General features: G+C 40.7%; 1 protein-coding gene and 1 non-coding gene across 3 annotated transcripts; both read right to left on the reverse strand.

Moving 5' to 3' along the window:
• Positions 1-25,454: 25,454 nt before the first annotated feature.
• Positions 25,455-25,526, reverse strand: trnac-gca (transfer RNA cysteine (anticodon GCA)). Its single transcript has one exon. It is a non-coding gene; the product is annotated as a tRNA-Cys (tRNA).
• A 22,520-nt stretch (positions 25,527-48,046) lies between these two features.
• On the reverse strand, positions 48,047-97,761 carry LOC140480589 (receptor activity-modifying protein 3-like). 2 transcript variants are annotated; one of them, XM_072575644.1, is made up of 4 exons: positions 97,156-97,761; positions 95,581-95,610; positions 94,448-94,625; positions 48,047-52,629 (listed from the first exon to the last, which is right to left on the reverse strand). In XM_072575644.1, exons 1-4 carry the CDS (start codon positions 97,205-97,207, stop codon positions 52,374-52,376), a joined length of 516 nt encoding a protein of 171 aa, XP_072431745.1. In that variant the 5' UTR covers positions 97,208-97,761; the 3' UTR covers positions 48,047-52,373. The 2 variants fall into 2 exon arrangements, with proteins under 2 accessions (XP_072431745.1, XP_072431746.1); XM_072575645.1 differs by lacking the exon at positions 48,047-52,629 and adding an exon at positions 83,014-83,496.
• Positions 97,762-144,078: the final 46,317 nt, after the last annotated feature.

A 144,078-nucleotide genomic window follows, 5' to 3' on the forward strand; every position in this document is an offset into this window, starting at 1 on the left:
GATAATGAAACTCTGGCAGCAACTATGGAGACAGAAACAGAGTTAGCTTTTCAAGTCTGACATGATTATTTTTTGCAACAAGATGTTACTTGACCTCCTGATGAAGGGCTTATGCCCGAAACATCAATTCTCCTGCTCATCAGATGCTGCCTGACCAGCTGTGCTTTTCCAGCACCACACTCTTGACTCTGATCTCCAGCATCTATAGTCCTCACTTTCTCCATGTTACTTGACCTGCTGAGTTTCTCCAGCATTTTCTATATTTATTTCAGACTTTCAGCATCGGCAGTATTTTGCTATTGCTGGGGTAAATGATATTCAGCTCTTCTATTCTTCGTGCCAATGTGCATAATCTCACATTTATGAACATTCTATTCCATCTGCCAAGCTTTTGTCCACTCACTTAGCCTGTCTATATCACTCTGAGACCCTTTGTAGCTTCCTTACCACTTGCCTTCCCATTTATTTTTGTGTTATCTGTAGATTTGGTGATAATTAATTCACTTCTTTTCTCCAAGTTATTAATATATTTTGTAAATAATTGAAGCCCCAGAACTAATATCTGTGAAATATCACTAGTTACCAACTGCCAAGCTGAAATGCCCCCTTTATCCTAAGTCTCTACCTTCCATTCGTTCAGTAAACCTCTATCCATTCTGATATTCTATCCCTAACACCATGGATTCTTATGTTATTGAAGAACATTATGTGTTGGTACTTTCTTGTATGGCTTTTGGAAATCTAAATATATTACATCTCCTTATTCTCCATTTTCTATACTACTTGTTACTTCCTCAAAGAACTTTAAGACATTTGTTAGGCACAGTTTCCCCTTCTAGAAGCCATGCAAAATCTGTTTGATAACATTATGTATTTCTAAATGCGATACTATTACATTCTTTATAGATAGATTGTAACATTTCCCACTGGCAGGTGTTAAACGAATTGGCCTATCATTACCTGTTTCTCTCTCCCTCCATTTTTTTAATAATTTGGAGGAGCCAGTGTTGGACTGGGGTTAGGCAAAGTTAAAAATCGCACAACACCAGATTATAGTCCAACAGGTTTATTTGGAGTAACTAGCTTTCAAAGCACTGCTTCTTCATCAGCTAGTTGTGAAGCAGAACCATCAGACACAGAATTTATAGCAAAAAATTACAATGTCATGCAACTGAAATGATATATTGAACAAACTTAGATTAAGTCTTTCATCTTTTAGAATGAGTTTGCTTATTTTAGTTGTTTAATATGTAAAATCCCAGAACTTCCTTTAAATCACATTCTCAAGATAACGTCAGGTTCTCAGCTTAGACAATGCATTAAAGGTGTGAGGTTAAAATCTGTCTGAACAATCTTGAGTCAGACTGGTTCTATTTCTAAAGTGCAATTTAGAGAATATTACATGGATTGATTGTAGACTATGCATTTTTTGAGTAAAATAGAATGTATTTGCAAATTTAATTCTGAGGTACAAGTGCACCCCATAAACTGAGATGTGTGCAGGTGCAGGAGAAACACAGTGAGTGCTTGTACACCCACCTCAATACAGTAGCCAGTATTCCTTGAACATTCCAGAAGCTTCCCCCAGCCTCCAGAACTGCTCGGCGGCCATCAGTCACGAGGCCATGCCAGCCATTATCTCCATGGTGATCAATGACATCATCGCCATCCCCGCCAACCAGCAGCTTGCAGCCACAGCTGCTCATGCCATCTCCGCAAGTCAAACAACCACCGTCGCAATCACCATGAGATCCACCACCGCCAAGACTAACGCAAGGCCCAACTGGAACCACACTTCTGCCCCTCTGTTGCCGCCACCATATCCGTCCCCCCCGACATCACTCACACCATGCATTCTATGACTTCTGCCCCTTTAGTGGCCACTGACGCAGCCACTTCCACTCCCAATGACATCACCTACTCCACGCGTTCCGCCACTTCCACCCCCCCACAGCTGCCATCGTTGCAACTACTGCCCCCACTTATGCCATTCACCTTCACACCATCAACACACCTCCCACTGTCACCACCCCATCACCCCAGAACCCCAGGGTGAGCATCACTTCCATAAATAATGTCACCCCTGGTCCCCCCACTACCATGTCCACTCCAGTGACAGTCTCCGTCCCCCAGTCCCAGCTCCAGCCCAATACCAAGTCCTAGCTCCCAACCGTGCTGCGTTTTCACCATCCCCCCAGACCTCCCCCTCACTGAAGACAAATGACCAGTCCTCAGCAAAAACCTTACCTTCATCCCCCTCTGTCCATGCATCAACAAGTTCAATACATGTCATGACACTTCTTAAGCCGCCTCCATCTCTGAGCTTACTTTTTCCCTTCGTCCACCTCCAACACACTCCATCCATTTGGACAACCCGTGCTAGTCTGTTACCCACCCTCGACCTCTTATTTCCAACCGCCACTGAGACATTAACCGCCTCAACCTATCTTCCTCCCCATCCCAACTCCAACCTCTCACCCTCACAACGCGTAGCCCTCCACTGTCTCTGCTCCAACCACAACCTCACCATCAAACCAGTGGACAAGAGGGATGCAATGGTAGTTTGGCGCACTGACCTATACACCACTGATGCCAGGCACCAACTCAAAGACACCTCCTCCTACTGCCCCCTCGACACGACCTCACCCCCATCACCAAACCATCATCTCCCAGACCATACATAACCTCATCACCTCAGGGAATCTCCCACCTACAGCTTCCAACCTCACAGTTCAAGGACCCCACACTGCCCGATTCTAGCTCCAACCCAAGATCCACAAGACCCATCATCTCAGCCTGCTCCTGCCCCACCGAATTCATTTCCACTTACCTCAATACTGTCCTGTCCCCCCGGTCCAGGAACTCCCCACGTACGTTCGAGACACCACTCACGCCCTCCACCTCCTCCAGACTTCCGTTTCCCTGGCCCCCAAAGCCTCACCTTCACCATGGACATCCAGTCTCTTTATACCTCCATTCATCATGACCAGGGCTTCCAAGCCCTCTGTTTCTTCCTCTCCCGATGTCCCCACCAGTACCCTTCCACTGACACTCTTATTCATTTGGCTGAACTGGTCCTCACCCTCAACAATTTCTCCTTCCAATCCTCCCACTTCCTCCAGATGAAAGGAGTAGCCATGGGCACCCACATAGGCCCCTACTATGCTTGTCTCTTTGTCAGTTACGTGGAACAGTCTATCTTCCGGAATTACACTGGCACCACTCCCTACCTTTTCCTCCACGACACTGATGACTGCATTATCACCACCTCATGCTCCCATGAGGAGGTTGAACACTTCATCAATATCACCAGCACATTCCACCCCGGCCTTAAATTCACCTGGATCATCTCTGACATCTCTCTCCCCTTCCTGGACCTCTCCATGTCCATCAACGGTGACCGACTCAACACTGACATTTTCTACAAACCCACCGACTCCCACAGTTACATGGATTGCACCTCCTCCCATCCTGCCTCCTGCAAAAATGCTATCCCTTGTTTCCAATTCCTCCGCCTCCACCACATCTGCTCCCAAGAGGAGCAGTTCCACCATAGAGCACAACAAATGGCTTCCTTCTTTAAAGATCGCAATTTCCCCTCCCACGTGGTTGATGATTCCCTCCAGCAAATCTCACCCACGTCCCACATTTCTGTCCTTGAACCCCACCCCTCCAACTGCAACAAGGACAGAACTCTCCTGGTCCTCAGCTTCCACTCCACTAACTTCTGTATACATCGCATCATCCTCCACTATTTCCGCCACCTACAAATGGACCTCACCACCAGAGATATATTTCCCTCCCCACCTCTATCCGCTTTCCGTGACTACCTGGTCAGGTCCACGCCCCCTAACAACCCACCCTCCCCTCCTGGCACCTTCCCCTGCCACCGCAGGAATTGCAAAACCTGCACCTACACCTTCCCCCTCACCTCCGTCCAAGGCCCCAAAGGAGCCTTCCACATTGTTCAAAGTTTCACCTGCACTTTCACAGGTGTCACTTAGTGTATCCATTGCTCCTGGTGCGGTGTCCTCTACATTGGGGAGACTGGACGCCTACTTGCAAAGTGCTTCAGAGAACATCTCCAGGACACCTGAGCCAATAAACCCCACCGCCCTGTGGCCGAACATTTCAATTCCCCCTCCCGCTCTGCCGAGGACATGCAGGTCCTGGGCCTCCTCCATCACCACTTCCTTACCACCGACGTCTGGAGGAAGAACGCCTCATCTTCTGCCTCAGGATCCTTCAACCCCAGGGCATCAATGTGGACTTCACCAGTTTCCTCATTTCCCCTCCCCCCACCTTACCCCAGTTCCAACCTTCGAGCTCAGCACTGTCCTCATGACCTGTCCCATCTGTCAATCTTCCTTCCCACTGATCCGCTTCACCCTCCTCTCTGACCTATTACCTTCACCCCCACCTCCATCCACCTATTGCACACTCATCTACCTTCCCCTCAGCCACACCCCCTTTCCCATTTATCTTTCCACCCCCAAGGCTCCCAGCCTCATTCCTGATGAAGGGCTTTAGCCCGAAATGTCAATTTTCCTGCTCCTCGGATGCTGCCTAACCTGCTGTGATTTTCTAGCACCACTCTAATATTGACACTTATTATTTATTATGTTAGTCATAGTCAAAAGAGCCAATTATTACTTCATTTCACCTCTTTTTGTATACATTTAAATAAGTTATTATTGCCATTATTATATCATTTGCCAGTTTGACTTCATAGTTTATTTCCTGGGGTCTTCTTTTTGTTGACTTTCAAAATAGTCCTAATGCTGTGACTTACAATTCATTTTCTTTCATTTTTTTTTATTTTGATACTTACTTAAATTTTTATTCAGCAGAAACAATCTTTAGTTGACTGTGGTTAATTTGAATTCTTCTTTCTCACTGAGATGTATTTATACTGTGCCCCAGATATTATTTTCTTAAACATCTACTATTATTCTTCAACCATCTTTTCTACTAAACTCTTTGCCAAGTCCACTCGAGCTAACTCTGACTTCATTCCTACATCATTGCCACTACTTAATTTTAATTACGTAGTTTCCAACCCAAGCTCCTCGCTCTCAACTGCACAATAAATTTCACCATGTAATAGGCACTGTCTCCTAGGAAATCTTTTATTCTGAGATAATTTATTAAACTGGCCTCTTCACACATTACCAGATTCAAAGTAGCCTGATCACAGTTTAGATCTACACCATATTGTCCTGGTTATGTTGCCTAGAATTATAGATGTAGCTGGATGCTAGGTCATTTCCAACAGTTTTGAAGTAATTTTCTAAGTTTTTTTTTAAATTATCATCAGACCTTTCATATATTTTCTGGAATTTTTATTACTTGAGTGTGAGTCAGACTTAACATTGAAAATCTTCCAAGATCATGGATTGGTAATCATGGTATGTTGACCATGCATGATAACTAGGTAACTTGAAACTTTAATTTTCATATTTCAAGAAAAAAAGAATATATGGTTAGAGTGCAGCATTTTTTTCAGGGCCCAATTTGTTTTAACTGATTTCTGAACTTAATTCTGAATTTAACATTCCTGGGCTTGAATTACCTTAACATTAAACTCATATTGGGAAAGTGGTGCATGATTGACCATAATTTCAGGTATAACTTCAAACTACAAACTCACAGGAAATCCCAAACTAATAAATGTAATTGTAGGATTATCCCTGGCTTTTGTTTCATCTAAATTTTCCATTGTTAGTGCTATATCTGTCAGTGGTAATGCAAGATTATTCCCTTTTAGGTAGCATTTCAGAAGGTAAGGAGACTGCACTGAAGTTTAGAGATATGGCTCTGACAACAGAAAATTTAGAGAACTGAGGCAGAACGTATATCTTTTGTCAATAATGTGTGAACAAACAGCAGAAGAAACTCAATGCAGAGAAGTGTGAAGTGATTAGTTTGGTAGGGAGAACATACAAAGAGTGTTTGAGACAATGTAAAATAAAAACAACATTTCTAAAGCAGCTACAGGAGCAGAAGAGCCAGGCAGACAATGAGCACATGTCATTCAAGGTGGCAGGATACACTGAGGGTGTAGTTAATAAAGCTGATGTTAATCTAAGCTTTATTTATAGGGACATTGAGTACAAGGTCAGGGAAAACGCAGTAGGTCAGGCAGCATCCAAGGAGCAGGAGAATCGACGTTTCGGGCATGAGCCCTTCTTCAGGAATGAGGAAAGTGTGCCAAGCAGGCTAAGATAAAAGGTAGGGAGGAGGGACTTGGTGGAGGGGCGTTGGAAATGCGATAGGTGGAAGGAGGTTAAGGTGAGAGTGATTGGCCGGAGTGGGGTGGGGGGCGAAGACGTCAGGAAAAAGATTGCAGATTAGGGAGGTGGTGCTGAGTTCGAGGGTTGGGACTGAGACAAGGTGGGGGGGGGGGGGGGGGTAATGAGGAAACTGAAGAAATCTGAGTTCATCCCTTGTGGTTGGAAGGTTCCTAGGCGGAAGATGAGGCGCTCTTCCTCCAGCCGTCATGTTGCTATGGTCTAGCGATGGAGGAGTCCAAGGACCTGCATGTCCTTGGTGGAGTGGGAAGGGGAGTTGAAGTGTTGAGCCACAGGGTGGTTGGGTTGGTTGGTCTGGGTGTCCCAAATGTTTCAGAGAACACCTCTGGGACACCCGGACCAACCAACCCAACTACCCCGTGGCTCAACACTTCAACTCCCCCTCCCATTCCACTAAGGACATGTAGGTCCTTGGACTCCTCCATCGCCGGACCATAGCAACATGATGGCTGGAGGAAGAGCGCCTCATCTTCCTCCTCGGAACCCTCCAACCACAAGGGATGAACTCAGATTTCTCCAGTTTCCTCATTACACCCCCCCCCCACCTTGTCTCAGTCCCGACCCTCGAACTCAGCACCACCTTCCTAACCTGCAATCTTCTTCCTGACCTCTCTGCCCCCACCCCCACTCCGGCCTATCACCCTCACCTTATCACCCTCACCTTAACCTCCAACACCCCTCCCCCAAGTCCCTCCTCCCTACCTTTTATCTTAGCCTGCTTGGCACACTTTCCTCATTCTCCTGCCGATTCTCCTGCTCCTTGGATGCTGCCTGACCTGCTGCACTTTTCCAGCAACACATTTTCAGCTCCGATCTCCAGCATCTGCCATCCTCACTTTCTCCTACAAGGTCAGGGAGACTCCTTTAAACTGATTTGGCCTCAATATGTGTGTTGTATCAAGTTCTGGGTAAGATACTTTAGGGAAGATGTAAAGGCTGTAAGAGTGTTGAGAAGAATCAGAAGGATGGTTCTGAGGAACCTCAATGAACTTAAATAGACTGAAGAAGTTGAGACTGCATTTCTTTAAAAACAAAATGTTGGAATAAATTATTCAAAATCTTAAGACATCCAGACAGATTAGATAAGAAAAACATTATACGCACTGGTGAGAGGATTGAGAATGAAAAAGGTGCAACTTTAAGATAATTGTCCAAAGAACATAAAGAAAATCATTTCATGCAGCAAACAATTAAAATTTGGACAGTGCTCATTGACAATATGATGGTTGCCAGTTCATATGAGATACTGAAGAGAGGATTGAAATACTATTTCAAGTCAAATCTAGAACAGTTACCAGCAGCTAAAGTTATAAAAATCTTCTTTTCAAAAATATAGGCTAATGATATAATTTTTTATTCAATTTACAAACCAAAAACCTTATTTAGAAATTATTGTCTTAATTGCCAAGCTATTGTTTTGTCATAGACAAATGTGACTTTTGTGATGTAAGCTGTGTGATTTATATATATACTTTAATATCATTTGTTTTTGAGGTCGGATTTTGAACTACTGACATATGGGTTTGATCTGTGTCTATGAAGATATTTAGTGATTAGCTTTTAAGTATTTCAATAGCCTTTTTAAAAAAAAAACAGGTTGAGGATTAGTTCTGGAATCTAATAGAGAATATTTTCATTGGGAGACATTTTGTAAGCCAGCAAAGTAAACACTAGATAAAAGCAAATTACTGCAGATGCTGGAATCTGAAACCAGAAGAGAAAATGCTGGAAAATCTCAGCAGGTCTAGCAGCATCTGTAAGGAGAGAAAAGAGCTGACGTTTCGAGTCTAACTGACCCTTTGTCATTTAGACTCAAAACGCAAGCAAAGTAAACAGTTATTTATTAGGCTGCCAAGTTAGAAGATAAGAGATTCTTCTGCGTGGGAAACAGCTATAATTTGGAATGGCTTTGGGTTTTGGCAGTTTTGCAGGAGTTCTGGCTAAAACTGGATATGCAAGACAGTTGCTCCTGATTAAAAATGTTAGTTTCACATTGCTAAAGAATCTCAGTGTAGACAGTTTACTTTGAAATGTACTTGATTAAAGTCCTGAAGGGGTTATTTAAAGCTGAGAAAATCTATGTTCAGTTGTATGAAGATACAATAAAAAGGTTCTCAGATTCTGAAGATTAAGAATTAAAGTTACAGTTAAATTAAGCTTTATAGTTGTCATAGAGAAAGGGATTCTCTCTGATATGAGTACTGTTAAGGAATGCATTTGGGATTAGTAGGATTGTATTTTTACAGTGTATGTCAAAATCTTGAAATTTCTCTTATATGTGAATAGTATGGTTTATTCTGTTTTATTCATCATCTCTTTTGCATTATGATCTTTTGTTTTTTTTTAAACCAACCTGTAGCATTGTGTGCTTATGTTTCAGTGGAAAAAAAACTAGCTCATTAAAAGCAAAACAAAATGAAATTTAATCTATCAAGCCAGTTGTGAAAGATTTAAACTAAGATGGTTGGCAGGGTTCCTATATAAGGAACCAGAAGGGAAAGAAACAAAGGAAGTAAGAAAAGGGATGGGCAGAAGATTCGAAGTCAAGAGTGTGGTGCTAGAAAAGCACAGTAGGTCAGGCAGTATCCAAGAAGCAGGAAAATCGACATTTTGGTTTTTCTGCTCCTCGGATGCTGCCTGACCTGCTGTGCTTTTCCAGCACCACACTCTCGACTCTAATCTCCAGCATCTGTGGTCCTCACTTTCACCTAGAAAATTCAAAGGCAAGACTCAAACAAGGTCACAGTGCAAAATAATGTGAACAGATCTTAGAATGTTAAAAAGATAAGCCTTAATTCTTTATGTTTTAATGTGCAGCACATTCAAATAAAGCAGATGAATTAATTATGCAAAGAGATATAAATAGATATTATACAGTTCGGGTTACAGAGAAGTGGCTGTATATGGATTTTAATCTTGTCATCAATGCATAGAAGGAGCTGGAGGCCAAGATGATAATTATTAAAATGAGAAACTTATGCCAAGGTTTTTTATAGTCTTCATTTTAACTTTCAATTCTTTTGGTTATATGACATCTTTCAGCAAATTGTCAGATCATGGTGAGAAAGAAGGCAGACAAATGTGATTGTGAGTAGCTCTGAAGATGTAGTGGATGACAATAAAGAAATGATTGTATTCATTGGCCTGTCTTTCATCAGCAATAAGACAGTTAGGAAGAAATCTCCACACAATTATACCTCTATTTACTGAAACGCGAGAATCACTCATCCCAGGAGAAACACCAGGTTGTTTACTAAACTAAAATTACCATCACAACTTGAGTTGGGATATGACAGACGATCTCCTTATCAAAAGCTGTAAAGACCAATAAGGATTCCATAATCTATTGTATCTTCTAAAGATCCCTTCTGGCTAAGTAGTTGTTCAGATTAGATTGGACTAATTGTTAAATTATCATGGCTCTTTGTGTCTGTTTCACTCAATTTATTAAATAAACTATTAAATTATGGTATAACCTAATTACTAACATAGATATTAAAGATCTTAGTGATATGCAAAGAAAAAAAACAGAGTCCTTATCTGGTATTAATCTTCTTGACCAAAATCATATAGTACAATAAGTGAACAGAAAGGTTATGTTACTAGATTGATGGCACAGAACAGGTTGATTAGACAATATAATTTTTAAAATCCTGAGTTTAGATCACATCACAGCAGCTGATGGATTAAATTCAATTAAATTAATTTTAAAAAGAACATAAAGCTCTTTCATTTTTTTGGGCATGTGAGTTGCCATTTGTGTCTTGTCCATTCTAGCAGATATAGATGGCAAGCAAATGTGCTGATTCTCTATTTACATAATTTTGGTGTGCAGATAGAGCCATGGAATCATAGAGTCATACAGCATGGAAACAAACCCTTTGGTCCAACTCGGCTGCACTTAGCAGAAATTCCCATTTGACCTAGTCCCATTTGTCAGCATTTGGCCCATATCCCTTTAAACCTTTATATTCATATACCCATTCAGATGCCTTTTAAATGCTGTAATTATAGCAGCCACCACCACTTCCTCAGGCAGCTCATTCCATACACGTACCATTCACTGTGTGAAAAGTTACCCCTCAGGGATCGTTTTTATATCTTTCCTGATGACTGACCTGCACTACAAACTGGCTCCACAGAGTCAAGGGGGGCAATATTTCCACAGCAGAATCAGGACATCCTCCAAGCAACACTTCTGAAAGGAATGGAAGCAGATGGGAAGAGAAGTCAATGCCTAGAGTCCAGCTCTGAAAACATGGTAGTTGCACTGGAAAACATTCAATAGTCTCACATGGGGGTGAAGTCAATGAGCTCTAAGAGAGTAAGCGAGCCACTTTGAGATGCAACCTGGTCCAGCCCACAAGCTGAGTGCCCATCCCTGCATGCAAAGAATCCTTGCAACTGCCTTTCAATGTTAGTTGCCGGTGCACCCTGCAATGCACCCCTGTGATGCCTACGCATCCTCTAACCATATTGAAGAGGTGCGATGAGAAGCTTGAGGGACAGGCAATTATCAGAAGTGGACGATGATGTTTCATATTGAGCAACATGGAGCCTTTTCATGGCCAGTCATTTAAACAACTCAAGCTACCACACATCCTCATCCTTGATTACACTCATCCCAATGCACAAAACTCTACTTCTACTCCATTTCCAATTGCACCAGTTTTCCAGACCTCTAATCCTGCCACTTTCTGACTTATTGGCCTCCTCTCTATTGAAATCCTCAAATGTAATTAAATATTATGCCATTTTTCAAACGTAATTATCATGTTTTATTACTCTTCACAAGCAGCAAGATTCATGAGGCAGTCTGATTTGATTATAAATAGCATGCTCATTTTATGTGACCTGAAAGAAGTTACAGATACTAGAAAGTTCGAAAATCACAAGACTATGGAATTGTAATTTTATGATTGCTTACAGGTTCACAGCCAGTGAGCATAAGACTAGTAAGAAAAGGGAGATAAACAAATGGTTGGAGAAATGGTATAAGAGGAAGAGTTTAGATTTCTGTCACATTGGATTGGCTAAACAAAAAGCATGGGTTTCACCATAAGAGGGTTGGAACTAACATCCCTAACTGGAAGGGTAACTAAAACTGTAAGCTGGATTTAAACTAATGGAGTCATACAGCATGGAAACAGACTCTTCTGCCCAACTCATCCATGCTGACCAGGTTTCCTAAGCTGAGATAGTGCCTTTTGCCTGCATTTGGCACTTTAAGCCTTTTCTATCCATATACCTGTCCAAATTTTTTTTAAGTGTTGTAATTGTGTTGTAATATAGTGTACAAAATGTAAATAAATAAGCAGAAATGATAATTGGAGTGAGAGAAAAAAGTAACCAAAACGATGAAGTTTACAAAACAAATGGAGGCAGATCTAAATAAATGTATGCAATAGTTTGAACAACATTGAAGAGCTGGGAACACAAATTGCCATGGAGGATGGATATAGTAGTATTAATAGATACATGGTGCAGGCAGGACAGGAGGCTATGATTTCTGGTTACAAAATATTCAGGAAATATAGAGCAGTCGGACAAAAAAGGGGCAATGACAATAAGTAAAAATGTTAAAACTAAACTAAATCATTACAAAAGATAACAGGGGTGAGGACATTAGAAAGCCTCAAAGGGATCAGTTCCATGTTTTACTTCTCTTTCAAGGCATACGGGGGACTCAAGGGTTAAACATTCCATGACCAAAGAGACTCATTGCACTATCAATTGCATGTCTGTTCTTTTACAGAATTGACAGAACATTTCAATAGAGAAGAGGCTGACTGAATCTTAGAGAAGGGATCCACTGGAGCCACACATGTGGATTTCTCTGCAGCCTCAGGGAAAGGTATTCATCCTTCCCAGACAAGACTGATAGCCTTGGACACAACCACGTTAAACTGTCTCCTGCTCCCATTATCTTGCTTCCCCTCGTTATTGCTCCTTGGATGCTGCCTGATCCTTGGATGTTGTTTGACCTGCTGCGCTTTTCCAGCAATATATTTTCAGCTCCCCTCTGTATTAGCATAGGTAGGGGAATCCCCCACTGAGAACAGGCAAAACTCTTCTGTTTTAGTCTCTTCCCATCAACACATGATCATGAAGAATACGATAATCAGTCCCTGTAATCTACACGCTGGTTATCACAGGACATTGACATTCACCAGGGCTTGTAAAATTATAATTATCCATCCTATACAATGTAATGACAATCAACCATGTGACTTATAGTCCTTTTGTATTATTCCTATAAAATATACTGCCTTTGTGTGTAGAGCAGAAATTCGTGGAGAAATGTCACCACAAGTAGATGCATGGCTACTTTGGGGGACATTGAGAATCTCTTGCTGGCTGTCTGATAATAAAGCATCTACCATTGTACTGAAACTTGTGTTGTCCAGATTTGTGGAACAAAATATACATTAACATTTGATGCCATGAGTCGGTCCTCAACAAAGGGAACATCTAACTGGGCTAAGTAAGCGACATGAAAGTCTGAATTAAACAGAACAGAGTGGTAAGGACATGCCAGAGTATTTTACCCCAGACTGCTCCTTGTGTTCAGCCAGACAATCTGTCCCTCACCGAGTGGAACTGGTACCTTGCAGAGGTCGAATTAACCACCCATATCCAGCTCATAAGGTAGGAAAGTTTTGTCAGATTGCTCTGAATTACTACGGGGTGACATTGGCTACTCTGTATTGTTCCTGCAGGAAGAAAGGTCGGGACTGCGGACCCCGGTGAGGGAAGCGTTCATCACTACCTGACGGATTCGGTTTAGGGAGCTGCCTCTTTCAGATATGGCCAGTGAAAATTAGTATGTACTAAGGAAAGAGGGCAGGCTCGGTAAATTTCCCACCCCGCAGTGTTGATATGGCCAGTGGAAAATGTTTATAGCAGACCAAGGAGTCATAAGGTGAAATTGGACAGTACCTCTATGTAGTTGGAAAGGAGGACAATCTGTTAGAAAATACCTGATCAGGAATAGGGGTTGTAGGCCACTCTGAGAGTTGGGCATTTTGGTAAATTGTTATACACAAATTAAAGGATATCCAATTTGAAGTCTTGAGTGATTGTGATGTTATGTGTGGTGAAAGCTTTCATTTGAATGATGAATTGATTCCAAAACTGTGTCTTTGCACTTTGAATTGCAATCATACGAAAACAATTGAGCAGGGTGCCAGTGTTTAGTCCTGTTTGTGTGGGTTTTGTGTTGTTGTTTGTTCTTTGTTTCTTGTTTGCTTGCTTGCAGAATGCTGGGCTGAACTCTAAAATGCCAGAAAAAGGCTGCCCCTAGGGTCAAGTAAGTCTTGTCTCACTGAGAAGGGTGGCCAAGTGACTGCCATCTCACTGAGGACACAGAAGTGCCCGTTGCAAAAGTAAGGTGGGGGAGAGGAAGTATAGAGGGTATGTGCAGAGACACTTTATATGCATTTGGGAAGATGGCTGGGGGCAATCAGTCCCCTAAAATTAAAGAGGTCACAGACAGCATCTGAAGGTCTCTTTCAGGAGGCCCTTCCACCACCCCGTTGCCTGATCAGGTGTACCTGAGAACTCTGTGGGAAGCTAGAGAAGTGATTGCTGGGCCTCTTGCTGAGATATTTGTATCATCGATAGTCACAGGTGAGGTGCTGGAAGACTGCAGGTTGGCTAACGTGGTGCCACTGTTTAAGAAGGGTGGTAAGGATAAGCCAGGGAACTATAGACCAGTGAGCCTGACCTCGGTGGTGGGCAAGTTGTTGGAGGGAAACCTAAGGGACAGGATGTACATGTATTTGGAAAGGCAAGGACTGATTAGGGATAGTAAACATGACTTTGTGCATGGGAAATCATGTCTCACAAACTTGATTTGAGTTTGAGGAAGTAACAAAGAGGATTGACGAGGGCAGAGCAGTAGATGTGATCTATATGGACTTCAGTAAGGCATTTGACAAGGCTCCCCATGGGAGACTGATTAGCAAGGTTAGTTCTCATGGAATACAGGGAGAACTAGCCATTTAGATACAGAACTGGCTCAAAGTTGGAAGACAGAGGGTGGCGGTGGAGGGTTGTTTTTTAAGCTGGAGGCCTGTGACCAGTGGATTGCCTCAAGGATCAGTGCTGGGTCCAGTACTTTTTGTCATTTATATAAATAATTTGGATGTGAGCATAAGAGGTACAATTAGTAAGTTTGCAGATGACACCAAAATTGGAGGAGCGGTGGACAGCATAGAGGGTTAACTCAGATTACAACAGGATCTGGACCAGATGGGCCGATGGGCTAAAAAGTGGCAAATGGAGTTTAATTCAGATAAATGCAAGATGCTGCATTTTGGGAAAGCAAATCTTAGCAGGTCTTATACACTTAATAGTAAGGTCCTCGGGAGTGTTGCTGAACAAAAAGACCTTGGAGTGTAGGTTCATAGTTCCTTGAAAGTGGAGTCACAGGTAGATAGGATAGTGAAGAAGGCGTTTGCTCTGCTTTCTTTTATTGGTTAGAGTATTGAGTACAGAAGTTGGGATGTCATGTTGTGGCTGTTGGAACTGTTGGAATAGTGCGTGCAGTTCTGATCTCCTTCCTATCGGAAAGATGTTGTGAAACTTGAAAGGGTTCAGAAAAAATTTACAAGGATGTTGCCAGGGTTGGAGGATTGAGCTATAGGGAGAAGCTGAACAGGCTAGGGCTGTTTTCCCTGGAACATCGGAGGTTGAGGGGTGACCTTATAGAGGTTTACAAAATTATGAGGGGCATGGATAGGATAAATATCCCTGGAGTCGGGGAGTCCAGAACTAGAGAGCATAGGCTTAGGGTGAGAGGGAAAGATATAAAGGGTTCCTAAGGGGCAACTTTTTCACGCAGAGGGTGGTACGTGTATAGAATGAGCTGCCAGAGGAAGTGGTGGAGGCTTGTACAATTGCAACATTTAAAAGGCTTTTGGAAGGGTATATGAATAGGAAGGGTTTGGAGGGATATGGGTCGTGTGCTGGCAGGTGGGACTAGATTGGGTTGGGATATCTGGTCGGCATGGACAGGTTGGACCGAAGAGTCTGTTTCTATGCTGTACATCTCTATGACTGTATGAGTGCCATTTGTAGCTTTGTTCTTTGTCAATTTCCCTTCCTCAGTGAAAACTGAACTGTCAATTCAACATTATCTTCCAAAAAAACTCATGTAACAGAAATTAAGATACTTTTGTAAGTATCTGTGTCTTTGGGTTAGTCATTATTTGTGTATATGAAGCATCTTGACAAAACTTTTATTAATGTTGCTGCTGTCATTTCACAGCCTTGGACGTTATAAATGAGCAATGACTGATCAGAACTGCTTGAATAAAAAAACCATGTTGGAGATTTAAATTGCAAGACTAGAACCAGGTAATTATAATGGAGGAGAAAGTGAGGACTGCAGATGCTGGAGATCAGAGCTAAAAATGTGTTGCTGGAAAAGCGCAGCATCCAAGGAGCAGGAGAATCGTCGTGTTGCTATGGTCTGGCGATGGAGGAGTCCAAGGATCTGCATGTCCTTGGTGGAGTGGGAGGGGGAGTTGAAGTGTTGAGCCACAGGGTGGTTGGGTTGGTTGGTCTGGGTGTCCCCCCAATATAGAGGAGGCCACATCGGGTGCAGCGGATGCAGTAAATGATGTGTGTGGAGGTGCAGGTGAATTTGTGGCGGATATGGAATGATCCCTTGCGGCCTTGGAGGGAGGTGAGGGGGGAGGTGTGGGTGCAAGTTTTGCATTTCTTGCGGTTGCAGCAGAAGGTGCTGGGAGTGGAGGTTGGGTTGGTGGAGGGTGTGGACCTGACGAGGGAGTCACGGAGGGAGTGGTCTTTTCGGAATGCTGATAGGGGAGGGGAGGGAAATATATCCCTGGTGGTGGGGTCCGTTTGGAGGTGGCGGAAATGATGACGGTGTATATGGAGGTTAGTGGGGTGGTAGGTGAGGACCAATGGGGTTCTGTCCTGGTGGTGATTGGAGCGGCGGGGCTCAAGGGCGGAGGAGCGGGAAGTGGAGGAGATGCGGTGGAGGGCATCGTCGACCACGTCTGGGGGGAAATTGCAGTCTTTGAAGAAGGAGGCCATCTGGGTTGTACGGTATTGGAACTGGTCCTCCTGGGAGCAGATGCGGCGGCGACGAAGGAATTGGGAATATGGGATGGCGTTTATACAGGGGGCAGGGTGGGAGGAGGTGTAGTTTAGGTAGCTATGGGAGTCGGTCGGTTTATAGTAAATGTCCGTGTTGATTCGGACACCCGAGATAGAAATGGAGAGGGGGGAGGAGTCTGAGACGGTCCAGGTAAGGTTGACGTCGGGGTGGAAGGTGTTGGGTAAAGTGGATGAACTGTTCAACCTCCTCGTGGGAGCACGACGCAGCACCGATACAGTCATCGATGTAGCGGAGGAAAAGGTAGGGGTGGTGCCAGTGTAGCTGCGGAAGATGGACTGTTCCACATATCCTATGAAGAGGCAGGCATAGCTGGGGCCCATGCGGGTGCCCATGGCTGCACCCGATGTGGCCTCCTCTATATTGGGGAGACAGGCCGCCTACTTGCGGAACGTTTCAGAGAATACCTCTGGGACACCCGGACTAACCAACCCAACCACCCCGTGGCTCAACACTTCAACTCCCCCTCCCACTCCACCAAGGACATGCAGGTCCTTGGACTCCTCCATCGCCAGACCATAGCAACACAATGGCTGGAGGAAGAGTGCCTCATCTTCCGCCTAGGAACCCTCCAACCACAAGGGATGAACTCAGATTTCTCCAGTTTCCTCATTTCCCCTCCCCCCACCTTATCTCAGTCCCAACCCTCGAACTCAGCACCACCTTCTTAACCTGTAATCTTCTTCCTGACCTCTCCACCCCCACCCCCACTCCGACCTATCACCCTCATCTTAACCTCCTTCCACCTATCGCATTTCCAACGCCCCTCCCCAAGTCTCTCCTCCCTACCTTTTATCTTAGCCTGCTGGACACACTTTCCTCATTCATGAAGAAGGGCTCATGCCCAAAACATTGAGTCTCCTGCTCCTTGGATGCTGCCTGAGCTACTGCGCTTTTCCAGCAAATCATTTTCAATTATAATGGAGTTCAGAGTTGGAAACTGTGCACATTCTACATTATAGCACTGGATTTTGATTAAGCGAATTTCCATTTTGTATTGAAGACTCTTATCAAAATTCCTACTCGATAGGAAAAACCTTGTGATTTGGTCAAAAGAATGGGATATGCATGTAATTGAACAATCCTGCTACAATTTTATATGTACAATACGAAGCAGATTTGAATCATTTCTGTGCATTTGAAATCTGTTTGTTCATTCTTATTACTTCACAGTGTGATGTCTTGTCACTTGTTCAGTCTCCATCTCTCATTAACTATGCTTTTTCCTCAATATTTTAAAAAGATTTGTACTATCCCGAACTGCATTATCAAAGTTCATTAATTAATTAATTGTCAAGGCTTTATACCTTTCCACATTGTCAGTGATCTGTGTCATTACCTCATAGTTACTTTAAAGCATGGCTGCATTGATTAACATTCAATTGGTGAAAGAAATTATGGCAATATGAGGAAACATTAGGTGGCATAGCAAGTGAGGAATCGTTAAGGGAAAGTGAAACTTTGTGTTCCTCATACAAAGCACTGGCACTGAAACGAGGTTGAATGACCTTCTTTGTGGTAGCCACTTTTATTTTTAATCGATAAGCTAGGAGTAGGACAAATGTAATTGATGCGATTCTTTACACTACTATTTCTGGACATAATGGAGGCAATACATCTCTTTGATGTTGAAATTAGATGTATTAATGACATGTTTAAAAAAAGGGAAACAGGCGAAACAGTATAAAGAAGCTAAAGCTGAATAAGATAAACAGGGGCGGGGGGGGGGTTAAAGCAACAAAGCTGTAGAGAGAACCAAAGCACTTCTTGGGATCCCGAGCTCAGGTCTAGCATACCGACCCTGTTTGCGGAGGGAGGAATGATACCGAGGAAGAGAGGGAATGGGGATGTTGCCCTAGTACACCAGTGCCTCCCGCCGAGCCACCTATGACTCCATCCCGCTGTATCCAAGTCCCAAGACAACCTGTGTAGCTGATCGGGCTAAGATACTCTCTAGGAAACCAGCGGCACCCTGTTACCTTTGCACTGGAGTTCACCATCTCCATGTCACCACACCCCTCCCCCCAAAACTATGCTCCCTACAAGACAGCTGCTGAACCTCAAGGAAGATGAGCCACCAATCATCGGGGTCTATATCCTCTGGAAACCCCAAGAGATGATCGTGATAATGAATCAGACTCCAGATGCCTAAAGATAAACCTGCCCAATTCACCCAATACGTCCAGTGCACAATTCAAATTGACAATGCAAACCCTGGGATCTGTTTGCCCTCTATTGTATGATCTTGTCACCAGAAGAAGTTACTAAGTGGCAGGAAGCAAATGGGCGACGGTGACAGAATGGGACCAATCCATACTTATGATGATTTAAACGACAGATTGAAAGAGGACACCTCGAGTGTTGCAGACTTGGTAGCACATATAACATGGACTGGTCTGAGAACACCAGGACCCAGATGAGGAGAGCCCTTAGTTATTACTGGGATGGCCAGAACAACCCCAAGTTGCACTCTAAAGGCCATACAAAAACTGAGTTTGTTCAGTTGCCCCATGATCACAATGCACCTTCAGCGAGTACGATGAATTTCCTTGGGACCAGAAAACTACAGACCTGTCACTTGAACATGCAGACTTCACTTTTTATGTGGATTGCAGCTCCTTTATTTCACCCACAGGTCAGCGATGTTCCAGATACACGATTGCTATGGATTCTGAAGTGGTTGAATGTGGAGGCTTTGAGACTGCACTGTCAGCACAGAAGGCTGAATTGTTTGCCCTCACTTGGACTTGCATCCCAGCGGAAGGGAGTACGGCCAATATTTATACAGACTCTCGCTATGTTTTCAGCGTTGCCCATGACCATGGCGCCTTATAGGAGCTTAGAGGATTTTGAACCTCCATGGGGCACCCCATTTATAACACTTTTTCTGTGCACAATCTTTTGCAGGCCTCACAGTTACCATCCAGCCTAGCGATGATCAAATGTTCAGCTCACACTGGTGACGCTGACACCATCTCCAAGGGCAACGCACAATTGATGCCGTCGCCAAGCAGGCAGCCTTACACCCCACTTTCTGTGAACCTGTTGGGTTCACAGCAACACCTTGTTACAAAAAGTGTGAGGATGGGTATGCCAGATCTGGGTGAGATACATCACTTACAGGGATGTCACTTATGGAAACATAGACTGTGGGTCACAGATGGGTTGCACCCATGATGTTCATACCAAACTGCGGGCCAGGTCTGTGTTCCTTCTTTGCTTTTACCAATCTTGGTGGATTATGTACATAACTGTACACAGGTAGGCAAGGAGGGAATGGTCAGCACTTTGCTACAAATCTGGCTGAGAAAGGAGCCAAAGCAGGCTTGATCCGCAAATAGACAAATGCTGGAAAAGGGATGCCTTGTGGTTCTGGGACTACCCCTTTGCCTGGTGGGCCTTTCAATTGTCCACAACTAGATTTCATAGAATTACCCAGGGTACAATGTTCTAAGAATTGTTTGGTAGTAGTAGATGTGTTCAGCGGATGGATTGAGGCAATCCCGACAAGGGACAGCACGGCTGCAACAATGGTAAAAATATTGTTGAGGGAAATAATTCCCCACTATGGACTCCCAGAGACAATACGCTCAGACAATGGGCCACACTTCATGGCTAAAATTAACCAAGGGATCTGCAGAGACCTAGCAATAAATCAACAATTCCACTGCATTCACCACCCAAAAGCAGCTGGAGTGTGGAACAAGTAAATGGTACCCTAAAAATAAACTGGCAAAATTAAAACAGGAAACAGGCCTAAGTTGGTTGAAGGTCCTAAACTTGGCCCTGTTCCACATGAGGGTTACCCCTGAAAGCTAAACCAGTCTGTCTCCTGCTAAGGTGGTTTACGGGAAGCCCATGAGGACCCCATGGGAACCTGGGATAGTCCGACACCCCCCCTCCCTGAGAAACTAGATATGAATACCCCGGGAGAGGAGGTGGGGGCGTACCTGCAGGGGCTAACCAAATCTCTCCAAAGTTTGCATTCGCAGGTACGCCAGGCTTACCGAGAGAGCAGCGATCTGCCTGAAGGGGACTAGCCCACTGCCAAGTCAGGGGATTTCATCCTGATAAAGGACTGGGAATGAAATAACCTAGGACCAAGATGGAAAGGACTGTTTCAGGTGCTGCTGACCACCCCCACAGCTGGGAAAGTACAAGGGCAGCCCCGGTGGATACACAGATCTGACTGCAAAAGAATAAGCATGGAAGCAAACACCAACTCAGAGCAAAGATTTTTTTCCATACTTGTGACTTTGATGACTTTGGGAATTAGGGCCTGGGGAACAGATGGATTTCAAACTGACACCCCTATGCATTATACCTTTTTGCACCTGGCCTACCAGACAGCCCATGTAATGGGGAGAGACACCTGCTGCTGGGTATGTGCCCACATGCCACCCCACTCAGTGAGGGGAATCCCTTTGTGGCCTGTACCTTTTCACTGGCATGAAGTGGCTGAAAGACTACTGTGTCGATCCTTTCCAGTGATCTTGCTAACACCGATGACACACAGGAATGGCAGTCGGCGTGGGACTGGTATCAACCTAATTACAACCAATTGCATAGACCTCCCTCCCTTGTCATTCTGAACAACACCATCGATTACACCATTTGTTTCAGGTGGGAAGGGAAACTCTCTAAAGGTACATCTGTGGGGACAAGGAAGCGCTGTTTTGCTATTCCCTGGGTCGAACCTATTCAAAATTTAACAGTTTATGGCTACTTTGTATTTGAGTGGTCTGCTGTCCCAAACAGAACATCAGGCTGCCTCTGGAATAACCCTGCTCCTAGGTTGCTGGGGGGGATGGGGGGGGTGGTGTGATTGGAGCACAGTTTACAGTTGCATGTATTCTATTTGCAGGTTGAAAGCCAACCCCAGGCTTCCCTCCAATTGGGGGGTGGGGGGGGGGTGTTATATGGGGTATGTTGTACTCCGCATTTACATTTTGGACAACTTACAATCACCCCCGAGACCCAGAAAATCCCTCACCAGGTTCCTCACCTGGGTGGGAATGTTCTCTCCTCCAACTGGAATCTACTTACATGTCCAAGAGTTTGGTAAGCTCAGGACCGTATGGGAAAGGGTCACCAATGATACGCCTAGCGCCTTAACTGAAATTAACGTGGAACTACTTACAATTAGGAATGTGACCCTCCAGGATCATTTGGCCCTGGACTTCCTGCTAGCCAAGGAGGGTGGTACCTGTGCTATTGTTGGGGCAGAGTGCTGCACCTACATCCCTGACAAGTCCACTAACATCACTGACTGCTCTAAACACATCACACAGGAAATACGACTCTCCAAACTATTGACAATGAGTTTAGCAATGGCATGGAGAGGTGGCAGCTAGGGGGCGTTCTTGGAGGACTGGGAGGCCTGCTGGTACATATCGGAATTAAATAATAATTGTAATTACCTGAATTCTAGTGCTCCGGTGCTTATGTCCACTGTTGTCTGAGTGTTTTAGTTATAGGTTCTGAGGGGACCTTGTTGATCATCAAATTATCAGTAGGAGGGAATGAGGAAGTTAGAAAGCCACAAAAGGATCAGTTTCATGTTTTACTTCTCTTTCAAGGTATGTGGGAGACTCAAGGGTTAAACATTCCACTACTAAAGAGACTCAGTGCACTATCAATTGCATGTCTGTCCTCTTACAGAATTGACAGAACACCTCAGTAGGGAGGAGGCTGACTGAATCTTAGAGAAGGAATCTATTGGAGCCACACATGTGGATTTCTCTGCAGTCTCAGGCAAAGGCTTTTGTCCTCCCCAGACAAGACTGATAGCCTTGGCCATAATCCTGTTAAACTGCCTCCTGCTTCTCTTCTGTATTAGTATAGGTATGTGAATCCCCCATTGAGAACAGGCAAAACTCTTCTGTTTTAGTCTCTTCCCATCAACACATGATCATGAAGAATATAATAATCAGTCCCTGTAATCTATTCACTCGGTATCACAGGACATCGACATTCACTGGGCCATGTAAAATTATAATTGCCCATCTTAAATAATGTCACAATAATCAACCATGAGACTTACAGAGCTTTTGTATTATTCCTATAAAAAGTACTGCTTTTATGTGTGGAGCAGAGATTCATGGAGAAGTGTCACCACAAGTAGACACACAACTACTTTTGGGGACATTGAGAATCTCTCACCGGCTGTCCAAAAATAATACGTCTACCGTTGTACAGAAACTTGTTCAAATTTGTGGCACAAAATATACATCAACAGGGGTGACATAGATAGATATGCAAAACACCTGATGAAGGAGCGTTGCTCCGAAAGCTAGTGTGCTTCCAATTAAACCTGTTGGACTATAACCTGGTGTTGTGTGATTTTTAACTATGCAAAACAAGTAATAATGAATCCAAATTTAAATACCACACATATATTATTTCCATTAATGCAAATGAAAAAGAAAATAAATCTCAGATGTGAGCACCCTTTTTTTTCTGACTGGTATCATTGAAGCAAATTTGTAGAAAACTGCAGCCTCTGGCACACAAGCCATAAGTCACTTGTCTCATGTAGTTAGGGACCAGTGACTGCAACATCCTACAAGTATTTTGACAGAACCCTGTGCTGTGTATTTTATACATCTCAGTATAATGTAGAAAAAGCACACCAGCTTATATAAATATGTGTGTAGGGAATTTATTTGCAATGCTTTAAAATGTTTATTCCATGCCTCAGCTCCAGTTTCTTATTCTTTCTGGCAGCTTTATTTATTTTCCTCTGAGTAACACCCAGATTCAACCAATCAGGCCAATGAGTGTTAACAATAAACAGTCCCTCTACGGGTGAAAGCTGGGTGGTATTATCGCTAGACTATCAATCCAGAGACCCACATAATGTTCTGGGGAGCCAGATTCAAATCCAACCTCATATGACAGTGGAATTGGAATTCAACTAATAAAACAAAAATCTGGAATTAAGAATCTAATGAGCCCATCTGGATCATTCATATCCTTTAGGGAAAGAAATCTCCTGTCCTTACTTGGTCTAGTCTACATGTGACTCAAAACCCACAGCAACATAGTTGACTCTTAACTGCACTCTGAGCAATTAGGGTTGGGAAATAAATCCTCGCCTGGCTAGTGGTGCTTGCATCCCATGAATGAATTCTTGTTTTGAAAGAACCAAAAAAAGGAACATTTCATCCAGGAAGAATCCATGAACCAAGCAGTGGTACCGTTGACATCGATTGACAAATTGTAGCCACCGGTTCGCGGTGGGTCTCATTCTAGCAAGCTAAATGTCTACCATGACCTGGCATAATGACATGAGGCACACTTGTTTTGACATTTTCAACAATCTAATACTTTACCTTTATACACTGTGTACCAGGTATAGTCTCCTAGAAGCTCCACCTCTCTGTGTAACCCCCAGCAAAGCTGCAGGTCTGCCAACAAAATCTAATGCTGCTCCTGCTCTTGCTGCCCCTGCACCTAATGCTATTCTTGCTGCAGATGATGATCCTGCCCCTGTTCTCAGCCTCACAGATGGGTCACATTGAATCCAACCACTGCTCACTTCCAGAAAACAAGAGATCTAGCTTCTGCAGCTGATGACATTTCCTTCAGATGTATTTGTCTAGGACAGATCATACAACCATGATTTCCCCAAGTCAAAGGATGTGCATTCCACTCAACCGAGCTACACTGTCGTGCCTCCAGATATGATTCTTCCTCATTTTTTATTTGTTCTTAAAACATTCTATAATTTAGGACATTTCATCATAGTATTTAAATTCAACACATCAGAACTAACATCTGATGAAATCTGAGTATTTATCCAGTTCATCTGACGAATCAGGTTTCACAATTCCTATACCTCCTTAGATACAGCACCATCTTTCTGTGATACTCTCAGACAACTAATCAGGATGAGAATAACACACTCTAAGTTTGATTCAAAGTTGTTCTACACCCATTCTATTTAACACCTAAACCGGCATATTTAAAAGCCCGTAAGCTCAACTCCCAATATTCTTTCCACTCTAAGTTTCTTAACAATACATTTCTCAAATTTTGATCTATCATCCCATAAGAAATTACTGACATGCACCATGAAGATGTCTAAAAGTCTTCTTCTGTTACACTTTTCCAACTAAACAAAGTCTATTTTCAGCATACCAGATCTTATTGAAAGATACCATGCCCTGGAAGCATAATTCAGACCATGGCTGCAGTTTTGCTTTTGCATCTGTTTTCTCTCTGGGATGTTTCAAAAACTTTTCCAACTAAAAAAAATCACTTTGGAGAAATGCAGTTTTATGTTGATTGATATACACTTCCATCAGCATTTGGCCAAAACAGCTACATAGATTTTCAACATTACTTTTCCAATGTGAGGCAGTCCACATGAATATCTGTACTACCCATTGACCATTCAGACCCCTGTTATGAGACTCACTCAGCCTTTTATGTCCCATCTGTAACTGCCCATGTGAAAAAGCTGTTTGTTCATGTTTGAGTATATTAGAGTAAACTCAAATGTTTCTCCAACTATCTAATTTTCTTTGTTTAGCCTTACGTTTTAATTTATCCTCACATTTATTGACAGTCACTACAGCTTCATTATCATGAGAACAAGATAAAGGGAATGCTTTAGTGTTTAGCCTACTGAGTTGTTGATGCTAATGTTAGTTAAGGAATTCCAGGATACTGGAATTAAGGAATTAAGGATGGTGATTTTGAAGAAATCGAAAGATATATCCCAAGTCGGGATGCAGAGAGACTTGGAAGGGAAATTGGAATGATGACATTCCCATGAAATTGTAGCTTTTGTGCTGGTTGGTAATAACCATGGTAATGTGTGGGAATGCTATTGATGAAAACTTAATGAGTTGCTGAAATACATTCCCTTGATAATGCATACAGTAGCCACAATGCATTAGTCATGAAAATATAGATTCTGGATTAGTGGTGCTGGAAGAGCACAGCAATTCAGGCAGCATCCAAGTAGCTTCGAAATCATAAAGACATTGAGGGGGCACCTGGATTTGAACCAGGGACCTCTTGATCTGCAGTCAAATGCTCTACCACTGAGCTATACCCCCAGCTGCTGCCTGAACTGCTGTGCTCTTCCAGCAGCACTAATCCAGAATCTGGTTTCCAGCATCTGCAGTCATTGTTTTTACCCCATGAAAATATAGATGTCAACAGCAAGGGCACTCTGCAGTATATTAGATTTGATTCCCTACAGTATGGAAACAGGTTGGCCCACATCGACTCCACATCAACTCTCTGAAGAGTAACCCACCCAGACCCATTCCCCACCCAATATTTACTCCTGACTAATACACCGAACACAATAGGCAATTTGTCATGGCCAATTCACCTATCCTGCACATCTTTGGATTGTAGGAAAAAATCGGAACACCCGTAGGAAACCCACGCAGACATGGGGAGGGTGTGCAAACTCCTGGCAGTAGATGATACTCAGCCTCTTGGTTGCTATTCTGGATGCACCTTAGGTCAAGTTAGGTAAAGGGGAAGTACAAGATCTAGTATTCTTATACATCATTCAATGAAAGCAACCATGCGGGTAGAGCAGGAAGTGAAGAAAGCTAATGGCATGCTGGCCTTCATAAAGCTAATGGCATGCTGGCCTTCATAACAAGAGGAATTGAGTATAGGAGCAAAGACGTCCTTCTGCTGCTGTCCAGGCCCCTGGTGAGATCGCACCTGGAGTATTGTGTGCAGTTTTGGCCTCCAAATTTGAGGAAGGACATTTTGGCTATTGAGAGAGTGCAGCGTAGGTTCACAAGGTCAATTCCTGGAATGGTGGCGCTATCATATGTTGAAAGATTGGAGCGACTGGGCTTTTATACACTTGGGTTTAGGAGGATGAGAGGGGATCTGATTGAGATGTATAAAATTATTAATGGATTGGACACTCTGGTGGCAGGAAGCATGTTTCCGCTGATGGGTGAGTCCAGAACCAGAGGACACAGTTTAAAAATAAGGGGTAGGCCATTTAGAACAAAGTTGATGAGAAATTTCTTCACCCAGAGAGTGGTAGGTGTGTGGAATGCTCTGCCCAGAAGGCAGTGGAGGCCAAGTCTCTAGATACTTTCAAGAAAGAGATGGATAGAGCTCTTAAGGATAATGGAATCAAGGGTTATGGGGATAAGGCAGGAACAGGATACTGATTGTGGATGATCAGCCATGATCATAATGAATGGTGGTGCTGGCTCGAAGGGCAGAATGGCCTACTCCTGCACCTATTGTCTATTGTCTATACAAACAAGTGGTGAATATTTCACTATCTTCCAGACTTGTGCATTTTAGTTGATGGAGACATACCTATAGGATAGTTATCCCACCTTTGCCATACCCTCCAGCTGGGCAAGTCATTTTAACCTGCCTTTTCTTAGCCCAGAATTGGATATTAAAGCTGGTCCATAGTTCCATTACCAGAATAATTGGAATTGGAATTGAATGCAAAAATTAACAATATTCAGTGCCAATCCTGACCTTATTATTGAAGGAAGCTTACTGATGAAATGGCTGAAGCTAATTGGGCAGAAGATGATTCCCCACAGAATTCCTGCATCAATGTCCTGGAGTGTGAAGCTTAGTTTTGAATAAGCACAGGTCTCTTTATCTTGCACAAATAGAACTCTATATTCTGGCAGGTTATCCCATTGTCCTCAATGGCGCATATTCCTCAGAATCACATGTAGTGAAATGCTGAAAAAAATCAAGAAGAAAACATGGCTTTAAAGACAACGCCAGGCCAGTTTAGAGAGAAATCAGGAAAATATTTTTCATACAAGTGCTGAAGAGACCTGGAAGGCAACAAAACTGCAATAGGTCAGGATTAGATTTAGGGTTAGGGTAACTGTGAGGACAAGTGTAGCTTTCAAGGCTGAGATTATTGTTAGATATTTGATAAGCAAGGGAATGAATATGAAACTAAGGCAGGAAAATGAGCTATCTGAAGTGCAGATCAGTTATAATTTAATTGAATTGATGTCCAAATTTTACAAATACATTTATTATAATCTCCTTGCTGACTTTATGACATGTTTTATGTCAAGGACAATCACTATGGGCAGTACGGTGGCACAGTGGTTAGCACTGCTGCTTCACAGTGCTAGAGAGCTGGGTTCAATTCCTGCCTCAGGCAACTGTCTGTGTGGAGTTTACACATCCTCCCTGTGTCTGTGTGGATTTCCTCCAGGTGCTCTGGTTTGCTCCCGCAGTCCAAAAATGTGCAGGTTATGTAAACTGGCCATGCTAAGTTGCCTGTAGGTTTAGGGGAATAGACTTGTTGGGCCGAAGGGCTTGTTTCCACACTGTAAGTAATCTAAAAAGTCCTTCTGGTGTAATCTAATCTAATTTATTAAGATGAAGTGACCACTGTAGTTTATTCAGAATCATATTTTGTCTACTTGAGGTCATCATGCACCCATGTACCTGCAGAAAGAATGTGTAAGGAAAAGATAAGCAAATGACCCATATTTAACATGGTGTGTAATTTTAATCCAAAATGCTTCTGACTGAATATAAAACTTGGCTATTTTCCCCAAGAAATTCACAACCTCATATTATGCATCAACACAAAGCACAGAGTCACAAAAGCTGTTAAAGTCCGTGATCAGCAAGTTGCTGAATTAAATTTAATGTACCAGCTGGATTTTTCCTGTCAAAGCTTCCTTAAACTCCTATAATTAGTAAATAATTTGAAATCATGAAAAAGCACAATTATTGGCAGTGTATTCAAAATGTTACAGCAAGTAATAAGCCAATGCATAAAAATGCAATCAATTCATTGTTTATCTTCTGCTGACAGCATTGTTATCTCATTGTAATGTCTTTTTACAAGTGATTGAACTCAATCTGTCTTGAATTATTGTGCTATTCAATATAAAATAAATTCTTACAATCGAATATCATAACCACAGTGCAGAAGTAATGCAATACCAAATCACAGTGGGCAAAGTCTAGAAATAACCTACAACTCTAATTGGATACAGATGATTAAAACTTCAAATCTAACCAATATGTATATACTTTTGAAACCCATCCTCAAAGATGAGACAGACAGTAAGAAAAATAAGCAGAGAAAAACAAATTCTGAGATCAGAGAACCTGCTCAAGTAGATGACTGAATCTCAGTTCCCAGCACTCTCCATGATCAAGGATGGGATTTGTGCCAACAAGGGAGGTAACTTGAAGCTAGAAGTGTCCTATCTTCACAGATCTGCCTCAGTTCAGAGATGCAGCCATACATAACTTTCACTCAGAAGGTGAGGTGTAGGGGAGAGTCAGGCCTATCCATTCCAGGAGCAGATCCTAGGCAGCCACCAGGCAAGTAAGTCCTGGGGCAGGCAGATTAGCACTTATTTCATGGTTGTCTGGGATCCTTCTTCTCTTGTAATTTTTAAAAAGTCAAGTCCTTCAACCCTCACCTCCTACAATGTCACATTCCTCTATCTGCTATTCATAGCCCTCATATCCTCTAACTTAACTCAATGTCAACTGATATATCTCCCAGCCACTCCCCATGACACTTGCTACTCTCCATGCCCACTCAATGCCAACCCATACTCCTTTCATGCCCATTCACCTCTATATACAATCATTGCGCAGCCATTGTATAACCATTGAGCTATCTAAAAGCATTGACAAGTGTGGAATTGCTCAGAACCAATTATGAACTGTTCTTTGTTAAAAGAAAACTGCTGCTTCTTCAATGATGTGAAAGTGAAAATCTATAGACTATTAACATGTTAAGCACTTCACATGTCTTAATCTTGTCAAAGTAAGCATTGTGACATTGACAAATGAGATCATGAAAATAACATATTATAACAACTCAAATATGTCAATTAAGCAAAATTGACAATTCACTTAACTTGTCAAAACAGATGCCCTGCTAAGCAAATGTTTGAGTGATTTGGACTCCCAGTCAATCATACATAATGATTGGAAACACAGAAAGCCACCTCAGCTAGCTTCCTACCCATATTCCATAATATAAAAATAATTGCCTGTGCTGTGGATGATGGTTGGAATCTTTCCTTGTGCTTTTTCTAACTTTCGCATGCTGTAGGAATTACTCCACTAAAGGAGAGTTAATGGTTTGGTGTGCACCGAGTCACTTAGAAGGTTCATAAATAGTATGGGTACTGCTGGTTGACATTCATAATGTATATTAAAAAGGAAACTTAATAACATTACATTAGTTAATTACAACATGTTAAGTGATGTGTCATGGCTAGTGTTTGTGGGAGCTCCTGGATACCAGTGTGGTCCATGGCAGATGCAGCTGCACTGAGAGTTTACAACTCAATATTTATGAGATGTGGGCCAAGCTGCAGACATTGTGATGTATCAACATAGACAAGTTATCCAGATTCATTGTCCCAACTGCAAGTCACATCCCTTAGTTTCTGATTTGATAAGTAGTCAGAGACAGGTATGTGTGACTGCAAGTGAAGCAGATAAAGGAACCCGGGGGGCAGGAGCTCGGAAGCCTTTACCTTTGTAATTGACTAACAGATTTGGTGTACTTCCAACTTGTTTGGATGTAAGTGTGGGCTTCAAAATGGATACACTAACTGATCATAGTAACTTGGTGCAGGAAACAATTCAAGCGGAGGTAGAGCAAACAAACGTGGTGATAATAGGAGATGGTATAGTGCAGGAAATAATACTGTTCTCTGGAACAAAGAGCGTGGGTATAAAAGGTTTTAGTTGCAAGATTCAGGACGCTGCCTAGAGCTGAGGAGGAACATGCAATGGGAGGGGAAAGATCCAGTCACCATGCTCCACGGCAATAATTTAGGTAGGATAAGGAAAGAGATTCTGCATAGTCAACATGTGAAAATCTGCACTAAATTAGAAAGCAGAACCACCAAAGGTAATAATGTCTGGATTATTACCTGAGCAAAATAAGAAAATTGGCATTGAACTAGTAAGCATGTGGGGCTCAAAAACACTGTGGGAAGAGCTGGGTCCTTGTTCATGGAGCACTGGCACCAGTTCTAGTAAAGTAGGACCTGTACCATTGGGACTGTCTCTACCTGAACCACACTGATGCCTGTTTTTCAGAAAGTTGCATAATAAGACAGGAAGAGAGGGTTTTATACTAAATAGTGGGTTCAATGATCAAATTAGAAAATATGTGATAAATCATTAAGCAAAAACAAAAAATATAGGTTTCAACATTCAATCCAATAAACATAATGCAGCAGAAAGGGATAAAAATTACATTTCTAAAAATAAATCAACAGATAATGCTAGAAATTACAAAAATAACAAAAGGACAAAATTGAAGGTCAATATTCAATGTACTTGGCATTCTGAACAAAACAAATTGACTGATAGAAATAATTAGAAATAAATACGAATAATCTGATAGTCATTTGGAGACATGGCTGCAGAATGACAGGTTGGGATATGAATATTAGATGGTACAGAACATTTATGAAGCTTAGAAAGGTTGGAGAGGTGGCTCCGATACTTACTGATGGTATAGGAGAGAGATGATCTAAATTGAGAAAAACAGGAAGTAGAAGAAGATTGGTTAAGATGACAATTGATAAAGATAAGATGTCACATGGGGGTGTAGTGCAGAAACGCCCTAACAGTAACCATAAAGTAGGATGGAGTACTGTCACCATAGTCCAACAGGGCTGCTCTCTTGTGGTTGTTTAACCTGAGGGTGACCATGTCCCAGATGAGGGGAGAGGTTGAGATGGTAGAATCTTTCATGGGAACCTCAGCTGGTGTAGGAATTGGACCAACACTGTTCACATTGCTCTGTATTGCAAATCAGCTGTCTAGTCAACTGAGTCGACTGACTCCCAGCAGGGTACAGCATAAAGGAAGAAATAATGGAAGCTTGTCAGAAAGGTGAATCTTGACCATATCGACTGGAAAAGTCAGACAGGCAAAAGCAGCCAAAAAAACAAGCTTATGGAATATTTTCAGGATGGTTTCTTAAAACTGATTAGAAAGAGCAAGGTATGTAAGACATGGTATTGAGATAGGATTAATCAATGTTCTTATGGTGAAGGTGCCTCTAGTTCACAGTGATCATAACAGAGTCATACAGTCATACAGCATGGAAACAGACCCTTCGATCCAACCAAACCATGCCAAACATAATTCCAAACTAAACTAGTTCCACCTGCCTGCTACTAGTCTATATCCCTCCAAACCTTTCCTATTCAGGAATCTATCCAAATGTCTTTTAAATGTTGTAATTGTACTTACATTCACCACTTCATCAGGAAGTTCGTTCCACACACGAACCACTCTCTGCATAAAAACATTTGCCTCTTATGTCTTTTTAAAATCTGTCTCCTCTCACCTTAAAAATGTGCCCCTACTCTTGAAATTCCATGATTGAATTTGGCATGCAGACTAGTATTCTTAACTTAAATAGGGATAAATATCAGTGCATGAAAGCAGAACGAGATGAAATGAATCAGCAAATTAGGTTAAAGGATAGAGATGCATTTAAGAAGATGTTTCACAATACATAAAGTAGATAATTTCCAACAAAAAAGAAAAATTTTGAGGGAAAGGACCAATCATTTCTGTTTATTTAAAAATACTTCTTATTTAATTTAACTATAAAAGTAAATTAAATGAACAAAAAATTAAAATTTATGTCAAAGTTAAAGAAAAAAGTAAATTATTGCACAAATTATTGCAAGTCAAAAAATTGGACAGAATTTTTTTAAAAAGCAAAGAATGATTAAAAGACTAATAAGGAAGGGGAAAAGAGTATGAGGAAAAGTTGATAGAAATATTAGAACAGATAGTGAGAGGTTCTGTAGATATTTAAAAAGGCCAAAGACAATGTTGCTCCCATAAAAAGTGAATCTGGAAAACTAATGATGGAAAATAAAGAGATGGTAAGTGAACTGAACAGGAATTTTGCATTAATCTTTACAGCAGAGGACTTCAATCTAGCATCTAAAATGAAGTGTCTTGATTAGCGTGGTGCTGGAAAAGCACAGCAGGTTAGGCAGCATCCAAGGAGTGGGAAAATCGACGTTTTGGACAAAAGCCCTTCATCAGGATAACTGTGATGAAGGGCTTTTGCCCAAAACATTGATTTTCCTGCTCCTCGGATGCTGCCTGACCTGCTGTGCATTTCCAGCACCACTCTAACCTTGACTCTGGTTTCCAGCATCAGCAGTCCTCAATTTTGCCGAGTCTAAAAAGAAGTGGTTAGTGAGCTAGTGATGAATTGATTCTAATTTTGAAACATTCCTGAGACTTGGGGAAGATTCCATAAGATTGAAAGATAGCAATTATAACTCTATTGTTCTTTTAATGTTAGTATTCTTTGAAGATGTAATATCTGCTGTGGATAAAGAAAAATAGGTGGATTTAATGTACTTTGATGTGACACTTTATCAAACTTGGAATCAAAGACTATGGCAAATAATAAAGGCTTAAGTTGTAAAGGGGAACATATTAAAATGAATGGAAAATTCACTAGATAACAGGAAACAGAAAGTAGGCATAAAAAGGCCTCTTTTCTTGTTGGCTTGATGCAACAAGTGATATGCCACAGTTATCCGTGCTGTGGTTCCAACATTTTGTAATTGATATAAATGACTTGGATGAAGAGGCTATAGGTGTGGTTGCTTAATTCATTGATGACACCAAGAGATAAAAACAAGGTTGTGAAAAGGCTGTACAAAGGCTACAATGGGATGTAGAAAGGTTATGTGAGTAGAGTTTGGCAAAGGGTATAATGTGAGAAAATGTGTAATTTCCATTTTATCAGGAAAAATTTTTAAAAAGCATATTATCTAAATGGTAAGATATTGTAAAACCCTGTGATGCAGCAAGAAATAGAGTGTCTCATTCGTGAATTACAAAAGGTTAGTACTAAATCAAATGTGGAAAAGATGGACCCGCAGGTACAGAAATCCAGAAGTAGGGATCACTATTTAAAAATAATAAATCGCCCGGTAAAGTCGGAAATGAGGCTTTTCTCTCTCAGAGGACCTGGGGATTTTGGAACACTCTTCCGCAAAAAGCAGTGGAAGCAAAGATTTTGATTATGTTAAGGCAGATTTAAGTAGATCTTTGGTAAGCTAGGGGATGAAAGGGTATCAGGGTATCTAGGAATGTGGATCAGATCAGCTATCATATTATTAAATGATGGAGAAGGCTCAAAGAGCTGAATGGCTTACTCCTGCTCCTGCAGACTTAATAACTTTACTACTTGTCTTGTTTCCACCTTAATCTAGCGAGAGTTTTCATCATTGGCAAGGCAGGTGACAAGGTCTTTGTCATGAGTACTGCAGACAAAATCATTCCATTGATAATAGTCAAAGGAGGCACTGGCAGTACATGCTGAAATTGAGTTTCAACTCATTCCTTGCTATTTGTGAAATGCCGCTTATATGTAATGAGCTAATTTCAACCTAATCCAGAAGAAAGGAAATGATTAAATTCAGGTCAAATGCTAACCCATACAATTTTAATCTCCACTGAGATGGCTTCAGAATAGGAGGACTGAACCAAATCTACTATATCCATTTATTGACTCACTGGAGTAGTGTAGTGGAAATGAAGCCCTACTATTCCCAATTTCAACATATCAGTTAACATTTTTAGAAGGAATATGCAAAATCTTGAAATGACTTATTTTTCAGATCTAGGTGGGTCGAAAGCATGGACCAGGTTTCTGTCCTTAAGAAGAAATCAATAGAACATAGAACATAGAACATAGAAGAATACAGCGCAGTACAGGCCCTTCGGCCCTCGATGTTGCGCCGATCAAAGCCCACCTAACCTACACTAACCCACTATCCTCCATATACCTATCCAATGCCCGCTTAAATACCCATAAAGAGGGAGAGTCCACTACTGCTACTGGCAGGGCATTCCATGAACTTATGACTCGCTGAGTGAAGAACCTACCCCTAACATCAGTCCTATATCTACCCCCCCTTAATTTAAAGCTATGCCCCCTTGCAGTGGAACCTCAATTATCTGAAGGAAATGGGCAGGCAGTATTTTGGTTAATCGAATGATGGATAACAGTTTCGCTGAGAATCGGGACATTGTGATCTTGCCAGATAATCCAATATTCGGATAATCAAATGCCAGATAATCGAGGTTCTTCTGTATTACAGATCATTAGATTCTAGCTACAGCTAAGCAGTTAAACTAAATTGAGTAAACTCTATAAATTAAAACTCTAAACACCTTATAAACTTCCCCATACAGACTGACAAACAGAAAAGGTAAACCAGGAATTTGCCTGGTCTTGAGGGCATTGGCTATGAGGAAAAGTTAGAAAGACCAGACTTGTTTTCACAGGAAAGATAGCGGCTGACAAGACCTGATAGAGGTCTACATAATTATGAGAAGCATAGATAGGGTGGATAGTCAGAGGCTTTTTAGCAGGGTTGAAGTTTCAATTACAAGGGGGCACAGATTCAAGATGAGAGGGAGAAGGTTTAATGGGGATGTTTGAGGGAAAGTTTTCATGCAGAGTGGTAGGAGCCTGGAACATACTGCCTAGGGAGTGGTGGAAGCAGGCATTTGGCAACATTTAAGAGACATCTAGATGGTTACATGAATAGGGAGAGAATAGAGGGATATGGGTAGAAAGTTTGTTGTTTAGTTTAGTTAGGGCATGACAATCGACATAGGCTTGGAGGCCCAAAGAGCCTGTTCCTGTCCTGTACCTTGTTTTTTTTGTTCTTTTTTTCAACAACTGAACTCGCTGCTCACTTAGTCAAAGTATACAAAAACATATTGTACAAAACAGAGTATTAAAGAAGAGCAATGGCAAGACCATACAGGAGTACCCTCAGCTCTGGTTATGACCATGCTGGATAATCTCCCTGCATTTTCTAAGGTCAATCTTGTTGATTGCTTGTCACCAACAATGGTGATGGAATAAATACATTCTGCAGTGTTTCAAGTTCTAGGATAAACATAAAGGAAAAAAAAAGCTTGTTACTTCTGGGTGAATTAAATAGGGTTAGCATCATGTCCTACAATATTGTTTTAATAACAGCATTATGCAAATCATGCACAACACACTAGTTGGAGGAATACAAGGGAAATATCACGGTAGCACTGAATATATCAAGCGGGTAAGTTCATTTCTTTTTTCTAATCAAGTTATTCAGACACAATCTAGAGTAGGGCTTTTGCCCGAAATGTCGATTTTGCTGCTCGTAGGATGCTGCCTGAACTGCTGTGCTCTTCCAGCACCACTAATCCAGTATTTGGTTTCCAGCATCTGCAGTTATTGTTTTTACAATCTAGAGTAGGTGAGTTTTGAACCCAGGCCTTCTGGTTCAGAAATACGGACAGTAACATTGATTTTCCTGCTCCTCGGATGCTACCTGACCTGCTGTACTTTTCCAGCATCACTCTAATCTAGACATTGTACCATAAGTTAATTAGTTAGTTTTTTTATTTTAATCCACCTGTTTAGACATATTACTACACACCTCTGGAGTAGGTAGGATTTGAACCCAGGCTTCCTTGCTCAGAGGTAGGGAGCACCACCACTGTGCCACAAGAAACTTTGTTGATCAGTTTAAATATTTTCTAATCAACCTGCTCAGAGATGTTATCACACACTGCGGGACCAGGTGGGACTTGAACCTGGGCATCCTGGTTCCAGTTAGTTTGTTTTGTACATGCTTATTAGCCTCAACTGTTAGCACTAGTGGTTTGCAAGCATTTTCATGGTGATGGCAAAAAAAAAGAAAAATGCTCAAAGTGATGCTTTGGAATGGTCGTTTTCACTCCTATTAATCGGAAGCACAACACCCATCTAATTCTCACAACATTTCCTTCTTGGTGTTCAATCAGATTTCATCCATGCAAATACAGAGGTATGCTAGAAAGATATTTAGGGTGGATGAAAATTGAGTTATTCAAATGAATCATGCTTAACAACAGCATGAATGCAAATAATACAAATAAGGTTTAACTATTTGTGTATGATTGCATATTTAATCCTAGTAATGGACCAGCTATTATTTAAATTTAGTATTTGGTGATTGCTCATTGATTCTATGCAGTTTAGACAACAGTCAAACTCCTAACTTCTTACTCTTAACAGCACATTTCGTTACAAATGCAAACCAAGCTTTCAAGAACGAGAACGTACTTAGATCAAGTAGGATCTTCTGACATGGAATCAGACATTTGGAAGCAGGCAAATTTGCCTCTTTCTCACAGTGAGTATCTGAAAAGGATCATGAAAAGAACAGATTTAACGCAGCACTTACTAAACAGTTAAAAGTCACATGCTCAGATCAGAGTAACTTTCAGTCATGTTACAAGTGTATATTAGTAGTTTAAAAACAATGAACATTCACAACAACTACTCACATTATATAATAATTTTAATACAGTTCAAAAGACCTGTTATTTTTACACTGTGTCCTTTAGGTCTAGTCACAAGGGAACTGGCATCTATCCTGTCAAGTATTCTTGGTATCTTTTATGTTTCAATTATGTCACCTCTCATTCTTCCAAACTCCAATGAATACAGGCCACAATGTCCAAAATTTCTCATAGATAACACTGCCATGCCAGTTATCAGATGAATGGATCTTCTCAGAACTGCTTCTAATGTATGTACATCTTTCTTAAGTAAAGAGACTAAGTTGTGCACAGTACTCCAGATGTGTTCTCTTCAATATCCTGTGCAGCAGTAGCTAACACCTATATTTTTATATTCCATTCCTCTTGCAAAAAATGGCAAGTGCATTTGTTTTTCCAGTCATTTGTTGCACCTGCACACCAACTTTTTGTGATTCAACATTCAGATTGCTTTTGCCCGAAGAGATGTACAAAATCCGTCCATTCAAGTGACATACAGGCTACATTGCCTTTCTATCCTTTCGTCCAAAGTGGACAAGTCCTTATGTTCACACATTATGTTCCACCTGCCAATTGTTTCCTACTTACTTAGTCTGCCTATATGTTTGTGCAGACACTCTCATATTGCACCTTCCACCCTTGTGTACATTAAATTACAATCAGAGACAGAGAAAAGAGTAGGGCACCACCTTGTCCATCCCAGGCCTGCTATTCTTACCTAAAATGCAGCCAGTTAAATTGCACCTCTGACCACACCACAAGGATTATAAAATTTTAGGATGGCTGAGATAGCAATGTGCCCTAATATCTCTTTTGGTATTGGGCAGATTAAGATAATTGGGGAAGATTGATTTTTTTATATATTCTTGGAACCAGTGGAGATGCTTTTAATTGGCCCAGGATCCAGCACATATTCACATGACTATTGTTCCTTGGATATTTCTGGCAAATAAGTAAATGTTGTCTATTAAAACCTGCTTTATGATTCTTGATGAGTAAGTACTTCCTTAGACAAACAAATGTTCAGTACCCTGCATTGACTGCTGTTCCCTGCCTTCTCCTACTAGCTTGAATATAAGGGCACTTTATGGGGCACCATATTGTAGAAACAGTAAATAATAATATTGTACATTCTTTCGTTAGTTGAACTAATTGCCTCCTCTAACCCTGCTCTTCAGGACCAATGAAACATTGTGAAAGTGATTTAGTTTATTTTAGGCAACATGCACTTACTGCTCCCTTTGGCTAATTTCCAGAAATTGCTCATGGAGTACATTAATAGAAGCTGCAAATAGCTGCAGTAGAAATAGGCAATAAATAAACAATTCCATCCCTGGGTCAATGAGTAGCCACCTTAGGACAATTTACGTCCATTCACGGAACAGCAATAACATGGCTGAATGGGCCATCTTTTAGGACATATTATGACACACAACCATGGTTTAAGCTCTAGAGGCTAACATGACCAATGAGTTACTCCCTACTTATATGAATACAGAGCTCCATTTAGACCATTCAGCTAATATGGCCTGCATGAACATTTCTTTAAATTTTATGAGGCTAGCACAAAGTCAGATAGTCACACAGCACGGAAACAGACACTTTGATCTAACACGTTCATGCTGGACAGGTTTCTCAAACTATTAGAGGCTAATATCCCTCTAAACCTTTCTTATTCATACCTGTCTATATGTGTTTTAAATGTTATAACTGTAGCTATCACTGTAACCTATCACTTCCTCTGGCAGTTCATTCAACATATGAACCACCGTTAGTGTTAAAACGTTGACCCTTGGCTCCCTTTTAAATCCTTCACCACTCACCTTAAAAATATGCCCTCTAGTTTTGAATTCCCCTACCCTGGGGAACAGACATTTGCAATTCACCTTATCTACGCCCCTCATGATTTTATAAACCTCTATAAGGTCCCGCCTTATCCTCTAATGTTCCAATGAAAACTATCCCAGCCTATCCAGTTTCTCCTTATAACTCAAACCCTCCAGTCCCAGCAATTTTCCTGGTTTGCTGATCCTTGGTGCCATAAGAAATTTGTCACCCAAAAATTGTGAACAATGCCAAATGAGTACTAAGCAAGTTTCCAGCTGAGGCACCAGGTATACTGGATCACCTGCAGCCAATGCAGTCTCTACACGTAAACCATTGGATTATCAGTTCCAAGCTCTTCTTTCAAAGTGAAAATCTCAAATGAATAAGAAAACTAATGAAATCCATGATTTGGAGATGCCGGTGTTGGACTGGGGTGTACAAAGTTAAAAATCACACAATACCAGGTTATAGTCCAACAGGTTTAATTGGAAGCACACTAGCTTTTGGAGCTAGTGTGCTTCCAATTAAACCTGTTGGACTATAACCTGGTGTTGTGTGATTTTTAACAATGAAATCCATGTTTGTGCCAGCAGAGGAAATGCACAAACATAGCTATTACTTCTCATGATGGTATGTTAGCATGTATTTACATTTTTGTTAAAAAAGACCCAACCAGAATGGTGGTGATTGGGTAATTTACCTCAATACTGCGGTTTTGTAATGATATGCAGTTGCTGGTGTTAGACTGGGGTAGACAAATTCAGAAGTCATACAACACCCCAGGTCAAACAGATTTATTCAAAATGACAAACTTTCAGAGCACAGCTCCTTCATCATATGCAGTTTTGTAAGGCGCTAGGATTCATTGAACGCACTTAATTTCCAACATGCAACCATGGGAGCTCTTCTGCGTGTAGCAGCCAGAAGTCCTGGGTTGAAATCCCATCTCTTCAGAGGTGCATCATAATATCCACGGGCAGGTTGATTAAGAATATCTGTATCATGTAACCATCCTCATCAACCATATCTGTTTTGCAGAAATAGCACAGTTTTTAATGGAAAATTGGTATACTTTCAGTTATAAGTCCATTTGTTGTAGGCTGTTGACTGTGTTTTGCTGGTTAAGTAAATTTTGTTTAAGTCCTGCTGTACAGCTTGCTAAGCCATCATTGGCTGACTCAATATTGTAAATTTTCACCTTGTGGATTTAAGTGAGACATTGGTTAAAGTATGGAAAAGTAAAAGTCAACAGAAATATTTTACTTGCTGCACAATTTGGCTTTGTAGACCAACATTTTAATAGCTCAGGGAAGAAAATCATGGTAGAATGTCCTCTCCTGATAATTTCTGACTAGGCCCAATGCTGATTACCACGTCTTTCAGGACAATACAGTTGACATCCTATTTGTGTACTGGAAACATGCAGACTGGGCAGATCATGATATCAGTCCACATGAAGCATGATTTGGGTCCCAACCTGCCATTTTGGATTTTGTGGTTGCAGTCAATTACACCTTTTCAGCAAGTACAGCTTGGAGAAATGTAGTATCTATTCTCATATGCGTGAACATTAACAGACTTTATCTCACACTACCATTTGTGAAGCATGGTAAGAAAGGGCCAGACTCCTGGCATCGGCATCATTGGCTATCTGCTCCATTGTTGCAGTGCAGATCTGGAGGATTTCATGTTCCCTTGTGGAAAGACAACATTTCTCCTCCTTTCTATTTCTTTACATTAAAGCCTTCAGTGCTGAATCTGAAAACGAGAACTCTTGCTTTTTTACTGATCCATTATTCCAATTTCCTTAACTCAGAAATTCTTTCACAGCTACATCTATCCTTTGCTGAAGCCAGAATGCAACTTCTCTTTAAGAAGAGCAGCCTAGCTTTAAGAAATAAAAGCTAACATAATCACGGTTATGTATAATTGGTGATGGTGAGCAATCTTCATGAACCAGTTCATTCTTTTTTTAATGCACTCTTGGTACAAGGGCATCACTGGTTGGCGGAAAGTTGTGGTGAGTTGCATTCATAAACCACTGCTGTCCATGTGCCACAGGCAAAATGCTCTTAAGGAGGGAATTCCAAGATTTGACCCAGTTACATTGAAGGAATGGTGATATATTTCCAAGTCAGGATGATGAGTGGCTTGGAGGGGAATTTGCAAGAGGTGGTGTTCCCATGTATCTACTGCCATTGTGCTTCTAGATGGAAGAGGCTGTGGGTTGGAAGGTGTTGTCTGAGGATCTTTGCTGAATTTCTGCAGTGCATCCTGTAGATAGTGCACACTGCTAATACTGAGTGTCAGCGATGGAGGGAGTGGATATTTGTGGATGTGCTGCCAATTAAGCTAACTGCTTTCTCCTGATGGTGTTATGCTTCTTATATGTTGTTGGAGATGCACCCAATAGGCAAGTAGGAAGTTTTCTATCACACTACCAACTTGTGCCTTATAGATGGTGATGGGTTTTAGTTTTTGCATCCAAAGTACTTCTGAGGTGGGTTTCCAAGATTTTGACCTGCAGACTATGAAGGAAAATTACATATTTATAAGCCAGAGTGACAGATGACATGGAATAGAGCATGGTGGTTTCCATATATCTGTTACCCAGGTTCATCTAGGCCATGGAGATGGTAGGTTTTGATGGTGTTCCTTAAGCAGCCTTGCAAAGTTGCTACAAATCAGCTTTAACTCTGAAGCAATGTCCTGGAGTTGGCTCAATTGGCCTTGAGCAACCACAAATGTTTTCCTTTGGCTAGATATGATTCCAGCCAATAGAGTATTCTTTTCCTGATTCCTTTCGCTGTTTGTGTTATTCAGAATCCTTGATGCCATACATGGTGAAAGGCTGCCTTAGTTTCAAACATAATAATTCATACCCCATCTTTGGAAATCAGCCATTTGGTCCATGATCAGATCAAACATAGGAATGAAGGCAAGAGCTTAAATGAAAATCTAGCATCAATGAACAAGCTATAGCTGAGTATGTGCCACTCAAAATCTTCCATTGGCAATTTCTTAATAATTGAGGGGAGACAAATGGAGTGATATTGAATTGAATGACTTATTGTCACATGCATTTTACAGTGAAAACCTTCAACTGTCACCACAATCTAGCAACATTTTGAAGAGTTTAAGACTAAAAAGAATAAAAAAGGTATAACTAAAAGCGAAACCATCTTCATTTTGCTGTCTCCGCCATGGTAATTTATCAAACTTTTTGTGGAGACAGCATACCTGTGCAATGTTCTCTATTTTTGGCAGAAGTTCAACATTCCCTGTAGGCTGCATGGTCACATTGCCATGGAACTGTTGGAAGTTTTGTGCATGCTAATCAGCATGCCAACACAATGGAAGCCATTGCCGTCCTTAACGTCCACACACCAGAAAGAAAATTAGAGGGAATGCTGCCTCTGTTGTAGCTGTATTGGAACATCTTGGCTAAAGGAGTGACACATTCTGACAACAACTGTGATGTTGTCAGGGCCTATAGACCTTTGTTATATCCAGTGCTCTGAACTGTCTCTTGAAATCATGTGGAATGAATAGAATTAGCTTAAAACTGGCATCTGGTGATTCAGACCTCAGGAGGCAGACAAGAGGAGTCACTGAAGATATGGAACTTGGTAACTAATGACATCTTTGTTTAATTAATTTAACACTACTGTTTATGACTGAATGTGATAAGGCTGCAGAACTTTGACATGATACTTTAGCCATGGGAGCACTAATCTCAATCTTGGCTCTTTCTGCCATTTAGCATACATGTCTTCTGCTGTCACTTCAACAAGTTGGCGCCTCACTTTCAGATGTTCTTTGACATCTAGCAATGCACTTCTGCATTCCACGTTGAACCAGGATTCATCCCTTGCTTGATATTACTTGTAGAGTGAGGATCCTTATTGGCTATAGGGTTTCAGATTGTTTCTGGTGCTGCTGATGACCCACAGTGTCTAATGGATGATAAAAATTGAGTTGTTTAATTAGTTGTAAATCTATCCCATTTAAAATGCTCATAATACCATACATATGAATGGAGGGCATCCTCCATTTTACTTTGTGAATAGATTCCCTACAGTGTGGAAACAGGCCCTTCAGCCCAAGAAGTCCACACCATCTTCACCAAACCTGCACAGTTGTCACTGCTATAAATACCTGTTCTGAACCAATGCATCTGTGACCTGTAGATTGATGAGGATGAGCTCAAGTAGGATTTTCCCTGAGTTTATTTTCTCCCCACCTGCCACACAATCAATCTGGTCACTATATATTCAGGACTGCACCAGCCCAGCCAGTACAGGTGCTACCATGTGGCTCATATTGATGGACATTGAGGACCCCGTTCTGAGCACATTCTGTGCTTTGCTGTTCTTAATGCTTCTTCCAAATTATATTGTTACTTCATAAGCAAGGAAGGAGGTAATAGCAATGTTCCTCGCCCATATTTGACATGCTGCATGGAACTTCCTGGGATCCAGAGTCAGTGGTGAAAACTTTCAAGGCCCCTGCCTTCTACCTACATTTCTGTGCCAACCACTCTAGTGAATTTTTATATAATCAGGAGATGTTGATAAAGGACTCTTGGATATTGATTGAAAGATAGGATTCCAACACAACAGCTATTCCTTGACAAGTCAATTGGCCAACTCTCTCAATGTTAGTACAAGTCCTCAGATATAAGTTGAGGTGGAATTTGCAGGGTTTACTGGGTTGTGCCACTTTGTAATATATGAATCAGGAACTTAAATTGCCCATTTCTCACATTTTCTGCTTCGCAGTTTGTTACAAGATGGAACGATGATATGTCAATTCTACAGCAGTTGGGATCTTCTGGATACTATTTTGATTGAGGACAAGGACACCTTGAGGTTCGAGCAGCATTAATGACTTGGAGGTTGAACTACAGAAACTGTGATACATACCCAGCTTCTCTGCACCAGGGGTTGACAACACCACTTAGGTTATGGTCTTCTGATTTGGTCAGTGTTGAGGGATGGAAGGGTATAACTGTGAGCGAGGTAGGTATGGAGGGTAGGAGTGCAGGAATGTCCAATTGTCCAATTGGTCTGTGATTTTCTCAGTCTGTTTGGATGAGTACAGGGACTGCAGGATGGAGAGGAAACTGGCCAGGATTTTATACTTAAAAGTTCAGGGAAACATTCAGGTTGATGGAGGGGAATAAGAAATGTAGTAGCAGCAATAGTAGCAATGGTAGTTGTAGGGGATAGTATAGTCAAAGGAATTGACACCATTCTCTGCAGAAAAGTGCAGAGTTCAGATGGCTGTGCTGCCTGCTTATTACTAGAATTGAGGACATTTACTCAAGGTTGAAAAGGAACTTGCAGAGGAAAGGGAATGATCCAGTCATTGTGATCCAAAAAGGTACCATTGGCACAGGTAGAATAAGGAAGGATATTCTGCCAGGTACTAAATTAAAAAGCAGAACCTCAAAGGATTTAATCTCCAGTTTTTGCCTGAGCCACATACAACTTAGCATTCATAAAATCAGAGGGATGATATGTGGCTCAAAGACAGGTATGGGAATAAAGGGTTCCAGTTTAAGGGTAACTGGCAACAATACTAGGGAAAATAAAGGCTCTACCATTGGGATGGTCTGCACCTAAATTGTGCTGGGGCCATGGTTCTTGTGAACTGAATTACTTGGGAAATTAATAGGATTTAAAATTAATCATGGGAGCAAGGGAACAATTGTGGAAAGATGTGATATATCAAAGAGTAGAAACAAAGTATGACAGGAAAGTAGTAATATGAGAAATAATGTTCAGAGAATGTCAGGATGAGGACAGAGAGGAAAAGCCTAGTTAATCAAGACTAGAGCAGACCAAGACAAGAAAAAGATAAAACTGAAGGTTCTGAACTTAAGAGTGTTTTGTATTCAAAATTTGGTAAACAAATTGATTGAGCTCATTTAAATAAATATGATCTAATAGCCCTTCTATGACATCAGAATGATAAAGATTAGCTCCTATATATTCAGAGCAATATGAAATTCAAAAATAATAGGAACCTCAGTAAATATGAAGGGTAGCATTGTTAAGTAAGTGCAGTAGGTGACTTTAAGTTCCATCTAAACTAGTAAAATCCGATTGGCGTTAATAATCTGAATGCAGAGTTCATAAAATGCTTTTGAGAAAGTGGCTTAGAGCAGCACATCCTGAAACCGACCAGTGAGTAGGCTATATTAGACTTGAAATTGTGAAATGTGACAGGATAATTAATGACCTCAAGGTAAAGACACCCCTAGGTGGCAGTGATCACAAGGTGATTGCATTTTACCTCCATTTTGAAAGCGACAAGATTGGGTTTAAGCACTTTAAACCTAAATAAGAACAACTATGTCAGCATGACAGCTGAGTTAGCACAGTGAACTGGCTTTATAGGCTGCGGGACAGATCAAAACAGCACAGCAGATACTTAATGGGATATTTCAGAATCCTCCAAGCAAATATATTCTTCCAATAAAGAAAAATTCAAATGGGTGGACCTACCATCCATGATTAACTAATGAAATTAAGAAAAGCATGCAACTGAACACAGGTAAATAACAGGTCAGATAATTGATCAGAATTTAAAGAACAGCAGAGGATTACAAAAACATCAATCAGGAGGAAAGAACTATAGCATGAGAGGAAGCTAGCTAGGAATATACAAATGGGTAGCAAGAGTTTTACACGTACTAAAAAAAACTATTGTAAAGTGAATGTTGATCCTCCTAGAATATGAGTATGGGGCGTTGATAGTAGATAATAAGAAAATGCCAGATGAAATGAGTAAATATTTTCATTTTGTCTTCAATATACAGGAAACAAAAAAAACTGTAATAGTTCTAAATCAGGAGGTGAAAGGGAGAGAGGAACTTAGTGAAATTACAATCACAAGGGAAGCAATAAATAGCAAATGGATGAACTGCTGGCTACTAAGTCTCCAAGTCAAGATCGACATTGTCCAAGAGTTTTAAAAGAGGTAGCTAATGAGCTTGTTGATATTTTGATGTTCATTTTTCAACATTCCCTTGATTCAGGAAAGGTTCCATCAGATTGGGAAGTAGCAAATATAACCTCTCAATTTAAGAAGGGAGGGAGGCAGAAACTGAAAACTATAGGATGATTAGCTTGATATGTGCCATAGAAAGGTATTTGAATCCATCATTAAAGAGATTATAGCTACAGTCTAAAAAAATCTCAAAGTAATCAAGAAGAGTTAGCAAAAGTTTGGTCAAAGGGAAATCAGGTTTAACCAATTTATTGCAGTTCTTTGAAGCATTAATATGCATTGTGAAGAAAAAGGAGGCTATGGATACACTGCACATCAATGGTTATTGTGGAAAATAAAAGGTCATGTTTTAGGGGTGACATATTAGCATGGTTAAAAGAGTAGTTGACTGACAAAGAACAAAGATGTGCAGGTTAGATGAATTGGCGATGCTAAATTGTCCATAGTGTTCAGAGATGTGTGGGTTAGGTGTGTTAGTCAGGGGTAGAGTAATAGAGTAGGGGAATGGGTCTGGGTGGGTTACTTTCAGAGGGTCAGTGTGGACTTGTTGGGCTGAAGGGCCTGGTTCCACACTGTAGGTATTCTATCCTATTCTAAAGACTATGCCTAGTTGGTATTTTGTTTGGCAGGATGCGGCAAGTCAAGTTCTGCAGGGTTCTCTGTACAGGAGCCTCAACATTTTATAACTTATATTAATCACTTGGATGAGAAGATTGATGGCTTGGTAGCTAAAATTTGCAGGCAACACCAACATATTTAGGAAAACAGGTTGTGAGAAAGACATAAAGAGATTGCAGACAGATGAGATAGGATTAGTGTGTGAACAAAAATCTGGCAGATGGAGTAAAGTCTGGGAAAATGTGAAGTTGTTCATTGTAGCAAGAAGGCAAAAGCAAAGTATGACTTAAATGCAAAAATCCCAGGTATTGAGGAATGTAGGTATGCTCGTAGATGAGCCACAAAAAATTAGAACACGTGGAGCATGTTCACAAGGCTAATGGAATGTTGTACGACAGGAATTAACATAAGGATGTTACGCTTCAGTTATGAAGGCATTATTGAGACCACATCTCAAATACCATGCACAGATTTGAGTTCTTTATTTAAGGAAGGATTTAATGCACCAGAAGAGTTTACTTGATTGCTACCTGGAACGAATAGGCGTACATTGAATATAGATTGGACAAGCTGGGTTTCTTTCTATTAGAGTTTAGAAGAGTGAGGGATGACTTCATTAGCGTGTACAAAATCCTGGATGGTCTTGACAAAGTGGCGATAGAAAGGATTTCTTCTCTTCCGGATCAATTTGGAACTTGGAACGCTGTTTTAAAATTAGGGGTCATCCCTTTTGGGATGGATTTGGGGAGGCGTTTTTTTCTCTGAGGGTCAGAGCGATGTAACTCACTGCCTCAACATGTAATAGCGAAGAAGCCATTAAATATTTTTAAAGACCTAAGTAAATAGATTCTTGTGAGGCAAAGAAATCAAAACTATCGGGGGTATTTGGGAATGTGGAATTCAAAACACAAACATATCTGCCATGATGGGCGGAATGATCTACTGCTGCTCCTATACAGTATTTTTATACATATAAGAGAGGGTTTTCCAGGTCAGGTCAATGAGCAGTTCAATATTGTTGCAGGTCTGAACTTAGAATTTGATCAGAATCAGTTTTCAGGAGATTTATAACAATCCAGTAGTCTCATGGTCTGCATTACTGATTCTGGTTTTCTATTCCAAATTTATTTAAATAACTCAATTTAGCTTTCCAAATTGTTAGGTGAAATTTGAGCTCACATCTCGTGGGCTTGTGGGCGGCACGGTGGCACAGTGGTTAGCGCTGCTGCCTCACAGCGCCAGAGATCCGGGTTCAATTCCCGCCTCAGGCGACTGACTGTGTGGAGTTTGCACGTTCTCCCCGTGTCTGCGTGGGTTTCCTCCGGGTGCTCCGGTTTCCTCCCACACTCCAAAGATGTGCAGGCAAGGTGAAGTGGCCATGCTAAATTGCCCGTAGTGTTAGGTAAGGGGTAGATGTAGATGTAGGGGTATGGGTGGGTTACGCTTCGGCGGGGCGGTGTGGACTTGTTGGGCCGAAGGGCCTGTTTCCACACTGTAAGTAATCTAAGTAATCTAATCTAATCTAATCTAATCTCCAAATATTGACCCAAGCTTCCGCATTACTAAACCATTAACGTTACCACTGTGTCACCCTAACAATTGTGCAAATAGTGTAAACAATGCATTAGTACACCTATCTCAACGTGAAAGCTAGATATTGCTTCTAATTATAGAGTTACACATTTATAAAAATGGATCTCCAGTAAAAAAAAGCTTGAATGAAAAATGCACAATTTTCTACACATTTTGCAATAATTCACATTTTATTCCAAAAGTCAGTTTTTAAATAATACAAAGCTGGACAAAGCTAAAACTGGACATTTTCCACTTGATTAGCCTACATAGCTTATGCAGTATTTGGAAACATTGAAAATTCAAGATGCACAGCATCCCCATCCACATTTCTAAGCTTTCTTATTAATTTCAAAATATCAGGACTCATTTTTGACCATAAATGTTTCATAACAATCATATGTAGCTATGTTTCAAGCCTTTGTAAAGTTCTAACATGTTATGACCTTGAATGTAATGTGCACTGGAGCATAATGTAGATTTTACCACCCACAGGAGTAACGTGTATTGGAGCATAACATACTTAAACAACTGCAGGCTGTTTATGTGCACTAGATGCAATATGCCTCAAGACTACAGCTTTAAAAGTAATGTGCTGTCAATTAAAAGCAAAACAGACATTTTCAAGCACTGCAAAGTCAATCATAGCATGTAATATTCCTGTTGTTTTTGAGGTGAACAGAGGTAGATTCAAAAGCAAAAGTAAGAAAATATCATCAGCAATCTCTGGCTTTACAAACCAGAACTGATATATGATCATATCCGTGTTCACAGACCAGTCAGTTCCCTAAGAAATCGCTATAGTGACTCAGCAGGTCTGGCAGCATCTGTGGGAAGAAAGCAGATATAATGCTATAATTCCATCAGTTCTGATGAACAGTCACCAGTTAACTCTGTTTTCTTCCCACAGATGATGCCAGACCTGCTGGGTTTCTCCAGCAATTTCTGGTTTTGTTTCAAATCTCCAGCATCCACTGTTCTTTGTTTTATTTAAATCTGTTGCTTAATATTGATTGAGGCTGGTAGACCTTCTTCCAGTGGTTTGGTGGGTAAATGTATTATATGGTAAGGAGCATAAATGTGCCGGATTTGAATCTGTGCCTGGGCGGAGTTAACTGGCTTCAAATATTGCATAAATGTCAATGACCCTACTGGCAGAGAGCTTAGAAGTGTAAAAATTTTCCACTGTGGCCATTACTAGTTACTGTTGGTAAATAAGTCTGAATGATCATCAGGTAAGGCGAGGTTGGCTGTGATACACCCATTGATCAACTTGTCTGCTCTGTTGTCTCAGTTTGGATATGAAGAAAGACCACTTGAACAAGACCACCGGAGAGCTGATGACACCTGTGGGACCATACCCCAACCAGATTTGCTACTTTCAAATGAAAAATATATCAGAAAAGTTTGATACTAATAGATTGAGCATGAAGTAATAACTATGTGAGCAAGTGTAACACAGTGATAGAGTTTGTTGGAATGCAAACGGATTAGCCCAGCTTTCTAATAGTCAACTTTGGGTGGAGATTTGCATAATTCTGAGGTCACAGCCTTTCCAACTTCTTTTATTTAAATTGCCCAAAACATGGAAGGGCAGCGAGTACTAGTGCTTAACTAATTATTTCAGTCAATATCTGATTAGTGGTTTTATGGAAGTTTTTTCAAGCCTATATTCACAGGTTCTGTATTGGGTGACCCTAACACCCCCACCTCAAAGCAGATCTTTCTTTTGATTTGGTTTCATATAATTCTTCATAATCTAAAAGATTATATGCATTTTATCCTGCTTCCATCTTTAGGATTATGATAGTGTGTATTAAATTTCTAATTTACAAAGACGCAGGGATCAAAGTACAACAGTACTTAAGTGATAGGTGTTGTTCATATTTTGGAAAAATAAAACAGCAATTTCCCAATCTCTGAAATCATCAACAATTATCAAGCACAGACTAAACATTTCCAGACAAAAATGTAAATAGGATTCTTAGGCATGCCTTCTCTAACGTTGATAGAGGCCGAGAATTATGTCTTATAATAGGGATGGAGAAGAGGACACAATGAAAGACGGAAAATAAATAAATAAAGACTTGTAGGACACTCCACCAATTACTCTGAATGAAATCTCAGTTACAAAATGTGTCATTGTCAGAATCCCTTATGCCAAGGTGAAAATAGGTAACTTTGAACCAGTTAAAATACTTTGCTCTTATTTGAATCAGAATGGAGCACTGTATTATAGTGGTTGTCCCACATGATGTGGAAGAACTTGATACAGAAAACCAACACTAAAAGACATATTAGTTCATTCTGTATAGCAGTAATGCATTTTATATTGCTGTTTTTAATAAAATTTCAAAATAGACTAATTTGTTACAAATGCTTAAGGGCTCCTATTTCAATATGCACCAAATAAAGTTTAAATAAAAATTATTCTGGACTAAATATCTATTATCATTAAATAAACTTTATTGGTAATTTCTGTACATATAACGTTTTCAAAGAAGGGTGCCTATGGGAACCTGAATCTCAGAGACAAAAGCACAAAAGCCTTTAACCTGCCCTCACCCAAGTCAGATCAGTGGGGAATTCAAATGAAATATAGTTCATATATGTTCACATTCAGAAGTAAATGTATTTTTTGCCATAACAGACAACATTTATGCTTCAGGTGTTTAAAAAATTAGAACATAAATATGTCTTTAAATTGGAGTTTGAAGTGTTATAAAAGGCAATGAATTCTGTCACTCGCTGGATGTATCTTCAACTTTGACACCCATGTTAATGACACCAAAATCCTTAGCTCTTCTAAGGATTCCAACGTAACCCTGGTTGGAAGTGGAATATGCAAGATGGCTGAAAATTAGATCAAGTCCTATGCATTCTGGGTTCTAAACTTTTGCTGTTGTTTCCTCTAGTCTTTTTGGAGAGTGGAACAATGATTTGACAGGAGTACAACCTGAGTCCAGCAGTACATTGAAGTGTTCCTGCTTCCAGGCTGAGCAGATCCTAAGGCTGTTATGTCTCATCTAAATACACTCTGTAATAGAAATTGGGTAGCCTGGTTTATGAGAAATCTTATCCTTGTTTACAAAGGTCCTATCTGATTTTTATCAGCAAATGTAATTACAGATGAAAAAATGCATCCTGAGCAGCTTAAATGCTTTCCAGAACCATTTAAATTATGTAACCACTTTTTGACCATGCTAGTAAAACCACTTGAAAATACCCTTGAAGGTCAGACACAAGACAAGTTTTTTTTTATATTAATGTGCACATACAGTCATGCAAAAACAAAAGCTAAGGAGCCATGCATTTGAACAAATCACCAACATGGACCAAACAAAGATAGAGGAACATTGTCTCTGACCCAGTAGACTACGCGCAGCTCAGTGACAGAATCTACTGGCAATACAATTTAGATGACATTACCAAGATCACTAGCCCATGCTTTTCAGGGCAGGGGGTACAAAAAAAGCCCTACAAGCTATCTTGACAATGGCTGAACATGTTAAATGGGATGCTGTGCAGTCAAGTGCAGTCTTGGTGTCAGGAATTTACCAAGAGGTATACCTTAGCTTTAAACATTGTGTGAAAGTCATCAGTTTAAAATATACAAAACAGGTTTATGTCATTTCAGGCAGACAACAGAACACAATAAAGCCACATTCACTTCTACACATTATAGCAATCACAAATTGCAGTAAAACTGTTGTATTCTGACCATTGTTCATTTTGTGGTTATAATTATTTATTTTGCTATGTCTAAGACTAAGATTGTAATAGAAGAATGTTGGTTGTATCACAATCGTAATTTTTCTTCTGTCCAAAATAAAGTGGAATGAGATGAGCAGCATATTTAGTTTAAGTCATAATAGAGAGCTTAGGAAATGCAGGGCTGTTGTCAGTTCCCGTACCACTCCTGATTAAAGCACAGTCAACCATTTCCGTTCATTCTTCTCCTTCTCTGAGAAGCACTTTCAACATCCTTCCTGGAGTTTGCTCCACACCCTCCAACTCTGAGAAATCTCTTAAAGTGAAATTGGGCACATTTATTTTCAGTAAGTGCTGATCTCTTCTTCACATGATTGTCTTCAATGTTGTCTCATCTCACTTTTACATAGCTGGCTTTATAATTTACTGTCATGTAGATTTGGGTAGTTAACAGTATAGTTTCCAATGTTGGCTCATGAATATAACTAGTTATCCAGTAAAGTGTGAGTTTGATAAAAGTAATTTAGGTTTTTGAGCCCTATGAGTTTGTAACAGTTTAATTATCACCACTTGAGTCTATACGATCAACTTTTTTGTTATTGAGCAAATCAGGACACTGTTTCTTTCCTAAGAGGGTCCAAAACTTTAACCCACCTCTCTTGCAGCTGTATATTCTGAGAGAATCACTGGTTATCCTCTTCCAACTGAAGACGATGAGCAACAATCTAAACATTATCAGTGGAATCGACTCAATCACATTAAGGTAGAGTGATTGTAAAGTAGTAGTTTGTACTCTTGTCCAACATGCACTTTTAAATCTACATCAATACATCATTCCTTTTACTACACCATACCACGATTGCTATCATTATTATGGTTAGTAAAATTGGCACTGTGATGAGGGCAATGAGAATCTTGTCAGGAGGGTCCTGGAACATTAGCATCTCCAAAGTACAGTTTGAAAAAAAATGTTTATGGATATTAATAAGATAGTTTTCCACTTGTGGATTTGGCCAGAAGCAGGAAATCCCTTCTACGACGCTTTCTGCACAGTATGAGAAAGTACTGTAATAGCTGTGAAAAGATATACAAAAGCAGAATTAATTAACACATACTTTGCGAATAATTGATACTGCACAAAAGAGCTTATTTTTTTCATTACATAACTTACTGAACCAGCTAAGTCTGTACAAATAAAAAGAAAAACTTACTGAGATAGATTATCATTTACAGGTCAGGAGGGCAGTGCCGAGTTGGAGGCTTGGGACTGGGATAGTATGGAGGGGAGGGGAAATGAGGAAACTGGTGAAATCCAAATTGATCCATGTGGTTGCAGGGTCCCAAGGCAGAATATGAGGTGTTCTTCCTCCAGGCGTCAGGTAGTAAGGGTTTGGCAATGGAGGAGGCAGAGGACCAGCATGTCCTTGGCAGAGTGGGAGGGCAAGTTGAAGTGTTCAGCCACAGGGCGGTGGGGTTGGTTGGTGCAGGTGTCCTAGAGATGTTCTCTGAAATGATCCGCAAGTTGGCATCCTATCTCCCCAATGTACAGGAGTACACGTTGGGTGCAACAGATACAGTAGATGACATTGGTGGAGGTACAGGTAAATTTCTATCAGATGCAGAAGGATCTTTTGAGGCCTTGGACGGAGGTGAGGGGGGAGGTGTGGGTGCAGCTTTTGCACTTCCTGTGGTGGCAGGTGAAGGTGCTGTGAGTGGGATGTGGGCTGGTTGGGGGGCATGGATCTGATGTGGGAGTCGTGAAGGAATGGTCTCTCGGAACACTGATAGGGGTGGGGAAGCAAATATATCTCTGATGGTGGGGCCCATTTGTAGATGACCGAAGTGGCGGAGGATGATATGATGTATATGGAGATTGATGAGTTGGAAGGTGAGGATCAGGAGGTTCTGTCCTTGTTGCATTGGGAGTGATGGGGTTCAAGGGTAGAGGTACGGGAAGTGGATGAGGTGTGCTGGAGGGCATCACCGACCATGTGTGAAGAGAAATTGTGATCTCAGAAGAAGGAGGCCACCTGAGATTTTCTAAGGTGGAATTGGTCATCCTGGGAACAGAACTGGCGGAAACGGAGGAATTAGGAATAAGGGATGGTGTTTTTACAGGAGGTAGGGTGGGAGTAGGTGTAGTTTAGGTAGCTGTGGGAGTGAGTGGGCTTGTAGTAGATGTCCGTGGTTAGTCGGTCGCCAGAGATGAAGATGGAGAGATCCAGGAAGGGGAAGGAGGTGTTCGAGATGGTCCAGGTGAATTTGAGGTCAGGGCAAAAGGTGTTAGTGAGTTTGATGAACTGTTCAACCTCCTCGTAGGAGCACGAGGTAGCATCGATACAGAGCAAAGAAAGAAATAAAGATTCTGTATCTCAGTGCAAGCAGCACTCACAACAAAACATCAGCAATTGATAGCAGAAATAAAAATATATATAACTTGACAGCCATTTCAGAGACATGCTTACAAGGTAACCAAGATTAATATCCAAATATTCAGGTATATTTCACATTTTGAAAGGATAGAAAATGAGGAAAAAGTGATGCGGTTAATGAAGAATTACACCATTTCAGTAGCAAAATGACTTTAGTTCAAAAGATCAAGATGTACAGTTTAGGTAAAGGCAAGTAATTGCAAAGGCAACAATCCATTAGTAGGAGTAGTTTATAGGCTCCATCACATTAGCTACAGTGTAGGATGGAGTATATAGATGAAGTAATGAGAGGTTGCAAGAAAGATACTGCAACAATTATGGTAATTTTAACATATTGCCTGCACAAATCAGATTGGCAAAAGTAGCCTGGAAAATATGTGTTGATAGAATGTATTCAGACAATTTCTTAGAGCAGCACATTAAATAATATCTAGAGAGGAGGCTATTTTAACCATGGTAATGTGCATTGAGATATGGTTAAATAATAATCTCTTAATAAAGGAGCCCCTACACAACAGTGATTAGAACATGATAGAATTTCACATCAATACATTACAAGAGTATGAAGACAGAGTTGGATAAAATGAACTAGTAATAAGTTAGAAAGACAATAGTAAAACAGTGGGGCAGACATTCAAGGCAATATTTCATAAGTCTCAACAAAATTATGTTCCACTGAGAAAAAAGCTCCATGGTACATTCTAGGTAAATTAAGGTGATATCAAATTGGAAAAAAAAACACGCAATACTGTCAAAGTTAGCAATAGGTATGGAGATTGCTTGAATTTTAGAAACCAGTAAATAATGACCAAAGTATGGACTAAATTACAGTATGAGAGAAATCTAGCAAGAAATATTAAAAAAAAGAAAGAGTTTCTACAAGTATTTGAGAATTATGACAACAATTAATGTGTATTGATAATGGTGCCTTGAGACTGGACAATTAATAATGAGAAACAAGGAAATAGTAATGGTATGAAAAATTGTCTCCATCTTCACCGTAGAAAATATAAAAACATCCAAGTATGCTTGAAAATCAGGAAATAACAGAGAGGGAGGAACTTAAAACAATCGTAATCACCAGGGAAAAGATACTGGGGAAGCTATTAGGAATAAAGGTTATACCCTGGACCTTATGGTTTGCATTCTAAAGTCTTCAAAAAAGTGATCTTAGTCAGATTAGTCAGTACATTAGTTGTAAGCTTCCGAATTCCTGAGGTTCTTGAAAGATCCACATGGATTGGAAAAATTAGAAGAGAAAACATCTATTCAAGAAGTGATGGAAGCAGAATGCAAAAACTACAGGCCAGTTAGCGTAAAATCTTCTATAGGGAAAATGCAATTCCTCATTATTAAGTGGTAATAGTAGGACAATCAGAAAATCATAACATGATCAAGCAATGCAAACAGGTTTCTGTGAAAGCAAGATCATGTTTGGCTAATCAGTAAGATTTCTTAAAGGAAGTAACAAAGTGAGCTGGGATAAAGGGGGTTCCTGCAACTGGATCATTAAGTTTCCAAAAAGGCATTTGATAAAGTGCTACATCAAGGACAATGAGACTGAACCTCATGGTGTAGAGTGCAATGTCTCTGATTTGTGCTTCTCTATGGTGTTCAATGTATTCCCAAATTTATTTTTAGATGTCCTTTGGTGCACTCCATGTATTGCACTCCATGCTTCCTTATTTTAATTCCATCACCTCGCAGACCTCATCACTCACTTTTCATTATTGGCAGCATCACTCAGCACACTTAGCTGTCTGTAGTGCAGTAACATCAATTACAATTGTCTGTAAGGAATGCCACAAGCAATTGTAATTGTTATATTATTTTACAAAAGCACACTGCCTGTTATAGCATATAATGTTCAGAGATAATTGCAATGTGTGTCGTCATGTCATTGAAAAATGGACAATTGTCTGATGTTCCATGAACAATGCCACTTTCAACTGGACAATAAAGTTGCAATAATTTGGATCAATATTTAAACACTAGTTGTCCCAGCATGTGCTATACTCACTGCCTGCATTAACTTATTACTCATCAGAGGCTGACAGTTGATATAGAGCTTATCAATACAGATAGGAAAGCCTGGTGTTTGATGACTCTACCCCTGTCAGAGAACTTCTTCTTTGTTCTTCCTGACCCCTCCCACCCACCTTCCTACTTGCTTAAAATATCTTTTATCTCCCTTCCTCTTTCGTTCTGATTAAACATGATTGACCTGAAATATTAAGCCTGCATCTCTACATAAATACTGTTTCACCTGTTGAGTTCTTTTACATTATTTTTGTCACTTCTTCAGATTTTCAATTCTGCAGGCTAAGTGTTCTGCTTTTGTATTAACATCTGATTCCCAAGTTAGTGGATATCAGTTGTAGCAGCAAAAATGGCTGTACAAACCATAATCGCCAAGCTAGGAAGAGAAAAAAAATCTCAGCACTTGGACTTAAGAAGCCTGATACTTTAAGAGACATAAATAGAGGCTAGCACCCAAGGGCACAGCTTTAGAATGAAGGGACAACCCTTTAGAACTGAGATGAGGAAGAATTTCTTCATTTCAGAAGGTGGTGAATCTGTGGAACTAATTGTTGCAGAATGCTGTGGAGGTCAAGTCATTGAGCGTATTTAAGGTAGCGATAGATAGGCTCTTGATTAGTAAGGAGATCAAGGTTTTCGGGGAGAAGGTAGGAGAATGGGGTGCGAAACATAGCAGCCATGATCAAATGGTGGAGCACTCATAATTGGCCAAAAAGCCTAATTCTGCTTCTATATCTTATGGTCTTAAGTTCCTGTATGTTTTGCTAACCACCCTATCAATATGCCCTGTCAATCTCAAAGACTGTCATCTGGATAAAGTTGTTAAACTTCTGAGGTGGACATAATAGATTCCCTGGCAGTATTTTGAAGAAGAGCAGAGGAATTCTACCTACTTTTTCCTCAATCAGCACCTGATCATTACTACATTGTCTGTGGGAAATGGGCAAACAAGCTTCCTATATTACAGCAGCAATTGCAATTCAAAAGTACTTCTTTAGCTGAAAGGATTTCTTATTCCACGGTCATAGAAATTGTAATGTCTTCTGTACCTTTACACAGCCAAATGGAACAAACAATTTTGGGCATTGTTCAGCTGATCTAGTGCTTACTACTTCTTGGATATTAACAACAGTATGAAATGGCTGCCAATTATCTTCACCCTATTGCATTGCAAATGCTTCAAAAAGTATTTGATTGTTTGTAAACTTCTTTGAGAGATCCTAAGTTCACAAAAGGCAATATAAATGTAATGTACTCCTTCATCATGATGTATACAGCAACTTGGATGGTATCCATCAGACTATGCAAGCAGTTGTTTTCTTGACGTTCTCTGACACTGCTTGTTGCTCACCATCAGTATTACCTGCTTAAGCGCACCATCTGTACTTGTTGACGCTGTACTGGCGTTTGTAAATAAGATGATGGAAATACAATTTCTCAAAAGACTATTTTTCTCTGGGACACTGGAAACAAATAGACTGTTCTACCAGACCAACACACAGCACCAGGAAGCTTGTTCAAATATGCTGCAAGAAATGGTCTGAAATAACATTTCTGTCATTGTGTGTATCCATGTATGAGAAAGTGAAACACAAAAACTGAGCTTCGGATAATATTTTCTGTATGTTATGGGAAGGTTTTCAATTTCATTTTCCTTAATTTCTTCATGTTCATAGAGACAAGCCTGTTCAGATAGCCTTCCCAAAGACAGTCACATGCTCCCAACTTGAACATTCACCTCCAGATCAAGTGTATTTTGTTCATTATTTGCCATCTTGTATCTAAATGCATGTCCAACATATTACTGATGAATGGCAGATATTTTACAATCGTGGGAGAGAAAATATGAAATGAAACAGATGGAAAGCCATGTTAGGCAAATTAAGGGAGGTGACTAAAATTTGGATAAAATGGGTAGCTTTGCCAAAGTGTTTAAGAAAGAATTCATGGTAGGATGAAGCGGTTGAAAGGAAGTAGTACAGATATAGAACTAGTTTGAAAAGCATACTACATGATACATCTGTATTATACTGCTGTACTGCCATGAATTCATAAGATTCAGAATGCACAGTTACGTGAAGCCTTTGGAGACACATGCCAGGCAACACCTTCTGAAGATAAACCTCGAGACTTGGCATTTGTCCTCAACTCACAGTTTTTCATTGACATTTGAGGTTATAAAAGATTCGTATTCAAAAGCAGTATTAGGCATTCAAATATTTTTGTCTTATAAAGATGTACTTCCTACAGCAACCATTTTCTACTCCATTTTATACATCAAGGTCTTAACTAAATATGCAATTGTATGCTCAGGAAGCCGTGAATTATGGGGAAATCTTCACACCTCTTTTTTTTTCAGTTCCATAGGCAAGGAGAGGTTTCTGCAAAACTGAGATTTTTGTTAAATTAACAACTTAAATTTTTGTTTTTTTCAAAAAAATTCACCATTTGGTGAATAAGTCATGAAAGAAAAAGTCTTTACAGGAGACCTTTTTATATAACAGATTCCGTAAATGCATTTGCTACTGAGTTGCATCCTTTAAAAGAAATACGCAATCTGTTTCCTTTTTTATAAAGTCCACTTTAGTCTATGATCTGCAGCGGTATTTTTCATTTTACAACAGATGTGTTAATAACTATGAATGTAATTTTACATGAAAAGAAACTTAATCATCTGAACCAGTCCTTCAAAATTTCACCCTTGTTCATACTTCGTGTTGTATACAGGCAGGGCAGAAGTTAGACCTCTCATTGAATATAAGATCCCAGTTCTGCAGTTCAGGTAGAAATGGTGATATGGTACAAATCTGCCTAATGTCTCAATACACCAACATTACACTAAAACAATATTCTAGCATTCTAAGATTTGAAGCAAGTGTTTGAATTCAGAATAAGGTTTTATCACTCTTAAATTTCATTATTTTATTGTCAAACCTGTTAACACATGTGGATAAATTAAATCCTGATTATGTTAATAGCCACAGGTAAAGGATTTATGCAAACTGTTAATTCATTTCATAAAAAGTGTGCACATAGAAAATTTATTTTATTATATGCATGGCTTCTATATAACACACTTGGAGAAGTTGCACCTGGTTATGGGTGAAGAAATGTCTATACCACAAGGTTTGTGAGGCATCACAAATTGATTGGTATTAAATTAGCACCACCATTCAAAGGGGTGTTGGTCAAATCAGTTGGTGGATATGAGGAGAGGGAAAGTGTCAGACTGATACCAAGGGTGATTTTCTAAAATTACAGTTGAAGTATACCGGGTGAAAAAATCTGCAGAGTGCCAACTCACATGTAATTGGCAGAATATATTTTTCCAGGGTTTCAGGCACAAACCACCAAGGTTTACAAGTTCAGGAAGAAGTGTCATGATATAAATATCCCAGAGAAATCCCCATGCCACTAGAAACTCAAATCAAGTATTGGATTATCTCACGTGGCCACAAACTGATAATCTGAAGTTTATAGGCCCATCTCCAAAAGACACCCAGCCATCCAAAATGGTCTCTTTCACAAAATAGCTTAAAGACATTTCCTTCAGTAAGCTAGGCCACAATCCCCAATGGATCCCACTAGTACAATTTGATCAGTCAATACACCTGGGGCAAAAGTAGATAAGCAACAAAATGTGTATAGGGATCACATTGCATGATTAGGCTGCACCGAGGCAGTACGTAAACCTCACTTAGCCATGCTCAATTATACAACAAAACATATAGCCAGATTAAGTTCACTGTTTGCGTAGCTTCATAGCTGTCAGATCTTGAGAGAGTTAACATGAATTTACCTAGGGTAATCTGAGCTACATAGAGGAAACCTTCACCTCTTAATGGGGAGATGTATTTGGACTGGTATGGAAAATGGAATTCATTTTACAAACACTTTTGACCTTTACAAACACAGGATTAGCACAGCAGAGCAGAATATGGGCTCCAGGATTTTGATTAGATTAGATTAGATTAGATTCTCTACAGTATGGAACAAGGCCCTTCAACCCAACAAGTGCACGTCAACCCTCCAATTTTTTCTTATATAACACCAGAGGCCTTGGTTCAGGAGGCTGACAGGAAGAGAGGTATTCACAGTAGGGGATAAGGAAACCTGAAAGACAAAGTCAGAGGAAATAGGTGCAGCTAACCTTATAGGTTAATGCCAACACAGTAACACTGAAGCAATGCTAGAAGAAGTTTAACGGCCTTACATGAGTGATAAAGGTCAGAAATGCATCTTCAAATGCCATACTCTTCAAACTACATCTATGAACAATCTAATCAATCACAACTGATCAAAACATCCAAAGCTTCACCTTACCTTCACACACTTAGCATATCCACAAGAATTACATTATATATTACTCCTCCCAGTTCATCAATTATACTACACCACACACTGGCATATATCTCTCTCTCCTGCAGAACAAGGTAGCACAGGAACAAAGACAAGTGGGAAAAACACTCAGTTACAAATCCTGCCTGGTGAAGGAGGTGACAATGTTCACCATCAATACAGCAACCGTGACTAAGCCATGAAAAGTGAGAAGGCTAAAAGCATGGAATTACGCTCCTACCTAAACCTCCTTCTCCCATGCCACATCCCTTTCATTGCATAATCTCTTTGGATTCCAAAGCTCAAGGTGTACACATGCAGCTCTTGCCAGCTTCCTACTTCTCACCACAACAAGTTTTCCTCTTGCACACCCAAGAACTGCAAACTGAACAGGTAGTGTGTGTGAGAGCATGAAATGAAGGATAAACAAAACTGATTTAGATGAAATTAGTTTACACTTTTCCAAAGTTGAAACTGTGGCCAATTTAAGGAGAACATTGCAGACCCAGTAATACCACAGAGTCTTAGAGCTACTGTCTCAGTTACAACTGCAGCACAAGTGCAAGGCACATTCCCTTCATGGCTCAGAGAAGATTGAACTTTCCATTCTCTTGGAAGGCAATAGCCTTGGGCGGCATGTTGGCACAGTGGTTAGCACTGCTGCCTCGCAGCGCCAGAGACCCGGGTTCAGTTCCCGCCTCAGGTGACTGACTGTGTGGAGTTTGCACGTTCTCCCCGTGTCTGTGTGGGTTTCCTCTGGGTGCTCCGGTTTCCTCCCACAGTCCAAAGATGTGCAGCCCGCACACCTGCCAACTAAGCCAAGATGCTACACTCAGAAGCTGGGTCAGAGCTGCTTCAGGTCATCCTTATCATCATCTGGCAACCGACTCAGATGGAGTCCCCAGCCATACACTCAGATCCTGTGCGTACCAGCTGGCAGGAGTATTCGCTGACACCTTTAACCTCTCCTTGCTACGGATCTGAAGTCCCCATCTGCTTCAAGAAGACCACCATCATCCTGGCACCAAAAAAATCACGCAGCATGGCTCAATGACTATTACCTGGTGCTCTGACCTCATGGCTCACATCAACTTTAGCCTCCAAGCTTGCCTTGATCCCTTGCAATCTGCCTACCATCGCAACAGGTCCACAGCCCTACACTCATCCCTGTTACATCTGAATAATAAGGATACCAACATTAGGCTTATATTTATTGAGTACAGTTTCACCTTCTTCACCATAATTTGAACCAAACTAATCTCAAAACTCTGAGACCTAGGTCTCTGGTCTGCCTTCTGCATTGGGTCCTCAACTTCCTGACCAATAGATTACAATCGGTGAAAATAAGCAACAACAACTCCTTTACATTAATCCCCAACACTGATGCCCCACAAAGCTGCGTACTCAGCCCCTTACTATACTCCCTATACACTCATGATTGTGTGGCCAAATTTAGTCATAACTCTACCTACAAGTCTACTGACATCATCACTGTTGTGGGCTCGATCTCAAACAATGACGAGACAGAATACAGGAAAGAGATAAGAGTGCTTGGTGGCATTGTGTAAAGATAATAATCTCTCCATCAATGTCAGCAGAAGAAAAGAGCTGGTTACTGACTTCAGAAAGCTCAGTCGAGGGCACACCCCTGTGTCAACAATGGTGCTGAGGTGGAGATGGTTGACAGCATTAGCTTCCTAGGTGGTGATGATGACCAACAATCTGTCCTGGTCCGCTCACATTGATTCTACAGTTAAGAAAGCACAACAACACCTCTACTTCCTCAGATGGCTAAGGAAACTCAGCATGTCTGAAAAGACTTTTACCAATTTTTATACATGCACCATAGAAAGCCTTCTATCCGGATGCATCATGGCTGGGTAGGGCGACTGCTCTGCTCAGGATCGTAAGAAACTACAGAAAATTGTGAACATGGCCCAGTCTATCATGCAACACAACCTTGCATCCATTGACACCATCTATATTTTTCACTGCCTCGGGAAGGCAGCCAACATAATCAAAGACTCCTTCAACCCCAGTGAAAATCTTTTCCAAATTCTTCAGTTGGGCAGAAGATACAAAAGCTTAAACACACGTACCAACAAATTCAAAAACAGTTTCTTCCCCACTGTTATTAACTTCTGAATGAAGCTCTCAAATTTTAAATTGAATGTAGCGAGAATGTGGTGCTGGAAAAGCACTGGCGATCAGGCAGCATCCGAGGAGCAGGAGAATCGATGTTTCGGGCATACACTTTTCACCAGGAACGCTCAAAACATCAATTCTCCTGCTCCTCAGATGCTGCCTGACCTGCTGTGCTTTTCTAGCACCACACTCTCGACTCTGATCTCCAGCATCTGCAGTCCTCACTTTCTACTATGTCACCAAGTAGCCTCTGGTTTAACATAATAGTTTGAGCATTAAGGGTACAGAGGAACCTGTGTAAAATAAAAACATAGGGACTGTTTCCATAGTACTGAGCTTACAATGGTTGCACATCAACTGCACAAGTGCAGAGTGAAAGCCTTTGAGGTTATACGGACCTATGCATTCAAATGCAGCACCCACAGTGCAATATTTTTGTAGACACTGGCAACTTGCATTTTGGGAAAGTCAGGTATCTTACCAAAGCCACTTTCACAATCTGCCTGCATCTCTCTGGAAGGATAGAATACAATGTATTCTCATCTCTGTATGTCCGTGATCTTCCTTATACATCAGTGCACAAGTCTGGAAGGATCCCAACATAAAGTAGTTCTTGCACATGGCACCTTCACAGCTACTGGCAGTGACTCCTCGCCCTGCTCCTGCTGTTGCAGGTCTGCTTACAACAGGTGGCAGATTTCAATGAGCCCCTAAGTGGTGAAATAAAGATGTCTGATATACTGCTGCTCACTGAGGGTGAGGTAAGAGAATTGCTCCCTGAAAACCCTTTTTTATTTGTTCATGGGATGTGGACGTCACTGGTTAAGTCAGCATTTATTACCCATTCCTAATTACCTAGAGAACAGCTGAGAGTCATCAAATTATTCTTGGTCTGGAGTTGCACGTAGGTCAGACCAGATATGGACTGCAGTTTCCTTCCCTAAAGGATGTTAGGATGTTAGTGAAGCACGTAGGTTTTTCCAACAATGGTTTCACAGTCATCTTTAGAATCTTAATAATTTTTATTAAATTTAAATTCTACCATCTGCTAAGGTGGGATTTGAATCTGGTTGCCTAGATCATTACCTGGTCTGTGGGTTAAATAGTCTAGCAACAATACCAACATCTCCCCAAATTGTGAGCAGATATAATGGTCTACTGAGAACTTCCCTGTTACTTCCTTTTTACAAGTAGCCTGTCCTCTTCAGTATCACTCTTGCTCAGCATACCTGTCATTCTGAAAGGCAAAGAGGGATGGTGGCTTAATTTTAGCACCAACGACTGCAAACAACCCAGAAGGAACGACCTGTAAGGTTTGCAAATGATGCAAACTGGTCCAATCTGTATTGTATTCTTCAAAATGGAGCTCCAGTGTGACCAATATCTTCATTTTTAAGACACGTTGCTGCTTTTTGTCCTGAACAAAACACTTAAAATGAGAACCCTTAAAGTGAGAATCATATGTCAATCAATTCCTGTAGACTTTACTAATAAGACCCTATAGAACATGTAGAACACTTCTCCAAGTTTGGCAGCAGCCATAACACAGCAACACATGAATTGGAAATAAAAACAAAGTGCTGGTGTAACTCAGCTGGTCTGACAGCATCTGTAGAGAAAGAAACAGAGTTTCAAGTCTGATATGACCTTTTAAGAATTGAAGAATTCAAAATTCAAAAATTTCAGTCCATTCCCAGAGAATTCACTGTGTTTCTTATACAATTATACCTTTTGTCATGGATAGGATGTATGTATTCCCTTAATGCCCATGATCAGTATACTTTTGTTAAAACTGGTATATTTTCCTGCCCTCAGTATCTGTATCATAATTAAATAATTCCAATAGCAAGCTTTTGAGAGTTTAAAAACAAAGGATGTTATTTATTCTCAAACATTAATCCCAAATCAAATGACCCTCACACAGACAAAGATTAGGTACAGGTGAGATTATGAAATGATGGTTAACTCAGCTTTATAATCTTTGTCTCCCACCTGGTAGGCTTGGTTTCTTGAATGAAGTTGATATTTTCAAGGTAAAGGGAGAGTCTTGTAAAGCAAAGGACTCTCAGCAGACTCTAATGTTTCCAATGGTCAAATTTCTAAATGGTTAGTTCTCAGGTGATCTTGAATTTTGATAGTCCTTTCCTTGGTTGGAATCTTCCTCTTACAACATTGTTACTGTTAATCACTTTGACTACGTAGACTATTTTGCAGTTAGTTTGACAGTTTTCTGGTGTAACTGTCTATAGAGTACTTTCAGTTGAGTTTAAACCAGGTAATATCATGGCTTCCTTCCCATATGACCTCTTACAATTCCAGATGCCTTTTCAAAATAAGGTGTGGGGAGCAGGTGTTTATATTGATTTCAATACTCTATGTTGTGGTTTCACTGTGAGCGTTTGAAACACCCAAAAACAGTTTTTGAAAGCAAGTTTTGAGAAGATTTGTAGCTCAGGTTGAGGTTCTGGATGTAGGTTTGCTCATTGAGTTGGAAGGTTCATTTTTAGATGTTTCGTCACCATACTAGGTAACATCTTCAGTGAGCCTCCGAATGAAACACTGGTGGTGTAGCCCACTTTCTACTTATATATGTTTGAGTTTCCTTGGGTTGGTGATGTCATTTCTTGTGGTGACATCATTTCCTATGGTGGTGTCATTTTCTGTTCTTTTTCTTGCAAGAACTATAACAAACACTAAAATGGACAAACAGGCAGAAAACTAGCCATCAGGATATATGAACATCAACTAGCCACAAAATGACATGACTCACTCTCACTAGTATCCTTACATATGGATGATGAAGGACACCATTACGACTGGAACAACACATCCATCCTAGGACAAGCCAAACAGAGACACACACGGGAATACCTAGAAGCATGCCATTCCAACTGGAACTCTATCAACAAACACATTGACTTGGACCCCATTTACCACTTCCTGAGAAAATGACACCACCATAGGAAATGATGTCATCACAGGAAATGACATCACCAATCCAAGGAAACTCAAACATATAAATAGAAAGCAGGCTACACCACCAGTGCTTCATTCGGAGGCTCACTGAAGATGTTACCTAGTATGGTGACAAAACCTCTGAAAACCTTTTATTTATTCACTCATGGGACGTGTATATTACTGGCTGGGCTAGCATTCATTGCCAATCTTTAGTTGCCTCTGAGCAGGTGGCAGAGGGAGAAACAAGTAAGAAAAACCACTAATATTTGGAAGTTAACATACTGATCATACTGGAGCACTGTTCTCAGGTATACCAAACAAGTCAGACCGTACTGCGTCATTTGTAGGTTTTGCTGAGTTTTTTTTTCTGGGTGGTGAGCTGCCTTCTTGAAATGCTGCAGTCCACGTGCTGCAGGTAAACACACAATGCCATTAGGGAGAGAATTCCAATATTAGCAATAATGAAGGAATGTCAGTATATTTCCAAGCCAGTCTTGGAAGGGAACTTGAAAGTGGTGGTGTTCCGATGTAACTGTTACCTCTATGCATTAAAATGGAAGTCATTCTGGGTTTCAAAGGTGCTACTTATGAACCTTTGCTGAATTCCTGCAGTGCATTTTGTAGATAATACACACTGCTACTACTGAGCATAGGTGGTGGAACGAGTGATGATTGCGGATGTGGGTGCCAAATAGAGAGCTGCTTTGTCCTGGATGGTTTCAAATGTCTTCAGTGTTGTTGGGGTTGCATTCATGCGGGCAAGTGGAGACTATTCCATCATACTCCTAACATGCGCCTTGTAAATGGTGGACTGGCTTTAGGGAGTCAGGAGGTGAACTACTCATTGCAGTATTCCTGGACTTCTGACCTGCTTTTGTAGTCACCATATTAAATGGCGAGTCCAGTTCAGTTTGCTGGTCAATGATAACTCCTAGGATATTGATAAAGGGGGATTCAGTGATAGTAACACCACTGTATGTCAAAGGGCAGTGGTCAGATTGTCTCTTATTGAAGATACTTCAATATGGTACTTGTCACTTTGCAAACCAAGTCTAGATATTGTCCAGGTCTTGCTGCATTTGGACATGACTGCTCAGTATCTGAGGAGCCATAAATAGTGCTAAACATTGCGCAATTATTGGCAAACATCCCCACATCCGATATTATGATGGAGAAAAGGTTGAAATAGGTCAAGGTGGTTGGACCTAGAATACTACCCCTAAGGAAACCCTGCAGAGATGTCCTGGAGCTGATATGACTGACCTCCAAAAACCACGAACATCTTTCTATGTGCCAAGTATAACTCCAACCAGCAGAGACTTTTCCCCTGGTTTTCACTGATTCCAGTTTTGCTCGGACTTGTTGGTGCCTCATTTGGTTAAATGTGGCCTTGATGTGAAGGGCAGTAACTCTCACCTCATCTCTGGAATTCAACTTTTTTGTCCATGTTTGAACCAAGGCTGTAATGAGGTCAGGGTTGGGTGGCCCTGACAGAATCCAAACTGGGCATGCTGAGGAGTTGAGCAGCTGCCGCTTGATGGCACTGTTGATGACACCTTCCGTCGTTTTACTGATGATCAAATGTAGACTGAAGGGGTGGTAATTGGCTCTGCCCTGCTTTTTATGTACAGGACATACCTGAGCAATTTTCCACATTCTTGGGTAAATGCCAGTGTTGTAACTGTACTGGAACAGCTTAGAGTACATCAAGTTCTAGAGCACAAATCTTCAGTACTATTGCGAGAATGCTGTCAGGGCCCATAGCCTTTGCAGTATTCAGTGCCTCCAATCATTTCTTGATAACATGTGGAATGAATCAAATTAGCTGAAACTTGGTAATTGTAATGCTGGGGACCACTGGAGGAGGCTGCAGTGGATCATTCCCTCACTACTTTTGGCTGAAGATTGTTGGGAATGCTTCAGCCTTCTGTTTTACACTGATGTGCAAGGCTCTTCCACCATTAAGGATAGGGGTATTTGTACTGAATTTTAATTATTTGATTGTCCACTATCATTCACTACTGGATGTAGCAGGACTGCAGAGCTAGATCTGATCCACTGTTTGTGGTATCACCTAACCCTGTCTATCACTTGCTGTTTATGCTGTTTGTCATGAAAAGTATCCTGTTTTGTAGTTTCACCTCATAGATACCTCATTTTTACGTATGCCTGGTGCTGCTCCTTGCATGCCCTCCTGCACTCTCCATTTAACTAGGAGTATCTCATGATTGATGGTAATGGTAGAGTGAGAGATATGCTGGGCCATGAGGCTAGTGGTTTCATAAAAGACAGATGAACCTCAGTAGCCATTTTTGTAGCCTTAATATAAATTTAAAATAAAAATCAGTTCATGAAACAGTCACAAAACATATCGTGGGACATGCTACATTTCTAAGAGAGGACATCAAAACTGTACACAGAATCACAGAATTGTTTTTGTGCAGAAGACCCAATGTCTCTGAGCATTTTAAATTAGCACCAAAATTCTGATTTTTTTTCTCCAGAGTCCTGCGCATTGGATGATTACTCAAATAGAGAAATTGTGGTTTACATGGATTTCCAGAAAGCATTTCATAAAGTCCCACATCAGAAACTGTTAACTAAGGTAGAAACCCACAGAATTGAGGGCAAATTACTGACACAGCTGAGAAACCTGCATGGCAGGTGATAGAAAGTAGCAATACTAGGAAAGTAGGGAGCTAGGGCTTTTCTTACTGAAGCAAAGAAGGATGAGAGGTGACTTAATAGAGGTGTACAGGATGATGAGAGGCATAGACAGAGATAGCCAGAGACATTTTCCCAGGGTGGAAATGGCTATCACAAAGCAGGATAATTTTAAGGTGATTGGAGGATAGTTTAGCAGAAATGTCAGAGGCTCTTTACACAGAGAGTAATGGGTGTGTAGAATGCACTGTCAGCAGTGATAGCGAAAACATTAGGGATATTTAAGCAACTTTTGGATACGCACATGGATAATAATAAAATATAGAATATGTAGGTTAAATTGATCTTAGAGTAGAATAAAAGGTCAGCACAACATCGAGAGCCGAAGGGTCTGTACTGTGCTGTACTGTTCAATATTCTATGTTCTATAATGGGTAAGTATTCAACTGTCAGAATCTGACCAGTGGTGTCCTGCAAGGATCTATTAGTGCCTCAGGTACTCACATTATTTATTATCAACTAGAATAAAAAATAACATAGAAAGTCATATCTCTGGAGTCCTGAGGTCATGTTGCAGTTGTATAAGACTCTAGTGCGGCCTCATCTGGAGTATTGTGTGCAGTTTTGGTCTCCATATTATAGGAAGGATGTGGAGGCATTGGAACGAGTGCAGAGGAGGTTTACCAGGATGTTGCCTGGCATGGTAGGAAGATCGTATGAGGAAAGGCTGAGGCACTTGGGGCTTTTCTCATTGGAGAAAAGAAGGTTTAGGGGAGATTTGATAGAGGTGTACAAGATGATTAGGGGTTTAGATAGGGTTGACAGTGAGAACCTTTTTCCGCTAATGAAGTCAGCTGTTACCAGGGGACACAGCTTTAAATTAAGGAGTGGTGGGTATAGGACAGATGTTAGGGGTAGATTTTTTACTCAGCGGGTTGTGAGTTCGTGAAATGCCCTGCCAGTAGCAGTGGTGGACTCTCCCTCTTTATGGTCATTTAAGTGGGCATTGGACAAGCATATGGAGGTTATTGGGCTAGTGTAGGTTAGGTAGGCTTCAGTCGGCGCAACATCGAGGGCCGAAGGGCCTGTACTGCGCTGTATTTTTCTATGTTCTATGTTCCAAATTTGCTGATGACACAAAGTTAGGCAGTGTAGAAGGTGGCATAAAATTACAAAGGGATATTGATTGAATAAGTGAATAAGTGGAACTGTGGCAGTTGGAGTTCAAAGTACTCAAGTGCGAGGTTATCCATTTTGGCCCAAAAAAGATAGATCAGGTTACTTTCTCAATGGTATAGCGATAAATATAGTCCATATCCAAAGAAACATAGGGTTCCAGGTGCTTAGAGCTTTCAAATGTCAATAATAGACACAGAAAATAATCCAAAAGAAAACAAAGGAATGTTGGCATATATATCTTGAGGACCGGAGTATCAGATTGCAGAAGTAATGCTGCAGTTATACAAAACTATGGTTACACCCCTCTTGGAATGCTGTGAGCAAATCTGGATAGCGATAAATAAAAACTGCAGACTCTGGAATCCAAAGTAGACAGGCAAGAGGCTAGAAGAACATAGTAAGCCAGGCAGCATCAAGAAGTGGAGAAGTCGACCTTTTGGGTGTAACCCTTCTTCAGGACTATGCAAATTTGGGCAGCACACCTTAGGAAGGATATATTGACATTGGACAGAGCACAGCATAGGTTTACAATAATGATAATGACAAGTTATCCTGAGGAAGGGTCACTGGACCCAAAACATTAACTCTGATTTCTCTTCACAGATGCTGCCAGACCTGCTGAACTTTTACAGCAATGTCTGTTTTTGTTACAGAAAGATACCTGGACTTCAGGGGTTAAGGAGAGATTACACAAATTAGGCCTGTCTTCTCTAGAATTTAGAAGGTTATTGAATGATCTAATCAAAGTTTTCAAGATATTAACAGGAAAAGACAGGGTGAATAAAGGTAAACTATTTCTGCTGGTTGTGGATTCCAGAACTAGGGGCATATGTTGACAATTAGGGCCAGACTAACCAAGAGAGATGTTTGGAAGCAAAGGATGGTACATGTTTGGAACCCACTTTATAAATGGCAGTGGATGCAAGATTAATTGCTAATTTTAAATCTGAGGTAGATAAAGTTTTGTGAAGTAATAGTACAAGGGATATGAGCCAAAGGCAGGTATAAGGAGTTGGTGTCAGATCAGCCATGATGTCATTGAATGGTGGAACAGGTTCAGGGATTGAATGGCCTATTCCTGTTCTTATGTTCCACATGAACATATCAATTGAATGTACCTCAACACACTTCCAGACAGCGCATTCCAAAAATATTTCTCACTTTGTGCTTACTTACTTTCCAAAAACACTGTAAAGCTGTGCCCTCAGATTCTCAATCCATTTATGAGTAGGTACAATTTTGCCTTATCTACTCTGCTCAGAGCTCTCACGATTTTGAAAGCTTCTATCAAATCTGCCCTCATCCTTTTTTTTTAAAGTAGTGGTTAGGTTCCACACCAGTATTAACTCCAATGCACCAGAACAGGAATTTTATGAGCTAAATATACTCTCTTTTAAGGTCAACAATGATGCCAGTCTGTCTCAGACCTACCACTCCCATCCCCTCCCCCAGGTTGAATGAGACCAGGAAAGCAACATGAGTAAAAATAGAACTGTAAAAGCATATGGCCAAAAGTGCTTGCTTCTGCCCAGTTTTATGTAGAAGGAAGTTGCTGTACTATTAATAGTTGAAACATCCTGATGCAGGATAAACGCTTAGGAACATGTGAGAAATTCTCCAACTTTCAGATACCTGATAACTTTTAACAACAGAACATTTATTTTAAAACACCTTTAAAAATATAAATCTTTGACTAATTGCTATCCTTATGCTGCTGAAAACATGTTTTTCTTACTGAGTCTGCAGCCACTACTGGGCCTGAAACTCCAATAGAGCATTTGTCCTTAATTTGTGCAACCAAAGTTAGAGTGTTAGCAGGTTTCTCATTAATAGAGGAATCTCAGCCAAGCTCATTTCTGCTCTTGCCCAAAGTTTCCATACAAACATTTCCTGCAGTGGTTATAGCAACCAATCAGGAACAGAAACCTCATCATGATTCGTTTTCATTTCCTTAGATAAAGATATGGACGCCAAATAAAATGTCCAAACTGCTGTCTAACTAAAGATTGACTAACTTAGCACAGCTCATAAGTGAAAGCTGAATCTAAAAGTAATTGAACTATGCCACCTTAAGCCATTAGTAATTTCCCAGGAATTTGTTTTCCATCATATGTGCTTTCTGTATTCTCTTCTTTCTCTTTCTTGCACTCTCTGCAAGCTTGGACTTACTTTAAAATCTACTTTATTCTCTTCAAGGTATATTTGCATTGGAAACAATGCAGACAGAACTCAATAGGTTGATATTTGGGATTCCAAATTTGCTGACAGCATTAAACTCATTAGGAATGTGAATTGTAAGCAAAATGAAAGGAGACATCAGACAATTTGGACAGACAAAGTAAATGGGCAAGTATACGGAAGATTAAGAATAACTATGAAGTTATGATTTTGTTGAAAAACAGAAAGAGAATATTTCTTAAATAGTGAGAGATTGGGAAGTATTGGTGTCCAAAGAGATCTGGGTATTGTTGTCCATGAGTCACTAAAAGCTAGCATGCACATGGTAATTCAATAATGAAGATAAATGGTATGTTGGCATTCATTGCAAGCAGATTTCAGTGCAGAAATAATATTCTTTGGCTGCACTTATATCAACGCTGCATGTGGTATATGCATACAGTATTGATCTCCTTATCTAAACAAAGATGGAGATGCCACTGATGAAGTATCAGAGAGGTTCACCAGTTTAATCCCTGCGATTGTAAAATTCTTTGATGAGGAGAAATTGAGGAAACTGGGCTTGTGTTCTGAGCCCTGGTGCCAGTTTCCCTTGTAAGTCAAACTCTTCACATATATTTCTCCTTAGCTGAATATATGTAGGTTGATGCACTTTACCAATATATTTTGATGGCAGGTTGATGTTGAGCACCAAATTGATCTCCCAGAAGGGAAAAAGCAGTAAAGCTAGTGAATGGCACATACTTGTCTGACTCATCTTGTACACTTCAAAATAGAGGACCAGTGCAACCAGAAGGCTAATTTCCACGTATTACTTTTTAAACTGTGTTTTTCTCACCGGGCTCCTACTCATTTTTTTTTTCAAAAATGAAGTGAGAAAAGGAATTCTAAATAAGAATAATGGATGTGAAACTGGCAGACCATGGCAAACGGGACAAGGACACAATGACATCAATGTTGTTTTTCACAGCTGATTGCTTTTAAAAAGCCCCAAAAATCAAATTGGATACAACAGATAGTCACGGGGACTAGAGAGTGATGTGAAATCACAGCCAAATCAGCTGTCAATGTCAAGTTTCTTCTTGACTACAATTAACACAAATAGAAATGCTGCCTGTCCTGATTCACCATGTTCATCAAAAGTCTAGATAACGTACTAATCTTGAACTTAACAGAAAACAGTGAACTCAGTAACTTGAGTAGTACTACTATTATGTCAGCCAAAAATATTTAAACTGACTGATTCTAGAAAACTTCGAGAGTTTTTTTTAATTCAAAAGGATTTTTGGTTCCATTTGACAAAGAATTACAAGTAATCAAAAGATCTATGAGGCTTATTTTTGTAACACACAATGGGCTGAATCATACCACATTTTGGCAAAATATAATTTAAACTGAATTTTCTGGACAGTTTTTCTCCACAAGAACTCGCAAGTTTTCTTATGCTATCATGGCAAACTCATCCTGTTAACAATCTCCTATTAACTCATCCTATTATCAAAAAAAGTCCCTAATAACTCTGTCACAAATGTTATCATTCTCACTCCATTGTTATGTTTTCCCATTTTGCTCAAGAGCATTAAGTGAGTTAATTTTGGCTTTCAATGTTAATACAAAACATGCAATATTAAATAAAATTCTCATTACCCATCTCTCAGAGTCAGCAAAAATAAAAATCCATATCGAACAGAGTGGCAAGGTGCCCTCTCTGCAGTCGTGGTTGTTGTACATTTTTGAAGTACATTTGATTTATTTAAATTGTCATGTGTTACAAAATACAGCAAAAAATGTTGTATATTGTTGCCACTCACCAGCGCCATCTTAAAACATAGAGAAATAAACCAAAACATAGAATATATAGGCAGAAAGATGAAGACATAAAGAAAAAGTGTTGATCCTTCCTGTTAAGTGCCATGGGCCGTGGCCTGGTGTACAGGCAGAAGTCCTCTTTACTGTGCCACTAGAATAAACATCCCCACTCTTCAATGCCAACTCACCTTCAAGAATCAACAAGAAACTCTGAGTGTTGCTGAACAAAGAGATCTTGGAGTGCAAGTTCATAGCTCCTTGAAAGTGGAGTCGCAGGTAGACAGGATAGTGAAGAAGTCTTTGGTACGCTTTCCTTTATTGGGCAGAGTAATGAGTACAGGAGTTGGGAGGTCATGTTGTGGCTGTACAAGACATTGGTTAGGCCACTGTTGGAATATTGTGTGCAATTCTGTTCTCCTTCCTACCCTTTAAAGGGTTCAGAAAAGATTTACAAGGATGTTGCCAGGGTTGGAGGATTTGAGCTATAGGGAGAGGCTGAACAGGTTGGGGCTGTTTTACCAGGAGCAAAGGAGGCTGAGGGGTGAGTCCAGAACTAAAGGGCATAAGTTTAGGGTGAGAGGGAAAAGATATAAAAGAGACCTAAGGGGCAACTTTTTCACACAGAGGGTGGTACATGTATGGAATGAGCTACCAGAGGATGTGGTGGAGGCTGATACAATTGCAACATTTGGATGGGCATATGAATAGGAAGGGTTTGGAGGGATATGGACCAGGTGCTGGCAGGTGGGACTAGATTGGATTGGGATATCTGGTCGGCATGAACAGGTTGGTCCGAAGGGTCTGTTTCCATGCTGTACACCTCTATGACTCTATGACTCTATAACTGCTAACACTGAAGTGCACAATCACAAAACTCAATTACAAATGGTCCAATATTAATATTTTGAAGCAAATCTGAGAACCTGTTTTCCTCACAGAAATGATGGAATTGTTACTTATCTTAAAATAAAAATGTATAATTAAATGTTAACAAGTGTTGAAAAAGATCTCATCAACTTTTCTTATCATGAGACATGATAAGATAACTCGATCTTTCTGCATATTATTTTGCAAAATGATACTGCCACTTGTGTTATGTTGGTAACTGGCCAATTAGTGGTCAAACACAATGAAGAAAGAGACTCACACAGAGGACAAGATTTCATTTCCTGGGCCAGAACTTTAAAGTTGTGATGACCTCTGATCCCAATCCTACACTGACATGGAAACACATGCCTGTTGCAATGTTGATATGCAGAGTGCTCAGTTAGACAAGAGTCTCATTCATTACTCAATCAGCAGTGATGGAGGCAAGGACAAAGCAGCGCCAAGCTGTCACACATCTATAAATTGGAAGCACAAACTGAGCAAAAGACAGACGGCAGAGTGTGTGTCCACACTAGAATAAGGCAGGAAGTCTACAGCTTCCCTAAAAGAAAATAACACATTAACATCTAAGTGCAGATCTAGTCTGTTCAAACAGCAACACAAGCTTCAATTTATAAAACACCTTTAATATAAATAAACCTTCTAAGAACATAGAATAGTACTGTGCAGGAACAGGGTCTTCGGTCTACCATGTCTATGCTGACCATTATGCAATTCTAAAGCAATTCCACCTGCCTGCATAGACTCCAGATCTCTCTATTCGCTGCCTGTTCATGTGTCTGCAAAAATGCCTCTTGTTATGAAGATGTGGGTGTACTATACCCGTTAAGAGAGTAAAAGCTAGCACTGACAGCACCAAGTGTTCTCAATGAGACACAATGTAACATGTGCTCCAGCTACTGGGGTAACTAGTTGCCTAGAAACAATAAAACAGATTCGAATTAGGCCAATCAGTTTAAATTATACCCCAAAACATGTCAAATTCCAATCAAGTTTGAATTGAGTATATTGACAATCTTAAAAGCCAATGACACAATCTGATGCTTTGGGGTATAAGGCTGGGGAAAATTGAACAGTTGGGAGGAGAACTGCCATAAGACCAACAGATGTAGACTGCTAGTCAGAACTGTCTGAGAGGTACCTGTCCACAGGAGGAGTTTGCACAGAGAAAAACCTCAACACTGACCTAGAGAGCCCATTTACTGACAAAAATAAAGTGAAGATACAACCCTGGCTGCTATTAAAATTTGGATTTTTCTATAAATCTTAATTGGGAGTTTTATCGGACTAGTAAGGGCGGCACGGTGGCTCAGTGCTTAGCACTGCTGCCTCACAGCGCCAGGGACCCAGGTTCAATTCCTGCCTCGGGCTACTGTCTGTGTGGAGTTTGCCCATATTCTGTGGAGTTTGCCCATTCTCCTCTGTCTGCATGGGTTTCCTCTGGGTGCTCCGGTTTCCTCCCACAGTCCAAAAATGTGCAGGTTAGGTGAATTGGCCATGCTAAATTGCCTGTAGCGTTAGGTTCATTAGTCAGGAGTATATGTAGGGGAATGGGTCTGGGTGGGATACTCTTCGGAGGGTCGGTGTGGACTTGTTGGGCCGAAGGGCCTGTTTCCAAAATGTAGGGAATCTAATATATAAAAAAAGTATTATAAAGGGATGGTAAAAGATAGGTCAGAGGAAGGAATTGTAAATGATTATTAGTTAATTATTCCCTGTTATACTTTAAGAAATTAAGCTGTTAATTTTTACTTTAAATAGTTCTTGGCCTCTTGAATTTTTACAGATTACTGCACGGAATAATTTTTTTTCTGTGTTGCTGGTTTAAAATTAAGCAGGAAGGTTTACTCATGTCACAACAGATTTGGGAGCTCGGGTCCGTGATTTGAACTGGTTTAGTCAGATTTGAATAGATTTGAGGGTACGAAAAATCCCAGCAGATTTAAACACCTGCAGGTTAGTGTCCTAGATCTTTAAATAAAACATAGGTAAGACAATTTGTTTAATTTCAGTGATTTGTGGTTAATTAAATTAAAAGGGAGAGAAATGGCTCTTAAAATTGCTAAACAGGTTCTGGGATTGGAAGATGATTCTCAAATTTGCGAAGAAAGTTTAGAAGGAAATAAAAAGGCCATACTTTTAGATTCAGCAAATAAGTTAGATTTGAGTTTAACCAAGGACAAAAGTAAAGCTGAAATTGTAAGGGAGTTACTCAAACACTTAGGTGTATCTGAGTAACAGACAAGTGCAGTAGAGGTAGAAAATTACAATTGAGGAAAATGGAGTTAGCAGATAAACAAAGAGAGAGGAAAAGAGAGAGAAGGTTCTTGGCTAAGCAAAGAGAAAGAGAAGGGAAAGAGAAAAAGAGAGAGGAGAGAGAAAGAGAGAGAGAATTTGAATTTGAGAAGTTGCAACTTAGTCAACAAAGTCTGCCCCATTTTGATGAGAAAGATTTTGAAGCCTTCTTTGTTTCATTTTAAAAATTGGTTAAGCTGATGGAGTGGTCCGAGGAATTATGGGTAATACAAGCTCAGACTAAACTGGTAGGCAGAGCAAGTGAGGTATTTGCCGCATTGTCAGATGAGGGGTCAAGAGATTATAAAGAGGTTAAATAGGCTATTTTTAAGTGTTTATGAATTGGTGCTAGAAGCATATAGATAGCAGTTCAGAAACACAAAGAAGGAACCAGATCAGACTTATGTTGAGTTCGAAAGAATTAAACATTGTCATTTTGATCGGTGGGTGCGTGCTTTGAAAATAGATAAGATCTTTGAGGCTCTAAGAAAGATTATTCTGCTGCGAAGTTTAAAAACTCACTTCCAGAGATGGTAAGAATTCACATGGAGGAACAGAAAGTTCAGAAAATAAGAAGGGCAGCAGTTTTGGCAGATGAGTACATGTTGGTGCATAAGACAAACTTACAGCCAGAATTTTGTCCTGTCAGGGATAAAAGTTGGGAGAAAGGGAGATCCTATACTACGAAACCAAGAGTTAAGCGCACTAGTAAGATTTTACCACAGGTTAAAGAAGCCCAAGAGGGTAGACAAGAGATGAAAGGCCTCAGGTGTTTTCATTGTAATGGAGTGGGACACAGAAAATTACTGTATCGGTGGTTTCAGAAGGGTACTGGGAAAAGATATATTCACTGCCAGAAGGTGAGACACGTAAAGTCACAGTACTGGTCGTTAAAGAAAGGCATTTTGGGAAAAGATGTGGTAAAAGAAGCTAAGCCAGTGGCATTAGTGAAGATAGTAAAGGAGACCCCAAGAAGAGCCGAGGAGCTGCAGGACAGTGCACAGCCTAGGCAGGGGCTGGGTATAGAGTTAGTACTTGATCTCTACAAAGAATTCGCCTCTGGGGGTAAAGTTTACTCAGAAAGAACAGGGGAGAAGGACACAAAGTTATAATTTTGAGAAATATAGGATCTAACCAGTTGCTGATAGTAAGGGATGAGCGAATATGCACTCTTTCTGATTTTTTACTCGAGATTGTGGTAATTTGTAGGAGAGATGGAAAGAAATTTAGCATTTTCCTATGTAAGATCAGGTTGGAGTGCCAACTTAAGATGGGGAAGTTACAGTGGGAGTGATTGACAGAGTGTCAGTTCCAGGAATTCAGTTTGTTCTTGGGAATGCTTTGGCAGGATCCAAGGTGGGAGTGACACCCCTTTTTGTACAGAAGCCCAAGGAAGACCAGGAAACTGAAGAGTTAAATCAAAAATATCCTGGTATTTTCCCAGACAGTGTGGTAACCAGATCCCACTATTATAAGTCACAGCATGAAGCAAGACATAAAGAGAAAGATGAAGGTCAGTTAGTGGATACCCTGCTTGACGTAATGGCGTAGGAAAAACCTGAACTGGCAGAGGGTCAGACAGAAGTGTTTAGCCCTGAAAGGCTAAGAGACTTGCAACAGCAAGACAAGGCAATAAAAGATATATGTGGATGCATACTCTGAAGAGGAGGCAGAGAATATTCTGGAGAGTTATGATCTGAAAGATAGAATCCTAAGGTGGAAATGGAGACCACGGCAGATTACTGCAAAGGAGAAATGGGCCGAAGTGCACCAGATTGTGTTGCCAGTAGCATACAGAAAGGAGGTGTTATGCGTAGCACATGAAACAACTGTAAGAGGTCACCTAGGGGTACGAAACACTCAGGCAAAAGTACAGAAACATATTTATTGGCATGGAGTGCACAAGGATGTGGTTAACATTTGCCATACGTGTCATACATGCCAAATGGTAGGTAAGCCACAGGCAGTAATAAGAACAGCACCTTTGTTGCCAATTCCTACATCTGAAGAACCTTTCACGTAGGCTATAATTGTGTAGATCACCTCCCGAGAACTAAAAGTGAGATACAGTCCTTGTTAACCATAATGGATGTATCTACCAGATTTCTGGAGGTAATTCCATTACGAAGTATCAAAGCAAAAAGGGTAGTAGAGGAGTTAATAGCTTTCTTCACACAATATGGGCTACCCAGAAAGATTCAGTCAGACCATGGGTCAAATAGGATGTTTCAGGAGATTATGGATAGCTAAGGTATACAGCAATCTAAATCCAGTGTGTATCATCCTGAATCCCAGGGAGTTTTAGAAAGGTGGCATCAGACCTTGAAGACCATGTTGAGAGCACACTGTCAGGGTTACCCGAATGACTGGAATAAAGGTATCCCATTCATATTGTTTGCCATTACAGATGTCCCAAATGAATCCACTCAATTCACTCCCTTTGTGTTAATATTTGGGCATTAAGTGAGAGATCCTTTGAAATTAAAGAAAAATTGACAGGACCAAAGTCAGAGATCTCACAATTAGATTATGTATTGGAGGTGAGGGAGAGACTAAATAGAGTAGGTGGATTAGCTAAACAGCATCTAAAGAGGGCACAGCATAGAATGAATTATGTGGCAGATAAAAGCTCTGAAACTCAGATGATTTTCTGAGGGGATAACGTGTTAGCACTGCTACCAGTGATAGGAGATCCCTTCAAAACCAAGTTTAGTGGTCCCTATCAAATTAAGAAAAAGTTGAGTCAGGTGAACTATCTAGTAAAAATGCCAGATAGAGAAAAAGTATCAAATATGTCATGTGAACATGCTGAAACCGTATTATACGAGAGAGAAAGAACTGGAGAAACAGGTGTTAGTTACTGCCCTGCAGAGTGAGAAATCAAATCCAGATGATATGGATTTTGATGTGCCTCAAAATAGATTAAAAAATTAAGAAGTCCTTGAGGAGTGGGATAGGTTAGTAAGCTAAAAGGTAAAAACAATGACTGCAGATGCTGAAAACCAAATACTGGATTAGTGGTGCTGGAAGAGCACAGCAGTTCAGGCAGCATCCAATGAGCAGCGAAATCGACGTTTCGGGCAAAAGCCCTTCATCAGGAATAAAGGCAGTGAGCCTGAAGCGTGGAGAGATAAACTAGAGGAGGGTGGGGGTGGGGAGAGAGTAGCACAGAGTACAATGGGTGAGTGGGGGAGGAGATGAAGGTGATAGGTCAAGGAGGAGAGGGTGGAGTGGATAGGTGGAAAAGGAGATAGGCAGGTCAGACAAGTCCGGACAAGTCAAGGAGATAGTGCTGAGCTGGAAGTTTGAAACTAGGATGAGGTGGGGGAAGGGGAAATGAGGAAGCTGTTGAAGTCCACATTGATGCCCTGGGGTTGAAGTGTTCCGAGGCGGAAGATGAGGCGTTCTTCCTCCAGGCGTCTGGTGGTGAGGGAGCGGCGGTGAAGGAGGCCTAGGACCTGTCATTCGTTTGGCCGAACTGGTCCTCACCCTTAACAATTACTCCTTTGAAATATCCAATCCCTCTACACCTCCATCCGCCATGACCAGGGCCTCCAAGCCCTCAGTTTTTTCCTCTCCAGACATCCCCAACAGTACCCTTTCACTGACACTGTCATTCGTTTGGCCGAACTGGCCCTCACCCTTAACAACTTCTCCTTTGAACCCTCCCACTTCCTCCAGACTAAAGGCGTAGTCATGGGCACACGTATGGGCCCCAGCTATGCCTGTCTCTTTGTTGGCTATGTAGAACAGTTGATCTTCCGTAATTACACCGGCACCACTCCCCACCTCTTCCTCCGCTACATTGATGACTGCATTGGCACCACCTCGTGCTCCCGCGAGGAGGTTGAGCAATTCATCAACTTCACCAACACATTCCACCCTGACCTTAAATTTACCTGGACCATCTCTGACACCTCCCTCCCCTTCCTGGACTTCTCCATCTCCATTAGTGACGACTGACTTGACACTGATATTTTTTACAAACCCACCGACTCCCATAGCTACCTGGATTACACCTCTTCCCACCCTATCTCTTGCAAAAATGCCATCCCATATTCCCAATTTCTCCGCCTCCGCTGTATCTGCTCCCAGGAGGACCAGTTCCACCATAGAACACACCAGATGACCTCCTTCTTTAGAGACCGCAATTTCCCTTCCCACGTGGTTAAAGATGCCCTCATCCACATCCCGCACCTCTGCCCTCAGACCCCACCCCTCCAACCGTAACAAGGACAGAACGCCCCTGGTGTTCACCTTCCACCCTACAAACCGTCACATAAACCAAATCATCCGCCGACATTTCCGCCACCTCCAAAAAGACCCCACCACCAGGGATATATTTCCCTCCCCACCCCTTTCCGCCTTCCGCAAAGACCGTTCCCTCCGTGACTATCTGGTCAGGTCCACACACCCCTACGACCCACCCTCCCATTCTGGCACTTTCCCCTGCCACCGCAGGAACTGTAAAACCTGTGCCCACACTTCCTCCCTCACCTCTATCCAAGGCCCTAAAGGAGCCTTCCATATCCATCAAAGTTTTACTTGCACATCCACTAATATCATTTATTGTATCCGTTGCTCCCGATGTAGTCTCCTCTACATTGGGGAGACTGGGCACCTCCTAGCAGAGCCCTTTAGGGAACATCTCCGAGACACCCGCACCAATCAACCAAACCGACCCGTGGCCCAACATTTCAACTCCCCCTCCCACTCTGCCGAAAACATGGAGGTCCTGGGCCTCCTTCACCGCTGCTCCCTCACCACCAGACGCCTGGAGGAAGAACGCCTCATCTTCCGCCTCAGAACACTTCAACCCCAGGGCATCAATGTGGACTTCAACAGCTTCCTCATTTCCCCTTCCCCCACCTCATCCTAGTTTCAAACTTCCAGCTCAGCACTATCTCCTTGACTTGTCCGGACTTGTCTGACCTGCCTATCTCCTTTTCCACCTATCCACTCCACCCTCTCCTCCTTGACCTATCACCTTCATCTCCTCCCCCACTCACCCATTGTACTCTGTGCTACTCTCTCCCCACCCCCACCCTCCTCTAGTTTATCTCTCCACGCTTCAGGCTCATTGCCTTTATTCCTGATGAAGGGCTTTTGCTCGAAACATCGATTTCGCTGCTCATTGGATGCTGCCTGAACTGCTGTGCTCTTCCAGCACCACTAATCCAGTATTAGGTTAGTAAGCTATCGGTCTCAAGAACATAGAATGTAATTGAAAGATTTGTTACTGCAGTACAAGGGCACATGTAAGAATCAAATGGGGAGGACTAATGCTATTGCACGTGAAGTGGATGTCAGGAATACAGCTCCAATAAAACAACACCTCTATCTGCTTAAACCTTTCAAAGCCAGGCAGGTCTAGAAGGAAGTGGAGGCTATGGTCAACGAGGACATCATTGACCCAAGCCAGAGTAAGTGGAGTTCATCGATCGTCTTACTTCCAAATTGGATGGGACTCAGCGATTCTACATGGATTATCGGAAGGTAAACGCCATTACCAAATCGGACTTGTATCCAATTCCAAAATTGGAGGACTGTATCGAGAAAGTTGGACAAGCCAGTTACATCACCAAGTTGGGCTTAATACGTAGTTACTGGCAGATATCTTTATCAGAGTCGGCAAAAGAAATTTCCACATTTGTAACCCCAAATGGGCTATATCAGTTTAAGTTGATGCCCTTTGGAATGAAGAACACACCCACATTCCAAAGAGTCATGAACAGAGTTGTGGCTGGGTTACCAAATTGTGCAGTCTTTTTGGACAATACAGTGATTGTTAGTAAGTCCTGGAAAGATCACATGGTACAGTTGGCAGAGCTCTTTGAATGACTCTGAGAAGCAAAACTGGTGATAAACTTAAATAAAACAAAATTCACGAAAGCAAAGGTGGCGTTCTTGGAACGCAAAGATGAAGGCCATCGAAGAATTTCCATGACCAACCTCAAAGAAAGAGGTGCTTTGATTCTTAGGACTTAGCAGGTTCTATTGGAAGTTTGTTCCAAACTTCAGCAGTGTAGTAGCACCGTTAACTGATTTGCTGAAGAAGAACACAAAGTTTTGGTGGACAGAACCATGCCAGGAGACATTCAACCATTTGAAATTAATATTAAGCACAAAATCAGTTTTAGCTATACCAAACTTTTCAAAACCATTTAAAGTCACCATCGACGCTAGTAACTTTGGAGTTGGAACTGTAGTCCTACAGGAAGATGAGGATGGGATTGAACTGCCAGTTGGTTACTTTTCAAAGAAGATCAATATCCACCAGATGAAATACTCCACGATTGAAAAAGAGCTATTGAGTTTGGTCCTAGCCTTACAACATTTTAATGTGTATGTCACAAATAACGAGTCAGAGACAGAAAAGACAAAAATATGAGACTATTTCATTGGAGTCTTATGTTAAAGATTTTTAATTTATAAATCATACATGTTGCAGGTTGTAAGAATGTAATTACAGATGCATTATCGCAGATCTAACTAGATTAGGTATCCTACAATATGGAAACAGGCCCTTTGGCCCAACAAGTCCACACCAACCCTCTAAAGAGTAACCCACTCAGACCCATTTCCCTACATTTACCCCTGACTAATGCACCTTACACTATGGCCAATTCACCTGACCTGCACATCTTTGGATTGTGGGACAAAACCAGAGCACCCGGAGGAAACCCACGCAGACACGGGGATGAGATTTGTCTTTATTTAATGTTACATATAATATACATATAATACACACATACACACACTGGTAAATGGGAAGAAGTGAAGGTGAACTTATATTAAAGTTATCTGTATGTTAGGGTAATGTGTTTAAAAAGTAGAGCAAAAATATGAAGCCATATTTTCATTATGATGGCTCATTTTTTCTTAATGGAGGAGGTGTTATGAAGATGTGGGTGTACTATACCTTTAAGAGAGTAAAGGCTAGCATTGACAGCATCAAGTGTTCTCAATAAGACACAATGTAACGTGTGCTCCAGCTACTGGGGTAGCTAGTTGCCTGGAAATCACAAAACAGATTCAAATTTAGGCCAAACAGTTTAAATTATGCGCCAAGTAATACCAAATTCCAATCAAGTTTGAATTGAGTATATTGACAATCTTAAAAGCCAATAATCCAATGTTTTGGGGTATAAGACCAGAGAAAATTGAACAGTTGGGAGGAGAACTGCCACCAGACCAACAGATGTAGACTGCTAGTCTGAACTCTCTGAGAAGTACCTGTCTAGAGAAGGAGCTTGCACAGAGAAAAACCTCAAAACTAACCTGGAGAGCCAATCTACCGATGAAGATAGAGAGAAGATTCGACCGCTGGATGGTTTTAACATTTGGATTTTTCTGTAAATCTTAATTGGGAGTTTTTTTCAGACTCGTATTATAGCAGGCAAGGTAAAAGATCGGTTAGAGGAAAGAATTGAAAATAGTTGTTAGTTAATTATTCTCTGTAATACTTTAAGCAATAAAGTTATTAACTTTTACTTTAAATAGTTCTTGGCGACTTGAATTTATACAGATTACTGCATGGAATAAATGTTTCCTGTGTTGCTGATTTTAAATTAAGCAGGAATGTTTACCCGATGTTGCAACACTCTTAAACATTAGAAGCAGTTACAATACCACCACCTGTCCTGGTAGCTCTTTCCAGGTACTACCATTCTCTGTGTAAAAATCTTACTTCACACATCTCCTTTCAACTTTCCCCCTCACCTTAAACCAATGTCCTCTAGTATTTGACATTTCAACCATCTAAAAAAGACTCTGACTAGCCACCCTAACTATGCCTCTCATAATTTTATGTTCGACCATCAGGCCGCCCCTCAGACTCTGACTGTAGCAAAAACTCTAGTGAAAACAATCCAAGTTTGTCCAAACTCTATAGCTCATGCACTCCAATCTAAGTAATGCCCCGGTAAAGCTCTTCTGCACATTTTCCAAAGCCTTCATATCCTTCTTATAGTCTGGCAACCAAACCTGCACACATTACTCCAATGGTGACTGAACTAAAGTTTTATATAGCACCAACTTGACTTGTCAATTTTTGTACGCAATTCTCAGACTGATGAAGGCAAGCATGCCGTACATCTTTTTTACACCTTATCCACTTGAGCTGCCACTATCACAGCGCTATGGATTTGCACCCCAAGATCCATCTGTTTATTAATGCTCCTAAGGGTGTGGCCATGTATTGTATATTTTCCTCTTGCTTTTGGCCTCCCAAAATGAATCACCTTATACTTGTCTGAATGAAAACCATTTCTTTGTCCACTTTTCCAACTGATCTACATGCTGTTGTATCCTTTGAAAACCTTCCTCATTATCCACATTTCACCAACTTTTATGTCATCTGCAAACTTATTAATCAGATCACCTACATCTCTTTCCAAATCCTTTCTACATATTGACAAGAACAGAGGTCCGAGCACTGAGCCTTGTGAAACATCTCTGGTCACAGACCTCCAGTCAAAAAAGTACCCCTTCATAAATATCATCTGTTTTCTATGACTAAGCAAAGTTTGTATATAACTTACCAACTCGCTGTGGATCCCATGTAGCTTAATCTTCAGGACCAGCCTACCATGTTGGAACCTTGTTAAATCCTTTAGCAAGTCCATGTAGACTGTCATGTTTTCCATCAGATTATCTGAATTCTAACTGTCTTCATCATGCATCAGACAGCTATTATATCAAACCAGGAGTGGTTTAAGTGACCACCTATCCCCAAATCCACTCTCTCAATAATTCAAATTCCCACTTTGTGTATTTTAATCTTAAATTGAATGCATGTTTTTAGAAATATAAAAATATTAAAGTCAAAGGGCCCAATTTCTACTCTTTAAGTGAATGGATGGGTAAATTGATAAATCACTCTAAAAGCTCCCATAGTCACCTTTGTTTGTAACTAATTAGAAAGTGGAAACATTTTCAAACCTCACGACTGTAAGATGAAAACAGAAAGAAGAAGAAACACTCACAGAAGTGTAACATTGAATTTAACTTAATATGGTCCAGATTCACAAATAAAATCAGTTACATTTGATTTAAACTGCTAGAGTATAAAGATTTAAGTTATAAGTGTGAAATCAGGCTCTCATTTTCTATAAACTTAAAGAAATAAGAACTTTGCTCTCTAAAGCCAGGACAGGTTGTGAATCTTTTTTCTTTACTTTAGTATTGATTATTATGGGTTAAAAGCTGAAGAAAATCTATTAAATTTACTTTTGCTTGAGTTATTTAGCAACAAACACAATTTCAGAGTCAATTGTAAATGTTCCCACTCAGTAGCTGAGCCACCACAATCCATTTCCTGTCCAATTCGAACAACTGAAATAGATCCCTTAAAAACCTAATCTTTGAGACAATTCTCTCTTTGAACTTTTGGGGAGGGATCATGCTTTATTTAAAATGTAAGCTCCAATTACTGTATTCATACCTTTTGCCAATATTTTATCAATACAAGGTAAGATTGGTTCTAAAGATAGGGTTGAGCTTTTGATTTTCTTTTTCATTAGTGTTGCTGATAGTTTTATGGAATCTTAGTCAACTGAAGACACTTTATATTCACATGGAAGGAAAAGTGGTGAAATTATCAGATGAGGAAAAATATAATTGTTCTGAGACATGACAAGAGCTTTATTTAAGAATAAAGAGCTTGATTCACTTTATGCCTATAATGCATTATATTGAGTGATAAAGAAAAATAATGCTGTGATTTTTTTTGACCAACATGATAATTAAATCCTTTGGTGTCTATTTCCTAAAGCCTTTCTCTGATGGCCACCACATTATTATCTTTGCAAATCCCGGCAGGAGAATGCAAAGCATTCCATGACATTTTTTGAGGAAGACGGTAGTGTTCAACCAGGCTCTTGGTCAGTATATACCCTATAACAACACTATAGAAACATATTATCTGTTTGCTGTGTGAGGAAGCTTGGTCAGTAAAGGATTATTAAAGGAAAGGTGAGGTCAATTAAGGATAAACATTTCCTAATGCAACTAGAGCGTATAGCTTAAGTACTGAGTCATTACCTAACTTCACAATAGCAGTAAATCATCTAACTTCACATTCATTGCAAATGGCAAATAGTCAAATTCCTTTTTGCACAACTGTAATTCAGGAGAAAAGTAGGAATCTCTTCAAGAATTTAAAATAAAACAGGAATGAAGCAGCCTCAAATGAAACATTAAAGCCAGTTCTGGCTGGTTTCAGCATTTCAAGAAGAAGACATTTACATAACAGGGGTGGCACGGTGGCTCAGTGGTTAGCACTGCTGCCTCACAGCACCAGGGACTGGGTTTGATTCCACCCTCTGGGCATCTGTCTTTGTGGAGTTTGCACATTCTCCCCGTGTCTGCATTGGGTTTCCTCCAGATACTCTAGTTTCCTTCAACAGCCCAAAGGTGGACAGGCTAGGTGACTAGATGTGCTAAAATGCCCATAGTGACCAGGGATGTGTAGGTTAGGTGGAATAGCTTTGGGAAATGCAGGGTTACAGGGAAAGGGTAGGGGTGAGTCTTGGTGAAATGCTCTTCAGAGAGTTAGTGTGGACTTGTAGGGCCAAATGGCCTGTTTCCACACAGTAGAGATTCCATGATAAGTCAAAGTCACGGTGAGCTGACAAATGCGAACACTAGTGCCACAGATTTATATCCTACAGCTTTAAAGATTATTGTTGAGGAGGAACATTACTGCCCCAACAAGTCTGCAACATCAAAGCTACAGAAACCTCTTCAATTCCTGCAGAAGTTAAACATGTTCCTGAATTTAAAGGTGTGAAAGGTACTTGAATCATTCATGGTTGGTCTGATACCAATGGAGATTTCAGCTTCGAAGTTAGACTTGTCAAATTCCAAGAGCTCGAAAGGAGGATATCTAATCTTCACTAATTTTTTATTGATGGTCTAATAATAAAGAATGGGGAGCCATTTTTGAAGAATGCCTGCTGTGAACATTATTGCAAACCCAAGTTCATTGCCCATTTGAAAAAAGAGACAACAGCCTGGTCATCCAATAAACCTGAATGATTTGTCTGTTAACACCCGCAGATTACTTTAATCCAACCCATCTGCTTCAAGGTGCTTTCATTAAAATCAGGACATATTAACCTCAGTAAGAATTAACCCAGATGACTTATGAAACTGATGGAGAGGATAAGCCTGTAGTTTGAGAGTTCAGCAAATTTTGACATCTAGCATGCCATTAAGTTTACTAGTGAGTTTTGGGATGAAGTTCTATCATCAATGCAAAACTTGTTTCATAGCAAGGAGACCTATGCATGATTTTATATGACTTGTATTCCAGCAGCTGATATAAAAATTATTAACCTTTCTCACACTGTGCATGCTGATGGAGGTGATATGGAACAGTTGTTGTAATCTCATAATGAAACATTATCTAATGAAGACCTAACAGTATTGGAGAATATGATTGTGATAAGGAAGAAACAGGAGTATCTGATTAAATCACAATGAAGAAACTAAGTGAATCATTCCGTTTAGCTGATGTGATGTAAGCCACTTAAGAAATGGCTCCATGCTCCAGTATTTCCTGTGACTTGGATAAATTCATTGAATATCACACAGCAAAGGAAAGGGAGATGTTTTCCAATCAGACGAGGATGAACTATCTTTTCAAGTAAAGTTAACTGTCAACTTGAGGCAGCATTGGCTCTCCATCACCGCTCCTTCCATCAAGTCTTCTAACTCTGGATACTAATATATTATTTATATTTTGACTCACCTCAAATTCATTCTCCAACAGTGTATAGTACAGAATTTATAGCAAAACTTTACAGTGTAAATCACACTGTACATCACACTGTAAATTTTTGCTATAAATTCTGTGGCTTAGAATTGTGTCCTCCACTATCACCTGATGAAGGAGCGTTGCTCCGAAAGCTAGTGTGCTTCCAATTAAACCTGTTAACAAAATACATTTGAAAAAAACTATATTTCACAATAAATGTATAACAGATCAAATGAATTAAGGGTCCCTTAGGTTTTCAATAAACTTTTAAAATTGTGCGCTTCAAGACTATCTCTTCTTGTAAGCTGACTTCCATTAACATTTTACCAGTTACAATAGTTAAGAATAGTAAAAAGTGCAATTTTTAAATCACTTTGAAACAAAGCACATTAGAGATTAAAGAGGTGCCTCACTGTACTGTTGTATTTCCAAAGAGGTTGCTTTCAAATTAATCTAACAAAGAAGAAACACAACTACAGCAATAGAATAATTATAATCTTACTTTTAAATGAATTACAAACATAAATTCCAAGCCAGTAAAGCATGGATGTCATATCAATCCTCAAGAATGCAAAAGTTCCATTTATTTTCATGTTTTCAGCATAACATTAGTACCATTCTTTATCATTCAAAAAAAGATTAGCAATACAATTGTATGCAACTTCCTAGTTTTGTTACAGCATCTAAACACTTGGCATGGAAAACACTGCATCTGAATAGAGAACATTCAGTTTCAGAACTAGTATGTTTTCATGTTTTTAAAATTTTGATTATTAATAGGTCAAACTAAAATCTGCTGAACCAAAACATGTTAGGGAATCGAAATGTACAGAAAGCTGGATAGCTTGACTCAAAGAGAATGAGGAATTTATTTGCAAATCATGATAGTTTAGAATGATACCATTAACCAGTCCCTAAATTCAAAGCAGTCATGTAAATACTGTGGCCAGAAGAGCAGGACCAAGGGTTAGGAATACTGAAGCAAATAATTACTCTCCCAAGTCCCCAGAAACTGTCCATCAGCTACAAGGTACAATAGAGGAGCATGATGGAATATTTTCCACTTACTTATATGAGTGTAGTTCCAACAACACAAGAACCTTAAAATCATCCAGGACAAAGCAGCCTACTTGATTTGCACCATATCCATTATCTTCAACATTCACTCCCTTCAACACTAACACACAACAACAGCAATATATACCATCTACTAGCTGCACTGAAGTAACTCACCAAGGTTCCTTCAGCAGCAACTTCTGAATACAGGACCTCCACTACTTAGAAGGCCAAATGCAACAGATTCACTGAGACACTACTCACATATTGCTCTCCAAGAACACATGATCCCAAATGGGAAATGTATCTCCACTCCATCAAAATAGGTTAAAATCCTGAAATCCCTACTATAGCACTTCAGGTGTACTTGCATCATATAGTTAAAAATCACACAGCACCAGGTTATAGACCAACAGGTTTAATTGAAAGCACTAGCATTTGGAGCGCTGCTCCTTCATCAGGTGGTTGTGGAGTATAAGATTATAAGACACAGAATTCACAGCAAAAGTTCAAAGTGTGATGTAACTGAAACTATACATTGAAAAATATCTTGATTGCTTGTCAAGTCTCTCATGTGTTAGAATGACCATGTTAGCTTCACTTCTTTCATATGTAACTCGCAAAAACCCTTTTTTTAAAAAGTTATATTCACAAGTGAACTCCAACAATTGGTGTCAGCCCAGACACAAATCCATGTAAGATTCTGTTGGTTCATTTTTTTAGATTAGAATCAGTCAAAACATTATGGCACAGACAACAGTACAGAGGGGTGCTAATACCCAATACATTGTCTGGGCTGGTGAGAATCACTTATCAACCAATTGGTGCTCTCCTCCCATACAGTATAAATGTTGGTGTACCCTTAAATAGCATTCTTGTGAATTGTCTTGATGGATGCAAACCTAAAGGCTTCAACAAAATGCACATTTTTCAGCAATCTTCAAATTTTAGATTACCAAATGTCTATTTGTAAAATTGTGGTACCATTTTCCAAAGGCTCCTTTACAGCAAGGTTATTATTTTGAAAATTAATCAATACATAGCACAAATCCAAAACAGACTGATCTCCACTGCTTCTCAACATACTGTTCCAAAAATCCATCTCATACACACTGTATCTTCCAAAACTTTAGTGCTGTATTGTTTAACTAAATCAATATACAAATTCAAGTTGTCCATTATTACTGAATTAACCACATTAAAACTATCTTTAATTTCTTGATTGATAGTATGCCAATATTAACATGACAATTCGGTGGTATATAAACAACTCCCATCAATGTTTGCTGCACCTTCCGGTTTCCTAGCTCCCAAACATTGATTCTACACTTGAATGAAACTCAGCAGGTCTGGCAGTGCCTGTACAGAAACAAATTTTAAGTTTTGAATCCAATATGACTCTTCTTTGCAAGTGTTTCTACATCTTGATCTTTCATCCTAAGATTCGCTCTTACAGATGCACTGATCTCATCTCTTATTAGGAATACTATCCAGCCTCCTGTATCTCTTAGCCCATTGCTCCTAACTGTAGATTATTCTTGGATATAGAGTTCTCAATCTCAGTCACCCTGTAGACACATCTCTGGAATGGCAATTAAATCAAATTAAATCAATTTAGCTCAATTTGTATATTCAAATCATCAAACATTTTGTAAATGCTACACACTTTCAGATACAGGGCATTCAGTAAGTTAACTTTGTTCTCCATTCTGATCCCATCTGATGCTTGCTACTGATTTATTAAACTTCAATTTTGGCTTACGACTCTTCTACTTCTTTTTACTAGTTTTACTTTCTTTGAATCTGAGATTCCCTCTTAGATTTTCATCTTCCTGCCAATCTCGTTTAAACCCTCTCTAACAACACTACCAAATCCCTCCACAAGGATGTTAGTCTGGATGCTGCCAAAATGCAACCCATCCATCTTCTTTGGACGCCACCTGCCCCAGAATTGGATCCAATGCTTCAAGAAAATGTTGCCCTTTCTGCTTTGTCAGTTTTTTTGAGCTACAACCCAATCACTAATTTTCCCATTTCAATCCTCTCAGCTCTCCAGATCTATCAGCATGTGGGCACGAAATACTTTACTAAGTGAGAAGGTGAGGATGATAGTGAAACCCCATACAATCATTAATAAACATTCCACTTCTGGCACAAAAACAGAACATGCTGGAAAAACTCAACAGCTGTGTGGAGAGAAAGTAAAGTTAATGCTTTGGGTCCAGTGACCTTCTTCAGAACAGATTGAAGAAGAGTCACTCGACCCAACACAACTTGTCTTTCTTTCCGCAGATGCCACTATTTCTGCTGAGTTTCTCTAGCAATTTCTTTTTTAGTTTCTGATTTCCAGCATACACAGCATTGTTTCTTTAGTTTTCCACTTCTGGTTTTATGTTGCAAAGAAACTCATTTAAAAAGCAGCTGAGGACTGTTGGATGCAGGAGATTTCCCTGAGGAACTCCTGCAATGATGTTCTGCGGCTAAGATGATTGTCCTCCTTCTTCTTTTGTGATGGGTATAACTTCAACCAGTAAAGAGTCTTCTCCTCGATTATCATGACTTCTCACTATTGCCTTTTCATGTTAAATTAAGGGAATATGGTGGCATAATGGTAATGTCATTGGATTAGTAATACAGAGTTCCAGGCTAATGTTTTGGGGACACAGGTTCAAATTTCATCATGATAATTTACATGCAGTATAGCTTTGGAAATAAAAAGAAAATAGCCTAATGATAACCATGTACTCACTGTCTATTGTCATAAAAATCTGATTTTGATTTTCTTTTATTATTAGAATTATTAAATATGACATAAATGTCTTTTCTGGATAGAAACCTGCCATCTTTACCTGGTCTGGCCATATATAAGAGTCCAGGCCAATATGGTTACTCCTAACTGCCCTCTGGACAATTAGGGCAACAAATTCTGGCCTACACAGTGGTTCCAACTAAAAAAAAGTAAACTTTTTCCTTAATGTAAAGGACAGTCACATTCACCTGAATTTGTAACATCTGGTTACAGATTTAGATTCAGAACCTATGATATAATTGCAAAAACTACATTCAATAAATATGCAATTTGAGGGCTACAACTAGAAAAATGACCGCTAGAGCTACTGAAGATGAATGACAATCCTATAATTCAGGAATATCAGCAACATATCTAGGTAAGGTTTTTGAATCATATAAGGCTTTTAAATCTGACAGCAGCCTATAACATGCAATATAAATTATGAAATACACTGAGAACCAAATAAACATGGAACATGTTTTTTTCCAACAATCCTTAAAACAGTGAGATACTATCTTGGCCTGTACATACCTCTGCTCCACAAGTAGAACTCAGTGTAACTACAACTGATGCCATAATGATTGGTTACTCTTATTTCAGTAGTTGTACTTAGACTAGATTATTTTGTAGGAATAAGAGCAGTGGATCACACCACAAACAGAAAAATGCAGAATCGCCCAGGAATTTGTGAAAAGAGAAAAAAAACCTAAATGGTGTGATCAACTATTAATGTACCAGCAAAGGGGTAGGAACAAATTTTGATGATAAAGGTAACAACACTGCCACTCTGTTATATTTTTTGCATTCTTTATAGCACTTTCAATATAAAGATGCTTCAAATTGCTTCACAGGAGCATGTTAAAACAAACATAAACATGATGTAGAGCAATACGATTGATTAGTCTGTTCTCACCATTACATTTCAATAAATATTCTGTGAAAAACCATCCTATTTAATGAAAGAAGAAGCCAATAAATCCTCTTAATGAGGCAAGATATCAAACTGCATCCCTGTGGCACAATTTATGTTTGGTTATATCCCTAATCAAAATCATACTTGAATTATATCTAGATTTCTGTATCTTCCATTGCTAAGAGAGATCCTTGCCTATCTAATATACTCAAACTAACAAATTAATAAGAAGTTCAGAATATCAGAACAAAATCACAAAGCCCTTCAATAAAAATTCAGCTTGCATTCTACAGAGCCATCTAACATTATTGATTCTTGATGCATTCTCCTTCATACTTCATGAATACCCATCTGTTAAAGTAAATCCTTATAGATATTTTTAATTAACCTGCTCAGATATGTTATGCACCACTAGAGCAGATGGGACTTAGAATTGGACCTCCTGGTTCAGAGCTAAGTACACCACCACTGCACTGCAACAGCTCTGATTAATCCATATATTTGCTGTTCTTTAGAACAGCTCCAAATACATTTTCGGATAAGAACTACTATTGCCCTGCTTGAGGGACACTTCCACTCTAAAAGGTTGCACTTACATGTGATGGTTTCCAAAAGAATCCGATTTTTTGATAGATGCAGAGATTAGTTATGTAAAATAGCACAATATCAGCAGACCACAACATCTTGTGCTTGCACATGCAGTATAAATTATGTGAAGGTCTACGTTTGCTCCTTGGTGTGTCATCAAATGATGAGACTAATGTGAAGAGGAGATCGAAGATAGTATCTCAATGGAAAAAGAAAAAATGGAGAGACTAAAGGCTATTGGTATGCATAGTAGATACAAGCTGTAAAGACAGAATATGCATATAACAGTGTACTGTAATATGTAACTTTGACTGGAAACTATAACAATAGAGTCAATCAGCAATCAGAGTACAACATTTCTGCTATTATTGAAGATTATATCCATTTAGGAGCGTTAAACCACAACCAGGCAAGCATATGATTGCACCATCTAAAGGCATCTTATTTCACTAATCATTACTGAATCCTATGCTATACCAAAATCAAATAATACTTTCAGATATATGGTTAATGTATGACTAGCAGGACGAAAGTCAATGGATAATTTCCTACATTCAAAATGACAGAATTGTCTCCTCTATGCATGGTTACAATCTATGTTTTCAGAATCTATCCATGCAATGTAGGCAAACATGCTCTCTGTCAACATCTTTACTAGAACTTGATTCATCCAGAATAGTGATGGAACACAATCACATTCTGAAATTGTAGATTAATTAGAAAGCTTTAGATAACTACAAATTTTAAATAGAGTATAGAAACACAGCTCGCAACAATTTTTCTTACTTGTTTATTTACTTTGTATCTGACCTTATGAACTTGACTATAACAAATCAGGCATGCATAAAATATCTTACCCAGCAATGAGTGTGAAGTTGCACCAGTCACTGGAGTTCATTGTGTTTAGTTGGCTTGCAAAATCATACCCACACCAGTGCACTATTTCCAGCATAAGAGTCTCATTACAGATTTGTTTTGCTTCCCTCTCTGTCTGGTTTGGTTCTGACTGATTATGCAGGTTTGTATTGTTCTTTGCTGGAAATGTGAATAAGAACATTAATTTAGGACATAAATATTTTTAAAATCTGAATTCTTTTCAATTTTTTGCTTGACACCACCATCCTATTTCACAATTTTCAAATGTACAATTACTACAAATTATCTATCTGGCAATATAAATGCTACAAATTCATCATTATAAAATTAAACCATTTTAGGTTTACTTTCCTTTAAATTCCAGTTAGATACGCCAAGGATATTGTATGGTGCTTAATAAGTAACATTACATTTTAAAAACTTTGCTTTCCATTTTGAAACATAGTTGCATTGTTAATGCCATCTTCTTTTCCATGGCAATTAAGGGTGAACAATAAACACCCAAACAATGCCACTCACATTCCATGAACAAATAAGAAAAAATTGAATAATTCATAATTTGCAAATATCTAATTGAAGGCACAAACATTTCAAAGGAAACATTTAGTCATTCTTAACACGGTTTGCATCTGGATAGTTACCTCAGTTCTGCACTGACTATCTGAACAAAGGCTATATTTTGTTCTGTGTCAAAAGTCATTAAAACTATTTTACTGCACGATCAGTGTTGGGCTTTCTAGTTAACTTTACAAATAGAGGAACAGATGCCTCTGGACATGAGTTTAAATCCATTGTGTGGGTGGTGGAATCTTCTTATCTAGATGTTAAGTCACAACTTTCTAACTTTCAGTCTTGACCTTGAACTGCTAAGACAATTCTTGTTAATAGGCTTAGATTGAGCTATTGCATATGTTATATCAAGATTTTACATAAGAAATATACACATACTAAATAAATAGTATTTATGTATATGCTGTTTAACACTAAGTTATACACAACAACCAGACACCAGCACTGAATCAAACAGGATGAGCAAAGTATGATGAAAATAAAAAAAAGACACTGTCCACCAGATGTGGGCAAGTTCAATATCAATCCACTGAGCTTCTCTTACCTGACAGGCTAGATATCAGCAAACTATTCCCTAGAAAATATAGAAAAATTGAACAGATCACATATCACATATATATTACCCATATTGATTTGCCTTTTCTAAAATAAATAAATCAGTTAAAAAGAAGAATAGATTACTCAGTCTGATTCCAATTGAAACACATATAATAATTAAGGTAGGTTGTTGAAGAAATCAGATGCTCATTTCTTTAACTGTGAGTCCCTCCTTTCAGACTGTGACTACTGGAATGCCATAAGGATTGGTGCTGGGTCCACTGCTTTTCATCATTTATATAAATGAGTTGGATGTGAACATAGGAGGTACAGTCAGTAAGTTTGCAGATGATGCCAAAATTGGAGATGTTGTGAACAGTGAAGGTTACCTTAGGGTACAATGGCATCTTGATCAGGTAGGCCAATAGGCCGAGGAGTGGAACATGGAGTTTAATTTAGATAAATGTGAGATGCTGCATTTTGGAAAGGCAAATCAGGGCAGGATTTCTACACTAGATAATAAGGTCCTGGGAGTATTGCTGAACAAAGAGACCTTGGAGTGTAGGTTCATATTTCATTGAAAGTGGAGTCACAGGTACCTTTGAATATAAGAGTTGGGAGGTCATGTTGTGACTGTACATGATATTGGTTAGACCACTTACGGAATATTACATGCAGTTCTGGTCTCCCTCCTCTAGTAAAGATGTTGTGAAACTTCAAAGGGTTCAGAAAAGATTTACAAGGATGTTGCCAGGGTTGGTGTGTTTCAGCTATAGGGAGAGGCTGAGGGGTGACCTTATCGAGGTTTATAACATCATGAGGGGTATGGATAGGCATGGGCTTTTGCGTGGGGTTGGGGAGTCCAGAATTAAAGGGCAGAGGGGAAAATTTTAAAAGGCACCTGAGGGGCAGCTTTTTTGCACAGAGGATGGTGCATGGATGGAATAAGCTGCCAGAGGAAGTAGTGGAGGCTGGTACAATTACAACATTTAAAAGGCATCTGGATGAGTATATGAATAGGAAGGGTTTGGAGGGATATGGGGCGGTGCTGGCAAATGGGACTAGATTACGTTAGGATATCTGGTTGGCATGGATGAGTCGGACCGAAGGGTCTGTTTCCGTGCTGTACATCCCGATAACTCTACACAGTCATCATGCTCATCGCCACGATCCCAGGGCAAGGAGAAAATGATTTTTTTTTATTTAGAGGAGACGCGCAGAAAAACGAAGCCGGAAAAGTTGCAAATGAAATTGAACTAAGACGGGCTGACGAAAAATATCATGAGGGAAGAAAGGATGGATAAAGGTAAACATGACTTGAAAAGATAACGTCTGTCAAACCCACTTAAAAAGTTAGGGACATTAATCAAGCGGTTAACCTTAGTTTAAGTGAGAAATTATAAAAGGAATGACGCACGCACCGCTACATAAAATTTTAGTATGTGCTCCACGCTGTGGTCGGAGTGAGGTTCTGGGGTTGGTAATAGTTGACCGGAGGTACCCCAATAAATCTGAGTGATTTGCGGGAGTGCGCTCTCAGGAGGTTGGAAATGTCAGGTCACTGTGTCAATTCGCCACTTACCCCAAACAGCGAGAGCCAAGAGCTGAACAAGAAGCAAGGCATCTTTCTCCATCACGATGCCTCTGCTCCAGCAGAGTGCTGCATTGAAAGCTGCAGCCGGGAGCTGGGGCTTGGGGGACGGGGGGTTCCAGCGGTCACTGGTCCCCGCAGCTCGCTGCGGGACGGATCGCGGACAGCTCCGGCCAACTTGCCGCTCGCCGGCTTCAGGCTGGTTTCCAGTCTCTCTGCTGGGAGGGATGGTGAGCTGCTGTCCCCGCTCTGACAGGCGTCCGGAGGAAAGGAGCGGACTCCGAACAGGCGACCCCCTGCGATGTCTGAGCTTCCTTCCCCTCCGCGCTTCTCTCTTCTCCAATCGATCGGGCTGCCTCGGGATCACATGGGCGTCAAAACAAGCAGCGGTGCAGCCCCTTCACTCTCACATACACTCACATTCACACTCAGTCTGCGCCCTACTACTCCTTCAGCACCGCTACTGTGTTCTGACATGGGAATTAAAGTCCACAGAATACTACAAGGAACAGTTCCCATCAACTGGAACAATATGTTTACCATAAAAAACAATATCGTTCCTTCATGAGGAAGCAACCGCGAACGGTATAGCGGATGGTAATAGAAAGGAAGTTGCTCCTGTTTTGTTCAGGCTAAATCCCAGGTTCTTTTCGATTTAAACTGGTGTTTATTGGCTGGGATGTCCATACTGAGTACACAGCAACAATGATTGTTCTGAGGTTTTGGCCAAATGAACCAGTTAATATCCGGCCCGCATCTTTCCAAACTGGATCAAGTTGCGAAAGTCTTCAAGAGCAGACGCAATCCACTGTCCACATCCTGGGCAGAATTTGGTGTCAAACTTGAATGCTGAGCAAAAAAAAGGCTCAATATTGTTAACGTAAACCTGTTTCTTTACCGGTGACAACTTGAAAGCAATGTTTTTGATAGGGTTAGGGTTTCACTGTATGTTATGGTGAGACAAAACAAACCATCACCATTTGAAATTAGAAACACTACACTGTGCCACAAGAGGCAACTTGGAAACAAGAGGTGTGATTTCAATCCATTTAACGTGGCAGCAGTTAGACAGTTGGCAGTCATTCTTTCTAAATACGGATCATTTTCCTTAATATTTAGGATCCCTACATTGTGGAAACAGGCACTTCGGCTCCAAACAGTATACCACCCAAACCCATTCATTTATATTTGCCCCTGACTAATGCACCTAACCTACACACCCCTGAACACTGTGAAATTTAGCATGGCCAATTCACCCAACTTGCAAATCTTTGGATTGTGGGAGGAAATCAGTGCACCCAGAAGAAACCCACACAGAGACAGGGAGAATGTGTAAATTCCAACTTTGTGTACCCGTAACCAAAACATATTTTATTAATCTATTCCTGAGCCTTGTTCTAGAGTCAATTTAGTTTCTTAAGGCTTAGAAAATACCTTCCAAAGAACATTAGAAAAATGGGACATAGGTAAGACCTCATCTCCAATACTCCAAATTTTGTCCAAACTCCATCTACAAGTTTGCTGATGACAGCACTACTGTGGTCCAGATATCAAACAATGATTAAACAGAATACAGGAAAGACATAGAGTGTTTGGTGGCATGGTGTAAAGATAACAAGCCCTCCCTCAAATGTCAGCAAAACTAAAGAGCTGATCATTGACTTCAGGAAGCAAGGGCAGGGCATGCCAGTTTCTATATCAATGGAGCTGAGATGAAAATGGTCAAGAGCGTCAAGTTCCTAAGAGTGACAATCACGAACAATCTGCCCTGGATTACCCACATTGATGCGACAGTCAAGAAGGCACAACAACACATCTTCCTCAGAAGGCTAAGGAAATATGACATGTCCATAAGGATTCTCACCAACTTTTACAGATGCACCACATTCTATCTGGATGCATCATGGCTTGGCACAGTAACTATTCTGCCCAGGACCGTAAGACACTACTGAGAGTCATGAACACAGCCCACTACATCATGCAAGCCAACCTTCAATTGATTGATTCCTTCTATACTTCTCGCTGCCTCAGAAAGGCACACAACATCGTCAAAAACCCCTTCTATCCTGGTTATAATCTCTTCCAATCTCTTTGGCCAGGCAGAAAATAAAAAATATTAAACTCATAAGTTCAAGAACAGCTTCTTCCCTGCTGTTATTAGACTTCTGAATGGTCCTTTCAAGTTTTGAATCTAATGTTGATCTTGCTTTTTTGTGCACCTTCTTTACAGCCGTTTCTTTGTATTGCTCTCTCTGTTCTTTCAACCTATGCACCTTGTATGGTATGATCTGCCTGTCTTGCAAACAAAACAAAACTTTTCATTGTACCTAGGTATAAGTGACAATAATAAATCAAATCAAATCAAATACTATATGCAGTTTTGGTCTGTTATTTAAGGAAGGATGAAAATGAATTTAAAGCAGTTCAAAGGAGGTTTATTCAATTGGTACCAGGAATGAATGAGTTGTCTTACGAGGACAGGTTGGACAGGCTGGCCATGTTTTCACTGGAGTTTAGAAAATGAGGGGTGATTTGATTCAAGTGTATAAAATCTTGTATGGTCTTGACAAAGGAGTTGTGATCTCTTGTGGCTTAGTTCAAATCTAGAAGGAAGTATTGTGAAATTTGTGGTAAAACTTTTAGAACAAAGTTGAGGGGACTTTTTTTTCTCAGAGGGTTGTGTAACTTTGGAACTCTGCCTCAAAAGGCAGTGGTGGAGAGATCACTGAATATTTACAAGTTAGAGGTAGATAAATTCTTGTCGGCAATAGAATAAATGCCTATCAGGGTAGACAGGAATGTGGCATTTGTAATATAAAGAGATAAATATGTTCTCACTATATGACCTACTTCTGCTCAAAGTTTGTGAGAAGATCTGTAGCTTGGGTGCTCATTGTTGTGGTTCTGTTCGCCGAGCTGGGAATTTGTGTTGCAGACGTTTCGTCCCCTGTCTAGGTGACATCCTCAGTGCTTGGGAGCCTCCATTGAAGCACTTCTGTGATGTTTCTTCCGGCATTTATAGTGGTTTGTCTCTGCCGCTTCCGGTTGTCAGTTCCAGCTGTCCATTGCAGTGGTCGGTATATTGGGTCCAGGTCGATGTGCTTATTGATTGAATCTGTGGATGAGTGCCATGCATCTAGGAATTCACTAGAGAGGAAGAAAAGGACAATCAACTCCCATTCCTAGACGTGATGGTACAGAGAACACCTAACGGAGAATTCACCACAAAGGTACACAGGAAAGCCACACACACAGACCAATTCTTGAACTACGAAAGCAACCACCCCAACACACACAAAAGAAGTTGCATCAAGACACTGTTCAAAAGGGCTACAACACACTGCAGTACACCAGAACTGTAAAAAGAGGAAGAAGAACACCTATACAATTATTCGCCAAAAACGGATACCCGCGCAATTTCATCAACAGATGGCTAAGAGAAAGACAACGCAACGAGGACATGCCGCAACCCAAAGGACTAGCCACACTACCATACATCAAGAGCATTTCCAAACTGACAGCCAGACTACTGCGACCACTAGGACTCATAACAGCATACAAACCAACAGCCACTCTCAGACAACAACTCACCAGAACGAAGGACCCGATACCCAGCATGAGCAAAACCAATGTAGTGTACAAAATCCCATGCAAGGACTGCACAAAACACTACATAGGACAAACAGGAAGACAGCTAACGATCCACATCCATGAACACCAACTAGCCACGAAACGACAAGACTAGCTATCCTTAGTAGCCACACACGCAGATGACAAGCAACATGAGTTTGACTGGGACAACACTACTATTATAGGACAAGCCAAACAGAGAACAGCCAGGGAATTCCTGGAGGCATGGCACTCATCCACAGATTCAATCCACAAGCACATCGAACTGGACTCAATATACCGACCACTGCAATGAACAGCTGGAACTGACAACTGGAAGCAGCAGAGACAAACCACTATAAATGCCAGAGGAAACATCACAGAAGTGCTTCACAGGAGGCTCCTAAGCACTGAGGATGTCACCTAGATAGGGGACGAAACATCTGCAACACAAATTCCCAACTCGGCGAATAGAACCACAATGACCTACTTCTGCTCCCGGTTCATATGTTTGTATCCTGAGACAGATAAGCTTTTGTGTGTTATCTGTAGATTTAGTTAACCTGGAACAGTTTACTGGCCTGGTTTTAGCTTGAGGATCACCTTATGCATCAAGTTTAGCTGACCAGGAATATTTTCCACTCTTCCAACCTTCCATAGACATGGAGAAAGGATGTTATCATAATATTCAGATTGATAATAATGATCACATTATGAATGCACATTTCATGGTAATAAGTCCTGGAGTACTGCTCCTCAGATGCTGTCTGAATTCCTGTGCTTTTCCAGCACCACTAATCCAGAATCTGGTTTCCAGCATCTGCAGTCATTGTTTTTACCTACAAATTGAGAGCTTCTAGCCATGATATTATAGAATGGCAAGTCAGGCCTGAGGTTCTGAATGGCCTACCCTTGCCCTTACTTCTTATATTCTTTTAACACAACAGTCACCTTAGAAAGAATTGAAGGAGAAAACTGTTTACTTTCTGAGGCAACTGTGCAGATTTCTGTCTCATCATCAGCTTATTACAAATTAATATACTGCATTAAAAACAACTGATCATGATATAAATGTAAACTACTAATACTATGATATAACAAGGTCATTAATGTTATGTAGGTATAAATAATGATTGCAGATGCTGGAAACCAGATCCTGGATTAGAGTTGCTAAAAGAGCACAGCAGTTCAGGCAGCATCCGAGGAGCAGTAAAATCGACGTTTCGGGCAAAAGCCCTCCATCAGGAATACCCTGATATTCCTGATGAAGGGCTTTTGCCCGAAACATCGATTTTACTGCTTCTTGGATGCTGCCTGAACTGCTGTGCTCTTCCAGCACCACTAATCTATTAACATTATGGATTTTGTGTAAAGCTGTTTAATTGACCAGTAGTCCAATCATCTCATAGTCATAGAGTCAGAGAGATGTAGTCATAAAGACCCTTCGGTCCAACCTGTCCATGCCGACCAAATATCCCAAGTTAATATAGTCCCACCTGCCAGCACCCAGCCCATATCCCTCCAAACCTTTCCTATTCATGTACACATCCAAATGCCTCTTAAAAGTTGCAATTGTACCAGCCTCCACCACTTCCTCTGGCAGCTCATTCCATACTTGTACCACCCTCTGTGTGAAAAAGCTGCCCCTTAGGTCCCTTTTAAAATTTTCCCCTCTGCCCTCTAGTTCTGGACTCCCCAACCCCAGGCAAAAGCCCATGCCTATCCATGCCCAACACCACCCTCTGTCTTCTACCTTTGAGCCGGTTCTGTATCCAAATGGCTAGTTCTCCATGTATTCCATGAGATCTAACCTTACTAATCAGTCTCCCATGGGGAACCTTGTAGAACGCCTTACTGAAGTCCATATAGATCACATCTACTGCTCTGCCCTCATCAATCTTCTTTGTTACTTCTTCAAAAAACTCAATCAAGTTTGTGAGACATGATTTCCCACGCACAAAACAGCCCATGTTGGCTTTTCCTAATCAGTCCTTGCCTTTCCAAATACATGTACACCCTGTCCCTCAGGATTCCCTCCAACAACTTGCTCACCACTAACGTCAGGCTCACTGGTCTATAGTTCCCTGGCTTGTCCTTACCACCCTTCTTAAACAGTGGCACCACGTTAGCTAACCTCCAGTCTTCCGGCACCTCATCTGTGACTATCGATGATAAAAATATCTCAGCAAGAGGTCTAACAATCACTTCTCTAGCTTCCCACAGAGTTCTAGGTTGCACCTGATCAGGCCCTTGGGATTTATCCACCTTTACACATTTCAAGACATCCAGCACTTCCTCCTCTGTAATATGGACATTTTGGAAGGTGTCACCACCTATTTCCCTACAGTCTATATCTTCCATATCCTTTTCCACAGTAAATACTGATGCAAAATATTCGTTTAGTATCTCCCCCATTTTCTGCGGCTCCACACAAAGGCCACCTTGCTGATCTTTGAGGGGCATTATTCTCTCCTTAGTTACCCTTTTGTCCTTAATATATTTGTAAAAACCCTTTGGATTCTCCTTAATTCTATTTGCCAAAGCTATCTCATGTCCCATTTTGCCCTCTTGATTTCCCTCTTAAGTTTATACTCCTACTTCCTTTATACTCTTCTAAGGATTCACTCGATATATCCTGTCTGTACCTTATATATGCTTCCTTCTTTTTCTTAACCAAACCCTCAATTTCTTTAGTCATCCAGCATTCCCTATAGCTACCAGCCTCTCCATTCACCCTAACACGAATATACTTTCTCTGGATTCTCGTTATCCCATTTCTGAAAGCTTCCCATTTTCCAGCCGTCCCTTTACCTGTGAACATCTGCCCCCAATCAGCTTTCGAAAGTTATAGAGTCATAGTCATAGAGATGTACAGCACGGAAACAGACCCTTCAGTCCAACCCGTCCATGCCGACCAGATATCCCAACCCAATTGAGTCCCATCTGCCAGCACCCGGCCCACATCCCTCCAAATTCTTCCTATTCATATACCCATCCGTATGCCTCTTATTTAGAACTTCAACTTTTATATCTGGTCTATCCTTTTCCATCATTTCCCAGACCATCCATAACCTCATCACCTCAGGGGATCTCCCATCCACTGCCTCCAACCTCATGGTCCCATAACCCCGCACCGCCCGTTTCTACCTCCTGCCTAAAATCCACAAACCTGACTGCACCGGCTGACCCATTGTCTCAGCCTGCTCCTGCCCCACTGAACTCATCTCTGCATACCTTGACACGGTCCTATCCCCATTAGTCCAAGAACTCCCCACCTACGTTCGGGACACCACCCATGCCCTCCACCTCCTCCATGATTTTCGCTTCCCCGGCCCCCAACGCCTTATCTTCACCATGGACATCCAGTCCCTGTTCACCTCCATACCCCATCACGAAGGCCTCAAAGCTGTCCACTTTTTCCTTTCCTGCCAAACCAACCAGTACCCTTCCACTGACACCCTCCTTCGACTGACTGAACTGGTCCTCACTCTGAACAACTCTTTCCAATCCTCCCACTTCCTCCAAACCAAAGGAGTAGCCATGGGCACCCGTATGGGCCCCAGCTATGCCTGCCTCTTCATCGAATATGTGGAACAGTCCATCTTCCGCAGCTACACTGGCTCCATCCCCCACCATTTCCTCCGCTACATCGATGACTGTATCAGCGCTACCTCGTGCTCCCACAAGGAGGTTGAACAGTTCATTCACTTTACAAACACCTTCCACCCCGACCTCAAATTTACCTGGACCGTCTCAGACTCCTCCCTCCCCTTCCTAAACCTTTCCATTTCTATCTCGGACAACCGACTCAACACGGACGTTTATTATAAACCGACCGACTCCCACAGCTACCTAGATTACACCTCCTCCCATCCTGCCCCCTGTAAAAATGCCATCCCATATTCCTAATTCCTTCATCTCCACCACATCTGCTCCCAGGAGGATCAATTCCAATACCGAACAACCCAGATGCCCTCCTTCTTCAAAGACCGCAATTTTCCCTCAGACGTGGTTGACAATGCTATCCGCCACATCTCCTCTACCTCCCGCTCCTCCGCCCTTGAACCCCGCCCCTCCAATCACCACCAGGACAGAACCCCACTGGTCCTCACCCACCAAACTCCAGATGCATCGTATCATCCTTCGTCATTTCTGCCACCTCCAAACAGACCCCACCACCAAGGATATATTTCCCTCCCCTCCCCTATCAGCATTCCGGAAAGACCACTCCCTCCGTGACTCCCTCGTCAGATCCACACCCTCCACCAACCCAACCTCTACTCCCAGCATCTCCCCCTGCAACCGCAAGAAATGCAAAACTTGCGCCCACACCTCCCCCCTTACTTCCCTCCAAGGCCCCAAGGGATCCTTCCATATCCATCACAAATTCACCTGCACCTCCACACACATCATTTACTGCATCCGCTGCACCCAATGTGGCCTCCTATTCATTGGGGAGACAGGTCGCCTACTTACGGCACATTTCAGAGAACACTTCTGGGACACCCGCACCAACCAACCCAACCGCCCCGTGGCTGAACACTTTAACTCCCCCTCCCACACCACCAAGAACATGCAGGTCCTTGGCCTCCTCCATCGCCAGACCATGGCAACACGACGCCTGGAGGAAGAGCGCCTCATCTTCCGCTTAGGAACCCTCCAACCCCAAGGGATGAATGCAGATTTCTCCACCTTCCTCATTTCCCCTCTCCCCACCTTTTCTCAGTCCCAACCCTTGGACTCAGCACCGCCTTCTTGACCTGCAATCCTCTTCCCGACCTCTCCGCCCTCAACCCTTCTCCGGCCTATCACTCTCACCTTAACCTCTTTCCACCTATCGCATTCCCAACGCCCCTCCCCCAAGTCCATCCTCCCTACCTTTTATCTTAGCCTGCTTGGCACACCCTCCTCGTTCCTGAAGAAGGGTTTATGCCCGAAATGTCGATTCTCCTGCTCCTTTGATGCTGCCTCACCTGCTGCGCTTTTCCAGCAACACGTTTTTCAGCTCTGATCTCCAGCATCTGCAGTCCTCACTTTCTCCTTTTATCCTTTTCCATCACTATTTTAAATCTAATAGAATTATGGTCGCTGGCTCCAAAGTGCTCCCCCATTGACACCTCAGTCACCTGCCCTGCCTTATTTCCCAAGAGTAGGTCAAGTTTTGCACCTTCTCCAGTAGGTACATCCACATACTGAATCAGAAAATTTTCTTGTACATGCTTAACAAATTCCTCTCCATTTAAACTTTTAACACTATGGCAGTCCCAGTCTATGTTTGGAAAGTTAAAATCCTCTATGATAACCACCGTATTATTCTTACAGATAACTGAGATCTCCTTACAAATTTGTTTCTGAATTTCCCTCTGACTATTAGGGGGTCTATAATACAATCCCAATAAGGTGATCATCCCTTTCTTATTTCTCAGTTCCACCCAATAACTTCCCTGGATGTATTTCCAGGAATCTCATTTCTCAGCACAGCTGTAATGCTGTCCCTTGTCAAAAATGCCAATCCCCCTCCTCTCTTGCCTCCCTTTCTATCCTTCCTGTAGCATTTGTATCATGGAACATTAAGCTGCCAATCCTGCCCATCCCTGAGCCATGTTTCTGTGATTGCTATGATATCCCAGTCCCATGTTCCTAACCATGCCCTGAGTTCATCTGCCTTCCCTGTTAGGCCCCTTGCATTGAAATAAATGCAGTTTAATTTATTAGTCCTAACTTGTCCCTGCCTGCTCTGACTGTTTGACTCGCTTCTGTTCTTAACTGTACCAGTCTCAGATTGATCTCTTTCCTCACTATCTCCCTGGGTCCCACCCCATCACCTTACTAGTTTAAATCCTCCCAAGCAGCTCTAGCAAATTTCCTTGCCAGTATATTAGTCCCCTTCCAATTTAGGTGCAATCCGTCTTTTACAGGACACTTCTACCCCAAAAGAGATTCCAATGATCCAACATTGTGAATCCTTCTCCCATACACCAGCTCCTCAGCCATGCATCCATCTGCTCTATCCTCCTATTCCTACCCTCACTAGCTCATAGAACCGGGAGTAATCCAGGTATTATTACTCTCGAGGACTTCCTTTTTAAATTCCTGCCTAACTCTCTGTAATCTCCCTTCAGAATCTCAACCTTTTCCCTTCCTATGTCATTGGTTCCAATGTGGACAATGACCTCTTGCTGGCCCCTCTCTTAATCCATCTATGTGACTGCATCTGAGACTTCTCCCCTTCCTATAACTGCCATCCATCACATACTGTTGCTGTTGCGAATTACTAATTGCTTCTAACTGTCTCTCCAACCAATCCATTCGATCTGAAAAGATTCACAACCAACAGCATTTATGGCAGATACAATCTGCAGTAACCCTTAAACTCTCTTTAAACTCCCACATCTGACAAGAAGTACATATCACTCTACTCAAGGCCATTTTTGCTCCTTCAGAATCTACAGACCCAGAAATTAACACTGTCTTATTCCTCTACAAACACTTCCCCAGGTTAAATTAATAGTTATGGCTTATAGTTAAGTTTAATCAAGAGACATATCTCCAAAAACATACAATCAAGAAAGAACCCACTTGACTCAGTACTGCAGACTTTCGGTAGGCCACACTTAAAACAACAAATAACTTATCTGATTCTGCCCTTAGAACTTCGCCCAACAGTTCCTCCAAGATCAGTTGTGAATTTCACTGTTTGTTAATTTTCCCAGATGCACTTCAATGTCCAGTGATACATGAATTCAAACAGCAAAGACAGTGTCAGTTTCTTTCTCTCTCTCCTGCAGTGACCTCACCATGTGCTTCCTTTGTCTGTTTTTCTCCCTTTTAAACAGTTTCATTTATTAGGATTAACTAGTGATCTGCATACATAAATGGAACAAGTTGTTTGAATTTAAAACTGCTCCCTGTTTTGAAATATGGAGATAACTTGAAACACATTCCTCTGATTTATACAGAAGAATCCTGATTTAGACGTCTTTCCAATGAGCACAAGTTAGAATTCAGTTCCAGAAAGAGCCATGACACAATATTCTATTACTCTGGCAACAATTCGAATTAAATTCACCAGGGAATGATTTGTTCTGGGTACATATATATGGCTTGCATTTATTGACTTTCTTAAGTTATAGAATCATAGTAGTGTGGAAGCAGGCCACTCAGCCCACAGCACCCTACCAAAGGTACTCACCCGTTTAAATCCAAATCTATTATTAAAATTTACATCCCACAACCATGGTGGCTTGGTGGTTGGCACTGCTACCTCACAGCGCCAGGGACCCGAGTTCAATTCCACCTCGGGTGACAGACTGTGTGGAGCTTGCTCTGGTTTCCACCTACAGTCCAACAATGTGCAGGTTAAGTGAATTGGCCATGGTAAATTGACCATAGTGTAGGTTATTAGTTAGGGGTAAATATAGGGTAGGGGAATGGGGCTGGGTGAGTTACTCTTCAGAGGGTCAGTGTGTACTTGTTGAGCTGAAGGGCCTGTTTCCACAATGTAGGGATTCTAATTCTTTGTGGGGCGGCATGGTGGCTCAGTGGTTAGCACTGCTGCCTCACAGCACCAGGGACCTGGGTTCGATTCCTGCTTCGGGTGGCTGTCTGTGTGGAGTTTGCACATTCTCCCATGTCTGCGTGGGTTTCCTCCCACAATCCATTATGTGCAAGTTAGGTGAATTGGTCATGCTAAATTGCTCATAGTATTAGGTGCATTAGTCAGAGGTAACTATAGGATGGGTTACTCTTCGGCAGGGTGTCGGTGTGGACTTGTTGGGCCAAAGGCCCTGTTTCCATACTGGATGTAATAAAAAAAACCACAGTAATAAGATTTGAACTCAACCTGGAGCATTAGCCCAGTATTTGAATTAGTAGCCCAGTATAATTACCATTGTGCTACCATTCATGTATGCCCAAACATGGGAATTGGAAGAGTACATTGCCACAGTAGAAAGGCTCTTGGAAACTTTACAACTGAGTCACATTGTTTAGGTAATGTACAGGAAGCTTTACTGCATATTCCTCATGTCTCACAGGCTTAAGGCCGTAAAGCAGTACTAGATCCCGTGAAGTAAAAAGAAATCGCCTAAGTTTCGTCACTTTGAAGGATTCAATTTTTAAATCTATGCAGTATGTTAAAACCAAAATATTGCTGAAGCTGAAAATCTGAAATAAAAACAAAATGTGCTGAAAATGCTTTCTATTTTCTTTCAATTCTAAAGCAGATTCATGTAAAACTCTGTTTCTAGCTAGAGAGATGCTCTTAGAGCTGCTAAGTCTTTCTGTTAGTTTTTGTTTTCATTTCGAAATGGTTCTGTATAAGGAGTTATTGCGCATAATTTTCTACTTTATGTGGGAAGGAAATTGTATAACAGGGGACTTCCATCACAGATTACATTACAGAAGAGTGTTAAGGATTTTCTGCATATAATACTATAGTGTAGATTCACTTCTTTTTCTATTTTAAATTTAAAACATATTTTCTTTAAAATTTCAACTTTATTTTGAAATGAGGTAAAAACTGGTGGAACTTTGAAACAAAAGCAGAAAATTATGAGAAAGAAAATCAGCAAACTTGGCAGTAATTATGGTAAGGAGCCAGATAAGTGTAATAATAAAGGTGACTTTGATGAATAAGGGTGATTCTGATGAAAGATGGACTCTCCCTCTCCACTTAGTGTCTGCCATTCTATCTGTTTCTATTTTTATTACAGTTAGTAATTAAATTTTAATTGAATAGAGTAGGCTTTGGTGCAGGATTAGAATACATTGAAACAAAAACAAAAATTGCTGGAAAAGCTCAGCAAGTCTGGCAGCATCTCTGGAGAGAAATCAGACTTAACTTTTCAGCTCCAGGGATCACTCTTTGGTTCTGAAGAAATGAAGAAGGATCACTGGACCCAAAAAGTTATCTCTGGTTTCTCTCCACAGATGCTGCCAGACTTGCTGAGCTTGTCCAGCAACTTCTGCTTTTGTTTCTAATTTCAGCTTTTATTTCAAATACTTTGAATTATGTCATAATTGTACTGACAGATCAAGAGTTGTCAGATACACAGGGGAAATGTGAGGATGCTGCTTACATTTTTGTAGGTAAGTTCTTGTAGATATGTAGATGAGATGTTGCATGTTGTTCTCTATGTGTCTGAAGCCTCCATTGGCAGCTATTGAGAGTACCCATTACCAACACCAGGCCACAGCTGTCTGACCTTTATTTTTTGCTTGTGGCTCATAGTTTCATTTTCATTCTGACTCCATAAAAATAGCACAACTATTAATCACATGGTATCTTGACCACATATGTTACCAATTCAATGAAGAAGTAGAGCTATAATTTAGTTCTAAAGCTCAGCTGATTGAACCCTGAGAATTAGTGCTTGTTAAAAATTAAAAACAGTAAATTGAGTCCATTTTCCTTGGCTTTGGTCATACATGCGACCTGAATTATTTAGAAGATTTTTAAGTGAAGACACCAGATTGTCCATTACCAACAGCAGTTAATGCTGAGATGTCCCCTGCTGTGGCACATTGGGACTTATTGGAAGTCCTGATGCATCGTCCTGGTACAACAATTGCCCAGGAAGTATAAACTTCTGATGGGCAGATTTGCTATGGGATTCTATGAAAATGCCTCAAAGTCTTGGTCTGTTGCATGATACATACCTGACACACATTAGTGTAACCATACCTGACAATCCCCACACATATCCAAGTCAATTACCCACTCAACACATCCATTCACTCTCTCACTCATTCACCTAAAACACTTAAAAGTTTTTAAATCTTACCTGAACATGACAACTGATTAGTAAAAAGGGGGAATATCTTCCCTCCTATTCCACTTCCCCTTGGCTTCACTGAAGCTCATAGATTCATAACATTTGCAAAACAGAAGGAAGCCATTGGACTCATTTAAGTAATATCAAACTACTGCTTAAATGTTTCAAGTGTTTTGACTCAACCACCTCTCAGATAATGTATTCCAGACTCCCATCACCCTCTGAGTTAACGAGTTCTGTTCAACTCCCCTATTTGCTTTCTCCCTCTTACATTAATGTATGCTCCCTGCTTACTGACCCCTCTACTAATGGAGAAAGTATCTCTGTAACCATCTTATCTATGGCTCTGATAATCTTATAAACCTCTATAAGAGACCTCTAGACCTTTCCTGCTCCAAGGAACACAATCCCAGCCTATCCAAACAGTCATCATAGCTCAGATCATAACTCAGCAACGTCCTGGTGAATCTCGTCTGAGTCCTCATCAGTGTAAGCACATCTTTCCAATAATGTAAACAGAACTATAGACAGCACTCCAGTTGTGCCCTAACCAGAACTTTGTACAATTCCAGCATAATGTCCCTGCTATTGCATTCTATGTCTTGGTTACTAAACACAAGTCTTCTATATTTTTATCAACCAGCATACCTCTCTGCATTGCGACCTCAAGGATCCATGCAGATGGACACTAAGGTCCCTCTGATCTTTAGTGCTCTCCAGGGTCTCACCATTTATGATGTAATCCCTTGTCTTGTTAACTTAATCTAAACAAATTACCTTACACTTTTCTGGTTTGAATTCCACTTGCCACTGTTCTACACACCTGACTTGGCATTAATACCAACCTGCAGTTTATGCCTACCCTTCTCACTATTTACCATCTTACCAATTTTTGCATCATCTACGAACTTCTTGATCACATCCCTATAGGAAAAGCATTGTTGATGCAACTGGGACTCGAAGACTCAGCTGCAAGGACAGAAAAAGGTTGTAATTGCCTTCACAAACTGCATTGATGCTGATCAGAAGATCTGGGTCATTTGTGCTACATTAAAATTTAACGCATGTAGTTGGTACGCTCTTATTTACTTTGAAGGTAGTATCTGCAAGCTATTCAATATAAATCAAATGAAGTGCATTTATATCGAGTAGTAAGCACAGAGTAGTGAATTTAATCAGGTAGTTCATCAAGAGGATGAGTACATCTAATTTTAGCTCTGTTCTTTTCCCTTCACTGCTTTATGTCTGTGATAAGAGTTGATGGCTATTTTAGTATAGTAATTAACCCATATATTTTAAACAATGTATTGACTGGCCTAAAATTGCGCAGACAGAAATTCATGTGATTACACTTTGGCACATAGGACTAAAAATAGCATAGAGGAAAATATTCCCTTATATTCACAAACCACAAAATCAGAGATTCTCTAACCTTTTTTTTCAAAATAATGCTTTTTCTCAATAATCAGAGACAACTGGCAACTTTCTGATTAAATGTGCATTCTTTGTGCTTTAAATCTTTATTTCAGCTGTAAGAACTGAACTTGTTGTTAAACTGAAGTAAAATAGCTCAGTCTGAGTTGATGCAAAATTGTTATTAGGCCTGAGCTCTGTTTAATAGCTGGAAAAGATTAAATCCCATAAGCAAGCTCAGTAATTTAGTTAAAAATGTCAGACTACAATTTAAATCTGGCAACAAAAATTAACGAGTCAAGTGTGTTGCTTGCCCTTTAGTTTGTTCACACCATAGCTCGCGGTCTAGCACTGACCATGCACCAGTTTCTGAATTGATTGGTGAGTGAGCAGATTAATATTTGAGCTCTGTCAAAAATTATTTAATTCCAAAACATTCCACTTTGTTCAGTCAGAAAACTTTAGAACAGAGACAAAGGATAATGAATTAATTGGAATTACTGTAAGAAGTTTACTAAATGTTTCTGATACAGGAACATTATCTAAATTCTAAAATGTTCTATCTTCCTTGCAGCAATGTCATTTCTGAGAATTAGTTTGGCTTCAGAGTCACGAGCAATTACATGAACAGAAACAACCAAGTAAAGGGAACTGATACAGTCAATCATTGTAATGAAAAAAGTAAGCGATCAATAGGAAATAGGTTGTTGATCGAGTCACTGACACAGCTACAACCATCACCAGAGCACCACAGGATATCCCATTTCCATATATTTCTACTGCTCAGACAAGAAGGTATTTAAGTTCAATATTTAGCTAGTAACAATCAATATTCCGGATTCTTCTTAAAGGTGTATACTCAGATAGTTCTAAAGTTTGTCAACTTTCAGAAAAATGTTTCTTAATGTTAGAGTGCCATCTTGTGATGATTTCGCGCTATGTTTTCAGAAAAACCATTTAAGCCTAATTTTCTAAACTGCAAAAAGAGGTTGAATTTACCCAATTTGTAACTGTTCCAATCTCTGTAGTTCAAGGGTATGCTGAGTCATCTGACATAATCCCCACTTCCTTATTTAATCAGTGTATGAAAAACTTGTTCAGAGAGCTTGTCTCATGTTCAAGTGTTTAAGGAAACAAAATCACAGCAAGGGAATATTTGGAGCTCACCAGCCAAGAGGAAGTTATGGTAAAAATAGATAATTAATTATTTCCAACTGTACAACAGAAGTAACAAGCTACATTTGATACTGAAGACATTGAATGTATCTGGGCTAATGGTTGAATTCAATTCATGCTGTCTATAAATAAATGCAATTTTTTCATTGATTCGTAAATAGATTCACAGTGAATATGACTCAATAATGGAAATATTCCCATGTTCTGTTAACCCAAGGATTCAAACCAATAGGTTGTTTGGATACATGTTCAGAAAGTCAAAATGATTGCCAATTTAATTTAGTGGAGCATGTTTCAAAAAATCAAATACATCAGAGAGAACTTACATCTACTTTATTTTTGACACAAAGTAAATTTGAAACTTAGCATTTATATCCCACATTACTTTTGGGCAGACACATGACTCACCAGCACAGAATCTCATCCCTGTACTTTAAAGCCTCCAAACTGAGTTGCTGAAAAATATAGGCAGGTAAAGTTTGTTTGGTCAACATGAAATACACACTTACTCCTGTGAGGTGAATCCCATTTACCCAAGTTCAAAATAAGCCAAGATGACAGACTCAAGGCTTCAAGAAGTCCTGTTGTGAACAGAGATATTGAAGGAGCAAAATCACAGCCTTATTTATCAACACATTGACTTGTGAGTTACGTAAAGATCTATAGTCATCATTGGTGCTCTTACGGTAAAGTTCCTACCACTGAGCCAGAGGTTCTGAGTTCAAGTCCATCTGCTCAAGAGGTATGTCACAACACATCTGAACAGGTAGATTAAAAATAACTAAATAGTCACCATCAATAGATCCAACACACCTTATTTTATGGCTGAATCAGATTGGCTGATTTATTGTCAAAGGATTTCTAGGATATTGCAGTCCAGTATGGCCAATGATATATTGAATTCCCGAATGTTCATCAAAAAGGTTGCTGTCATTTTAAAGCTAATGTTCGTTCCAAAAAAAATTTCAATTATCCTAAGAAAAATAGTCGTTAGTTTGTCATAAAATATTTATTAAGTTATAGGTAGGCGGTATTGTTATAGATTGGAGCAAACTACATTTTAGTCCACCTGGTAGAGATTTTAAGAGATGAATAAACAATAGTATGTTTATTGTATTTATGCCAACTATGTACAGGTTACAAAGGTACTTCTATCAATGTTGATGGCCACACAAAAAGGCTTCCATGTGTCTATAGTAACTGTGTCAGTGATTATTATTCACATTTTCTTTTACACATTCATCTTTGTATAGTTACATCTGCAGACTACCTCATTTCCCATTGAAAGTCTCCGGCTTCATAGACTTGGTTAGTTTGGAGGCTTTCTAATTCTCCGAAGAACATGTTTTACCCATATTCATAGTCTGTCTTGTACTCTCTTGTACTACCTGGTTCTTCACTTGGATAGGCTTCCTGAAGGTTTGAGGTTTCCTGTCCTTATCAAATTTCAAATTTAACATCTGCTTCATTCCAATTTGTAACTGATGAGTATCTCTAATTGACTGGAATAACATACAAACTGCTTCATCTCATTGTATCTTCTGTTGTACAAATTACATGGATCTTTATTGATTTCTGTCATCCTGAACAACCAACAATTCTCCGCCTTGATTGTGTACCCATACCTTTTAAACTCCCCATAACTTTGGCAAATTCTTAGTATAATATCTTTGATTGTAATTCTTTGTCTTGGATTCCCTGATAATCTTTTGAGTTGTGATATTGAAAATAATTGTTTTGTATTATAGGAAGTTGAATTTTTTAGTTTTATTGTCATCAATAATTCAGAAGATGCTAATTTACATTATGGTAGATCAGTAGTTCAATAGTGTTGTTTGGAAATCTTTTTTAAAAGTAACTTGCTATTTCTGATTCTTCATTCACCTTCTCTATCATAAAACATAGAACAATACAATGCAGAACAGGCCATTCGGCTCTCGACGTTGCGCCAACAATGAACTAATCTAAGCCCATCCCCCTACACTATCCCATCATTATCCATGTGCTTATCCAAGGATTGTTTAAATCCCTGTAATGTAGCTGAGGTAGCTACATTGGCAGGCAGGGATTCCACGCCCTGAGCACTCTCTGAGTAAAGAATCTGCCTCTGACATCTGAATTAAATCTATCACCCCCTCAATTTGTAGCTAAGCCCCCTCGTACGAGCTGATGTCATCATCCTAGGAAAAAGATTTTCACTAGGCAAAAGTGAGGACCGCAGATGCTGGAAACCAGTGTTTAGATCAGAGTGGCACTGGAAAAGCACAGCAAGTCAGGCAGCATCCGAGGAATAGGTAAATCGATATTTTGGGTAAAAGCTCTTCATTAGGAATAGTTTTGCCTAATTGATTTTAACTGTACTGCGAATCCTCTTGCAAGGATGCCTACCTTGAAGAAGTTCTCCTACTCTCGCCACAAGAATCTCAGTGAATCTTTGCTACCTTCTCCCCAGTTACACCCCCCCCCCTCCCCACTGCCATTTCTCTCTCCACCCTGGAGGCTTCCTGCCTCTATTCTTGATGAAGGGCTTTTGCCCGAAACATCGATTTTTCTGCTCCTCAGATGCTGCCTGACCTGCTGTGCTTTTCCAGCACCACTCTGATCTAAAAGACATTCACCATCCACCCAATCTAATTCTCGGATCATCTTGTATATCTCTATCAAATCCCCTTTTTGCCTTCTTTTTCCAATGAGAACAGACCCAAGTCTCTCAGCCTTTCCTCATAAGACCTTCCCTCAAAACCAGGCAACATCCTGGTAAATCTCCTCTGCACCTTTTCCAATGTTTCCACATCCTTCCTGTAATGGGGTGACCAGAACTGTGCACAATATTCCAAGTGCGGCTCCACTAACGTTTTGTATGTTTGTATAGTTGTATATTACGGTTCCAGAAATCAATCCCTCTACCAATAAAACCTATGCGTTCTTAATAGCTGCGTGACAACTTTCAAGAATCTATGTACATGGATTCCAAGATCCCTCTGCACATCCACACTACCAAGAAACTTTCCATTGACCCAGTATTCTGCCTTCCTGTTACTCTTCCCAAAGTGAATCACCTACACATTTACTGTATCTGGATTGAACTCCATTTGGCACCTCTCAGCCCAATTCTGCAGTTTATCCAAGTCCCCCTGCAACCTGCAACATTCTTCCACACTGTCCACTACTCCACAAACTTTAGTGTCATCTGCAAATTTACTAATCCGTCCACTTATGCCTGTGTCCAAGTCATTTATAAAAATGACAAACAACAGTGGTCCCAAAACAGATCCTTTTGGCACACCACTAGTAACTGGACTCCAGGCTGAATATGTTCCATCAATCACCACTTGCTGCCTTCTTACAGAAAGCCAGTTTCTAATCCAAACTGCTAAATCACCCTCAATCCCATACCTCTGCATTTTCTCCAACAGCCTACCATGTGGAACCTTATGAAAGGCTTTGCTAAAGTCCATGTACACCACATCAACTGCCCTACCCTCATCCACATGCTCGGTCACCTTCTCAAAAAACTCAGTGAGGTTTGTGAGATATGACCTGTGCTTGATGAAACCATGTTAACTATCTGCAATCAAATTGTTACTTGCTAGATGGTTATAATCCTATCTCTGAAAATCCTTTCCAAAACTTTTCCTTCAACAGACGTAAGGCTCACTGGTCTATAATTACCTGGGTTACCTCTACTGCCCTTCTTGAATAAGGGCACAACATTTGCAATCGTTCAGTCCTGTGGTACTAAACCTGTAGCCAATGACAACTCAAAGATCAAAGCCAAAGGCTCCACCACCTTATCCCTACCTTCCCGGAGAATCCTCGGATAAATCCCATCCAGTTCAGGGGACTTGTCTACTTTCACTCCTTCAAGAATTGATAACACCTCTTCCTTACTAACCTTGATCCTTTCTAGTCTAATATCTCGTATCTCATTATTCTCTTCTACAATATTCCCTCTACAATATTCTCCTTTTCCTGAGTGAAAACCAATGAAAAGTATTCATTTAGCACCTCTCAGATCTCCATAGGGTCCACATACAACTTCCCACTTCTGTCTTTGACTGGCCCTATTCCTACACTCGTCATTCTTTTATTCCTCACATACACATAGAAAGCTTTAGGGTTCTGCTTTATTCTCCCTGTTCAGGACTGCTTCTGTCCTCTCTTTTCCCTTCTTAACTCTCTCTTTAAATCCTTCCTAGCTAATCTAACTCTCCATTGCTTATGTCCTCTCTTTTCTCTTCTTAACTCTCTCTTTAAATCCTTCCTAGCTAATCTAACTCTCCATTGCCTCAGCTGACCCATCTGCTCTCATTGTCGCATAAGCCTCCTTCTTCCGCTTAACAAGAGATGCAATTTCTGTAGAAAACCATGGTTTCCTTACCTTATCACTTCCTCCCTGCCTGACAGGGACATACCTATCAAGGACACGCAATATCAGTTCCTTAAGCCAGCTCCACATTTCGATTGTCCCCATCCCCCGCATTTTGCAACCCTATTTTATACATCCTAAGTCATGCCAAATCGCATTATAATTGCCCAACCCCTCCCAATCGATAACTCTCGCCCTATGGCATATGACTATCCCTTTCTATCGCTAAACTAAATGTAACTGAATTATGGTCAGTCTCTCCAAAGTGCTCACCTACCACTAAATCAAACACCTGGCCTGGTTCTTTACCAAGCACCAGATCCAGTGTGGCCTCGTCCCTTGTTGGCCCTTCACCATACTGTGTCAGGAAACTCTCCTACACACATTGGACAAAAACTGATCCATCCGACATACTAGAGTTATAGCATTTCCAGCCAACGTTGGGGAAGTTAAAGATCCCATAATGACCACCCTGTTCCTTTCACTCCTACCCAGAATTGTTTTGGTAATTGTCTCCACCACATCCCTGGAACTCTGTGGAGGACTATGAAAAAACTCCCAGCAGTGTGACCTCTCCTCTCCTGTTTCTAACCTCAGCCCATACTACCTCAGTAGACAAGTCCTCGTCAAAAGTTCTTTCAGCCACCGTTATATTGTCTTTGACTAACAAGGCCGTACCTCCCCCTCTTTTACCACCTTCTCTGTTATTAATGAAAGATCTAAATCCTGGAATCTGCAATGACCATTCCTGACCCTGCTCTATCCATGTCTCTGAAATGGTCACAACATCGAAGTTCCAGGTACCTATCCATGCTGCAAGCTCACCTATCTTATTTCGGATACTTCTGGCATTGAAGTAGACACACTTCAACCAGCTTGCTGTCTGCCAGCACATTCCTGTGACAGTGAAATCCTGTCTGTGCCTTCCCTACTCTCATCCTCTTGTGTACTGGAACTACACCTCAGGTTCCTATCTCCCTGCTGAGCTAGTTTAAACCCATCCAAATAGCACCAGCAAATTTCCCACCCAGGATATTAGTACCCCTCTGGTTCAAGTGAAGACCATCCTGTTTGTAGAGGTCCCACCTTCCCCAGAATGTGCCCCAATTATCCATGTACCTGAAACACTCTGTCCTGCACCATCCCTGCAGCCATGTGTTCAGCTGATATCTCTCCCTATTCCTTGCTGCGCTATCACGTGGCACAGGTAACAAACCAGAGATAATAAGTCTGTTTGTTCTAGCTCTCAGCTTCCACCCTAACTCCGTGAAATCCTACCTTACATCCCTATCCCTCTTTCTATCTGTGTCGTTGGTACCTATGTGGACCATGACTTGGGGCTGGTCACCATCTCCCTTCAGGACCCAAAGATACATTCCGAGACATCATAGATCCTGGCACCTGGGAGGCAACACACCTACTGTGAGTGTTGTTCGTTCCCAATAAACCCTCTCTCTGACTCTCTAACTATTGAGTCCCCAATAACTAACATTCTCCTCCTTTCCCTTCTTCCCTTCTGTGCAACAGGGACAGACCCTGTGCCTGAGACCTGCACCCCACAGCATGCCCTGGTAAGTCGTTCCCCCCAGCAGTATCCAAAACGGTATACTTGCTTTTCAGGGGAACGACCACAGGGGATCCCTGCACTGACTGTTTTTCTCCCTTCGAACAGTTACCCAGCTTTCTTCGTGCCTAGGAGTAACTGTTTCTCTGTAACTTTTATCTATCACAGCCTCTGCCTCCCGAATGACCCAACGTTCATTCAGCTCCTGCTCCAGTACCCTAATGCGGTATTGGAGGATCGAGAGTTGGTGGACTTCCACAGATGTACTTGGATGGGACACTAATGGCGTCCCTTACCTCAAACATCATGCAGGAGGAATATTCCTCTCCCTGCACTGCCATCCCTGCTAGTCCTCTTATCAGAATGTAAAAGGGAGAAGCTTACCTGATGTGTCTTGGGTTTAGAAAACACTCACTTATATAGCTGGAGGGAAATAAAAAAGTAGAAGGAAATAAAAAATCAGGTTGTTGATATTTTGCTGAACTTTAATGTGTTCGGATCTACTAATTTCTGCAAAGTACTTGAAGTATTCCTGTGCGAATTGTGATCTATTATCAGAAACAACTTTATATAAAATTCTATGAATTGCAAAAATCTCTTTCAATACTCTAAGGGCTGTTTCTGTAGTTATAGTATACAATTTTTAAAACTTTAATCTATTTTGATAAGTAGTTGATAATACTGTTCATTGAAGACAAGTAGATCAATTCCTAACCTTTCCATGGCTTAGGTGGAAATTTAGTAGATATCAATGGCTTTCTTTGTTATTGTTGGTTTATTTCACACATTTGGCAATTTGAAATATTGTCTTCCATACTCTTTGAATCTCACTGCATTAATGACTGAACCCTTCTTCTGCATCTATGATGTCCAAGTGACCTTGATGCAGCTATTATTAAATATCTTCTCTGAGTAAATCTGGAATAACTAATCAGGGAGTAATATCTTACCAACAATAGTAAAGTGCAATTTATGTTCATAGTACTTTTTCATAACCATACAAAGAGACCATTGGTATGCCAAGTCTCGAAACAATATTGATGGATTTTAATACATTCCTATTCCTGCATCTACTTCTGACAAATTTGTTTGAGTCTATTCTGACTGGATTGGCATTGTGCTATAAAGCACTTATATTTTTAAATAAAATTAACATCTCACTTTGTAAGACTATAAATAATTGCTCTACAGAATGCATCTGATGTTGTTTGCACTTTACCTCATACATAAACCAATTCATAAGCAAATCTTATTAATTTCAATTGAAATCTTTGTGTTTTTGAAAGGATTCTTGCAAATTCCTTCTCATCAAGTAATGAAACTAAGGGTTTGTGGTCTATCTCAATAAGCACTTTCAGACTAATCATGTTAGTCTGTGAATTTCTTAAATGCAAATGAAATTGAGAGAGCTTCATTGACAATGTATGTGATCCTTTCTCTTTACTGAAGTGGTCATAATGCATACATAATGCTTTGATCTTCAGTAACCATCTGGCTGTTCTTGAAAATATACTGCTCCTAAGCCAGTAGCTGGAGCACCCTCTGCTATGAAAGTTGGTAATGAAGAATTATAATGTGCTAAGCCATTTGAACCGTTGTCTCCAGAACAATAATCCGGGGTTCTGAATTATTAGTCCACTCTGCTCTTACCTGCCCATTTTGTACGCTCTGTCGTACAATCACTTCCTTCCTACAATGTGACGACCAGAACTGCATTCAAAATTCCTGCTAAGGCCTAACTACTGTTATATGCAGCTCCATCATAAATTCCTTGCATTGTATTCAGTGCCTTGACTAAGTATCTCATATGCCTTCTTAATCACCTGTTTTGCTGCCTCAAGGATCTGTGAATATGCAAGGTTTCTCTGATCCTCTTATTTCCTAGATCCTACCATTCAATATGTATTCCCTTGTCTTGTTGGTCCTTCCAAAATGCATCACCTCACACTGTTTGGGATTAAGTTCAGCCATTGTTCAGCCCATCTACCTCATCCCATAGTCTGAGGTTTTCCTCCTCGTTACAAACCACACTATCAATTTTCATTTCATCTATGAACTTACTGATCATACCTCCGATAATCGTGATCTAGTACTTCCTATATTCTGTCTATTAATTGATTAAAGAACATGGATTTGTTCTGGTTCAGTCTTGCTATCTAATTTTGAAACAAATTTGTATCTTCAAAATTGCCTCCTGCCTGTCATAGTGTCATACAGGATAGAAACAGGCCCTTTGGCCCACCATGTCTATGCCAATCAACAAACATCTATCTATACTAATTCCATTTACTGCACTTGGTCCATAGCCTATTATGCCCAGGTATTTTAAGTGCTTGTCCAGATGCTTCCTAAGTGTTGCAAGAGTACCTGCTCCAATGTCATCTCGGTTAAAAAGTTCCATATTTTTACCACCTTCCAGAATTTTCTTCAGATCCCCTCTAAACTACATATTCCTCACCTTAAACCTGTGCCCATTGGTCTTAGACACATGTGCCATAGGAAAAAGATTCTCACAATCTACCCTATTCTATGCCTCTGATAATTTCATACACCTCAATCAGATCGTTCTCAGCCTCCTCTGCTCTAGGGCAAACAAATCCAGTGTATCCACTTTCTCTTCACAACTGAGACTTTGTATCCCACGCAACATCCTGGTAAATTTCCCCTGTACCATTGCCAGTGCAATCAGATCCTTCCACTAGTGTGCTGACCAGAACTGCACGCAGTATTCCATCTGTGACCTAACCAATGCTCTGTAAAATTGCAAAATGAGTTCCCTGCTCCTATATTCTATGCCCCATCTAATGAAGGCAAGCATTCCATATACCTTCTTCACTATACTGACACTTTTAGGGATCTATGAACTTGTTCCTCTATTCGCCCTAAGGACCTACCATTAATTGTGAAAATCCTTTCCTTCTTAGACTGCCAAAACGCATCACCTTATGCTTATCAAGATGAAATTCCAATTGCCATTGCTCTGCAAAAATTACGAGCTGATCAAGATCAGTTTGTAGCCTGAAACCATCCTCCTCACTAGCAAAAAACCCACCAATATTGGTATCATCTGCAAAGTTACTAATTATACCTTTATATTGACATCCAATTCACTAATGTACATAATACACAGCAAGGGAATAGCTCCAATTCCTGTGGTACACCACTGGTTCACAGGCTTCCACTCATAAAAATAACTTTCACACTAGTTTCCTCATTTCCCCTCCCCCCACAAGTCTCCAACTCAACACCACCCTCTTGACCTGTCCGTCACCTTTCCCACCTATCCGCTCCACCCTCCTCTCCGAGCTATCACATCTCCCCCAACTTCATCTACCTATTGCATTCTCAGCTACCTTCCCACCAACCCCACCCCCTCCCATTTATTTCTCAGCCCCCCGACCCACAAGCCTCATTCCTGATGAAGGGCTTGTGCCCAAAACGTCAATTCTCCTGCTCCTCAGGTGCTACCTGACCTGCTGTGCTTTTTCCAGCACCACACTCTCGACTCTGATTTACAGCATCTGCAGTCCTTACTTTCTCCAACTTTCACTGTTACCCTTTGTCTTCTATTTACAAGCCAATTTTAGATCCAGTTTGCTCACTTGGCTTGGATCCCATGTACTGTTACCTTCTGGACCAGCCTTCCATGTGGGACCTTGTCAAAGGCCTTACTGAAGTTCATGTAAACCACATCAACCACAGTACTCTCATCAATATATTTAGTCATCTTTTCAAAAGACTCTAGGGCAAACAAATCCAGCATATCCACTTTCTCTTCACAACTGAGACTTTCTATCCCAGGCAACATCCTGGTAAATTTCCTTTGTGCAATCACATCATTCCACTAGTGTGCTGACCAGAACTGCACGCAGTCAGACAGGATCTCCCTCTAACAAATCCATGCTAACTATCCCTGATCAAAACCTATCTTTGCAAGCATTGATTAATCCTGCACTTCACAATTTTTCACAATTAATTCCCTAGAACTGACACCAGTCTAACTTGTCTGTAATTATATGGCATGTCCCTGCTGCCTTTCTTGATCAAAGGAACCAGTCATTTAGCCCTTCACCTGTGGCCAGCAAAATATTAAATATCTCCTTTAGCTTCCTAGCAATCTCTTCCTTTGCTTCCCACAGCAGTCTTAGTTACATCTCATCAGGCCCTGGGGATTTATGCACCTTTAAGCCTGATAAAACATCTGCTGCCTCCTTTTTATTAATCTTAATATGCTCTAGAACTTCACCAGCTCAACTGAAATCTCCAGCTACAGTATCCTTTTCCATTGTGAATACAGATAAGAAATGTTCATTTGGGGCCGCATCCATGTCCCCTGGCTCCAAGCACAGATTTCCTCCTTGGTCTCTAATAGGCCCCACTCTTTCCCTGGTAATCCTCTTGCTGTTAATATACTTATATGTCCTCAAATTCAATGTCATATTTGGTCCATACCTGTGGTTAAATCTACCTGACAATAAGAATTGGGATGCCATATCTTGCTTTAATTGCTAGATCTTTTATTTTGTTATTCTTTTATTTTCTTTAAACTTAACTTGCAGTAATGCAATTTTTCTCTCTTTTTTTAGCAGTCTGGTGGTTTTCTCATATAGAACATAGAAAAATACAGCGCAGTACAGGCCCTTCGGCAATCGATGTTGCGCCGACCGAAGCCTACCTAACCTACACTAGCCCCAATAACCTGCATATGCTTATCCAATGCCCGCTTGAATGACCATAAAGAGGGAGAGTCCACCACTGATACTGGCAGGGCATTCCATGAACTCACAACCCGCTGAGTAAAGAATCTACCCCTAACATCTGTCCTATACCAACCTCCCCTTAATTTAAAGCTGTGTCCCCTAGTAACAGCTGACTCCATACGCGGAAAAAGGTTCTCACTGTCAACCCTATCTAAACCCCTAATCATCTTGTACACCTCTATCAAATCTCCCCTTAACTTTCTTTTCTCCAATGAGAACAGCCCCAAGTGCCTCAGCCTTTCCTCATATGATCTTCCTACCATGCCAGGCAACATCCTGGTAAACCTCCTCTGCACCCGTTCCAGTGCCTCCACATCCTTCCGATAGTATGGCGACCAAAACTGCACACAATACCCCAGATGCGGCCGCACCAGAGTCTTATACAACTGCAACATGAAAATACTTCTCAGTCTCACTGTGACTCCCACAGTAGTCTCTTTACCCCAGCAAAAAAAAAGGTTTTGCTAGGCCTGAATTTATTTTTCAGAATCATAAACATGTTTAAATCAGCTTTCCAACGTTTTGGATTTTTTTCTATACCTCAAGTTCCTGCCTCATGGTTCCAGCTCATAATGGCAATGATACCCATTTGAAGCTACCAATTTCTTAAGACTACTTGATTTGCAGCCTGATTTTACTTTACTGTTATTTGAGGTTTTTACTCTCGGGGTTTTCTCAGCAATCCTTGATTTCTGTTTGACTCACCAGCTCTAAATTGGACTTAGGCCCAATTTGCAGACCAGCACTTCACACAATGCAGACTGTACCTGTGCCTTGGAGGTCTTTAGGTTCTTCTTCACCTCTTCGTCAAATCAGGACTTGTGATTCATTTCATTCTGTTTCATTTTATTTTCTTTCTTCTTTTTGAGTTTGCTATTCACCACACTCTCAGCACATTGGGTTTAGGTAAAGACCCATAGCTATCACCACTGCCATACTATTATCAAACTGACTCCATTTGTCCATGTGACATTACCACAGTGGGTGTTACTAATCACACTCTTTCAGATATTAATTTAATCAATCAGGTTGACTCATACTCTTTTGGCATTTTGGCAGGTCTTTGCAAGGATGACAAGGCCACTTGGGGACTGCCTCCTCCACCATGAGCCACCTCAATAAATGGAGCTGCCCTGCAGCAAGTTGAAGTAATACCAAATTTATATCAGTTGGTGCAAGGGATGGTAAGTTATCAGATGATCTTAAACCCAAGTAACATTTAACATTGGAATATGCAATGCTGCAGGGAGAAATCAAGGAGGGGTGTAGTGGGAGTGATATGACACAGTAAGATTCATGTAAATCATAATGATTCAACTGAATATATGTCTCTGACATCAGTCAGAGAGAAAGTTTGGACTAGGATGAGCAGATAACTTTAAAAAGCCTTACAAAATATACTAGATTTGATAGTAAAAATAGAAAGTGCTGGAGAAACTTAGCAGGTTTGACAGTATCTATGGAGAGAGAAACAGAATTCCCATTTTAAGTTCAATAAAACTCTTCTTCAGAAAGGGAGGGGACTGGAAAATGATGGTTTTGTTGCTATTCTCAAAGTGAAAGGAGAGTGGGTGGAACAGACACTGCTCAGAGCAAAACACAATGAGGATGATAGTAGTGGTTGAGGAAAGATATAGATTACAGCCCCTTCCCCTCAAATGTCTTGATTGCATGTGTTTGCTCTCAGCAAGCTGACTCACTTTCTACTATTCACATCTACCATTAACACCATCAATATTATATTTCTATCTATATGACTTCAGCTGATGACCCTTCCAGAATACAAACTCTCCTCACTGCTATACTTCCTTGATCAATATTGCAACATCCTCTTCCATCCCCTTCTCTGCCTTTTCTGAACAACATATAACCAGGAAGGTTGAACTGCTAATCCTGTCCATCTTTCAACCATAATTATGATATCATACTCCCACACACCTATCTGTGCCCGGAGTTCATCTGGTTTATTCCTCAGGATCTTTGCATTAAAATCTGTTCCATTTAGCCTTGCTAATCTCCCACATTTTTCTTATCTAGCCTGAGTTTCCTCTGCATTCCAGACTCATTCATGTTTTAATTTCTAATTCCATCTCTCTTCTGTCCTCTCTGATCTACTTGTCAGGATCCCATCCCTTGCCAATTTGGTTTAACAGCATTAGCAAACCTCTTCATGAGGATGGTTCATCCTGTTCCTGTTCAAGTGTAACCAATTTTCACACGTCCCACCTCCCTCAAAAATGGTCCTAATGTTTCAGGAATCCATCCCTCCAGCCTTCTATTCATCCACATATCCTTCTATTCCTACACTTGCCACTCCATGGCACTACGAGTAAACTAGAGATTACTAGCTTTGAGGTCCTGCTTTTCAATTTCCTACTTAATTCCCTAAAGTCTGCTTGTAGGACCTTATTGTCATTGCTCTCAACATGGACAATGACCTCTTGCTCTTCACCTCTCCTTCAGAATGACCCGCAGTCATTCCATGACATCCTTGAACCAGTACCCAGGAGATGACTCCAGAGTGGTAAGTTATGTCTACAGCTGCAAAACTGAACATGTTAATTTCACATCACAGTCTGCTGTAACTATTTTTGGGCCTCAACAAAGATGTGATAATTGTGCTTTTTAAGGTAAAAATGTGACCTCACTATTTTTATTTCTAATGTTTTGTAAAAGAGCTCTCTAAATATTTTTTTTTAAATTGTGGATGTCACCATGTATTCATTAACACTTATTGCACAAAATATTAATTTTGAACATCATGAGTTCCATTATATTACCAGCTTGATTACTTTTATTATTATTTAAATTCCTATTCTCTCTCATGCACTGCATCACATACGTAAAACATGCAGCTGTCACGTAGAAAGAAAAATACTTAAAATTAAGTCACTTCAAAACAAAAAGCTTTTATCAGATTTTCCATTTACCTTTAAAGATATCGGATAGCACAATCTAAAATAAATAACCTCAATTTAGTGTCAGTCCTGAACCCACAATGCAACTCAAGGTCATGTACCGCTAGGATCAATAGCAAGAACAGTAATCAGTCTGCAGTATTTGGCTGTGAACTGCTCATTGTCTTACAGTTGGTGTTTTATTGTTAAAACTGGAAAGAAAGGAAGAGACTCTGCACATCAACATCCTGTTGCACTAAAATATACTGCATTATTCATTAAAAAGGCAGTGAAATTTTAAAACTTTAAAATAGCAGCAGGATAATGGTTGTTTGGAAGTAATTATGGAGGTAATTTTCTTTCAAAGTTCGTCTATTCTTTCAATCATGGCTAACAAAGAAGCACATTCATTCAGACTAATTTGAGAAGAGTAGTATGAGTTAGGCTAGAGTCTTTGAAAATATGAGCTACAAATTTGTGACAATTATCTTCAAAGTTAGTTAATGAGTTTCAGTCAAACTTATATAAAACTTATATAGACAATAAGCATTTCTGAATAGATTGAATGAGGGGATAATAGTAAACTGTTGATAAGTTAATACTTTGTGATGAAGTATTTGTTCATTGTTTTTCACTTTTACCTTGTATCACCTCCAGTGAACATGTCACTTACTAAAAGGTCCCACTTAAATTGCAGGCACTTGACCGAACGTGTTTATCCATTATACACTTATTGCAAATTCCATCATCCTTCAGAAAAATACCATTACTTTTCCAACTGACAAGGAACTCTGAAAACCAGCAATCTGAAGTACGAATGTTTACAAATTGCATTATAGGTTCATAAATGAAAGACTAAAACGTAGATTTACGATTCAGGTAACCAGAAGATGCTTCACATATATAAAAATGAAAGGAACACAAGTAGTCAGAAAACCATTCTCAATGCTTGCTAAATTTCCAATTTGTACTCTGAATTTTTAATCCTTTAAAGGTTAGGCACAGAGGTAGGAAGACAAAAACAAAATTCACTGGCCAATGTGTTGGTTTTACAATTACATTCTGGCCATTCTATAATGTCTATTCAGGACAATCAGGAGGTAGAGGAAGAACAGTCAAAGGTCATGGTCCACATAGGTACAAACAATATTGGTCAAAAGAGGGATATAGTTAGATTCTTAAGATATTGGAAACAAGTTTGGAAAAGATGGCATCTGCACAAGCTGGACAGGTTGCACTCCAGTAAAACCTGGACCAATATCTCCATAGGATATTTGCTAGTACTTTTGGGAAGGATTTAAACTAGAGTGGCAGAGGATGGGAACCTGCGTAGGGACACAACAGTGAGAGAAACAAAGATGGAAATGAAAGGTAGAAAAGTGGAAAGCAAAAGTGTAACACAGCAGATATAAGGGTTAGCATCAAATACGTCCATAGTACAAAAGAATTGTGTAAAACATCAAAATGTCTAATGGTACTATACGTGAATGCACAATAATGTTAATGCATTAACAGCACAATTGGTTCTAAACAGATATAATATCATTGCAATTACAGAGACAAGGCTGCAGGGTAACCAAGGCTGGGAACTAAACATCCAAGAATATTCAATCCTTAGGAATGATGGGTAAAAAGGAGGTGAGGTGGCATTGTTAGTGAAAGATGAAATCCATATAATAGTTAGAAAGGATATTGTACGGAATATTAGAGATGCATGCAATAAGGGTGCTGCAGTAATCATGGGTGACTTTACACATTGACTGGGTAAACCAGGTTACTATTAATACTGTAAAGGATGAATTCCTAGAGTATGGAAAGAAATAATATGTTGAAGATTAGAGAACAGGCCACCCAAGGTTTAGTTTTGTGCAATGAGAAGGAGTTTATTAATCTGATTTGGAGATGCTGGTGTTGGACTGGAATGTACAAAGTTAAAAATCACACAACACCAGGTTATAGTCCAACAGGTTTAATTGGAAGCACACTAGCTTTCAGAGCGACGCTCCTTCATCAGGTGGTTATGGAGGACACAATTATAAGACACAGAATTTATAGCAAAAGTTTACAGTGTGATTAGTGGGTGGCACGGTGGCACAGTGGTTAGCACTGCTGCCTCACAGCGCCAGAGACCCGGGTTCAATTCCCACCTCAGGTGACTGACTGTGTGGAGTTTGCATGTTCTCCCCGTGTCTGCGTGGGTGTCCTCCCACATGTGCAGGTCAGCTGAATTGGCCATGCTAAATTGCCCCTAGTGTTAGGTAAGGGGTAAATGTAGGAGTATGGGTGGGTTGCGCTTCGGCGGGTCAGTGTGGACTTGTTGGGCCGAAGGGCCTGTTTCCACACTGTAATGTAATCTAACTAACAGAAATCCAACTCAAATTATACATTGAAAAATACCTTGATTGTTTGTTGAATCTTTCATCTGTTCAAATACCATGATAGTTTCACTTCTTTCATGTGTAAATCACAAAACTTTTTTTTTAGAAGTTGCATTCTCAGGTTAACTGTAACAATTGTGTTAGCTAGACAATATGTTGCAAGTGTTAGCCCCCTGTGTTCTCTGTCTATGCCATTATGTTTAGACTGATTCTAATCTAAAAAGTGAGATAACAGAGTCTTACATGAATTCATGCAGTTTTTGAGCAAAGTACAATGTAACTCTGTAAGTACAAATTCACCCCACAAACGTATATGTGTGTATGTGGGTCTTTGTGTGTGTGTGTGTGTGTGTGTGTGTGTGTCTGTCTGTCTGTCTGGGTTGGGGGGTTGTGAGTGTGAGAGAGAGTGTATATGTGTGTGTATGTGAGTGTAGAGTGTCTTAAGTCTGTGAGGGGGTGCATGTGTGAGAGTGGGAGTGTGTGTGTCTGTAGGAGTGAGTGTGTGTGTGTGTCTGGGGTGGGGGGTTGTGAGTGTCTGTGAGAGAGAGTGTATATGTGTGTGCGTGAGTGTAGAGTGGTCTAAGTCTGTGAGAGGATGCATGTGTGAGTGTGAGGGTGTGTGTGTGTCTGTAAGGGTGTGTGTGAGTGTCTGTGTGCATGTCTATGTATACATGTATCCGTGTGTATGTGTGTGTATAGGAATGCCTGTGTGTTTGTGTGTGTGTATAGTGCAATGGTGGTCACTTGTAGTGTGATATGAACCCAAGGTCCCTGTTGAGGCCCTCCCTATGGGTACAGAACTGAGCTATCAGCCTCTGCTCGTCCACTTTTCGCTGCTGCCTGTCCCGAAGTCCACCTTACAGGATGGTCACTGGAAGGACCGAGGTTGAATGTCCTCGGCCACTGGAGTGTTCCCCAACTGGGAGGGAACCCTCCTGTCTGTTGATTGTTGTGCGATGCCCATTCATCCAGTGCCGTAGCCCTTGCTCTGTTTCCCCAATGTGCCATGACTCAGGGTTACACAGATCATTTTTGTTTACACTTAGGAGGCAAGGTGCACAGCTGATCATGAAGAGTGTGATTGAATCATTTGCACTGTCCACTATCTTCTCAATAATGGGGTGGTTGGCTCTTGGTAATACTGTACTTTGCAAAGTTCATCTTCAATTTTACAATCAAAACTGTGCTACTGATTACTGTGAATATGACATGGAACATGGAAATGAACAAACCCATCATGTACTAACATTCTGCCTATAACTGAGGCATTTCGGTCATGGGTGGAAATGACCTGTCTGAACTTGGCAAAGACATCATGAGTACGTGAATGTGTTCAGTCCCATTACTGCTGGGGCAAAACGTAAAACTCATTGCATGGACCTCTGGATGTCTCTCAGCGAACAGGGATCCCATGTTTAGGTGAAGTTGTTCCCCTACTTTGGCTGAAGTACATCTCTCATAATTTCAACAGCAGTCATCAATATCAGAAGACATCCAGGGTCAGTAACACCATTGTCTGGTCAAGGCAGTCATCTTTTCTATCGCTTGGTGTACTGCTTGATCATAAATTGCTATCAGCACTGGACACTTGTGTCAGGAAGGATGACTTGCTTCACGTCTCTATCCTTGTCATGAACCAGCCAATAGAGGACTGCATTCTCCTTCCTGGTCCCCTTCCGGCACCTCAACAGTGACAGTGCCGGTTTGAAATCCCTCATCAACTGGCATTGGGGTGGTATATATTTGGCCTTCTGGTTATGTTGCAGTCTACTGATGCCCATGTTAATCAGCTGAAGCTGTTTGAGATCCTCTTTCAAGATTGATGGCAAAGGTGAAACCAAAGCTTAAAAATGTGTTCCTGGAAAAGCGCAGCAGGTCAGGCAGCATCAAAGGAACAGGAGAATCGATGTTTCGGGCATAAGCCCTTCTTCAGGAATGAGGACAGCGTGCCAAGCAAGCTGCCTGATCTGCTGCGCTTTTCCAGCAACACATTTTTAAGCTCTAATCTCCAGCATCTGCAGTCCTCACTTTCTCAAAGTTGAAACCAAAACCTGGTACACATGCCTGCATTTGGTTTGGATCTCACTCACAGTGCATCAGAAAGACTCCACTGAATCTCAATTGAAATGTCATTGAGAATCAGGATCAGTCTGCTGCCTTTGACCCAAAGCATTGGAATGGCCCTGGTCTTAGTCACAGCCCCCTTCATCCAGGCAGGGATAGACTCCTTACTGTAGTTAGTTTTTCAACTAAGGACAACAGCATTTGCATTTCTTTTCCCTGATATGTTTGGCTGAAATTTGAAAGTAGCTGAATGGGGTTGTTGTCTGTAAACATTTCAAGCTCTGCACCCATCAGTATGTCTCTGACCTTCTGGGAAATAGCTCACCTCAAAGCTAACAGTTCCAGAATCACTACTAGAGTAATTTTCCATAATTCCTCTCATTTCACTTGCAACTTTGATTGACAAAAGTGATAACTAATCTTTTCTACCCTCCAACCAGTGACTGCACTGTTCCTATGCTAAGAAAACTGGAATTGAATACCAGTATGAATGGCAGTTGGAAATCTGGGTAGCAAACAACAGGAGATGAGATAATTTTCTGTTTGAGAGAGTGTAAGAGGAGCCTTCACATGTTGATATCCAACTGTCTGTTTTGCTTCATGAAGTATGACACCTCATGCATCCTTTACAAACCACTCCTTCAGCATTCTCTGATTTGCTCAGCAATTCTAGGAGTGGGGGTCCAGATTAGAGTGGTGCTGGAAACATACAGCAGGTCAGGCAGCATCTGAGGAGCAGGAAAATCAACATTTCAGGCAAAATCCCTTCATCGGGACTGCAGTATGATGAAGGGCTTTTGCCCAAAATGTCGATTTTCCTGCTGCTTGGATGCTGCCTGACCTGCTGTGCTTTTCCAGCACCACTCTGATCTAGACTCTGATTTCCAGCATCTGCAGTCCTCACTTTTGCCTAATTCTAGGAGTGGGGATGCCAACTGCACAACTTCCTCCTATACTAATCAGCTAGCTCAAGGAATCTGCATAGTTCCTTCACTGTCTTAGCAAGACCACTCCCCCATTATGTAGACTTTCATGTGGAAGGGAATAATGCCTTTATTCAATTACAAAGTGCCCATGATACCGTACTTTTATCTAGAAAAAATGACAATTCTCTGACTTGACTTTCAAGTCAAACACTTGACAAGAAGGCTAAGGCAGTGTCTAGTCTTGCAAGGGTCATCTCTGATATCCATAAGACTATAAGGAACAGGAGTAGGCCATTTGGTCCTTCAAGCCTGCTTCGCCATTCAATAGGATCATAGCTGATCCAACATTTCTCATGTCCACTTTCCTGTGTCTTCCCCATAGCCCTGGAGGCCTGTGACCAGTGGTATGCCACAAGGATCAGTGCTAGGTCCACTGCTTTTCGTCATTTATATGAATAATTTGGGTGTGAACATAGGAGGTATAGTTAGTAAGTTTACAGATGACACCAAAATTGGCGGTGTGGTTGATAGTGAAGAAGGTTACTTCAGAATACAACAGGATCTTGATCAGATGGGCCAATGAGTGAGGGGCAACAGCTGGAGCTTAATTTAGATAAATGTGAGGTGTTGCATTTTGGAAAAGCAAATCAGAGCAGGATTTATACACTCAAAGAGACCTCGGAGTGCAGGTTCATAGTTCCTTGAAAGTAGAGTCGCAGGTTGATAGAATAGCGAAAAAGGCGCTTGGTATGCTTTTCTTTATTGGTCACAGCATCGTGTATAGGAGTAGGGAGGTCATGATACAATTTTACAGGACATTGGTTAGGCTACTTTTGGAATATTGCATACAATTCTGGTCTCCTTCCTATCAGAAGGACGTTGTGAAACTTGAAAGGGTTCAGAAAAGATTTACAAGAATGTTGCCAAGGTTGGAGGATTTGAGCTATAGGGAGAGGCTGAACAGGGTGGGGCTGTTTTCCCTGGAGTGTTGGAGGCTGAGGGTGACCTTATAGAGGTTTATAAAATCATGAAGAGCATGGAGAGGATAAATAAACAAGGTCTTTTTCCCTGGGATAGGGGAATCCAGAACTAGAGGGCATAGGTTTAGGGTGAGAGGGGAAAGATATAAAAGGGATCTAAGGGGCAACTTTTTCATACAGAGGGTGGTGCACGTATGGAATGAGCTGCCAGAGGAAGTGGTGGAGGCTGATACAATTGTGATATTTAAAAGGCATCTGGATGGGTATATGAATTGGAAGGATTTAGAGGGATATGGGCCAAAGGCTGGCAAATGAGACTAGATTAGGTTAAGATATCTGGTCGGCATGAATGAGTTGGACCAAATGGTCTGTTTCCGTGTTGTGCATCTCTATGACTCTATGACCCTTGATTCCCCTACTGATCAAAGAACTATCCTTCTCAGCCCTAAATATACACAAGGACCCTGCCCCTTCAGCTTTCTATAGCGAGAAGTTCCAAAGACAAAATACAATTTGAGAGAAGATATTCCTCTTTATCTCATGGAGCCCCTCTATTCTGAAATTATGCTCTGTTCCTAAATGCTCTCATGAGAGGAAACATCATCTTAGTATTTACAGACCCCTTAGAAATTCTATTTGCCTCAATAAAATCATCTCTCAATCTTCTAAACTCCACAGAGTGGTGGCTCAACCTGTTTAGTCTTTGCTGCCAAGACAATAACCTCAATACCAGTGATCATCCAAGTGAACCTTCTTGGAACTGCCTCCAATGAAAAAATATCCTTCCTTAAATAAGGGAACCAATACTGTTTGTAGTACTCCAGATGTGGTCTCACGAGCACCTATAAAGTTCCAGTAGGACTTTTCATCAACAGTTCATCAACTTCACCAATAAATTCCATGCCGACCTTAAATTCACTTGGACCATCTCTGACATCTCTCTCTCCTTCCTGGGTCTCTCCATCTCCATCTATGGTGATCCACTCAACACTGACATTTTCTACAAACCCACTGACTCCCACAGTTTAGGGCGGCACGGTGGCACAGTGGTTAGCACTGCTGCCTCACAGCACCAGGGACCTGGGTTCAATTCGCGACTCAGGCGACTGACTGTGTGGAGTTTGCATGTTCTCCTAGTGTCTGCGTGAGTTTCCTCCGGGTGTTCCGGTTTCCTCCCACAGTCCAAAGATGTGCAGGTCAGGTGAATTGGCCATGCTAAATTGCCCGTAGTGTTAGGTAAAGGGGTAAATGTAGGGGAATGGGTGGGTGGCGGGTCGGTGTGGACTTGTTGGGACGAAGGGCCTGTTTCCACACTAAGTAATCTAATCTAATCTAATCTAATCTTACCTGGATTACACCTCTTCCCACATCGCCTCCTGCAAAAATGCTATCCCTTACTCCTAATTCCTCCGTCTCTGCCACATCTGCTCCCACGAGGAGCAGTTTCAGCACAGAACACACCAGATGGCCTCCTTCTTTAAAGACCGCAATTTTCCCACTCACGTGTTTGATGAAGCCCTCCAGCAAATCTCATCCATGTCCTGCACCTCCGCCCTCGAACCCCACCCCTCCAACCACAACAAGGACAGAACCCCCCTGTCCTCACCTTCCACCCCACCAACCTCCGTATACATCGCATTATCCTCCACCATTTCCGCCACCTACAAACAGGCCCCACCACCAGAGACATACTTCCCTTCCTATCCCATCTGCTTTTCATAAAGACTGTTCCCTCCGCTACTACCTCGCCAGGTCCACACCAACCCAACAACACACCCTCCCCTCCCGGCACCTTCTCTGCCACCACAGGAATTACAAAACCTCCATCCAAGGTCCCAGAGGAGCTTTCCACATCCATCAAAGTTTCACTTGCACTTCCACACGTCCTTTACTGTATCCGTTGCTCCTTGTGCTGTCTCCTCCACATTGGGGAGACAGGACGTCTACTCACAGAGTGCTTCAGAGAACACCTCCAGGACACCTGCACCAATTAATCCCACTGCCCCATGGCCGGACACTTCAACTCCTCCTCCCACACTGCCAAGGACATGCAGTTCCTAGGCCTCCTCTCTCGCCATTCCCTTACCACTCAACACCTGGAGGAAGAACGTCTCATCTTTCGCCTCAGGACCCTCCAACCCTTGGCATCAATGTGGATTTCATTTGCCCTCCCCACACCTTACCCCAGTTCCAACCTTCCAGCTCAGCACTGTCCTCATGACCTGTCCCAAGTGTCCATCTTCCTTCCCACTTATCGGCTCCACCCTCCCCTCCAACCTATCACCTTTACCCCCACCTCCATCCACTTATTGCACTCTCAGGTACCTTGACCCAACCCAACCCCCCTCCCATTTCTCTCTCCATCCCCGAGGTTCCCAGCCTCATTCCTGATGAAGGGCTTTTGCCTGAAATGACGATATTCCTGCTCCTTGGATGCTGCCTGTCCTGCTGTGCTTTTTCTGCACCACACTCTTGACTCTAATCTCCAGCATCTGCAGTATTCACTTCTGCCTTGTGGTAGGACTTCCCTACTCTTATATACCAAATCTCTTGAAATAAGGGCAAACATTCCATGAGCCTTCCTGATTACCAGTTGCACCTGTATGTTCGCTTTCTGTGTTTCATGCTCAAATACACCCAAGTCCCTTTGTGTTGCATCTTTCTCCATGTTCACCATAGATTCTGAAATAAGCAGCTATTATCAACCAAGGTAATTAGGATTGTCCTGCAATGACACTCATTGTTTTGTGCTAGATCCCAATCATAAGCTTAAATTTATCCTGTTTTAATACTTTAAAAACTATGAATCAAAAAGCAAACAAAGTAACTTTTTCCTCTCTGCATTCAATTCCCATCTGCTTCAAAATTACAAATATATATTCATTGAGGCTGTACCTCCTCCAGATGTGAGTGAGCCAAAGATGAGCATGTCATCCAGATAGACAAGAAAGGAGTGGACATTAAGGTCATCAAAAGCTTTATCTATCCCATCCATGAGATGGTATGGTATTACAGTGCCCAAACAGCATTCTTGTACATGCTTTTAGTCTTTCAACGCCTGTTTGGAATGCTATCTTAATCAGCACTGGGTAGCTGATTATAACCATGAGCCAAATCAAGACCGCAGAAACACTTTGTACATTTAAAAACTTGCAATGTTTCTTCAATCCTTAGTAGAGGGTAAGTATTCTCGTAAATAATTAAACTGAGTGCCTGGTAATCAACACAAAGCCTCAGTTTTCTGTCTATCCTCCTCATGAGAATTGTGAGGCATGTATGGAGGTTTGACAACTCTTGAATGACATCTCACATCAAACACTTCTTCAGATGGTCCCAGATCTTATGTCAGTGATGGAATGGGATCCTGCGATAAGGAATCATTATCAAACAGTCATACTTAGTCACAATCCAGTCACAAATTCAATATCATCAGTATCTTTACTGAAAGTTGTCCTGAACTTGCTAAGGATGGAAACAGCTGTCTTCTCTGTGTCTCTAATTCCCCAATATCCAAGTTTGAAATTAAGTTGGATATATATCCTCTAGTCAATCCATTGACCATGAAATAAACACCTTTGTCACTGAAATTGGCAAACTGCATGGGTATCCAACCCTTTTCTCCCATAGTGACAAGGGCAGTGCCCTGAGTTACACCACTTTGGAGGGTCGGTATGGACTTGTTGAGCCGAAGGGCCTGTTACCACGCTTTAGGGGTTCTAATTCTAATTCTTAAAAAAAATAGTAACTCTACTCAGCTAACACATGAAGGTCTAGCAAGACCTGATGTCAGATGGCTTGAACAGGATTCCCTGCTACTTGAGACACCCTAAGGTCCCATACAGGCTGATACACCTTGAACACACTGTACAAGGTCAAAGACTCCTGGTTTATAATTGCCAGCTTTGTAGTGTGTTATTCATTGCCATCATCATACAAGCTTTCCAAAGATGCCTGGATATCTCTTCATATGTTCAACCCAAACACAGAGTATTGACAGGGTCATGAACCAATAGAAACCCCAGGCTGTGAAAATTGCAATTGAGGTAAGATAAGGAGGGCTCAATATGACACTGATAGCAAATGACTGACCACTACAAAGCAGAGACGTGGATAAAAGAAAAGACATCAATAAGCTCACACTCCTCAGCAAGATGCTCACGGAATAACAGGTAAGAGTTGGCATATTTGTTTCTGTGTCAATTAGGATGATACTACTACCTTTTCAAATGTCACACTTGCTGTGTGACATTTTTATTGCTTTACATTAGATTGCTTTACATTAGATCTTTATGCTTTACATTAGACTGAGCTTCTTCCTGAAGGACCCTTACCCATCTTTGCCTAGTCTCCATGGGAGGCCCAACTGTTTTAACACCTAGTGAGAAGGGAAGGCCATCATATTGGATGGGTTCTCTGTACCGAGTAATTGTCATTGTTGAGAGCAGAATCATTTGAAGTGCCCAGCCCTGTCACAAATCCACCACCTCGTTGTAGCTTCCCCTGACAGGGATCAGCTGCACGGCCAATTGTGGAAATATGACAGCCGGAATTGGATCTGTGCTTGCTGTGTCGAAATTTGTTCCAGCTATCTCTTCAGCCTGTGATGAACTGAAAAAGTTATATATAGGACCAAACATAAAGAAAAAGCATACCATTAAATAAGGGTGCCACGGTGGCTCAGTGGTTAGCACTGCTGCCTCAGCACCAGGGACCTGGGCTCGATTCCGCCACAGGCGATTGTCTGTTTGGAATTTGCACATTCTCCCTATGTCTGCATGGATTTCCTCTGGGTGCTTTTGTTTCCTTCCACAGTCCAAAGATGTGCAGGTTAGTTGGATTGGCCATGCTAAATTGCCTTGTAGGTGGGTTAGCAATGGGAAACGCAGGGTTATAGGACAGGTCTGGTTGGGATGTTCTTTGGATGGTCAGTGTGGACTCAATGGGCCAAATGGCCTGTTTCCACACTGTAGAGATTCTATACAAATTTCATCAAGCAAAGACAGATGCCAAATGGCAGAAAAATTTGACAGAAAATAATAAAATAGCAAAGAACGAGGAAAAGAAATCTTATAAGGTTGGAAAAAATGCAGCACAGAAGAAAATAAGATAGAAATAGAAGAAAAATCAGCATAAATTTCTACAGATACTTTAAACGAAAATGAAAAACAAAGGGAGGCCTTTGGAATTTAGACTGCAGAATTAATAATGTAAAATAAGGAACAGGCAGATGAATTGAACAGTTACTTTGTATTGGTCTTCCCTATAAAGGTTGCAAGTAACTTAGGGCATTTTCTGCTTGGCATCATATAATGAATGGTGCTTTGCAGAGATCACAACTGGGTTCTCAGCTTGTCATATTTTCCATAAATGACTTGGAATACAAGATGGAAGATATGGTGGTAAAGTTTGTTGATGACCCAAACATAGGTAGGAAAGTAAGTTATGAAGAGGATGCAAGAAGTCTGCAAAGAGAAATAGATATGTTAAGTGAGTGGGTAAAGGTCTTGTAAATGGAATATAATTTGGGAATATGTGAAACTGTTAATCTTGGCAGGAAGAATAAAACTGAAGCATATCATATAAATGCTGACAGATCATAAAGCTCTGCAATGCAAAAGAATCTGGGAGCCCTTTTGCATGAATTTCATACGGTTAATATGTAGGTACTGCAAGTAATTAGGATGGCATACAGAAATCTTATTGTTTATTGAAAGGTGAATTTAATACAAAAGTAGAGAAGATGTATTACAGTTGTACAGGTCATTGGTGATACCACATCCAGACTACTGTGTACAGCATTCGTCTCCTTAATTCAGAAAGGCTGTAAATCTGTGAGAAGCAGTTCAGAGAAGATTCACTAAACTAATATCTGATCTGTAGGATGTGCCAAGTGGTGGTTTTGGCCTTCAACATTTTGCAATTTATATCAATTACTTAGAGGAGGAAAACAAAGGCATTGTAGCTAAATTTGCAGAAGACACAAAGATGGGTAGGAAATTATTTGTGAAAAGGACATAAAGCGATTGCAGACACATAAAGATTAAGTTGTTTGAGAGGGCAAAAATTTGATAGTTGGAGTACCATGTGGGAAAATGTGAAGCTTTTCACTGTAGCAGGACGAATAAAGAAGTATTAGTTAAGTGGAGAACAATTGCGGAATTCTAAGGTGAAGATAGAGTTAGGTGTTCTAGTGCATGAATCACAAAACATTAGTATGGAGGTAATGCAGAAGGCTAATGGAACACTATTTTATTACAAGAGGAATTGAACATAAAAGTCAGGATATTATGCTTCAATTGGATAGGGTTTTGGTGAGATCACATCTTGAATACTGTGTATAATGTTGGTCTCCTCATTTGGGGATATAGTGGCCTCAACTCCTCATCCAGCATTCTGCATAGGTATGCGATCACCTCTGTTGGTAAGTACAGTCTTCAAAGACACTGGTACTATGACAGGCCTCAGGAGCTGAGCTGCTGTCAGTACATACTGTGAACTCAGTTAGTGTCCTTTATGTGCACCAACCAAGCAGTATGGCAGGGCTCTTCTGCCCACTGCTACCCTTCTCCATGTGGCTGCTGAAGTTTGGGGAGAAACATTTCCAGTTATTAGTTTCTGTAAGAATCCTTCAAAATTGCAATTCCTTTGAAGACCACTTCTTTCCAGGGGCAGTCCTGATTTTTTTTCTGCACAACTACACAGAAAATCTGCACAACTGAAGGCACGCCAGTTTCAGGCAACAATCTCTTCTCTCTATGCTCCATTTCACTGGAGTGTTGAGTAAATTAATCTTTGTGAGATTGGTGTTCTTTTTATAAAATTCAAATTGCTGTATAAGCCCAGCCTTAATACTCTCAATTGAATGCACATCGCCAACCAGTAGACCAGAGGTCATGGTTCCTTGTTGTCCCTGAGAAGTTAACCCGTAGAAAGGGAACATCAGAGAGCATCTTTATGTAAGCTCCTCCACCTCCAATCTTAAACCAATTGGCCCAGGAGAGTTTAGTCCATATTGTTAGCCCTGACTGGAGCATCTATTTAGAGTGGTGCTGGAAAAGCACAGTAGGTCAGGCAGCATCTGAGGAGCAGGAAAATCGACATTTCGGGCAAAGGCCCTTCATTCAGGCTTTTGCCCGAAACGTCAATTTTTCTGCTCCTCAGATGCTGCCTGATCTGATGTGCTTTCCCAGCAACACTCTAATCTTGACTCTAATCTCCAGCATCTGCAGTACCCACTTCTGCCTGGTACCCCTATTTGACATTTCTATTTTGTTCCAGCAGAGGGCTCTACACTGCAGACAAGACCTCTTAATCTAAATCATCAAACGACCTGAAATTCCAACTTGCAATAAATGCCCTGACACACCACTAAGCAACACCAAATAAATTGTAACAGGACAAATCTATGCTTTGAATTCTAAAGCACTGGAATTTAAAAAGTGTGTGAAATTCTGATGTGTTTTTATCATTCATGGATCTGGGCATCAATTATTACTCACCCCTAAACGCGCTGAAGCAAATGGTGGTGAGTAGACTTCTCAAACCGCTGCAGTACTTGGAATGTATGGACACCACTACCTGCTAGCAGGAAGAGGGTTCCAGGATTTGGACTGAACAACTGAGAAGGAATGGCAATATAGTTTCTATTGAGGATAATATATGGCATAGAAAAAAAAATGTGTAGGGAACAGCATTTATACATGTATCTGCTGCCTTTGTTTGTCCAGGTGGAAAATATTCTGGCTCTGTTGTCAGAGATGTCTTGGTTAATTGCTAAAGTGCATTTTATGGATGATATAAACTGCTGCCACTGTGCATTGATGTTGGAGGAAGTGAATGTTGAAGGCGATGGATAGATTGTCAATCAAACAGGCTGCATGGTTGTCCAGCTTCTTGAGTTTTGTTACAGCCACTCTGATGGAGAGAACTCAACAACATTCTTAACTTGTGCCTCATAGATAATGGACAGGTATTGACATGAAGTGTGTTACTCACCACAAAATCCCTAGCATCTTTTTTCTTAATTCACTTATGAAATTTGAACATTGCTGTCTGAGCTATCATTTATTGCCCATTCCTGGTTGTCCTTGAGAAGATAGTGATAAGTTGCCTTCGTGAACTACTGTATTTCATGTGCTGTACGTAGATGCACAATGCCAATACTGAGGAAAGTCCAAGATTTTAAATATTTTACAAAATACTTGGCAATTTTTTTAGTTTAAAAAGGAAACAATTATATTTTAATTCCTGCCCAATTGCACTGGTTCATTGAATATTTCTTGTTTGTGATTATACAAATTTTGTCTCTGTCCACTGAAGGGCCTTCCACTACCAAGTGGAAGCAGAATAACTTCAAACTTTCACACATACTTTGGTCACCAAATTCTATTGCATATTATTTCTTTCTAAGCCACAACCCATATCATGATCAATTACCTGTATATGATTAAATTCTATTGGCCAAGGCTGAGCAATGCTTATTGCCAGTTGGTTTAAGGGATACATGATGCATCTATAATTGATGTGGAGGTACCAGTGTTGGACTGGGCTGGACAAAATCAGAAGTCACATGACACCAGGTTATAGTCCAACAGATTTATTTGAATTCACAAGCTTTTGGATTGCTGCTTCTTTGCCACTTGAAGTTTGACTTCTGACTTCATCTATGATTGGTTCTTAATAAGCGTTGGCTGATGTCATCTTCCACTCTCTCCTGACTGGTTCCTTAAGTTGTCAATTATCTATGAGTCCATCCTCTTTATTAAATTTGTTATTATCATTTTGCTAAGTTAAGAGGACAGTTTGAATTTTTTCTTCAGCTCTTTGTTAACGAAAAATGGAGGCATTTGCAGTCAGAACCCAGGACAGATATCCTTGGGATCATGTTTCAATCCTCATTTAAATTGGTAAAGGTCCCATTACTCAGACACTGACTTTTCACTGACAGTTTGCTTTCATTCTTTAGAATCATTTTGTGCAAGTTTGGTGGTTGTCCTCTCCATCCAGTATCATGCTGTGAGAAAATGTCTGGAAATACGCATAGAATTATAGAAAACGTGCACAAGCAAGTGCATTTAAAGATCAATAGAATATTTTGAAGTGTCTGCATCAGGGATTTATGATCTTGGACTAATTACAGAACAACTGTAAACTTCTGCAAACTAAACTGTAATTTGAGTAGTTTATTTTAGATCTTTTAATATGTGGGGTAAAAGGAGCTTGGAAAGTCATATTTGCAAGTATTAATGGAGAAGGTCAATTTAAAAATGTGCAAAGTTATTTAACTGGTAGCAAGTTTTTTTTTCAAAAGTGAAAATGTCATTTTTATTTAACCTTTTAAGAAAATAAAGTTATTTATGACCTTAAAAGACCTTCAGTTCCTATAGAGATATTCTGCATTCTCTATGGAATCAAAGTGCTGTGAATTTGTAATGTATTACTTTTCATAGCCTGTTTCAGATATATGTTGACAAAAATGTTTGAAGTGAAAGTTTCAGAGAAGTGAAAATGCCTCTCTATGTTCTATTGAATTACTGAGATTGACCTTCAATGTAATATTGCATCTCACATTGAACAAGTTATTTTTGAATTCTTTTAAACATGGAGGCTGAAAAAACTTGGACATTTTTACTAGAGTGTCAGAGGCTGAGGACGTTCTGGTAGAAACATATAAAGTTATGAGGTAAGTTGTATAGTTAGTCTTTATCCAAGGATGGAAATGTTACGTACTAGGGGGCATAGATTTAATGTGTGAGGGGTAAGTTTAAAGGAGATGTACAAGACAAATGTTTTTACACAGAAGGCGGGTACCTAATGCACGCTGCCAGGGGTGGTGGTAGAAGCAGATATGATAACAACATTTAAGAGATGTTTAGACAAACCAATGAACAGGCAGGAGATAGAGGAATATGAAGCATGTGCAGGCAAATGGGATTAGTTTAGAATAATATAATAGTCGGCATTGACGTGGTGGGTTGCAGGGCTTGTTCCTGGATACTGTCATCTGTAGGCATGTGTGATGACTTCCATGCTATTGAAACTCCAATGGTCGTCACAATGTTGCTTTTCTTGAGAGCACAATGCAGAAATGGTGATCATCAAGGAAGGTCAGACATGCCATGATTTCTACACAGAGAACCTCAGGGTGACATTGTAATGATAAGACATATCCATTGAGCATTTGGCTCATGGCACCATTTCAGAGGACCACCAGTGAGGTCCAGGAACTATACAACATCACTCATGCAGTGATGCACCAAGTTGGAGTACTTCAATTCAAGATTGCTTGGAATGATCCATAGTCAAAGCACTGGCACATGATCGACAATATTCACTCCCAAGACCAAAAAGGTGTCCTTACCAAAGCGACGACCAGTGTGGATGACTGCTAGACAGATGACTGGGTCATCCGTTCTCAATATTTGGCAAATGTCATTTCTGACCTGTCCGAAGAGATTTTAAAAATTTAAGTTAAAGAAATAAAATTTTGAAATATCATGATATGGCTGATATTTTGTTTTTATTTCAAAATCTAGGATGTCAAAATTCTACAGTTTCAAGGAGAAATTAATAATAGTTAAGATAAAACTTAGAAAAGTCAACATAGTGCTTTTTACTTCTCTGTTAACATTTCTTGTCAAGGCTAACCAACAGTTGTTCCTACCGTTTTAAACCAAATAGACCCCTGGATCCAGTCAAGTACACGCAAATACTACTGTGAGTCACTGTGGATATCAACCTAAAATTCCTTAAGTTCTGAAGAACTAGACCTGAGACATAAGTTCTGTTTTCTCACCTCAGATGCTGACAGACCTGATGAGTTTTTCCAGCAATTTCTGTTTCTATTCACCCAGAGTTTGCTGGGTTACCCAAAATGAAATTGAATGAATGAAATGAGAAGGAGAAAGCAAATGAAGTTTGGTAATGTTTTAAGGATTAGGAAGGTCACTGATTTTTTAAGTTAAAAATCACACAACACCAGGTTATAGTCCAACAGGTTTAA

This window comes from Chiloscyllium punctatum, chromosome 8, assembly GCF_047496795.1.
Source record: "Chiloscyllium punctatum isolate Juve2018m chromosome 8, sChiPun1.3, whole genome shotgun sequence".
NCBI classification, from domain to species: Eukaryota; Metazoa; Chordata; class Chondrichthyes; order Orectolobiformes; family Hemiscylliidae; genus Chiloscyllium; species Chiloscyllium punctatum.

Coding starts and splice junctions, on each gene's coding strand:
- LOC140480589 (XM_072575644.1), bottom strand. CDS start 97,207: ATGGAGAAAGATGCCTTGCTTCTTGTTCAGCTCTTGGCTCTCGCTGTT. Junction 94,626..95,580: donor GCTGATATCTAGCCTGTCAG/GTAAGAGAAGCT, acceptor TCACATTTCCAG/CAAAGAACAATACAAACCTG. Junction 52,630..94,447: donor AACTTCACACTCATTGCTGG/GTAAGATATTTT, acceptor ATCTTTTCACAG/CTATTACAGTACTTTCTCAT.